This window comes from Podarcis erhardii (assembly GCF_964252035.2).
Source record: "Podarcis erhardii genome assembly, chromosome: 3".
NCBI lineage: Eukaryota > Metazoa > Chordata > Lepidosauria > Squamata > Lacertidae > Podarcis > Podarcis erhardii.
Genome location: NC_138507.1, coordinates 116,585,301 through 116,729,479, shown reverse-complemented (window position 1 = coordinate 116,729,479; position 144,179 = coordinate 116,585,301). Strand labels below are relative to the sequence as shown.

General features: G+C 44.1%; 1 protein-coding gene and 5 long non-coding RNA genes across 7 annotated transcripts; all 6 read right to left on the bottom strand.

Annotated features, from left to right (window-relative positions):
- Window positions 1-36,251: 36,251 nt before the first annotated feature.
- On the bottom strand, window positions 36,252-62,812 carry LOC309338631 (uncharacterized protein; the record flags this gene model as incomplete). The annotated part of the gene is made up of 11 exons (XM_081855951.1): window positions 36,252-36,265; window positions 36,616-36,750; window positions 37,436-37,570; window positions 39,376-39,510; window positions 40,396-40,530; window positions 41,100-41,240; window positions 41,597-41,725; window positions 41,918-41,986; window positions 44,151-44,207; window positions 44,586-44,711; window positions 62,746-62,812. The coding sequence occupies 11 exons, from the start codon at window positions 62,810-62,812 to the stop codon at window positions 36,252-36,254; spliced, it is 1,143 nt and encodes a 380-aa protein (XP_081712077.1).
- Window positions 62,813-73,695: 10,883 nt separating this feature from the next.
- On the bottom strand, window positions 73,696-86,739 carry LOC309338088. Of its 2 annotated transcripts, XR_014154687.1 has the most exons (4): window positions 86,618-86,739; window positions 78,890-79,030; window positions 77,636-77,761; window positions 73,696-73,907 (listed from the first exon to the last, which is right to left on the bottom strand). It is a non-coding gene; the product is annotated as an uncharacterized lncRNA (long non-coding RNA). The 2 variants fall into 2 exon arrangements; XR_014154688.1 differs by lacking the exon at window positions 86,618-86,739 and having other exon boundaries at window positions 78,890-79,581.
- Window positions 86,740-94,100: 7,361 nt separating this feature from the next.
- Window positions 94,101-100,937, bottom strand: LOC309338080. The gene is made up of 6 exons (XR_014154679.1): window positions 100,833-100,937; window positions 100,269-100,394; window positions 99,069-99,194; window positions 97,357-97,476; window positions 95,732-95,872; window positions 94,101-94,263 (listed from the first exon to the last, which is right to left on the bottom strand). It is a non-coding gene; the product is annotated as an uncharacterized lncRNA (long non-coding RNA).
- A 5,939-nt stretch (window positions 100,938-106,876) lies between these two features.
- LOC309338049 lies at window positions 106,877-111,374 on the bottom strand. The gene is made up of 2 exons (XR_014154628.1): window positions 110,125-111,374; window positions 106,877-107,010 (listed from the first exon to the last, which is right to left on the bottom strand). It is a non-coding gene; the product is annotated as an uncharacterized lncRNA (long non-coding RNA).
- A 6,629-nt stretch (window positions 111,375-118,003) lies between these two features.
- On the bottom strand, window positions 118,004-128,989 carry LOC309338021. The gene is made up of 3 exons (XR_014154579.1): window positions 128,840-128,989; window positions 125,725-125,849; window positions 118,004-118,177 (listed from the first exon to the last, which is right to left on the bottom strand). It is a non-coding gene; the product is annotated as an uncharacterized lncRNA (long non-coding RNA).
- A 10,258-nt stretch (window positions 128,990-139,247) lies between these two features.
- LOC309338019 lies at window positions 139,248-142,476 on the bottom strand. Its single transcript, XR_014154577.1, has 3 exons — window positions 142,315-142,476; window positions 141,301-141,428; window positions 139,248-139,397 (listed from the first exon to the last, which is right to left on the bottom strand). It is a non-coding gene; the product is annotated as an uncharacterized lncRNA (long non-coding RNA).
- Between the last annotated feature and the right edge of the window lie 1,703 nt (window positions 142,477-144,179).

The following is a 144,179-nucleotide window of genomic DNA, read 5'->3' as shown; positions in this document are numbered from 1 at the left end:
ATGGCTGACTGGGAACAGTTATGGACCACAGGTATGAAATTTATGGCATGTAATGCTCTAAGAGAAAACTTAATGAAAATGATTTCTAGGTGGTACATGACACCAGTCAAGCTTGCAAAAATTTACCATTTGCCTGATAATAAATGTTGGAAATGTAACGAGATTGAAGATACATTATTTCACCTTTGGTGGACATGCCCAAGGATTAAGACATTCTGGGAGATGATTTATAACGAAATGAAAAAGGTATTTAAATATACCTTCCTGAAGAAACCAGAGGCTTTTCTCCTGGGCATGGTCGGCCAATTGGTGCCAAAGAAGGATAGAACATTTTTCATGTATGCAACAACAGCAGCAAGGATACTCATTGCGAAATATTGGAAGACACAAGATTTACCCACCCGGGAATAATGGCAGATGAAGTTGATGGACTATATGGAACTGGCGGAAATGACTGGCAGAATCCGAGACCAGGCAGAAGAGTCGGTGGAAGAAGACTGGAAAAAGTTTAAAGATTATTTACGGAAATACTGCAAAATTAATGAATGTTAGAAAAATGTTGGAATGAAGTTATATGGCTTTAGTAGAAATGTTATAAGGAATTAAGTATAAATAGATTAACAGAGTATCAAAGGAAAAAATAAGGTTAGAATGCGTCTCGGTAGTGGCACCTGCCCTGTGGAACGCCCTCCCATCAGATGTCAAAGCGATAAATAACTACCTGACATTCAGAAGACATCTTAAGGCAGCCCTGTTCAGGGAAGTTTTTAATCTGTGATATTTTAGTGTATTTCTGGTTTTTATGGAAGCTGCCCAGAGTGGCTGGGGAAACCCAGCCAGATGGGCGGGGTACAAATAATAAATTATTATTATTATTATTATTATTATTATTATTATTATTATTAAGATAATTATAGGATAGAAAACAGAAAAAGATGGAAAGGAATTGCTGAAACAGTTAATAGAAGTGGAAAACAAAAAGGGAGGTGTGAGGAGGTCGCAGAAATAAGTGAATGAAAGATATGATACTGAAACTATTTGATGTGTTTTAAATTGTTTTTTGTTTTGTTTTGTTTTGTTAGTTAAAATGTGTTGGTGTTGTGTAGTGTTTTTGTGTTGTATTGTATTGTTTTTATTCTTTGTAGTGTTTAAATTGTTAATAAATATTATTTTAAAAAATTAATAATAAAAAAGGAGGCTCAGGATACAGGGAGGTGGAAAGATTTTGCTCCTAGAGGATGAAAGTGTTTTACTACCTTGGTCCCACCCTCCAAATCCCCAAGCACAAGCACCAGCAGCCCCAACCCAAATAGGGCAATAGCATTTACACCCCTTTGGGTGAAAATAGGGTGGCTAATGAGGCAATTATTTTTGCTGTATCATCTAGTGGCCCAGGATTGTCAAGTTGACAGTGGTGGGAGGAAGCCCCACCCTCAACAATTGTAGCTTGAAATGGGGGAACGTGGAGGGGCAAGGCCCCCAAAATTGTGATAATGTGGACCCCTGTGTGTGACTGTGAAAAGGAACTTATAGTAGCCTATCGCTTTAAGAAATTGATGAGAAAGCATTTCACTTTCCATGGAGCCCCCACCATGGGAAGAGAGGAGCTAAAACGCTTATCACGAAAACACAATAGCCATACACACAGCTACACACGCAGGTTCACAGCATACACATTACAAACCACAAGAGCTTTTGCTACAAAATGTATCCATGCGAAGGTTATGCATATGCACAGTAAATGTTGAGTGATGTCAGCTAATGAATATGACCTGAATACGAATATGCTTATGCTAGAAGCGCAGGCGCACTAAAATGAAATGTAATAGAACAGCTACTTTGAGATCTTGTATAGAATGTCCTGGAAGATTGAAGTGTTCTCCTACTGGTTTCTCTGTCTTGTGATTCCTGATGTCAGATTTATGTCCGTTTATCCTTTGGCGTAAGGTTTGGCCTGTTTGTCCAATATAGAGAGCTGAAGGACACTGTTGGCATTTGATGGCATACACAATGTTAGACGATGAGCAATTAAATATTCCTGAGATGGTATGTGTGATGTTGTTGGGGCCAGTAATGGTGTTGTCCGGGTGTATGTGCCACATACACATACACCCGGACAACACCATTACTGGCCCTATTACAAAGGAATTTCAGAAATAGACTGGAAAGAGAAGCTGCTGAATTGCAACTTATTACCAAACTTAAAACCATGGAGAGACCTGGTCTTAACAAAGACATTGGATTCTTATCTCATTATACATGACAAAGCCATTTTTCACCTTCTCACCCCTTGCTTTTTCCTGTAAGACCTATTGCAGTCGTTAAGAGTCGTCAACAGGCTCATCACAGCTATCTGCCAATCACCCATTCCCACCACCCTTCTGAGTAATACCCCTCCCCACCTTCCCACTATTTAGAAGGGTCTGGTAACTTCTGTTTCAGTGTATCTGAAGAAGCGTGCATGCACACGAAAGCTCATACCTAGAACTAACTTAGTTGGTCTTTAAGGTGCTACTGGAAGGAATTTTTTTATTTTGTTTTGACTATGGCAGACCAACACGGCTACCTATCTATAACAGGAAAAATCAAGAACATTCTAAAATGTAATTGGGATGGAGTCATATCTTGCAAAACCTATTTTAAAAATGAGTTTCACACCTGTATTTCTGACATGTTTTTATTGAGAGGAATACACTGCTTTATCTGTGTTCAGCAGAAATAAGCTTCTTTGGCTTCCCCGACTGACGATACATCTCTTTTTTCAGGTAGTCGAGGTTAAGAAACATGCACTGCACATCATTGTTTCCCGCAGCACTGTTGACCATTGCTACAGTCAGCTTTGTTGATGGATTTTTTGCATTTTGCATTCTTAGCAATGCAAGTGCCTCCCAGTTGTTTACAAGCCTTTCCATTAGATCCTATAAGAGGAGGAAATGGAAATAAATTTAGACAGATAAATTTGTCGCCAGGCAGACTGGTCAACAAAGAGAGTAGGGTGACTAAAAGAGAGAAAATGAACAGAGTGAGATAGCATAGAGATTTAATGCTGTAAATTGTTTTCCTGATTTTCCACATTTATTTTGAACTGGCTGTCACCAAATCGGACCCTACTGCCTGGTGCACTATTCTTAATTGACTATTCTCCCAGTATGCCCCACGGAGGACCTTAAGGTTCATAAATAGCAACACCCTAGAGGTCCCGGGCCCTAAGGAAGTCAGATTAACCTCAACCAGAGCCAGGGCCTTTTCAACACTGGCTCTGGCCTGCTGGAACGCTCTGTCTCATGAGACCAGGGCCCTGCAGGACCTGATTTCGTTCCGCAGGGCCTGTAAGACAGAGTTGTTCCACCTGGCCTTTGGCTTGGAATCAGTTTGATTCCCTCCCCCTCTTTTTTTTTTCCTTTCTCCTTCAGTGATGGAATTCGCATTTGGGGTCTTCTCTGGCTTTTTTCTGGCCCATATAGGACCAGTCTGGATAGTGAGCCTTGGTGAAGACTTGGCGTTTTCATCCCCAAAGAAGTTTTTGATATGAGTTTCCACTGAAATGAGGCTGCATTTTAATGTTTTAATATTTTAATGTTGTATTTTAATCTTGTTTTTAAGTTGTATTTCAATCAATTGTTTTTATATCGGGTGTTAGCCACCCTGAGCCTGGGGCTGGGCGGGGTATAAATAAATTTTATTTTATTATTATTACTATTATTACTATTACTATTATTATTATTATTATTATTAAAGTATTTTCCTCATTTTCCATTTTTATTTTAATTAGGATGGCCACCTAACTGAAGAAATACAGTGGTGCCCCGCAAGACAAACGCCTCGCAAGACGGAAAACCCACTAGACAAAAGGGTTTTCCGTTTTGGAGGCGCTTCGCAAAACGAATTTCCCTATGGGCTTGCTTCACAAGACGAAATGTCTTGCGAGTTCCTGCGGGTTCCCCCCCCCCCTTTTTCCCCTTTTCCTAAGCCGCTAAGCCGCTTATCAGCTGATCTGCTGATAAGCCGCTTAACAGCTGATCGCTAAAAGCCGCTAAACCGCTAATAGCGCTAATCCACTAAGCTGTCAATGGGCTTGCTTCGCAAGACGAAAAAACCGCTATACGAAGAGCCTCACGGAACGGATTAATTTCGTCTTGCGAGGCACCACTGTACAATTCACTGTGTGACTTTTCAAAGGAGAATTGATTGAATTTCAATAAATTTGCATGTAAGCAAATTCAGAGTCAGCATGCATGCACTAACTGTCTATGAGATACTTATGAATATCATCTTAGTCATGCTGGCCACATGACCCGGAAGCTGTACGCTGGCTCCCTTCGACAATAAAGCGAGATGAGCGCCACAACCCCACAGTCGGCCATGACTGGACCTAAAGTCAGGGGTCCTTTTATCTTTACCTTTTTACCTATATTTATAATATATGTCTATGTACAGGGACAGCCCATAATATTTCAACACAAAAAGGCAAAAAGGGAAGATGGCATCCCATGCGGTGTGCCCCCACCAAAGCCTAGCTTACCAGGGTTGCACAGCTGCGGCTTCCACATGCCACTGAGATCTCAAGGGCCCCCCATAAGATCTCTCTGGAAACCAGAAACTTCCTCATCCATTTCTGCTCGCTTCTCCAATGGCATAGGAGGCACCTACCTCAGGCACCTAACCTCATGGAGGGGACCCAGTGGTACTACATGACTTCCAACCCCATTTTTTGTTTTGTCATTTATGTCCAAATGTTTTTAATTTCAATGTATGTTTTACCTGCAGAAAACATGATCATCCCAGAAAACAGAAGGGCAACCATGAAGAGCCAGCGCAATTGCATTGTTGAAGCTTGACTCGGATCTCAAGTTGAGCAGCAAGAGCAGAATCTTGAAGCAGAATGCTCTGGTGAGAGTTATGTGTCTTCTGAATACCCAACTATTTATAGGGATTCGTGATATACTGAACACGTAAGCCCTCTACATGGATGAACTGGCATGAAACACGTGATGACAAAATCTATTCACCAAGAAGAACCCCAAAAGTTAATCACCATATATATTGCACATTATTCTTCAGAAAGCCATAATATTCAAAGAACAGAAAATAAAATTCATATCATTAAGCATGGTATGCACTCATGTGGTTCTATAGCACTTATTGTTTCGAAAGTTTATGTCTATATATTATTTCCTGCTTTGGGTACTGTGGTCCATGACTGCAACCACTCAAGAAGACACACTTTACCAAAGCAAGGAAATACTGAACAGTGCCTTAACCTGATGAAATCTTCGGAATTCAGTGGGTTGTAAAATTGGTTGAGTGGAATAATATGACCAAAACTAGGAGGGCTGATGGCCTATACAGGCCCACATCAGAGGCACCAAGTTGCCCCCAAGATTGAGGGGGCCCGGCATGCAACTTGTGTATGAGACATCACACTGTGTGGTAGGAGGTCAAGGGCTCTGGAGGAGCCGGTCACTGAAGTTGAGCCATGCTCGGCTTCGTCCTTGGCCTCCTCCACCCCTCAACATTGAGGGGCCCCAGCCTCCTTCCCACAAATATTGTAGACCCTCCAAGTGTCCCTATTTTCCAGGGACAGTAGCAGATTTTCAGAAGCTGTCCCAATTTCTTATTTGATACCAGAATGTCCTGCTTTTCCTTAATATGTCTCTCTTGATGTGTCCTGGGCTATTGATGTGTCCTGGACTCCTAAAATAGGAGAGTTGTGATTTTGGTGATCATGAGTAAATTTCTTCCCCCCACCCTCCTGGCTACTACCTCCATTTCACGGCAGTTGTTCCTGCAAGGAATTGCCTGGTTCACACCAGGTGGAAAGCACGGGACAGATTATGTATCTATTCATACGCAATGTTCTTTAATATTCTTGCTGTTGTTTCCTTGTTTCCAGTTGCTCAGGAAAATTGGGGAAAATACAGTTGTTAGCAGTGAAGGGAATAAATCCCGGGCACACAAGGCAATTTGGTGGTTTTCCCCAACCCTGCCAGAGAGCAGCCAAAGACAGAAACCACCTCTTCCTTCCTGTTTGCATTTATCAAAAATGACACAGTAGGTCATTGGCACAACAGTTTTGTTTTTTTATTATTAAAACCGGGAGGTCGAAGCATTGGAAGAAACTGGAGATTTCCTTTACAGAAAGTTGTTGAGGTACAGCAAAGGCCTGGCTAATCTCCTGAATGTTAGGCACATCAGATTGGTTAGGAAAGGGAAGGCATCTTTTACCAAAGGTCTGCTGAGATATAAGGATTCTCTGGGATATCATCTGGGATATCTTTCTGTAGGTCGTCCCTGAAAAACAGAAGAGAACAGAATGAGACTCACAGGCCTCACAGTGTCATCGACTTTCTGCTGCAAGCGCTGGAGACAGTGCAGGAAGTCAAAGCACTGGCAAAAAGGGGAGGTTTCCCCTGCAGAAAATGCTTGAAGTGCAACAAAGTCTTGGCTAAACTATTGAACCAAATGTTATGCACATCAGAAAAAGGAAGCCATCTTTTACCAAAGCTTTGGTGATATATGCGGATTCTCTGGAATATCATCTGCAATCTGTTTCTGTGGGTTATCCCTGCAAAACAGAAGAGAACACGATTCACAGACCTCACAGTGTCATATTGATACTTTTTAAAAAAGTACTGGTCGAGGCATTCTGAACTATTTAATCCTCGGCCTTCCAGGTATTACTGACCTTCAACTCTGATCAGCCGCAGACAAATGGCCACCCGTCCTACAGGTTATACCTTGGTGAGAGAAGTCTCAAAAGTTGTGCCAACATTTCACTATGGTGTTTGCCTTTATCCCATAAAACAGGTGTTCTTCAACAGTAACACCAATGTTGTAACTTCATACGTAGAGCTAATGAGCTTTTCACCTACAGTGTGGTAGTCTAAATGAACTCTCTCTAAATGTAAGGATCTTTCTGTTGTTACTAAACCCAAGGGGGAAATGGTCAACCCATTTTCACAACCCGCTTGGCAGGCATTTTCTGGTTGGCACTTACGGCACTTTCTCAGACTTCCAAATATACCAAATGACCCAAACAGTGTTGGTGACCCCTGCACTCGACCATGGCTGATCTGGCCACAAGAAGTAATTTAATTCCTGAAGATATTTTACCTGTCTGTATCACAACAGTAGACCAGCTCATCAGAATGGCCCTGGAGAGGCTGCACACAACTAAGGCTTCCCCAAGAGCCGTGCTCCCTTTAAAGAGCGTGCGGAGTGTGTGTGTGTGGCTCTTGGGTGCTTTTCCCCAAGGAGGGAGAAGGGCCCCCAAGAGCCACACACACACTCCACCTGGTTCTTTAAAGGGAGCGCTGAGCAGAGCCTCCCGCCTGCATTCACTCCATAAGACGTACACACATTTCCCCTTACTTTTTAGGAGAGGAAAAGTGCATCTTATAGAGTGAAAAATACGGTATTTAGACATGGCAGGGAGAAAGTGGATAGAGATTCTTCCCCCTCCCTCTCTCACACATCTTTCAAGGTTTCCGCTTTAAAGTCTCTTTGCTTTGATCTATCTACAAGCAGGGAAGGCAGACTTCCTGTTTATACCTTCCCTTTTCGGTGCCGAATTTATCCAATTTGTTCCTCCAATTAATTCAATAAACCTGCTCACGGGTAGATGCTTTAAAGTCCAATTGCCTAGGAAAAATTCAGTGCTCTCCGACCACAGCTGCGCAGCTTCACTCCACGGAAGAAGCAATCGACTCTCAGCACCGCGCCGCTCACCCCGTCCTGTTCCGAAGCCTTTAAAAAGGCTCTTTCGCAGTTTGGGGGGGCGCAAATGGTGCCCGCTGAGTCCCCACGCTCACAGGCTTCACCCGCCTGTGATTCTCGAGGGTCCCCGCTTTGCTGCAGCTCCCGTGGAGCTAGTCCCTCTGGAGCTCAGAGGGAATCCGCCATTAGTCGTTGGCGCTAACCCGGAAGTCCCCCTTGGGGAGAGAATTTTGCAAATGGGGAGCATTCCACAAATGGGAAGCCCTTTCTCGTGTTGCCACCCTCTGGACCGCTCATGGGAAGGTTCCCCCCCTCCAACTGGACGAAGAGCATCTTGAGTGTGATTGAATTGCTATAGACCACAGCAGTGCCGGTGGTCTTTGCTTCTTCCAAAAGCTGTTTTCTGGTCCTGCTGTATCTCCCAGCGACATATGATACTGTTGACCACGCTGCCAGACTGGTTACTGGGAGCAGCTGCCAGAACCATATAACACAAGTCTTAAAGGATCTACATTGGCTCCCAGTACATTTTGAAGTACAATTCAAAGTGTTGGCGCTGACCTTTAAAGCCCTAAATGACTTTGCCCTTTATACCTGAAGCCTCGCCACTCATATCATTCAGCCCAGAGACTGAGATCCAGCTCCTAGGGCCTTCTGGTGGTTCCCTCACCAGATAAGTGAGGTTACAGAGAACCAGGCAGAGGGCCTTCCTGGTAATTGCACCCACCCTGTGGAACATCCTCCCGTCAGATTTCAAGGAAATAAACAACTGACTTTTAGAAGACATCTGAAGGCAGGCCTGTTTAGGGAAGTTTTTAATGTTTGATCTTTTATTTTGCTTTTAATATTCTGTTGGGAGCCGCCCAGACTGGCTGGGGAAACCAAGTCAGTTGGGTGGCATATACTTAATAAAATTATTATTGCTGCTGTTGCTGTTCTCTGTTCTGGTGATACTTCTTCACTCCTTTCTTGCAGCCCTGCTCTTAAAGGAACCACATTCTTACACATAGTATCCCTTTATAAAACCAACAATCTTAGCTGAAAAATTGTCCTGTCTCTAGTGCTGATGTCCATCTCATGCCTAAGCCTATTATATCAGTAACCAGAACATTTTTGAATGAATTGGTGGAAGGAGAAAATTTAAGAATTCCTATAAGAGCTCTCTTCAGGATTCAATCCTACATCTGTTTTCTACAGGGGACCAGCTGAGCAGGGGACCAGCTGAGAAATCAAGAAAAATGAGGTTATAGCAGCTGAAAGTTGGATCCACCAATGTCTCCTTCCCACCAAAAGATATGGCTGAAGTAGAAGTAAATGAACTCTTCATGTATGCTTCACTGGGGACTAATGAAGCCCATATAGAACAGAAGAAACCTTGGGTGGGGGACCCATTGGCAATTAAAGGACTGTGTGTTCTGAACAGCACCGTAATACTGCAAATCACAGTAATGATACAATTGCAGTTGTAAGTGCTCCTCAATGACCCTAATTATCTGGATCCACTTCAATGGTTTTGCTACTTAATCAGCCTTTGATGTGCTGCATCGGGGGAGAGACATGGAGAATGCAAAACTGCTACTCTTACTCAGTGTCTCAGCAACTTTTGATACCATTGGCCATGGTATCCTCCTGGATCAAATGTGTGGGAAGCGTATCAGAGGCACTGTGGTAAAGTAGTTCTGTTCCTACCTAGTTGTGCAGAAAGTAACATTGGAGGAATGTTCTTCAACTCCTTGGCACCTGTGCTATTGGGTTCCATCGTGCACTATTCTAACCCCAATGTTGTTCAATATCTATATGAAGACATTTGGAGTGGTCAGTAGGAATTTTGGAGCATGGCACCATAAGTATACAGTCATACCTTGGTTCTCAAACTCCTTGCTACTCATACGTTTTGGCTCCCGAACACCGAAAACCTGGAAGTAAGTGTTCCGGTTTTTGAACGTCTGACACGGCTTCCGCTTGAAAGCAGGAAGCTCCTCCAGCCAATCGCAAGCTGCATCTCGGTTTTTGAACGGACTTCCAGAACAGATTACGTTCGAGAAGCAAGGTACGACTGTACTGATACCCAGCTCTGCTTCTCCATAACATAAGAGTTGAATCAAAATATTTTGTGCAAGCTCTGGATCAGTGTCTTAACGCAGCAGTGGACTAGATGAAGGCCAATAAACTGATTTTGGGCATACTGTTCAGGCAGCCCACTCCTTTTCAAACAGGAATGAAGCATCACCTTAGGTGAAAGTTCTGGTGGAAGGAAAGAACCACCTTCATGGAAGCAAAAGCATGGGAAAGTCTGAAATGCTGTCAAGCCATGGCTGTATTCCTGGCAGGCTGGGCTCCCATCCTTTGCAGTAGCTTGGAAGAAGGTGCTGATACTTTGTCTTCACTACAGAACAACAATAACCTCAAGGCTTGATTCTTGCAATGTGCTCTGTATGGAACTATATTTAGGCCCAGTCTGGAGACTCCACCTAGTGAAATATTGTGCCGCTAGGCTGTTGATAGAGACAGACTATTGCCAGCACAGAACTCCAGTGCTCAAAGGTCTGCACTAGCTGCATTAGGTGCCAGCTTGAATAAAATATGGGAGGGGGGAGGTAAGCCCCTGCCCTGTATAATCAATCACATGATGCAGCACAACACACCATTTGAATGGCAATGCCCATTAACTTTGTGGGTAGCGGGGCCCTCAAATGTTTTATTGGGGAGGGCGAAGGGACCTTGGCCCTTAGGAGTTGGCTCCTATGTTAGCTGCCCATACCCTATCAAGGCAGTTTCAAGGTAATTGTATTAATATACAGGGCCCTTAACAATTTCGGTCCAAACTTTTTTCTTTTTTATTACGATTTACCTAACAACCCCTCCCCTAGAAGAACCGTCGCATGATTGATTGCAAGTGAGACTGGAAAATAAACTGTGTGGACATAAAAATATTTACTAAAGGCTTTGTTTTGTTGAAGATCCAGAAAGAGAATGAGAGGCTTTCCTGTGGCGCAGTCATTATTGGGATCCGCCATTATGAGACAGACTTTGTTGTGAGATTTACAGTCACAGGAGGAGGTGAGCCAATGTTTTGCTATCATGTTTGGATTGTAGATATGAATTGGCAAGAAAAAAAAACCCTGGAAAGGCTGATTTATGGTGCAACTGGTCTGGGAAAATTAAGGAGCAGAAGCTTAGTCTGTATTTCATCAGAATTGACAAAAATGGCGCTGGCCATTTGAAACAGGACTTTTGGATCAGCGTGAGATGAATTACGGGAGAGCATTACAAAGTTCACACAGAAACATAAAAACGTTCGTTTCAACTCACTTTTGGAAACAACTCGAAGGTTATTAAGAAGAAAAACGATAACAACAAGGAGATGGGAAGATGGGACTTGTGAATATCAAAGCAGCAGAAATATGAGATGAGTGGACCCTTACTGAACTCGAAGCATGGGTACCCCCAACAAAAATTGAAAATTTGGCTAAATATTTGGACTTTATGATATGTATTGGTATAATTTGGAATAACTAATTTGATATGATTGGTTTGTTAAATGGAAATCTGATAAAAAATATTTTTTAAAAAAATTTCGGTCCAAGATACCTCAGGGACCACCTAATCGTGGAAGTCTTTGGGGGGAATCATCGTCAGTGGTCCTCTCCAGATTCAGAAGCCCAATTTTTTGGAGCTTCATTCCGACTGAGGTCAGACAGGCTCACTCCCTACTAAATATCAGGTGCCTACTGAAGAGCATTTTAACTGAAGTTTGATTTTATAGTTTCGACTGGGGCTGGATTTTATTTTTTAATGTATTATATCTTTGTAAAAGACTATTGTAGTTAAGTGGCATATGAAGTGTATTAATAAATGAAAAGTAAATTAAAAAGAAAGCCTTTGTTGACAGAATCATGACTCTGCAATTCATCTCCACATCAAATTTGGTTTTATTAGGTTCAGAATGTCAAAGTATCGCAAGTGGTTTGATTGCTGGAAGACGTTTCAGCAGCTCAAAGCATTCTTCCGAATCACCAGCCCACATGTTAAGTACATCTGGTTAGCGTGGAGACAAACTCCATATTTTAAAAGATGGGTGGATACAGTTTAGCCAGTGCAGGCACAACACGATACAGTCTGTGGTAACCTGATAAATGAAAGACATGATCAGTACTAATCAAGACATATGAATGCACGCTAGAAGAAATCAGCTGAATTTCATAACAATCAGCAAGGCAATATCTTAAAACAGAAACTTCAAGAACCTATGCATATTTGAAGGTCATCGTTGTTCTTCTCAGACAGAAAGGGAAAGGCTTTACCAACTGTCTAAGGGGGGGGAGCAATGCTCCCACTGCAAAATCATAAAGGTAAAGGTACCCCTGACCGTTAGCTCCAGTTGCGGATGACTCTGGGGTTGCACACTCATCTCGCACTATAGGCCAAGGGAGCCGGCGTGCAGCTTCTGGGTCATGTGACTTCCGGGTCATGTGACCAGCATGACTAAGCCAATTGTGGCAAACTAGAGCAGCACACGGAAACGGCATTTACCTTCCCACCGGAGCGGTACCTATTTATCTACTTGCACTTTGATGTGCTTTCGAACTGCTAGGTTGGCAGGAGCTGGGACCGAACAATGGGAGCTCACACCGTTGCAGGGATTTGAACCACCGACCTTCTGATCGGTAAGCCCTAGGCTCTGTGGTTTAACCCACAGCGCCACCCATGTCATTCATAGGCATGTTTAAATTTTATTACAAAATGTTGTTTTTATACATACAATGTATTATACATCATAAAAAACACACCCTTTAAATCATCACTGCTATAGGAATGGCAAGTATGAGGGAATGTTACTTGACTTTGTAGAACAGTAGCCTAAGTCACACTTTTGCCATTACATTCATAATGCCAAGCAGGGACCATGACAAAAACTGTGTATTCAAAGGCTCCGTCATTCTCTCTTTCTGTGTCACATGAACTTCAACTTCCCACCCTCAGTATCCCAAAGGGACAATTTGAATGGACTCTCCATACCCTTACTACAGCAAAAATACTGGTATTGATTAACTGGAAAAATAAAAATGCAGCTTCCTTTAATGGTTGGAGTGAAGATATACACAAACCCGCTACACATAAACAAGTTGTGTACAAATGTAGACTTGCCATGGACAAATCTAACGATATCTGGAGTTCATTTTTATAAATACCATATTAGATTAAGGTCTAGTTAACCACAATAACAAGTCCCTCACCCTCCCCATTTCGCAAGGTACACAAAAACTTTTGGTTGTTGTTGTTTTGTGTCCCCCCCCCCCCCGCACATAGGTACTATTTTCCGTTTCTTCTTCTTCTTTGTGTCTTACCTCACTCTGTGCACTCGTAATTTTTTTTAAAAAATCCCGTTCCCACCGTTGGTAGCCTTTGTCCGGGTATTACAATTTTTCTGCCATGTGATAAATAAATAGAAACATTACCTGTCGTAATTTTACAGCAGAAAACAAAGCCAGGAATCGGGCACAATGCTTCTGAATACACATCTTCATCATAGGAACATCTTAACTTGCATACACACTCAGGTTGCTTAGCTACAGGCTCAGGCAATCTTTGGGGCACTTTATCAAAAGAGAAGACAAGAGATCATCAACATCTCAGAGCATTTCCCCATAGTATTAAAAATTCCACATGCACAAAACAAATTTAATCTCTCCGCACCATAAACCCACTTTTAAAAAAGTCATATAAGGTTTCCACTAACAAAAATAACCAGAGAGCACCTTTTCTTTTGTTTCTTTGATGAACCCAGACCATGAGTTTCTGTATTCCTGCAAATTCAAGGGCTTTTCAAAGACACTCCTCCCACCTCTCACTGTTTTTCACAAGAGCAGAATGTACCCACCCCCTGGGATCCTGATCCAGAAAGTCTCTTTTATTTGGCTTTTTACAACAGGAGATGTAGGCAGCATTATCACAGGCTCTTGTGGAAGACATATTTCCAGCACTGGAGCATCTTGATTTGCATTGACCTCAACATGTAATCTCTGCAAATCCAAAGGGCGTTAAAAGCCATTCTTAAAAGTAAAAGGTAAAGGGACCCCTGACCATTTGGTCCAGTTGTGACCGACTCTGGGGTTGCAGCGCTCATCTCGCTTTATTGGCCGAGGGAGCCGGCGTTTGTCCACAGACAGCTTCTTTTTTTTTTTTAATAATTTTTTTATTAAAGTTTTAAAGATTAAATAACAATCAAAATAAAGAAAAAAGAAAAAACAATACACCATCAAAAAACAGAAAAAAGAAAAAAGGATAATGGACAAATCAAACCTATACATCACTTGCTTACATTCACTTATTTCCTTGACCTCCTCACACCTCCCATTTTTGTATTATAATTCAATTTGTTATTTCAGCAAATCCTTCCAACCTTATTTTTATCTTAATAATTTGTCTTAATATACTATAATTTTACACTCTCTCTTTCACCAATTCATTTTTACTTAATCCTTTATGTCATTTCTGCTAAAACCACATAATTTTCTTTTCCCAACATCTTTCTAGCAGTCCTTAATTTTGCAATGTTTTTGAAGATAAACTTTAATTTTTTTCCAATCTTCTTCCACCGACTCTTCTCCTTGGTCCCGGATTCTGCCAGTCATCTCCGCCAGTTCCATGTAGTCCATCACCTTCATCTGCCATTCTTCCCGGGTGGGTTGTCCACAGACAGCTTCTGGGTCATGTGGCCAGCATGACCCAGAAAAACTGTCTGTGGAGAAACATCAGCTCCCTTGGCCAGTAAAGCGAGATGAGTGCTGCAACCCCAGAGTCGTTCACAATTGGACTTAACTGTCAGGGCTCCTTTTTAACCTCTTTGTTAGATTATTGCAACACAGGTTGCTGACCAGGGCAAGACGGTTTGAGCATATCACACTAATCCTAGCCTGACTGCACTGGCTGCCAGTTAGTTTTGGGACCCAATTCAAATTGCTGGTTTTACTTATAAAGTCTTCCACAGCTCAGGATCACAATACCTCAAGGACCGCCTATTGCCATATGAACCAGCCTGGACCCTTTGATCATAATCTGACTGTCTTTGTGTGCCTCTTCCACAAGAGGTCTGGAAGCTGGCAACACGAGAACAGGTCTCTTAAGTGGTGACACCATGTTTCTGAGATGCTTTAGGAACAATATATGTATATAATAGTTCTTCTAGCACAAAGAAAGTGTTGTGATGTTATGTGGCTTTTGGCAGCAAAAGGCAAAGCTGGGAGCAGAGCAAGATCTTCTGGATGACAAATATTCACCATGGGAACAACTTGACTTGCATGTACCCAAACACTTTTTGTTCAGTTGTTGGGAGACTTTACATAAACAGAGATCAAGAGATCATCAACGTCTCAAAGTCATAAGGTTTCAATTTCCGTGAATAACAATGGGGCCATATCCCCATTTATTTGATGAACCCAAACCATGATTTTATGCATCCTTGCAAACACAAGAGCTTTTCAACTTGTTCCATCTCCCACTGTTTTTTTACAAGACCAGCATATACCCACCTGCTGTAATCCTGACCAAGAAATCCCTCCATTCATCATAGTTCCTCCACAACATTAAAAGCATGGGAATCTTACCTTGCTTTTTACAACAGAAGACAAAGTCAGGATTAGAACAGACCCTTGTTGAAGATGCATATTCACGGTGGCCACATGCTAACTTGCATTGACCATGACATTTCTTGACTTCAGGGTGGACCAATTCTTGAGACACTTTAAAAAAACAGAGAAGATACCATCAAGATCTTTCCATATAATGAGAGACGGAAGATTAAGAGTCATGTGAAATGGAGGTTTTCTTTCCTCTTCTCTCTCTGCCAGCACCACTAAATCTGTTCCAAAGGATTCAGAGATGCCATGATCTTCTGGCAATCAGTTAGTCCTTAACATGTGAAACTTGGGCCCACCATCACTCGCTTCAGTCTAGAGTAGAAAGTGTTTCTTATCTTATGGCACAAGACAAGAATAAACATGCTAGCCACATAAATTGTAAAAGATGCTGGTACATCTTGAACTAATCTACTGTAATACAGTTCTGGGCTTTGAAGTAAACCTTGCAAGCTACAAGTATGCAGAGAGATGCACAAGCATTCTGCCATGCTATTTCACCATGCTATGCTGAACCATACAACATGTAACCTTCAGCTTCTCTACTGATATGTTGCACTGAGTAAAAACTCTTTTCCATGAATGCCTCACACTCCTGACATAAGCAAAAGTCCCTTTGCGAGTGGAAGGACATTGTTGGATAAAAGGTCCAACTGAATCTCTCAGTATAGCTTTGGTCAGTTGTTTAGGCACTTTATCTGAACAAGAAATCATCAGTATCTCAAAGCATTTCCCATAAATAGAGAAAATACAAAGCAAATTTAATCTCTCATAACAAGTCTACTGCAAAAAAAAAAAAGGTAATTTAAGGCTGTTATTTCCAAAACCAAAGTTTGAGAAGTTATTTAATGAACAAAAACCATGGGTTTCTGTATCCCAGCAAATTCAGTAGCTTTTCAAAGACACCTGTTCCATCTCCCTCCATTTTTCTCAAGACCAGCATGTACCCACCGGCAGAGGAAGAAGAGCACGGGCATTGCGACGCGCCAGCACACACACCCCCACCTGCTCTCCACCCCCCGGTTCTGGAGCATGAAGCTCCGCCACTGCATGTATCCACGCGCTGGAATCCTGACCCAGAAATCCCCCCTCAGATCATTGTTCCTCCACCACATTCAAAGCATGGGAATCTTACCTTGTTTTTTACAACAGAAGACAAAGTTGGGATTAAGGCAGAACCTTGTTGAAGATGCATATTCACGGTGGCCACATGCTAACTTGCATTGACCCTGACATTTGTTGCCTTCAGGCTGGACCAATCCTTGAGACACTTTGGAAAAACAGAGAAGATACCATCCACATCTTTCCATATAATGAGGGAGGGAAAATTAAGAGTCTTATGTCTAAATACTATGTTCTCAGTGGCACCAGACCATTTTCACAAAAACATCCACATGAGAAATGGAAGTTTTCTTTCCTCTGCTCTGTCTGCCAGCACCACCAAATCTGTTCCAAAGATTTAGATCTGTTCCAAAGATACATACGCTGAAGCGTATGTAACCTGAAGCGTATGTAATACGAGGTAGCACTATATCTCAAAGAATTTCCCATAAATAGAGAAAATACAAAGCAAATATAGTCTCTCAAAACAAGTCTACTGCAAGAAAAAATAATATGAGATTTTTATTTACAAATCCAAAGTTTGAGCCGTTATTTGATTAACTAAAACCAAGAGTTTTTGTATCTCAGCAAATTAATCAGCTTTTCAAAGATACGGGTTCCATCTCCCTCTATTTTTCTCAAGACCAGCATGTACCCACTGGCGGAGGAAGAGGAGTGCGGTTGGCGTGCCCCACCCCTAGGACGCGCGCCAGCCCCACCCCACCTGCTGTCCATCACCCAGTTCTGGAACATGAAGCTCCGCCACTGCATGTACCCACCCACTGGAATCCTGACCCAGAAATTCCCCCTTACATCATTGTTCCTCCACCACATTAAAAGCATGGGAATCTTACCTTGTTTTTTACAACAGTAGACAAAGTTGGGATTAAAGCAGACCCTTGTTGAAGATGCATATTCACGGTGGCCACATGCTAACTTGCATTGACCCTGACATTTCTTGCCTTCAGGGTGGACCAATCCGTGAGACACTTTGGAAAAACAGAGAAGATACCATCCACATCTTTCCATATAATGAGGGAGGGAGAATGAAGAGTTTGATGTCTAAATACCATGAGTCTATTCCCAGTGGCACCATCTCATTTTCACAAAAACATCCACATGAGAAATGGAGGTTTTCTTTCCACTCCTCTCTCTGCAAGCACCATTAATCTGTTCCAAAGGATTCAGAGATGCCATTTTTTTTTAGCAGTCAGGTAATCCTTAACCTGCGATACTTGGGCACACCATCACTCACATCAGTTTAGAGTAGAATTGTTTATTGTCTCATGGCACAAGACAAGCATAAACATGCTAGCCACATAAACTTTAAAAGATGCTGGTACATCATGAACTAACCTACGATAATACCGTTCTGGGCTTAGAAGTAAACCTTGCAAGCTACAAGTATACAGAGAGATGCACAAGCATTTTGCCATGCTATACTGAACCATAAAACATGTAACCTTCAGCTTCTCTGCTGATATGTTGCATTGAGCAAAAACTCTTTTCCATGAATGCCTCACACTCCTGCCATAAGCAAAAGTCCCTTTGCGATTGGAAGGACATTGTTGGATAAAACGTCCAATTCAATCTCTCACTATAGCTTTGGTCAAGTGTTTAGGCACTTTATCTGAACAAGAAATCATAAGTATCTCAAAGCATTTCCCATAAATAGAGAAAATACAAAGCAAATGTAATCTCTCAAAACAAGTCTACTGCAAAAAAAAAAAACAAACGTAATTTGAGGCAGCTATTTCCAAAACGAAAGTTTGAGCAGTTATTTGATGAACTAAAACAATGAGTTTCTGTATCTCAACAAATTCACCGGCTTTTCAAAGACACGGGTTCCTTCTCCCACGGTTTTCACAAGACCAGCATGTACCCACTGGCGGAGGAAGAGGAGTGCGGTTGGCGTGCCCCACCCCTAGGACGCGCGCCAGCCCCACCCCACCTGCTGTCCATCACCCAGTTCTGGAACATGAAGCTCCGCCACTGCATATACCCACCCACTGGAATCCTGACCCAGAAATTCCCCCTCACATCATTGTTCCTCCACCACATTAAAAGCATGGGAATCTTACCTTGTTTTTTACAACAGAAGACAAAGTCGGGATTAGAGCAGACTCTTGTTGAAGATGCATATTCACGGTGGCCACATGCTAACTTGCATTGACCCTGACATTTGTTGCCTTCAGGCTGGACCAATCCTTGAGACACTTTAGAAAAACAGAGAAGATACCATCCACATCTTTCCATATAATGAGGGACGGAAGATTAAGAGTCTTATGTCTAAATACTATGTTCTCAGTGACACCATCCCATTTTCACAAAAACATCCACATGAGAAATGGAAGTTTTCTTTCCTCTGCTCTGTCTGCCAGCACCACTAAATCTGTTCCAAAGATTTAGATCTGTTCCAAAGATACATACGCTGAAGCGTATGTAACCTGAAGCGTATGTAATACGAGGTAGCACTATATCTCAAAGAATTTCCCATAAATAGAGAAAATACAAAGCAAATATAGTCTCTCAAAACAAGTCTACTGCAAGAAAAAATAATATGAGATTTTTATTTACAAATCCAAAGTTTGAGCCGTTATTTGATTAACTGAAACCAAGAGTTTTTGTATCTCAGCAAATTAATCAGCTTTTCAAAGATACGGGTTCCATCTCCCTCTATTTTTCTCAAGACCAGCATGTACCCACTGGCGGAGGAAGAGGAGTGCGGTTGGCGTGCCCCACCCCTAGGACGCGCGCCAGCCCCACCCCACCTGCTGTCCATCACCCAGTTCTGGAACATGAAGCTCCGCCACTGCATGTACCCACCCACTGGAATCCTGACCCAGAAATTCCCCCTCACATCATTGTTCCTCCACTACATTAAAAGCATGGGAATCTTACCTTGTTTTTTACAACAGTAGACAAAGTTGGGATTAAAGCAGACCCTTGTTGAAGATGCATATTCACGGTGGCCACATGCTAACTTGCATTGACCCTGACATTTCTTGCCTTCAGGGTGGACCAATCCGTGAGACACTTTGGAAAAACAGAGAAGATACCATCCACATCTTTCCATATAATGAGGGAGGGAGAATGAAGAGTTTGATGTCTAAATACCATGAGTCTATTCCCAGTGGCACCATCCCATTTTCACAAAAACATCCACATGAGAAATGGAGGTTTTCTTTCCACTCCTCTCTCTGCAAGCACCATTAATCTGTTCCAAAGGATTCAGAGATGCCATTTTTTTTTAGCAGTCAGGTAATCCTTAACCAGCGATACTTGGGCCCACCATCACTCACATCAGTTTAGAGTAGAATTGTTTATTGTCTCATGGCACAAGACAAGCATAAACATGCTAGCCACATAAACTTTAAAAGATGCTGGTACATCATGAACTAACCTACTATAATACCGTTATGGGCTTAGAAGTAAACCTTGTGAGATACAAGTATACAGAGAGATGCACAAGCATTTTGCCATGCTATACTGAAGCATAAAACATGTAACCTTCAGCTTCTCTGCTGATATGTTGCATTGAGGAAAAACTCAATTGAGGCTCAATTTGGTCAATTGTTTAGGCACTTTATCATAAGTATCTCAAAGCATTTCCCATTAATAGAGAAAATACAAAGCAAATATAATCTCTCAAAACAAGTCTACTTCCAAAAAAAAAAAAAGTAATTTGAGGCGGCTATTTCCAAAACCAAAGTTTGAGTAGTTATTTAATGAACAAAAACCATGGGTTTCTGTATCCCAGCAAATTCAACAGCTTTTCAAAGACACCTGTTCCATCTCCCTCCATTTTTCTCAAGACCAGCATGTACCCATCGGCGGAGGAAGAAGAGCACGGGCATTGCGACGCGCCAGCACACACCCACCCCACCTGCTCTCCACCCCCCAGTTCCGAAGCATGAAGCTCCGCCACTGCATGTATCCACGCGCTGGAATCCTGACCCAGAAATCCCCCCTCAGATCATTGTTCCTCCACCACATTAAAAGCATGGGAATCTTACCTTGCTTTTTACAACAGAAGACAAAGTCAGGATTAGAGCAGACTCTTGTTGAAGATGCATATTCACGGTGGCCACATGCTAACTTGCATTGACCCTGACATTTGTTGCCTTCAGGCTGGACCAATCCTTGAGACACTTTAGAAAAACAGAGAAGATACCATCCACATCTTTCCATATAATGAGGGAGGGGAAATTAAGAGTCTTATGTCTAAATACTATGTTCTCAGTGGCACCAGACCATTTTCACAAAAACATCCACATGAGAAACGGAAGTTTTCTTTCCTCTGCTCTGTCTGCCAGCACCACTAAATCTGTTCCAAAGATTTATGTCTGTTCCAAAGATACATACGCTGAAGCGTATGTAACCTGAAGCGTATGTAACACGAGGTGGCCCTATATCTCAAAGAATTTCCCATAAATAGAGAAAATACAAAGCAAATATAGTCTCTCAAAACAAGTCTACTGCAAGAAAAAATAATATGAGATTTTTATTTACAAATCCAAAGTTTGAGCCGTTATTTGATTAACTAAAACCAAGAGTTTTTGTATCTCAGCAAATTAATCAGCTTTTCAAAGATACGGGTTCCATCTCCCTCTATTTTTCTCAAGACCAACATGTACCCACTGGCGGAGGAAGAGGAGTGCAGTTGGCGTGCCCCACCCCTAGGACGCGCGCCAGCCCCACCCCACCTGCTGTCCATCACCCAGTTCTGGAACATGAAGCTCCGCCACTGCATGTACCCACCCACTGGAATCCTGACCCAGAAATCCCCCCTCAAATCATTGTTCCTCCACCACATTAAAAGCATGGGAATCTTACCTTGTTTTTTACAACAGAAGACAAAGTTGGGATTAAAGCAGACCCTTGTTGAAGATGCATATTCACGGTGGCCACATGCTAACTTGCATTGACCCTGACATTTCTTGCCTTCAGGGTGGACCAATCCGTGAGACACTTTGGAAAAACAGAGAAGATACCATCCACATCTTTCCATATAATGAGGGAGGGAGAATGAAGAGTTTGATGTCTAAATACCATGAGTCTATTCCCAGTGGCACCATCCCATTTTCACAAAAACATCCACATGAGAAATGGAGGTTTTCTTTCCTCTTCTCTCTCTGCCAGCACCACTAAATCTGTTCCAAAGGATTCAGAGATGCCATGATCTTCTGGCAATCAGTTAGTCCTTAACATGTGAAACTTGGGCCCACCATCACTCGCTTCAGTCTAGAGTAGAAAGTGTTTCTTATCTTATGGCACAAGACAAGAATAAACATGCTAGCCACATAAATTGTAAAAGATGCTGGTACATCTTGAACTAATCTACTGTAATACAGTTCTGGGCTTTGAAGTAAACCTTGCAAGCTACAAGTATGCAGAGAGATGCACAAGCATTCTGCCATGCTATTTCACCATGCTATGCTGAACCATACAACATGTAACCTTCAGCTTCTCTGCTGATATGTTGCACTGAGTAAAAACTCTTTTCCATGAATGCCTCACACTCCTGACATAAGCAAAAGTCCCTTTGCGATTGGAAGGACATTGTTGGATAAAAGGTCCAAGTGAATCTCTCAGTATAGCTTTGGTCAGTTGTTTAGGCACTTTATCTGAACAAGAAATCATCAGTATCTCAAAGCATTTCCCATAAATAGAGAAAATACAAAGCAAATGTAATCTCTCAAAACAGGTCTACTGCAAAAAAAAAAAAAGTAATTTAAGGCTGTTATTTCCAAAACCAAAGTTTGAGTAGTTATTTAATGAACAAAAACCATGGGTTTCTGTATCCCAGCAAATTCAACAGCTTTTCAAAGACACCTGTTCCATCTCCCTCCATTTTTCTCAAGACCAGCATGTACCCATCGGCAGAGGAAGAAGAGCACGGGCATTGCGAGGCGCCAGCACACAAACCCCCACCTGCTCTCCACCCCCCAGTTCCGGAGCATGAAGCTCCGCCACTGCATGTATCCACGCGCTGGAATCCTGACCCAGAAATCCCCCCTCAGATCATTGTTCCTCCACCACATTAAAAGCATGGGAATCTTACCTTGTTTTTTACAACAGAAGACAAAGTCGGGATTAAGGCAGAACCTTGTTGAAGATGCATATTCACGGTGGCCACATGCTAACTTGCATTGACCCTGACATTTGTTGCCTTCAGGGTGGACCAATCCGTGAGACACTTTGGAAAAACAGAGAAGATACCATCCACATCTTTCCATATAATGAGGGAGGGAAAATTAAGAGTCTTGTGTCTAAATACTATGTTCTCAGTGGCACCAGACCATTTTCACAAAAACATCCACATGAGAAATGGAAGTTTTCTTTCCTCTGCTCTGTCTGCCAGCACCACTAAATCTGTTCCAAAGATTTAGATCTGTTCCAAAGATACATACGCTGAAGCGTATGTAACCTGAAGCGTATGTAACACGAGGTAGCACTATATCTCAAAGAATTTCCCATAAATAGAGAAAATACAAAGCAAATATAGTCTCTCAAAACAAGTCTACTGCAAGAAAAAATAATATGAGATTTTTATTTACAAATCCAAAGTTTGAGCCGTTGTTTGATTAACTAAAACCAAGAGTTTTTGTATCTCAGCAAATTAATCAGCTTTTCAAAGATACGGGTTCCATCTCCCTCTATTTTTCTCAAGACCAGCATGTACCTACTGGCGGAGGAAGAGGAGTGCGGTTGGCGTGCCCCACCCCTAGAACGCGCGCCAGCCCCACCCCACCTGCTGTCCATCACCCAGTTCTGGAACATGAAGCTCCGCCACTGCATGTACCCACCCACTGGAATCCTGACCCAGAAATTCCCCCTCACATCATTGTTCCCCCACCACATTAAAAGCATGGGAATCTTACCTTGTTTTTTACAACAGAAGACAAAGTCGGGATTAGAGCAGACTCTTGTTGAAGATGCATATTCACGGTGGCCACATGCTAACTTGCATTGACCCTGACATTTCTTGCCTTCAGGTTGGACCAATCCGTGAGACACTTTGGAAAAACAGAGAAGATACCATCCACATCTTTCCATATAATGAGGGAGGGAGAATGAAGAGTTTGATGTCTAAATACCATGAGTCTATTCCCAGTGGCACCATCCCATTTTCACAAAAACATCCACCTGAGAAATGGAGGTTTTCTTTCCTCTGCTCTCTCTGCCAGCACCACTAAATCTGTTCCAAAGGATTCAGAGATGCCATGATTTTCTGGCAATCAGTTAGTCCTTAACATGTGAAACTTGGGCCCCTCATCACTCGCGTCAGTCTAGAGTAGAAAGTGTTTCTTATCTTATGGCACAAGACAAGAATAAACATGCTAGCCACATAAACTTTAAAAGATGCTGGTACATCTTGAACTAATCTACTGTAATACAGTTCTGGGCTTTGAAGTAAACCTTGCAAGCTACAAGTATGCAGAGAGATGCACAAGCATTCTGCCATGCTATTTCACCATGCTATGCTGAACCATACAACATGTAACCTTCAGCTTCTCTACTGATATGTTGCACTGAGTAAAAACTCTTTTCCATGAATGCCTCACACTCCTGACATAAGCAAAAGTCCCTTTGCGATTGGAAGGACATTGTTGGATAAAACCTCCAAGTGAATCTCTCAGTATAGCTTTGGTCAGTTGTTTAGGCACTTTATCTGAACAAGAAATCATCAGTATCTCAAAGCATTTTCTGTCAGGGAACTGCCATCGGAGCTCAGGGTGGTGGAGAGGCTCTCGGATGCTGGGAGACCCTCGGATGCTAAGGAGGGAACCAGCAGGGAAAGAGGGAGAGCTTCCGGTGAAGAAGGAGAGGAGGAGGAGACAGCGTCGGAGGTGAGGCTCAGAGACGCTTCCAGCGAGACCAGCGGTGAGAGCTCAGGACCTCCCCTTGGAACGCCCACTCTGCGCAGAAAGCTGTTGCGCAGGGAATCAAGGAGGAGACTTTCTGTCAAAGAACTTTTATGTTGGAAGAAGTTCAGGAAACGCCCACTGACGGATTCTGCCAGTGATTAAGGCAGCCATGAACTTATGGCTGTCCGGTTAGGGAGAGTTTAAAATCAGCCACGCAACTGGGAGCGTTTTGGCGCTTACGCACAAGCAACCCCTTATCCCATTACAACAATCCGTCAGTCTTTGACGTTGTTTGTGCGAGGAAAGGGCACCATGAGCAACGCGGAGGGAGCTGGGGAAGTTCCAACTCTGGAGGAGAGAAAGAGATTTGGAACACCAGCTGGCTCTGTTAGCAGTGCGACTCGATGAAAGGCGAGCTCAGGATGCACAGGGGAAACCCACCCCCATTGCAAGGAAGGTACCGGGACTGGTGCATAAATTCGGGGGTGATCCAAGGGACTACCAGGCCTTTAAGACAGAGGTGCAGTATGCACTGAACCTGCAGTATGATGACTTTGTGGACGAGGGGGCGAGAGTAGCCTTTGTAATCGGACACCTGGAAGGGGGGGCCAGAGAATGGGTTAGACCCCTGATGGCATCGGATTATGACGCCTTGAAAGACTTGAGGAAATTTTTTTTCGCCATGGACTTTTGGATGTTTTCCAGCCAGATTGAGCAGGGCGTTGTACGCAGGCAGTTGATGGCATGCAAACAGGGGAATCAATCAGTCCGAGAGTACTGGGCATGATTTACCATGATCATACACCGGCTGGGGTGGGATCTGACTTCGGACCCGATTCAGATGTTATTTGAGGAAGGCCTAGCCCCTGCAGTGAAAGATGAACTTTCCCGCGCACCCCGTCTGCAGTCGATGGATCAGCTGACTAAAGCGGTGCTTGCGATTGGCGCGCGTTTCCAATCTTTCATGCATCACGTTCTAGGACCCTTGCTGTACAAGAACTGTGTAACCTTCTTAGATGTCGTGTTGATCTACTCAGAGGACGAGGAGCAGCATGTCAGAGATGTCCGGGAACTGCTAAGCAGGTTACAGGCGAACCAGCTGTGGGTGAAACTGGAGAAGTGCCAGTTCCATACAAGAGAGGTGGAATTCCTGGGGTACCGGTTGTCCGACAAGGGATTATCCATGGATCCGGGCAAGGTACAAGTGGTACTGGAATGGAAGACACCCAAGACCAGGAAGGACGTGCAGAGATTCCTGGGCTTTGGAAATTTCTATCGGAAGTTCATCAAAAACTTTGCCCACTTAACTGCACCCATCACCGACTGCCTCAGTAGTAAGAAGAAGTTCGTATGGACGGAAGAGGCCCAGCAATCGTTTGACAGACTAAAGAAGGCGTTCGCTTTGGGAAAGCAGCTCTTGCACGTGGATCTGCAGAAACCAATGAGGGTGGACCGAGCGGTAGGGGCAGTACTGCTCCAACCGGGGAGAGAGCCGTCCGACTGGAGACCGTGTGCCTTCTTCTCCAGGAAGTTGAACAAGTCGGAATGGAACTACACAGTGTATGACCGGGAGCTGCTGGCTATTTATGAAGCATTTCGACGCTGGAGACATCTGCTAATAGGGGCACAACACAAGATCCAGGTGTGCACCGACCATAAGAACCTGGAATACTGGAGGACAGCAAGGGTACTCAACCAGAGACAAGTGTGGTGGGCACAGGAGTTTTCCAAGTTCCATTTTGAAATTCACTACGTACCGGGGGAAGAAAACGTAAGGGCAGACGCTCTCTCCCGGAAGCCAGAATATATGAAGGGAGAGGGAGCACTGGAAGAACAACACGTGATACCCGAGGACCACTGGGTATGTGGGGCAGTACTGGTTGGGCAACGGGAACTGACAGAGGGGACAGAAGGCGACGAGTACACCCCAAAAAAGCTCAGAGAGCTCAGGGGAGCAGGGGGAAACCCGGGGGGGGGTTGAGGAAAAAAATGGGGCGCTGTATTACAGGGGGGCATTGTATATACCAGAAGGGGAATTGAGGAGTAGAGTACTCAAACAATTACACGACAGCCCCACGGCGGGACATTTTGGTCAACACAAAACCTTGCTGTTCACCAGGCAGTTCTGGTGGCCAAAGGTGAGGGAAGATGTACGGGAATATGTCAGGGGGTGCGACCGCTGCCAGCGAGCCAAGGGGGAGAGGGCAACACCAGTGGGGTTGCTGGAACCATTACCCACACCAGAAAGGCCATGGGAGGCAGTGTCCATAGATTTTATGACAGATTTGCCCAAATCTAGGGGGAAAACGGCGGTCATGGTGGTAGTCGACTTGTTAACTAAGATGTGTCATTTTATAGCTTGCTCACATGCTGTGACGGCGGAGGAAACCGCTAGGCTGTTTGTAGAACACATTTTTAGGTTGCATGGCGCCCCCTTGAGGGTGGTCTCTGACAGAGGAAAACAATTCACGTCCAGGTTCTGGAGGAAGCTCATGAGCCTACTGCACGTGGAGGTCAATTTCTCGACGGCCAGGCACCCAGAAACTAACGGGCAAGCGGAAAGGGCAAACAGTATATTGCAACAATACTTGAGGTGCTACGTCAATGAGAGGGAGAGTGACTGGGTAGAGAAATTAGCCCTAGCCGAATTTGCCTACAATAACGCCGAGCATGTGTCCACGGGCATGAGCCCGTTTATGGCCAATTATGGTTGTCACCCCAGGGCCTTTCCAGGGGGAGGGGAGGAAAGATGGAGTGTACCGGCGGCGGAACAGTTCGCAGAAGAAATGGAAGCACTACACCAGCAGCTTAAGTTGAATTTGGAGAGGGCCAAGGACGCGTACAAAAGGCAGGCAGATAGGAGCAGGAGGGAAGGAGAGACCATAAGGGTTGGGGACCGGGTGTGGTTGTCAACACAAGGGTTACCGTTCAAGGGAGGTTGCAAGAAATTGAGACCGAGACGACTGGGACCCTTTGAGGTAACACAACAGGTGAATCCGGTGGCCTTTAGGCTCAAATTGCCGGACAACATGAAACTACATCCAGTATTTCATAGATCATTACTATCACCATACAGGGAAGGGCGGGAATTTCAGGCACGAGAGGGAGAGGTTCCCGCGACACCACAAGTAGAAGAGAGGGAGCGCAGCAGTCACATGGCAGAAATACTAGATTCAAGGTTGAAGGGTAAACAGGTCGAGTACCTAGTGGCTTGGGAGGGGGAACCTGAGTCAGAAAATGCATGGGTACCAGCGGAAACCATCAAGGATGAGTTTCTCTTGGGAGAGTTTCACCATAGGTTCCCAAGGAGGCCCAAACCCTTAGCTAGGTTCTGAGAGGAGCAATTTGGCACCACCGACGATGAAGAGGAGTTTGAAGGATTTCAGGACTCTGGGCAGGAAGGTGAAGAAGGATCTGAAGAGGTGGAATCAGATTGGGAAGATTTTTCAGGAAGAAGGGATAGTAGTAGGTGGAGAGCAGTTTTTGAGTCATCAGAAGATGGGGGAGATTCTTTCTGGGGGTTCCCAGCCTCACCGCCCAAAGAAAGGGGAAGGACAGGGGGTGAGGGGGGGTCCTGGAGGGGAGGTGGATGTCAGGGAACTGCCATCGGAGCTCAGGGTGGTGGAGAGGCTCTCGGATGCTGGGAGACCCTCGGATGCTGAGGAGGGAACCAGCAGGGAAAGAGGGAGAGCTTCCGCTGAAGAAGGAGGGGAGGAGGAGACAGCGTCGGAGGTGAGGCTCAGAGACGGTTCCAGCGAGACCAGCGGTGAGAGCTCAGGACCTCCCCTTGGAACGCCCACTCTGCGCAGAAAGCTGTCGCGCAGGGAATCAAGGAGGAGACTTTCTGTCAAAGAACTTTTATGTTGGAAGAAGTTCAGGAAATGCCCACTGACGGATTCTGCCAGTGATTAAGGCAGCCACGAACTTATGGCTGTCCGGTTAGGGAGAGTTTAAAACCAGCCACGCAACTGGGAGCGTTTTGGCGTTTACGCACAAGCAACCCCTTATCCCATTACAATTTCCCATAAATAGAGAAAATACAAAGCAAATTTAATCTCTCAAAACAAGTCTACTGCAAAAAAAAAAAAAAAGGAATTTGAGGCTGTTATTTCCAAAACCAAAGTTTGAGTAGTTATTTAATGAACAAAAACCATGGGTTTCTGTATCCCAGCAAATTCAACAGCTTTTCAAAGACACCTGTTCCATCTCCCTCCATTTTTCTCAAGACCAGCATGTACCCATTGGCGGAGGAAGAAGAGCACGGGCATTGCGACGCGCCAGCACACACCCACCCACCTGCTCTCCACCCCCCAGTTCCGGAGCATGAAGCTCCGCCACTGCATGTATCCACCCACTGGAATCCTGACCCAGAAATCCCCCCTCAGATCATTGTTCCTCCACCACATTAAAAGCATGGGAATATTACCTTGCTTTTTACAACAGAAGACAAAGTCAGGATTATAGCAGACTCTTGTTGAAGATGCATATTCACGGTGGCCACATGCTAACTTGCATTGACCCTGACATTTGTTGCCTTCAGGCTGGACCAATCCTTGAGACACTGTGGAAAAACAGAGAAGATACCATCCACATCTTTCCACATAATGAGGGAGGGAAAATTAAGAGTCTTGTGTCTAAATACTATATTCTCAGTGGCACCAGACCATTTCCACAAAAACATCCACATGAGAAATGGAAGTTTTCTTTCCTCTGCTCTGTCTGGCAGCACCACTAAATCTGTTCCAAAGATTTAGATCTGTTCCAAAGATACATACGCTGAAGCGTATGTAACCTGAAGCGTATGTAACACGAGGTAGCCCTATATCTCAAAGAATTTCCCATAAATAGAGAAAATACAAAGCAAATATAGTCTCTCAAAACAAGTCTACTGCAAGAAAAAAATAATATGAGATTTTTATTTACAAATCCAAAGTTTGAGCCGTTATTTGATTAACTAAAACCAAGAGTTTTTGTATCTCAGCAAATTAATCAGCTTTTCAAAGATACGGGTTCCATCTCCCTCTATTTTTCTCAAGACCAGCATGTACCCACTGGCGGAGGAAGAGGAGTGCGGTTGGCGTGCCCCACCCCTAGGACACGCGCCAGCCCCACCCCACCTGCTGTCCATCACCCAGTTCTGGAACATGAAGCTCCGCCACTGCATGTACCCACCCACTGGAATCCTGACCCAGAAATTCCCCCTCACATCATTGTTCCTCCACCACATTAAAAGCATGGGAATCTTACCTTGTTTTTTACAACAGAAGACAAAGTCGGGATTAGAGCAGACTCTTGTTGAAGATGCATATTCAAGGTGGCCACATGCTAACTTGCATTGACCCTGACATTTCTTGCCTTCAGGGTGGACCAATCCGTGAGATACTTTAGAAAACAGAGAAGATACCATCCACATCTTTCCATCTAATGATCAAAGGACAATGAAGAGTTTGATGTCTAAATACCATGAGTCTATTCCCAGTGGCACCATCCCATTTCCACAAAAACATCCACATGTGAAATGGAGGTTTTCTTTCCTCTGCTCTCTCTCTGCCAGCACCACTAGATCTGTTCCAAAGAATTCAGAGATGACATGATTTTCTGGCAGTCAGGTAGTCCTTAACCTGCGATACTTGGGCCCACCATCACTCACATCAGTTTAGAGTAGAAAGGGTTTATTGTCTCATGGCAAAAGACAAGCATAAACATGTTAGCCACAAAAACTTTAAAAGATGTTGGTACATCATGAACTAACCTACTATAATACCGTTCTGGGCTGAGAAGTAAACCTTGTGAGATACAAGTATACAGAGGGATGCACAAGCATTTTGCCATGCTATACTGAACCATAAAACATGTAACCTTCAGCTGCTCTGCTGATATGTTTCATTGAGCAAAAAGTCAATTGAGCCTCAATTTGGTCAATTGTTTAGGCACTTTATCTGAACAAGAAATCATAAGTATCTCAAAGCATTTCCCATAAATAGAGAAAATACAAAGCAAATGTAATACCGTTCTGGGCTTAGAAGTAAACCTTGTGAGATACAAGTATACAGAGAGATGCACAAGCATTTTGCCATGCTATACTGAACCATAAAACATGTAACCTTCAGCTTCTCTGCTGATATGTTGCATTGAGCAAAAACTCTTTTCCATGAATGCCTCACACTCCTGACATAAGCAAAAGTCCCTTTGCAATTGGAAGGACATTGTTGGATAAAACGTCCAATTCAATCTCTCACTATAGCTTTGGTCAAGTGTTTAGGCACTTTATCTGAACAAGAAATCATAAGTATCTCAATGCATTTCCCATAAATAGAGAAAATACAAAGCAAATATAGTCTCTCAAAACAAGTCTACTGCAAGAAAAAAATAATATGAGATTTTTATTTACAAATCCAAAGTTTGAGCCGTTATTTGATTAACTAAAACCAAGAGTTTTTGTATCTCAGCAAATTAATCAGCTTTTCAAAGATACAGGTTCCATCTCCCTCTATTTTTCTCAAGACCAGCATGTACCCACTGGTGGAGGAAGAGGAGTGCGGTTGGCGTGCCCCACCCCTAGGACGCGCGCCAGCCCCACCCCACCTGCTGTCCATCACCCAGTTCTGGAACATGAAGCTCCGCCACTGCATGTACCCACCCACTGGAATCCTGACCCAGAAATTCCCCCTCACATCATTGTTCCTCCACCACATTAAAAGCATGGGAATCTTACCTTGTTTTTTACAACAGAAGACAAAGTTGGGATTAAGGCAGACCCTTGTTGAAGATGCATATTCACGGTGGCCACATGCTAACTTGCATTGACCCTGACATTTGTTGCCTTCAGGCTGGACCAATCCGTGAGACACTTTGGAAAAACAGAGAAGATACCATCCACATCTTTCCATATAATGAGGGAGGGAGAATGAAGAGTTTGATGTCTAAATACCATGAGTCTATTCCCAGTGGCACCATCCCATTTTCACAAAAACATCCACATGAGAAATGGAGGTTTTCTTTCCACTCCTCTCTCTGCAAGCACCATTAATCTGTTCCAAAGGATTCAGAGATGCCATTTTTTTTTAGCAGTCAGGTAATCCTTAACCTGCGATACTTGGGCCCACCATCACTCACATCAGTTTAGAGTAGAATTGTTTATTGTCTCATGGCACAAGACAAGCATAAACATGCTAGCCACATAAACTTTAAAAGATGCTGGTACATCATGAACTAACCTACGATAATACCGTTCTGGGCTTAGAAGTAAACCTTGTGAGATACAAGTATACAGAGAGATGCACAAGCATTTTGCCATGCTATACTGAACCATAAAACATGTAACCTTCAGCTTCTCTGCTGATATGTTGCATTGAGCAAAAACTCTTTTCCATGAATGCCTCACACTCCTGACATAAGCAAAAGTCCCTTTGCGATTGGAAGGACATTGTTGGATAAAACGTCCAATTCAATCTCTCACTATAGCTTTGGTCAAGTGTTTAGGCACTTTATCTGAACAAGAAATCATAAGTATCTCAATGCATTTCCCATAAATAGAGAAAATACAAAGCAAATATAGTCTCTCAAAACAAGTCTACTGCAAGAAAAAAATAATATGAGATTTTTATTTACAAATCCAAAGTTTGAGCCGTTATTTGATTAACTAAAACCAAGAGTTTTTGTATCTCAGCAAATTAATCAGCTTTTCAAAGATACAGGTTCCATCTCCCTCTATTTTTCTCAAGACCAGCATGTACCCACTGGTGGAGGAAGAGGAGTGCGGTTGGCGTGCCCCACCCCTAGGACGCGCGCCAGCCCCACCCCACCTGCTGTCCATCACCCAGTTCTGGAACATGAAGCTCCGCCACTGCATGTACCCACCCACTGGAATCCTGACCCAGAAATTCCCCCTCACATCATTGTTCCTCCACCACATTAAAAGCATGGGAATCTTACCTTGTTTTTTACAACAGAAGACAAAGTTGGGATTAAGGCAGACCCTTGTTGAAGATGCATATTCACGGTGGCCACATGCTAACTTGCATTGACCCTGACATTTGTTGCCTTCAGGCTGGACCAATCCGTGAGACACTTTGGAAAAACAGAGAAGATACCATCCACATCTTTCCATATAATGAGGGAGGGAGAATGAAGAGTTTGATGTCTAAATACCATGAGTCTATTCCCAGTGGCACCATCCCATTTTCACAAAAACATCCACATGAGAAATGGAGGTTTTCTTTCCACTCCTCTCTCTGCAAGCACCATTAATCTGTTCCAAAGGATTCAGAGATGCCATTTTTTTTTAGCAGTCAGGTAATCCTTAACCTGCGATACTTGGGCCCACCATCACTCACATCAGTTTAGAGTAGAATTGTTTATTGTCTCATGGCACAAGACAAGCATAAACATGCTAGCCACATAAACTTTAAAAGATGCTGGTACATCATGAACTAACCTACGATAATACCGTTCTGGGCTTAGAAGTAAACCTTGTGAGATACAAGTATACAGAGAGATGCACAAGCATTTTGCCATGCTATACTGAACCATAAAACATGTAACCTTCAGCTTCTCTGCTGATAGGTTGCATTGAGCAAAAACTCTTTTCCATGAATGCCTCACACTCCTGACATAAGCAAAAGTCCCTTTGCGATTGGAAGGACATTGTTGGATAAAACGTCCAATTCAATCTCTCACTATAGCTTTGGTCAAGTGTTTAGGCACTTTATCTGAACAAGAAATCATAAGTATCTCAATGCATTTCCCATAAATAGAGAAAATACAAAGCAAATATAGTCTCTCAAAACAAGTCTACTGCAAGAAAAAAATAATATGAGATTTTTATTTACAAATCCAAAGTTTGAGCCGTTATTTGATTAACTAAAACCAAGAGTTTTTGTATCTCAGCAAATTAATCAGCTTTTCAAAGATACGGGTTCCATCTCCCTCTATTTTTCTCAAGACCAGCATGTACCCACTGGTGGAGGAAGAGGAGTGCGGTTGGCGTGCCCCACCCCTAGGACGCGCGCCAGCCCCACCCCACCTGCTGTCCATCACCCAGTTCTGGAACATGAAGCTCCGCCACTGCATGTACCCACCCACTGGAATCCTGACCCAGAAATTCCCCCTCACATCATTGTTCCTCCACCACATTAAAAGCATGGGAATCTTACCTTGTTTTTTACAACAGAAGACAAAGTTGGGATTAAGGCAGACCCTTGTTGAAGATGCATATTCACGGTGGCCACATGCTAACTTGCATTGACCCTGACATTTGTTGCCTTCAGCCTGGACCAATCCTTGAGACACTTTAGAAAAACAGAGAAGATACCATCCACATCTTTCCATATAATGAGGGACGGAAGATTAAGAGTCATATGAAATGGAGGTTTTGTTTCCTCTGCTCTCTCTGCAAGCACCACTAAATCTGTTCCAAAAGGATTCAGAGATGCCATGATTTTTTAGCAGTCAGGTAGTCCTTTTCCTGTGAAACGGGGCCCACCATCACTCACTTCATTTTAGAGTAGAATTGTTTATTGTCTCATGGCACAAGACAAGCATAAACATGTGTAATGGTTCTAGGGGTTGCTCGTGCGTAAGTTGTCGCCACACCTGGCTGGGTTACCTGGGTGAACCCTTTCTGTCTGGACAGCCACCCATCCGTGGCTGTCTCAATCGCTGGCAGAATCCGTCAGTGGGCGTTTCTAGAACTTCTTCCAGCAAAGAAGTTCTTTGACGCCCAGTCTCCTCCTACTGTCCCTGCGCGGAAGTCTTCTGTGCAGGGAGGGTGTGGGCAGCGGAGGCCCCTTGCTCTCCCCGCTGGTCTCCAACGAGGAGTCCTGTAGCCTTCTCGCCGATTCCCCCATCTGCCCCCCTTCTCCACTGGTGCTATGCTGATTTCCTTCCCCAGCAGATGGCCTGCCTCTCTCCCTACTGGGACCCTCTCTGGCATCCCTCTGGAGCCTTCCCTCCGCGTCTGTCTCCCATGGCAGTTCCCTGACAACATGCTAGCCACATAATCTTTAAAAGATGCTGGTACATCATGAACTAACCTACTATAATACCTTTCTGGGCTTAGAAGTAAACCTTGCAAGATACATGTATACAGAGAGGTGCACAAGCATTTTGCCATGCTATACTGAACCATAAAACATGTAACCTTCAGCTTCTCTGCTGATATGTTGCATTGAGCAAAAACTCTTTTCCATGAATGCCTCACACTCCTGCCATAAGCAAAAGTCCCTTTGCGATTGGAAGGACATTGTTGGATAAAACCTCCAAGTGAATCTCTCAGTATAGCTTTGGTCAGTTGTTTAGGCACTTTATCTGAACAAGAAATCATCAGTATCTCAAAGCATTTCCCATAAATAGAGAAAATACAAAGCAAATTTAATCTCTCAAAACAAGTCTACTGCAAGAAAAAGTAATATGAGGCTGTTATTTCCAAAACCAAAGTTTGAGCAGTTATTTGATGAACTAAAACAATGAGTTTCTGTATCTCAGCAAATTCACCGGCTTTTCAAAGACACGGGTTCCTTCTCCCACGTTTTTTCACAAGACCAGCATGTATCCACGCGCTGGAATCCTGACCCAGAAATCCTCCCTCTCATCATTGTTCCTCCACCACATTAAAAGCATGGGAATCTTACCTTGTTTTTTACAACAGAAGACAAAGTCGGGATTAGAGCAGACTCTTGTTGAAGATGCATATTCACGGTGGCCACATGCTAACTTGCATTGACCCTGACATTTGTTGCCTTCAGGCTGGACCAATCCGTGAGACACTTTGGAAAAACAGAGAAGATACCATCCACATCTTTCCATATAATGAGGGAGGGAGAATGAAGAGTTTGATGTCTAAATACCATGAGTCTATTCCCAGTGGCACCATCCCATTTTCACAAAAACATCCACCTGAGAAATGGAGGTTTTCTTTCCTCTGCTCTCTCTGCCAGCACCACTAAATCTGTTCCAAAGGATTCAGAGATGCCATGATCTTTTGGCAATCAGTTAGTCCTTAACATGTGAAACTTGGGCCCACCATCACTCGCTTCAGTCTAGAGTAGAAAGTGTTTCTTATCTTATGGCACAAGACAAGAATAAACATGCTAGCCACATAAACTTTAAAAGATGCTGGTACATCTTGAACTAATCTACTGTAATACAGTTCGGGGCTTTGAAGTAAACCTTGCAAGCTACAAGTATGCAGAGAGATGCACAAGCATTCTGCCATGCTAGCTCACCATGCTATGCTGAACCATACAACATGTAACCTTCAGCTTCTCTACTGATATGTTGCACTGAGTAAAAACTCTTTTCCATGAATGCCTCACACTCCTGACATAAGCAAAAGTCCCTTTGCGATTGGAAGGACATTGTTGGATAAAACCTCCAAGTGAATCTCTCAGTATAGCTTTGGTCAGTTGTTTAGGCACTTTATCTGAACAAGAAATCATCAGTATCTCAAAGCATTTTCTGTCAGGGAACTGCCATCGGAGCTCAGGGTGGTGGAGAGGCTCTCGGATGCTGGGAGACCCTCGGATGCTAAGGAGGGAACCAGCAGGGAAAGAGGGAGAGCTTCCAGTGAAGAAGGAGAGGAGGAGGAGACAGCGTCGGAGGTGAGGCTCAGAGACGCTTCCAGCGAGACCAGCGGTGAGAGCTCAGGACCTCCCCTTGGAACGCCCACTCTGCGCAGAAAGCTGTTGCGCAGGGAATCAAGGAGGAGACATTCTGTCAACGAACTTTTATGTTGGAAGAAGTTCAGGAAACGCCCACTGACGGATTCTGCCAGTGATTAAGGCAGCCACGAACTTATGGCTGTCCGGTTAGGGAGAGTTTAAAACCAGCCACGCAACTGGGAGCGTTTTGGCGCTTACGCACAAGCAACCCCTTATCCCATTACAATTTCCCATAAATAGAGAAAATACAAAGCAAATTTAATCTCTCAAAACAAGTCTACTGCAAAAAAAAAAAGTAATTTGAGGCTGTTATTTCCAAAACCAAAGTTTGAGTAGTTATTTAATGAACAAAACCATGGGTTTCTGTATCCCAGCAAATTCAACAGCTTTTCAAAGACACCTGTTCCATCTCCCTCCATTTTTCTCAAGACCAGCATGTACCCATCGGCGGAGGAAGAAGAGCACGGGCATTGCGACGCGCCAGCACACACCCACCCCACCTACTCTCCACCCCCCAGTTCCGGAGCATGAAGCTCCGCCACTGCATGTATCCACCCACTGGAATCCTGACCCAGAAATCCCCCCTCAGATCATTGTTCCTCCACCACATTAAAAGCATGGGAATATTACCTTGCTTTTTACAACAGAAGACAAAGTCAGGATTATAGCAGACTCTTGTTGAAGATGCATATTCACGGTGGCCACATGCTAACTTGCATTGACCCTGACATTTGTTGCCTTCAGGCTGGACCAATCCTTGAGACACTTTGGAAAAACAGAGAAGATACCATCCACATCTTTCCATATAATGAGGGAGGGAAAATTAAGAGTCTTGTGTCTAAATACTATATTCTCAGTGGCACCAGACCATTTCCACAAAAACATCCACATGAGAAACGGAAGTTTTCTTTCCTCTGCTCTGTCTGCCAGCACCACTAAATCTGTTCCAAAGATTTATGTCTGTTCCAAAGATACATACGCTGAAGCGTATGTAACCTGAAGCGTATGTAACACGAGGTGGCCCTATATCTCAAAGAATTTCCCATAAATAGAGAAAATACAAAGCAAATATAGTCTCTCAAAACAAGTCTACTGCAAGAAAAAATAATATGAGATTTTTATTTACAAATCCAAAGTTTGAGCCGTTATTTGATTAACTAAAACCAAGAGTTTTTGTATCTCAGCAAATTAATCAGCTTTTCAAAGATACGGGTTCCATCTCCCTCTATTTTTCTCAAGACCAGCATGTACCCACTGGCGGAGGAAGAGGAGTGCGGTTGGCGTGCCCCACCCCTAGGACGCGTGCCAGCCCCACCCCACCTGCTGTCCATCACCCAGTTCTGGAACATGAAACTCCGCCACTGCATGTACCCACCCACTGGAATCCTGACCCAGAAATTCCCCCTCACATCATTGTTCCCCCACCACATTAAAAGCATGGGAATCTTACCTTGTTTTTTACAACAGAAGACAAAGTCAGGATTAGAGCAGACTCTTGTTGAAGATGCATATTCACGGTGGCCACATGCTAACTTGCATTGACCCTGACATTTCTTGCCTTCAGGGTGGACCAATCCGTGAGATACTTTAGAAAACAGAGAAGATACCATCCACATCTTTCCATCTAATGATCAAAGGACAATGAAGAGTTTGATGTCTAAATACCATGAGTCTATTCCCAGTGGCACCATCCCATTTCCACAAAAACATCCACATGTGAAATGTAGGTTTTCTTTCCTCTGCTCTCTCTCTGCCAGCACCACTAAATCTGTTCCAAAAAATTCAGAGATGACATGATTTTCTGGCAGTCAGGTAGTCCTTAACCTGCGATACTTGGGCCCACCATCACTCACATCAGTTTAGAGTAGAAAGGGTTTATTGTCTCATGGCAAAAGACAAGCATAAACATGCTAGCCACAAAAACTTTAAAAGATGTTGGTACATCATGAACTAACCTACTATAATACCGTTCTGGGCTTAGAAGTAAACCTTGTGAGATACAAGTATACAGAGGGATGCACAAGCATTTTGCCATGCTATACTGAACCATAAAAGATGTAACCTTCAGCTGCTCTGCTGATATGTTTCATTGAGCAAAAACTCAATTGAGGCTCAATTTGGTCAATTGTTTAGGCACTTTATCTGAACAAGAAATCATAAGTATCTCAAAGCATTTCCCATAAATAGAGAAAATACAAAGCAAATGTAATCTCTCAAAACAAGTCTACTGCAAAAAAAAAAAAAAGTAATTTGAGGCGGCTATTTCCAAAACCAAAGTTTGAGTAGTTATTTAATGAACAAAAACCATGGGTTTCTGTATCCCAGCAAATTCAACAGCTTTTCAAAGACACCTGTTCCATCTCCCTCCATTTTTTTCAAGACCAGCATGTACCCACCGGCAGAGGAAGAAGAGCACGGGCATTGCGACGCGCCAGCACACCCCCACCCCACCTGCTCTCCACCCACTGCATGTATCCGCCACTGCATGTATCCACCCACTGGAATCCTGACCCAGAAATCCCCCCTCAGATCATTGTTCCTCCACCACATTAAAAGCATGGGAATCTTACCTTGCTTTTTACAACAGAAGACAAAGTCAGGATTAGAGCAGACTCTTGTTGAAGATGCATATTCACGGTGGCCACATGCTAACTTGCATTGACCCTGACATTTGTTGCCTTCAGGCTGGACCAATCCTTGAGACACTTTAGAAAAACAGAGAAGATACCATCCACATCTTTCCATATAATGAGGGAGGGGAAATTAAGAGTCTTATGTCTAAATACTATGTTCTCAGTGGCACCAGACCATTTCCACAAAAACATCCACATGAGAAATGGAAGTTTTCTTTCCTCTGCTCTGTCTGCCAGCACCACTAAATCTGTTCCAAAGATTTAGATCTGTTCCAAAGATACATACGCTGAAGCGTATGTAACCTGAAGCGTATGTAACACGAAGTAGCACTATATCTCAAAGAATTTCCCATAAATAGAGAAAATACAAAGCAAATATAGTCTCTCAAAACAAGTCTACTGCAAGAAAAAATAATATGAGATTTTTATTTACAAATCCAAAGTTTGAGCCGTTATTTGATTAACTAAAACCAAGAGTTTTTGTATCTCAGCAAATTAATCAGCTTTTCAAAGATACGGGTTCCATCTCCCTCTATTTTTCTCAAGACCAGCATGTACCCACTGGCGGAGGAAGAGGAGTGCGGTTGGCGTGCCCCACCCCTAGGACGCGCGCCAGCCCCACCCCACCTGCTGTCCATCACCCAGTTCTGGAACATGAAGCTCCGCCACTGCATGTACCCACCCACTGGAATCCTGACCCAGAAATTCCCCCTCACATCATTGTTCCCCCACCACATTAAAAGCATGGGAATCTTACCTTGTTTTTTACAACAGAAGACAAAGTCGGGATTAGAGCAGACTCTTGTTGAAGATGCATATTCACGGTGGCCACATGCTAACTTGCATTGACCCTGACATTTCTTGCCTTCAGGGTGGACCAATCCGTGAGATACTTTAGAAAACAGAGAAGATACCATCCACATCTTTCCATCTAATGATCAAAGGAGAATGAAAAGTTTGATGTCTAAATACCATGAGTCTATTCCCAGTGGCACCATCCCATTTTCACAAAAACATCCACATGTGAAATGTAGGTTTTCTTTCCTCTGCTCTCTCTCTGCCAGCACCACTAAATCTGTTCCAAAGAATTCAGAGATGACATGATTTTCTGGCAGTCAGGTAGTCCTTAACCTGCGATACTTGGGGCCACCATCACTCACATCAGTTTAGAGTAGAAAGGGTTTATTGTCTCATGGCAAAAGACAAGCATAAACATGCTAGCCACAAAAACTTTAAAAGATGTTGGTACATCATGAACTAACCTACTATAATACCGTTCTGGGCTTAGAAGTAAACCTTGTGAGATACAGGTATACAGAGAGATGCACAAGCATTTTGCCATGCTATACTGAACCATAAAACATGTAACCTTCAGCTTCTCTGCTGATATGTTTCATTGAGCAAAAACTCAATTGAGGCTCAATTTGGTCAATTGTTTAGGCACTTTATCTGAACAAGAAATCATAAGTATCTCAAAGCATTTCCCATTAATAGAGAAAATACAAAGCAAATGTAATCTCTCAAAACAAGTCTACTGCAAAAAAAAAAAAGTAATTTGAGGCGGCTATTTTCAAAACCAAAGTTTGAGTAGTTATTTAATGAACTAAAACCATGAGTTTCTGTATCCCAGCAAATTCAACAGCTTTTCAAAGACATGGGTTCCATCTCCCACAGTTTTTCTCAGAACCAGCATGTACCCAGCCGCTGGAATACTGACCCAGAAATCCCCCCCCCCCATCATTGTTCCTCCACCACATTAAAAGCATGGGAACATTACCTTGCTTTTTACAACAGAAGGCAAAGTCGGGATTAGAGCAGGTTCTTGTTGAAGATGCATATTCAGTGTTGCCACATGTTAACTTGCATTGACCATGACATTTCTTGCCTTCAGGGCGGACCAATCCGTGAGACACTTTGGAAAAACAGAGAAGATACCATCAATATCTTCCCATGCACATAGAAAATATATATTTTTTAAAAGCGGTTGAATTTCTAAATACCATGGTTTGTATTCAATGAATTCATTCACATTGTAACAATGACTTCAACCTGAGGAATGGAGCATCTCTCGTCGTCTTTTTCCTATATCACCTTGTGCCATCCACAATCTGCTTATAAACCGATGTTCTTGCACAAGTGGTATGAGTTTGTTAGATACTACCCCAGAAGTCAATTTTTTAGAAGTTAGAATTGGCTGCCCATTTATGAAAATAAACGGACAGCTCTGCCTATTTCTTTGGTGAACAGGAATTTATGAGTTTGTCTATCCCAGCAAATCCAAGGACCATTAGAAGCCTCTCATTCAATCACTCAATCGGCTTCACTTTAATTCCTGTTGTAATAATTAGAAAGCAAAATATACTGCAATACTTGAGAAGACAATGTAAATAATTCCCATCTACCCACGTGTTGTGTGACTTACCTGGAAAACCCTGAATATATTATAGTTGTTCTAGCACAAAGAAATTTTTGGGATATTACCTGGATTGTGACAGCAAAAGACGAAGCCAGGAATAGAGCAGGAACATGTTGAAGACACCTTTTCACCCTTGGAACATCTTGCCTTGCATCTACCCACACATTTCTGAGCTGCAGCATTTGTCAGTTGTTTAGGTTCTTTATCTTGACAGAGAACAAGAGATCATCAACATATCAGAGCAAATAATAATAATAATAATAATGATGATGATGATGATGATGATGTAGGGAGAATTCAATCTATCAACAGTTCAAAGAAAGTTTTGTGAGGTTTCCATTTCCAAAAATAGCCAAAGAGCTCCTTTCCCTCTGGTTCTTTGATACATCAAAGCCATGAGTTTTTATATCCCTGCAAATTCAAGAGCTTTTTCAAAGACACTTGTTCCATTTCCGATTGCCCTACACAGGGCCAATATCTACCCACCCACTGAGATCGTGACCCAGAAATCCCACACATACATCATTGTTCCTCCACCACATTAAAAGCATGGGAATATTACCTCGCTTTTTGCAGCAGAAGACAAAGTCTGGATTAGAACAGGCTCTTGCTGAAGATGCATATTCACTGTTGCCACATGTTAACTTGCATTGACATTTCTTGCCTACAATGTGAACCAATCCTTGGGACACTTCAGCAAAGGAGAAAAGGAACCATTAACATCTTCCCTTATACATAGGAAAAAATGGTTCAATATCTAAATGCCATAGTTTTTATCCAGTGACATTGTCCCATTTTTTAACTCTCATCTGAACTCACATTATGGCTGCCTTCATGTCCCCTTGTTCATCACTGTTGCTCTATTGCATTAAAAGCATTTTACCTGGCCATTTGCAGCAGAATAGGTTGCCAGGAATAGGGCACACTACTGCTGGAGACACAAATTCTCCATCTATGCTGGCTTGGTCATGCCCCCAGAATGGAAGATAGCAGGATCCCCAAGGAGGTGCTCTATGGGCAGCTGGCTTCTGGTACCAGGCCCATTAGCAGACCAAGTCTGTGTTACATAGAGGTCTGCAAAGGTGACATGAAGGCAGCCATTATCTGGCTTTCTACAGCAAAGGAAGAAGCCAGGAACAGAGCAGGAACCAGCGAACAACACATATTCCCCATGGGAACATTTTGGCTTGCATCTACCCAAACATTTCATGGTCAATTCATGGGGCATTTTACCTGAGCAGAGAAAAAGAGGTCAGTAACGTATCAAGGCATTTTCCATTAATAATGTGAACATGATACATGCAATTCAGAAAAGTTCCAAAAAGTTCTAGAGAGCCCAATTTTGCCCATTTCTTTGGGTTCTTTTTATTATCATTAAAGATTTTTCTTGATTTACAAAAGTGTGCGCAATGTCGCTAACTTGTATATTTTTTCCCATGCAACATTTTTACAAGTCAGTTTCATTTGTTGAGACTGACATGGGAACAAATAGAAGAAGACACCTTCACCCTGGTTTGGCTCCCCTTTATCACATACACAGCCCAACAAGACAATGACAAAAATCTACCAACAGCATACAAATCAATATGGCTAACCTGATCCAAAACACCCACCCACCCCACTCACACATGAAAACAAAGCCCATTTCTTTGGTGAACCAAAACCATGAGTTTCTGTATCAAGAGCTTTTCAAGGACACTTGCTCCATCTCCCACTGTTCTTCATGGGACCAACATCTACCCACCCTCTGGGATCCTGACCCAGAAATCCCCACTTGAATCATTGTTCCTCCAGCACATTAAAAGCATGAGAACATTACCTGCCCATTTGCAGCAAAAGACATAGCCAAAGGCAGTGCAGACTTTCGCTGAGGATATACCGTATTTTTTGCACCATAACACTCACTTTTTTCCTCCTAGAAAGTAAGGGGAAATGTCTGTGCGTGTTATGGAGGGAATGTCTACGGGTGGCATGCTTACGGATTTTCCTCCTCTAAAAACTATGTGCATGTTATGGTCGGGTGCATGTTATAGAGCGAAAAACACGGTATATTCACCATAGGAACATCTTGGCTTGCACTGACCCCAACATTTCTTGGCTACACTGTGGACCAGTCCTTGGGACATTTCAGCTGCAGAGAGCAGCAGTCAATATATTCCCATATACATAGAAAATATATTTTAAAAAACAACAACAGCTCAACCTCTAAATACCATGGTTTGTATAAATTTTACTTCCATTTGCACAATGGTTCTTCACCTTCTTATCCTCTCCTTATAGAATCTTGGAATTGGAAGGGACCCTGGGGATCATCTAGTCGAAACTCCTGCAATGCTGGAATCTCAACTAAAGCATCCATGACAGATGGCACAGCCACTAGCACACCCCTGTGCCTGCCTGGCTAATGAGAAGATACTGTTGGATCAGGCCAATTGCTCATCTAGGCCACCAATCTGTTCTCACAGTGGCCAACCAAATGCCTATGGGAAACCAGAAAGCAGGATTCAAGCACAAGAACCCTCTCCCCTCCTGGAGTTTCCAGCAACAGGCATTTAGAAGTCTCCAGCAGTGGAGGATGCCTATAAGTGTTACAAGAGAGGGAGAACAATTTTCCTTCATCCACTTTCTCCATGTCATACATAATTTTGCAAAGTTGCCTCTTACTCGCCTTTTCTTTAAACGAATATTTCCAAATCATAGAACTGAAGAGTTGGAAAGGACCCTGCGGATCATCCAGTCCAACTCCCTGCAGTGCAGGAATATTCAGGTGTCCCATATGGGAATCAAACCTGCGACCTTGGCGTTATCACCACCATGCCCTAACCAACTGAGCTACCTGAGAAGCATCCCTGAAAATCCAAGGGCTGTTAAAAAGCCACTCATTCAATCACATATTTGGCTTCAGAGTAATTCCTGTCTACCATGCAATTCATTAGAAACCATGGAATTTCAAAATAACCCTCATTTGCACCCCCACACGTCCCTTACCCAGAAATCCCCCAATACATCATTGCTTCTCTAGCACATTAAAAGCATGAGAACATTACCTGCCCGTTTACAGCAGAAGACATAGCCAAGGACAGGGCAGACTCTTGTTGAAGATATATATTCACCACTGGAACATCTTGACTTGCATTGACCCCGACATTTCTTGCCTGCAGTGTGGACCAAGCCTTGGGACATGGTCAAAACAAAGGAGAAGAGGACATCAATATCTCTCAGCGTTCTCAATAAACATAGAAAACACGGAAAAGAATTCCGTCTTTGAGTACCATAAATGTATTTCCAGGGAGAAGTTCCATAAAGCTGTTTGTCATGATGAACCAGGATCCACAAGTTTGCGCATCTATAGAAGTTCAAGGGCTTCTAAAAGCTACTCATTCAATTCCTCATTGGGCTTCACAATAATTCCTGTCTACCTCACAATGGACTTTGAAATGCACTCATAGACATTGTAAATAACTTATCTGTACCCAGCCTCTGCACACCTTACTCAAAATTCCCAAAAAAATCATTGTTGTTCTAGCAGGCAAAAGGAATTTGAATATTACCTGGCTTCTCACAGCAACCAGGAGTAGAGCAGGGTCTTCTTGAAGGCACATTTTCACCATTGGAACACCTTAACCTGCATCTACCCAAACATTTATCAGCTACAAAGGGGAGAAATTGTTGGTGTGCTGTATGAAAACAGAGAAGAGATCAGCATCTCTAAGCACTTCCCATGAATGCAGGAATATTATTATTATTATTATTATTAGTCAGGGAACTGCCATAGGAGCCAAGAGTGGAGGTAAGGCTCCCCAATGACGCAGGAGAGGGGACCAGCAGGGGGAGAGAGAGCACTTCCTCTGGGGAAGGAAATCAGCATGACGCCAGGAAGAAAGGTGAGCCTGAGAGGGCTTCAGAGGGAGGGCTCCGAGACTCTTCCCCCGAGACCAGCGGGGAGAGCACAGGACATCCGCTAGGGACGCCCACTCTGCACAGAAAGCTTCCACGCAGGGAGGCTAGGTGGAGACCTGGTGTCAAAGAACTTTTATGTTGGAAGAAGTTCAGGAAACGCCCACTGACGGATTCTGCCAGTGATTAAGACAGCCACGGAATAAGGGCTGTCCAGCCAGGGAAAGGTTTAGCCGGACAACGCAGTCTGGAGCAGTTGCGGGTTACACACAAGCAACCCCAATTCCCATTACAGCAATCCGTCAGTCCTTGACGTTGCTTGTGCATAAAGCAGGACAGGCAGCACCATGAGTCAGACCGGAGGAGCAGGCGCCGGAGAGGGAGCACAGGGAGGACCAACTCTGGAGGAGAGAAACAGAGATTTGGAACAGCAGCTGGCTCTACTAGCGGCGCGGCTAGATGAAAGGCGGACTCAGGATGCCCAGGGAAAACCCACCCCCATCGCAAGGAAGGGACTGGTGCATAAGTTTGGGGGCAATCCCAGAGATTATAATGCATTCAAGACGGAAGTGCAGTACGCGCTGGACCTGCAGCATGATGACTTTGTGGACGATGGGGCGAGGGTAGCTTATGTGATTGGGCATCTTCAAGACGGTGCCAGAGAATGGGTCAGACCCCTAATGGCATCGGAGAATGCTGCCTTAAAGGACCTGAGGAAATTTTTTGGCGCCATGGACCTCATGTTTTCCAGTCAAGTGGAGCAGAGTGTTGGCATGACAACCGCATTCCTGAAATGCCGGAGCAACCTTCCCAGCCAGCGGAGTCCATGGAGATTGGAGGGGCGCGCGCGCGCGGAGTTTCAAACTCCAGCGAGGTTCGCAAAAGGGAGGGGAAAACGACCAAGAAGTGTTTTCTCTGCCAACAGCCAGGACATTTTGCCAGGGTCTGCCCTCAGAGAAAGGCATGGCAAGGAATGGTGGGGGCGGCTGGTAGTGAGGAGGAGGGGAATAATAAACAGCAGGGAAACGCCAGTGCTTGGCTGCCGATGAGCGGGCACAGCAGCCAGGCCAGCAACCAGTAAAAGTGCCCAAACCAGACCCCCCCCCCAAGCAGCCATAGCCATAGAGGTGGTACTAGAACTCCCTAACGGGCACCCAATCAAGGTGAAGGCACTGCTGGATTCAGGCAGTTCTTGCAACTTCTTTAGCAAGGATTTTGCACTGGAGCACCAGCTCCACGTGGTGCCTTTAGAACACCCCTTGCAGGTAACGACCATTGATGGGAGGGAACTCCTGGGAGGGGAAGTGACCCACAAGACCCCTCCCATGAAAATGAGGATCTGGCCGGACCGCCAATCATACTGGGGATGAGCTGGCTGGCACTGCATGATCCAGTAGTGGCATGGCACCACCGGACAGTCACTTTTGGGTCAGCTCACTGCTTGGAACACAGCCACGGGGGGGGGGGAAACCCTGAGGATGGCCATAGCCAGGGTGGCAGGGATGGCGGTAGGGGAAAAAGGGAGGGTACCACTGCAATACGCTGACATGGAGGATGTCTTCAGTGAGAAGGAGGCTGATAGACTACCCACTCATAGGCCCTTTGACTGTCAAATCAACCTACTCCCAGGGGCTCAGCTGCCAGTGGGTAAGCTGTATGCCATGTCGGACAGGGAGATGCAGGAGTTGCGGGAGTTTATTGACAAGAACCTGAAGAGAGGTTTCATTAGAGAATCGAGGGCGGTGGGGGGCAGTCCGGTGTTCTTTGTGGACAAAAAGGACTCCAAACAGCCGAGATTAGTCGTGGACTTCCGTGGGTTAAACCTGGTATCGGAACCAGTGACCTTCCCAATGCCCAGGATTGACGACATTTTAACCAGGGTAAGGAAGGGGAAAATTGTTACCAAGCTGGACCTTTGGGGGGCGTACAATCTGATTAGGATGAGGGAGGGGGATGAATGGAAAGCCACCATGTTCACCCCTCTGGGGGCGTTTGAGTACTTGGTTATGCCTTTCGGATTACAATCGGGCTCCGCCTGTTTTCAATCCTTCATGCACCACGTGTTGGGGTCCCTACTGTACAAGAATTGTGTGGCCTTTTTAGATGACGTGCTAATCTACTCGAGGAGCAGCATGTTAAAGACGTCAGGGAAGTGCTAAAGAGGCTGCAGGAGCACCAGTTGTGGGTCAAACTGGAGAAGTCGAGTTCCTGGGATACAGGTTGTCGGACAAGGGCTTAGCCATGGACCCAAGCAAGGTGCAGGCGGTGCTGGAATGGAAGACCCCCAAGACCCAGAAGGATGTGCCGAGGTTCCTGGGGTTTGGGAACTTCTATAGGAAGTTCATCAAGAACTTCGCCCACTTAACTGCACCCATCACCGATTGTCTCCGTAGCAAAAGGAAGTTCATATGGACAGAAGAGGCACAGCAATCCTTTGAAAGGCTAAAGAGGGCGTTCGCTTCGGAAGAGCAGCTCTTGCACGTGGATCTGCAGAAGCCAGTGAGGCTGGAGACAGACGCGTCAGACAGAGCGGTGGGGGCCGTACTGCTCCAGCTGGGAGACCAGTCCGACTGGAGACCGTGCGCCTTTTTTTCAAGGAAGCTGAGCAAGTCAGAACAGAACTACACGGTGTATGACCGGGAACTGCTTGCAATTTATGAAGCATTCCGACGCTGGAGACATTTGTTGATAGGGGCGCAGCACAAGATCCAGGTGTGCACGGACCATAAGAACCTGGAATACTGGAGGACTGTACGGGTCCTCAACCAGAGACAGGTGCGATGGGCTCAGGAGTTCTCCAAGTTCTTTTTTGAGATTCGGTACGTACTGGGAGAGGAAAACGTCAGAGCAGATGCCCTCTCCCGGAAACCGGAGTACTTGGAAGGAGAGGGAGCGCTGGAAGTACAACATGTGATACCCGAGGACCGATGGGTGTGTGGGGGAGTGTTGGTAGGGAGATGAGAACTAGCAGGGTTGACGAGGGACGACGAGTACGCCCAAACCAAAATCAGGGAGCTCAGGGACGCAGGAGAAAACAAGGGGGGTTTTGAGGAGAAGGAAGGGGCACTGTATTACAGGGGAGCATTGTACGTACCAGAGGGGGACTTGAGGAGAAGAGTACTCAAACAACTACATGACAACCCAACGGCAGGGCATTTTGGTCAACACAAAACCATGTTGCTTGTCACCAGGCAGTTCTGGTGGCCAAGAGTGAGGGAAGATGTACGGGAATACGTACGGGGGTGTGACTGCTGCCAGCGAGCTAAGTGGGAGAAAGCAGCACCCGCAGGGTTACTGGAACCCTTGCCCACTCCGGGAAGACCATGGGAGGTGGTATCCATAGATTTTATGACCGATTTGCCCAAGTCCAGGGGGAAAACAGCCGTCATGGTGGTAGTCGACTTGTTAACCAAAATGTGCCATTTCATTGCTTGCTCGCATGCAGTAACAGCAGAGGAAACAGCCAGGCTGTTTGTAGATCACATCTTCCGGTTGCATGGCGCCCCCTTGAGGGTTTTGTCCTACAGAGGAAGGCAATTTACTTCCAGGTTCTGGAGGAAGCCCATGAGCTTGCTGCAAGTCGAGGTGAGTTTCTCAACGGCCAGACACCCGGAGACTAACGGGCAAGCAGAAAGAGCGAATAGCATACTCCAACAGTACCTACGCTTCTATGTCAGTGAGAGGGAGAACGATTGGGTGGAAAAACTAGCGCTGGCTGAATTTGCTTACAATAACGCTGAACATGTGTCCACGGGAATGAGTCCGTTCATGGCCAATTACGGGTGTCACCCCAGGGCCTTCCCAGGGGAGGGGGAGGAGAGGTGGAGTGTGCCGGCGGCAGAGCAGTTTGTGGAATAAATGGAGGCCTTACGCCAACAACTTAAGATGAACCTGGAAAGGGCCAAGGAAGCGTACAAGAGGCAGGCAGACAAGCACCGCAGAGAAGGGGAAACCATAAGGGTTGGGGACCGGGTGTGGTTGTCAACCCAAGGGCTACCGTTCAAGGGAGGTTGTAAGAAATTACGGCCAGGGCGATTGGGACTTTCGTGGTAACACAGCAGGTGAACCCTGTGGCCTTTAGGCTCAACTTGCCGACTAACATGAAACTGCACCCGGTGTTCCACAGGTCCTTATTCTCACCATACCGGGAGGGAAGGGAATTTCCGGGGCGAGAGAGAGAGATCCCCACTCACCCACAGATGGAAGAAAGGGAACTCAGCGGTCAAGCCGCGGAAATTCACGATTCAAGGTGGAGGGGGAGACAGGTGGAATATTTGGTGGCTTGGGAGGGGGAGCCCGAGTCGGAAAACACGTGGGTTCCTGCAGAAACCATCAGGGATGAGTATCTTCGGGAGGAGTTTCACCGCAGGTTCCCAAGGAAGCCGAAACCACTAGAGAGGTTCTGGGAGGAGCAATTTGGCACCACGGATGATGAAGAAGAGTTTATGGGGTATCCAACCTCCGAAGAGGAGGGAGGGGAGGTATCAGAGGGAGAGGAATCGGACTGGGAAGATTGGCCAGCGGAAAGAGACAGCAGCAGGTGGAGAGCTATGTTTGAATCATCTGAGGAAGGGGATAGCTCTTTCCAGGGATTCCCAGCATCACCGTCAAAGGAACGGGCCGGGGGTGAGGAGGGCCCTGGGGGGGAGGTGGATGTCAGGGAACTGCCATAGGAGCCAAGAGTGGAGGTAAGGCTCCCCAATGATGCAGGAGAGGGGACCAGCAGGGGGAGAGAGAGCACTTTCTCTGGGGAAGGAAATCAGTGTGACGCCAGGAAGAAAGGGGAGCCTGAGAGGGCTTCGGAGGGAGGGCTCCGAGACTCTTCCACCAAGACCAGCGGGGAGAGCACAGGACCTCCACTAGGGACGTCCACTCTGCGCAGAAAGCTTCCGCGCAGGGAGGCTAGGCGGAGACTTGGTGTCAAAGAACTTTTATGTTGGAAGAAGTTCAGGAAACTCCCACTGACGGATTCTGCCAGTGATTAAGACAGCCACGGAATAAGGGCTGTCCAGCCAGGGAAAGGTTTAGCCGGACAACGCAGTCTGGAGCAGTTGCGAGTTACGCACAAGCAACCCCAATTCCCATTAAAGTATTATTAGAGTTCATTCTCTATCAATTCAATCTCTAAATACCCTAAACTCAGCTATAAAGTTTACAAAAGATTGCGATCTATAAACCAACAGTTCTGTTTGCCTGTTGCTTTATGAATCAAATCTATGAATTTGTCCATCCCACAAGTACAAGGGCTGTTAAAGGCCCGTCATTCTGTCACTCATTGGGCTTCACATTAATTCCTGGCTACCCCACAATTCATTAGGAAGCAAGGAACTTCAGGAACCAGGCAAAGACAGCATTTATAAACAACACCTACCTGTTTACCATGTGCTTTGCCCAAAAATACCCCAGTGCCTCATTCTTGTTCTGGCACATTAAAAGCAAGGTGATATTACCTGGCCGTTCACAACAGAAGACAAAGCAAGGAATAGAGCAAGCTCTTGCTGCAGAAACATCTTCATCACATTCTGGCTTGCATCATGCCCAACGTTTCTTGGCGATAGCATTTGCAAATCCTCCAGAAACTTTAGCAAAACAGAGGAAGAGAGTTTGCCAGCATCACAAGAAATTGCATGAGACACTGCTGGATTACATGGACTACAACATTATCATGATGGGAGACATGAACGGGGTGCTATCTACAAATATGGACAAGGCGCAGAGACAGTTTATAACTAAAGACGGCAGACTACCGAAAACCTTTTTTGAACTGACTGACAATATGGATTTGATTGACATTTGGAGAACTAAGAACCCCCTTGGAAGAGAGGGTACATTCTTCTCTGAAGCCAAAATGACATGGACAAGAATTGACCAAATATGGATAACTAGAGGACTGGCACCTAAGATACGAAAAGTGGAAATTTGCCCAAAAACTTGCTCCGACCATAATGCAGTAAAGATGGAGATGAAACTAACACCAATCAGTTCCTTTAGATGGAGGATGAATGACACCTTATTCAGAGATCAGGAGATTACCCAGAAGGCCCAAAAAAACTTGAGAGACTACTTTGAGGTAAATCTGAAAACCACGGTTGAAAAAAGAGTAATCTGGGACGCAAGCAAAGCAGTCATGAGAGGGTTTCTGATTCAACAGAATGCAATAAAAAAGAGAACTCAAAATGAGAAAAAAGATAAAATTTGGGAAAAATAAAAGAAGGAGAGAAGAAATTAAGAGCGAAACCAAAATCCCAAGAGATTCTGAGAGAAATTAAGTTATACCAAGTACAATATATGAAAGTGATAAACCAGGAAGTAGAATGGAAAATTAAGCAGATGAGACAAAAGACATTTGAATCGGCTAACAAATGTGGGAAACTGCTAGCTTGGCAGTTGAAAAAAAGACAGAAACTAAACACTATTACAAATTTAGAGGTGGAAGGAAAGAACATTCAGAATCCATTGGAGATTAGAAGGTGCTTCCAGAGATACTTTAATCAACTCTACACACAAGGGCCACAAAAAGAGATTGATATAGATCAATTCCTAAGAACAAATGGACTACAAAAAATCTCTCAAGAAAATAAGATAATGTTGAACTATAAAATTACAGAACAGGAGGTTGAAGGTGCCATTCAAAATATGCAGCCAGGCAAATCTCCAGGGCCGGATGGACTAACCTCAAAATACTATAAGTCTTTGAAAGATTGGTTAATCCAACCACTAAAGCAGGTTTGCAACGAGATTTTGGAGGGGGGAAAGGCGCCAGAGTCGTAGAAGGAAGCCTATATCACACTTATACCGAAAATTGAGTCTGAAAAGACACAACTTAAGAACTACTGCCCCATATCCCTGTTAAATGTGGATTATAAAATTTTTGCCGACATTTTGGCCAACAGATTAAAAAAGGTACTAGTTGAAGAAATACATAAGGACCAAGCTGGCTTTCTCCCAGGTAGACACTTGTCTGACAACACGAGGAATATAATTAACATCCTGGAGAAGTTACAAGTGAACATTAACACCAAAGCAGTTTTAATTTTCATTGATGCGGAAAAAGCCTTTGACAACATTTCTTGGAATTTTATGTAGAAAAATCTTCAGGGAACGGGGGGTGGGACAAGGGTTTGAAAATTGTATAAGTGCAATTTATTCAGAACAAAAGGCTAAATTGATAGTTAATAATGTGGTGACAGAAGAGTTTAAGATAGAAAAAGGGACACGACAAGGCTGTCCTATTTCCCCACTGCTTTTTATATTGGTCCTGGAGGTTTTGCTGAATATGATTAGGAGGGACCGTTTGATCAAAGGTATTCAGGTCGGAGCGAAACAATACAGATTGAAAGCTTTTGCAGATGACCTAGTTTTGATGCTACAGGAGCCAGATTCTAGTACGAAAAGGGTATTAGAACTGATTCAAGAATTTGGTCAAGTGGCAGGATTTAAGTTGAACAAGTCAAAAACTAAAGTGTTAGAGAAAAATCTTATACTGATTGAGAAAGAGAGGTTTTAGAAGGAGACAGGTTTGACATTGGTTAAGAAAGTAAAATATCTAGGGGTTAATATGACCACTAAGAACCTAAATTTATTTAAAGATAATTATGAGAAATGTTGGACAGAAGTGAAAAAAGATTTAGAAATTTGGTCAAATTTGAAGCTTTCCTTGTTGGGTCGAATTGCAGCTATAAAGATGAATGTATTGCCAAAAATGTTGTTTTTGTTTCAAGCACTGCAAATTGTGGACAAGATGGGCTGTTTCAAGAAGTGGCAGAGAGACATTTCTAGATTTGTCTGGCAGGGCAAAAAGCCCAGAATAAAATTTAAAATACTAACTGATGTAAAGGAAAAAGGCGGATTTGCCCTGCCAGACCTTAAACTTTACTATGAATCAGCAGCATTCTGCTGGTTGAAAGACTGGCTGCTTCTTGAAAACACAGACATTTTGGATTTAGAAGGTTTCAACAATGTTTTTGGGTGGCATGCATATTTGTGGTACGACAAGGTTAAAGCACATAAAGCATTTAAAAACCATATTGTCAGGAAAGCATTGTTTAATGTCTGGACAAGATATAAAGATTTACTGGAGAATAAGACCCCAAGGTGGTTGTCACCAATGGAAGCAAAGGCTCTGAAAAGACTCAATACGGAGGCCAAATGGCCGAAGTATTGGGAAATACTAGAACAAGAAGGAGACAAACTGAAATTGCAGAGTTTTGAGAAATTAAAAGATAAAGTGCGAGACTGGCTTCATTATTTTCAAATAAGAGAGGCCTACAATTCGGACAAAAAATTGGCTTCCAGGTGGAAAAATCAAAATTGGAAACAGAACTATTAGAACCTAAAACTAAGATACTATCAAGAATGTATAACTTGCTGTTGAAATGGAATACGCAGGATGGAATGGTTAAATCAGCTATGATTAAATGGACACAAGATATTGGTCATAATATTATGTTTGCGGACTGGAAACAGTTGTGGACCACCGGTATGAAATTTACGGCATGCAATGCCTTAAGAGAGAATATTATGAAAATGATGTGCAGGTGGTACATGACCCCAGTCAAGCTTGCAAAAATTTATCATCTGCCCGATAATAAATGTTGGAAATGTAAAGAGATTGAGGGAACATTCTTTCACCTTTGGTGGACGTGCCCAAAGATTAAGGCTTTCTGGGAAATGATCTATAATGAAATGAAAAAGGTGTTTAAGTACACCTTCCTGAAGAAACCAGAGGCCTTTCTTCTGGGTATGGTCAGCCAATTGGTGTTAAAGAAGGACAGAACATTTTTTAGGTATGCTACAGCAGCAGCAAGAATTCTTATTGCAAAGTATTGGAAGACACAAGATCTACCCACCTTGGAAGAATGGCAGATGAAGGTGATGGACTATATGGAGTTGGCGGAAATGACTGGCAGAATTCGAGACCTGGGAGAAGAGTTGGTGGAAGAGGACTGGAAGAAATTTAAAGACTATCTACAGAAACAGTGTAAAATTTATGAATGTTGAAATGATGTTGGATTAAAAATAAGTGGCATTAGCGATAAAGTTAGAAAGAGTATGCAAAAATGAATTGATGGATGAAACTATTTGAGTTGCGATATGTTAAGATATAAAGTTAAAGATGATAAATTGAAAGAGGGTAAGGATTTGCTGATTTGATTGTGTAAATGGGAATACAAAAAGGGGAGGTGTGAGGGGGTCAAGGAAATAAGGTAATGAGCTTTAAAGTTAGAAAAAGAATAATGGATTTCTTCTTTTTTCTTTCTATTTTTATCTATTTTTGTTTTTTGTATCTTGTATTTTTCGGTTTTGTGTTTTCTCTCTTTTTGCTGTATTTTGTTATGATTTTGTAAAATCTCAATAAATATTTATTTAAAAAGAGAGAGAGTTTGCCAGCATCTCTATGAATTCACTTTCAGATAGTCACATTAAGCTGCCATTTAAAAAAAAACAAAACAGGAGCATTCTTCGTCATATTCAAGGGCTTTTAGAAACCACTCATTCAGTTTCTCATTTTCCTTCACAGGACCCCCTATATGCTATACGAAGAAAACCTCCACATTTACCACCCTCCACTCCTTTGGAGGAAAGTGCAGGGTATATTTTTTTAAAAAAAAATGATAACACTAATCCTTCTTGTAGCACATAAAAAGCATGGGACTTAGTGCTATGGCAATAATTTCAAATTGTGTCCACTGCCCCAAACCATCCCATGCCCCCATCCCCAGTTGTGGGATGGACAAGAATAAATCCCTTGAGGAAAATCACCATGGGAACATTTTCTTATTTATTTCTTTAAGAAAGATGCAATGCCTTTCTGCAAGAAATGTCTTCCTCCTTCTGCACCTTACCCAGAAATCCCCCAGTAAATCATGACTATTTTTGAGCATAAAATTAAAGGATGCTACCTGGCAATTTATTACAATAGTTCTTTTTCTAATCGCAAAGAATAGGTTTTTGCCATAGCAACATATTCGACATATAAACAACTTGGTTTGCGTCCTTCCCAACATCACTCAGCTGCAGTGTTGCCTGAAGTTGGGAGTGCTCAAATAAATAGGGATCCTCAATATTGCTGAGCCTTTCCCCTTCCATGAAGGCACCCCATTTCTGATATTTCCAAAGAAATTGGATTCTAATTCTAGAACAGCACAGTAGGAAAAAACAAGGTAATATTCCCACCATTTTGAGACAATATTGGGTCAAATAAACAAGTGGCCTCATTGAACAGGCTGGTTGGTTTTATCACCGCCGATGTGCCCTGTGCATCTCACCTGAAAAAGTCAGGAGTGTTAAAAAATGGCATAGAAGTAGAGGATGGAAGGTCTTCATAGCTGAACGTTGGGTCTGCGCATTCTCTTTGGATGTGGAAGAAGCAGAAGAATTTATACTTCATTAGGATGCACAGGCAGCAAGAGGCCCACACAGGAAACCTCACTGGCCATTGAAAGATTGTTTGTTCCACCAGGTACTAACAGTGGCAGCTGTTAGCACACCCTCAGAATGTTGATACAAGGTGTTCTTTACATTTGGATGGCTTTAGAAGAGGTTTCTTTGATGGTTCCAATTATATCCCCCCCCCTTCTTCCCAAAGGAGCCCAGGGCAGCAAACAGATCAATAATTGAAACAATCTAAAAACAATTAAAAACCTTCTGAAAACAGCTAAGAACATTCTGAGAACAGCTGGGGGTACAAAGAGCAGAATGGAACATATTGCCATATGTTGTGGACACGTAGTTATGCTGGGGAAATGATTTTTAGACTAATGGCAAAAATCTTGAAATATGAAGTTTCCATATATCCAGCAATGATATTGCTGAACTATACATCACCTATCATAAGGAGAATACATAAAGAAATGGTTAATGGCTCAAAACTAGAAAGTTACATACACTTCTTGGAGAAAATGGTTTAATAAAGTTTGGGATAATGGCTATAATGGCAGAAATAACGTCTAAGTGAGAATTGCAGGCAAATATAGAAATCGTTTCTGGGGAAACTGCTTGCCCCTTATACAATATTGTCAAGAAAATAAATATCTCATGAGAAAGCAAGTTCAAGTTAGTTTTGAGAGTTTTTTTTAAAGAAACATTATAATTCATAGTTTTTCCTTAATTTTTTTTTAGCTGAAGTGATTTTTTTTCCTGCAATGCGTGTTGATTATAGTTAATAACTGTCAAATAATTAAATGAATTACAAATAAATAGATTAGATAGATAGATAGATAGATAGATGATAGATAGATAGATAGATGATAGATAGATGATATAGATGATAGATAGATGATGATAGATAGATAGAGATACATAGATAGATGATAGATAGATAGATAGATAGATAGATAGATGATAGATAGATAGATAGATGATAGATGATAGATAGATAGATAGATAGATAGATAGATGATAGATAGATAGATAGATAGATAGATAGATAGATAGATAGATAGATAGATGATAGATAGATAGATATAGATAGAATGATGATAGATGATAGATAGATAGATGATAGATAGATAGATGATAGATAGATAGATAGATAGATAGATAGATAGATAGATAGATAGATGATAGATAGATGATATAGATGATAGATAGATGATGATGATAGATAGATATAGATAGATGATAGATAGATAGATAGATAGATAGATAGATAGATAGATAGATAGATAGATGATAGATAGATAGATGATATAGATAGATAGATAGATGATAGATAGATAGATAGATAGATAGATAGATAGATGATAGATAGATAGATAGATAGATAGATAGATGATAGATAGATAGATAGATAATAGATAGATAATAGATAGATGATAGATAGAGATAGATAGATAGATAGATAGATAGATAGATAGATAGATGATAGATAGATAGATAGATAGATAGATAGATAGATAGATAGAGATAGATGATAGATAGATAGATAGATAGATAGATAGATAGATAGATAGATAGATAGATAGATAGATGATAGATAGATAGATGATAGATATAGATAGATAGATAGATAGATAGATAGATAGATAGATAGATGATATAGATAGATAGATAGATAGATAGATAGATAGATAGATAGATAGATGATAGATAGATAGATGATAGATAGATAGATAGATAGATAGATAGATAGATAGATAGATAGATGATAGATAGATGATAGATAGATGATAGATAGAGATAGAGATAGATAGATAGATAGATAGATAGATAGATAGATAGATAGATAGATAGATAGATAGATAGATGATAGATAGATAGATATAGATAGATAGATAGATGATAGATAGATAGATGATAGATAGATAGATAGATGATATAGATAGATAGATAGATAGATAGATAGATAGATAGATAGATAGATAGATGATATAGATAGATAGATAGATAGATAGATAGATAGATAGATAGATAGATAGATAGATGATAGATAGATAGATGATAGATAGATAGATAGATAGATAGATAGATGATAGATAGATGATAGATAGATGATAGATAGAGATAGAGATAGATAGATAGATAGATAGATAGATAGATAGATAGATAGATAGATGATAGATAGATAGATATAGATAGATAGATAGATGATAGATAGATAGATGATAGATAGATAGATAGATAGATAGATAGATAGATAGATAGATATAGATGATATAGATATAGATATAGATAGATGATAGATAGATAGATAGATAGATAGATAGATAGATAGATAGATAGATGATAGATAGATATAGATAGATGAGGAATTTTCTTGTGCATTTACATGTGTAGGGAGAGCTTCTCTACATAAGGGGGGGGGGGTCCATGATTGTCAGTGTTCTGTATCGTACATTGGAATGTGTCTCAAACCCATTGCCCACACACCCCAGAATGAAGACGTGGGAGACAATATTGTGGCAAAAATACATGATTTATTCATGGTACCTTGAGGATCCATCACCATAAACACAAGCTGTTCCAGTGTGGGCAGATGGAACATGTGGAGGCAGAAAGACAAAGACTGCCTGTCTCCCACCCTGGGCAAAGCCTCCTTGAACCAGCTCCATCGCCATCAAAGCGAGTGGAGGAAGATTGGAAAAAGTTTAAACTATATCTTAAGAACTGTTGTAAAATAGAGGAGTGATAAAATGTCAAGGGGAAGGAAGATGCAGAATTGCAGCTAAAACTGTTTGATGATTTAAGGTGAAATTGAGAATGACAATGAGTTTAAATTTAATTGGCAAAAAGGGTTGTTGAAAAACTGTAAAATAAGGATGCAAAAAGGGTGAGGTATGGGGAAGTCCGAGAAACGAGGCATATGAAAATGAGGTTAAGAAATGATATTTTTTGTATGTGTTCGTATTTGTTGATGTTTGTGTGTTGTTGTTGTTTAGTGTTAAAAATTGGAAAATTAATAAAAAATTATTTTTTTAAAAAAAAAAAACAAAGCGAGTGATGTGAGTCTATTAAGCCTATCATTGCTAACCGGCCATACAGGAGAGCACTGGGTGTGTAGAGCCTGAATTGCACATCTCACCCTCACTGAATGCAGGGCCCAGACCCTAAGAGTACCAGGCTAAGCAGCTCCATCATCCAGTCAGCAATGGGAAGTTGCTGGAGAAATGCCCTTCGTCCAGGAGTCCCTTAGGGTGTGTACCAGTAGGGTACAGGCTGATTTACATGCACATTGAAGTAGAAATTCTGCAAAACCAATTTTCAGGGAGGCCAGTGTCATTACGCAAGATTGCAGGCTGACCACAAAGCTGGTAGGAAACAGTTTGGGAGGAATCTGACTGTCAGAGTGAACATCTCCAAGCAAAGTGCAAGGAGGGTTCTGCATTTGGGGGGGAGGACTTGGGTTGAATAAGTGTTTTTTTAGGAGTATGTTTGGATGTAGGAATGGTGAGGTGGTGGTGTGGCAGGAGGCGTTTGGCTAGAGAACAGGGCAGGCTTGGGGGCAAATGTTTCAGTTTTTGCAGACACAGTCTCTGGAGTTTGAATTGCTTTGGAGGATACTGCTTCGGAGAGATCTTCCTTCATCTTGGAGAAAACCCCAAATCTGTCTGTAATAGCCCACGTCAGTTCTTGACCCAGGATTCATTCAAATCCGACACGCACAATCAGGTAATGCTCAGCACTGAAAGCTTCAATACTTCCCAGTGTGTCATTAACATTAGGTACCTGTTCCACCCTGCCTACTCCCCAAACTAGCATTGGGGCATGCAATTTTGATAAGGAACACAGTGTAGATGAAAGGGCTTAACAGTCCACCTGTGTGAAACAAATTCCAGTAAAGAAACAAACTACTGGGAGATCAGTCTGTGCTGGGCCGGTCTCATGCCCACCAATTCAACAAAATTGTGCTGGTTGGAGCCGGTTTTTTGTCACATGAAAGATAAGTCTCCAATGGTTGCCTACCCAGATGATAAATGGGAAGAGTGCAGTTGCACTCAGATTATGCTCGTAGGCTTCCTTCGGGCATCTCTGGTTTGATACAGCAGGACTTTCCTTACGTTTTGATGAGTTTTCAGCTATTAGATGTGACTTTGGTGTTGTTGTTTAGTCATTTATTCGTGTCCGACTCTTCGTTACCCCATGGCTACACCCCCTCTGGTGTAGGTTTATTTTTAAAAAAATGAATGATGTTTCTCACAGGTTAAAAGGGAAGCATGCTGCCAAAAATGTACGAAGGGTGGCAGATGCCAGAGATCTGAACAGCAACTAGACTTCCATGACACTCCTCCTTTCTTGGAAAGAGATGAAGTGTTCTTCTCTTGACTGCCAGGAAAGAACAATTCCACCTTTGTGGAATCAAAAGCATGGTAGAAACAGAAAGAACAACAAGTCATGTCTGCATTCTTTGCAGATTGGGTTCTCTTCATTTGCAGTCATTAGGAAAGGGCAAAATAGTTTCTCTCCAGGACAAAACAACAGAGCAAATGAGGTGCCACTGACAGTTTATCTGTGAAACGGTTTTGTTTTATTGGGAGCAGAAAGTCAAAACATTATTATAGACAATGAGAAATTTTATTTTGGAGATGAGACTGCTACTACGTGGGAAGTTTGATTTCTCAAAGGTTTTCCAGCAAGTTAATAAATTCTTTCAGATCACCAGTCCAACATATTAGGTGCATCAAGTTGACAGTATCGAAGAGGTCCATCTTTTAGGAAGGAACTGGTGCCATTTAGGATTTGCTTAGACTGGATAATATATTATTTGCCCTGGTAAACAAAGAAGAACAAGATCAATGTAACCTTATCAAACAGGCCAGCATCTCCAGGGTCGGTTTACCCACAGGCACTAGGGGTGCGGGGCACCCAGGCGCCAGGCTCTCAGGGGCGCCAAGCCGAGAGCCCAGCGCCATGATTTGGAGCCGGGGATTGAAGAGCCAGGCCAGCTGACAGCCGCTGCTGAGTGGAGCAGAACCCGTTGGAGCGCCACAGGCTTTTTCTGCTTCAGGCACTGAGGCAGCTGGCTGGCAGAAAGAGAGCAAAAAATAACCCTTTATTTATACTTAGTAAGGGAATGAAGGTGGACAAGGAACAACTTACCATATTTTTATAGGACGTACCTGACCATAGGACTCACCTTGTTCTCCCCCTCTCTGCACAGTGCCCCTTCAGCGAAGTTGCAGGAAAATGGAGCCCGTTCCCCTTTCAGGCAGCTATCCCTGAAGCCTTCAGAGCGCAGCACGAGTTCCCGCTGCACTCTGGAGGCTTCGGGTTCCTTTTGCTGAAGCCGGGAGAGCAAGACTCTCCCGGCTTCAGCACTGACCCCTCTGCACTTTGGAGGCTTCACGTTGCTTTCACTGAAGCCAAGGAGCCTGCATTTGCTCCATAGGTCGCACACACATTTCCCCTTAATTTTTGGAGGGGAAAAAGTGTGTCCTATAGAGCGAAAAATACGGTAGGTCTCTGCAAGGGGACCTGTTGCCAATGGAAAGAGTGACTGTTCCACTTTCACCAGTACAAACGCTAACTGCTACTAACACCCCCTCTAAACAATGTGTTCTACACAGTGAGGGCGTTGCTCTTAAATTTAGAGTAAATTTAGGGTAAAGAAGGCAGCCCAGCTTCTACAGATAAGAACTTTGAACTAAAGCCCTAACAGCCCAGTTCTAGTCTTGAAATAGCGCCTTCCCATTGCTGTTTCCAATGCAGTATCACTCTCAATAAATGCTAAACAGTCTGCAAGGCAATAGAAGCAACTGAAGGAGCAGATTGGGAAAGGCAGCAGACCTCCCACACCATTAGTGGGGAATGCATTCTCTTTTTGCACAAAGGACTCGAGGGATGCAGGCTAGGAAGCACAAAAACAGGTAGGAAAATGGTCACCAGAGAATTGCAATAAATTACCGCATTTTTCACTTTATAGGATGCACTTTTCCCCCTCCAAAAATTAAGGGAAAATGTTTGTGCATCCTGTGGAGTGAATGCAGTCTCCTTGGCTTCAGCGAAAGGAATGCAAAGCCTCCAAAGCGCAGAGGGAGCGCTCCCTCTGTGCTCCAGAGGCTATGAGTTGCTTTCGCTGAAGCCTGGAGAGCGAGAGGGGTCGGTGCGCACCAACCCCTCTCGCTCTCCAGGCTTCAGGGATAGCCGCCTGAAGCCTTTAGAGCACAGCGGGACCTCCCGCTGTGCTCCAAAGGCTTCGGGTGGCTATCCCTGAAGCCTTTGGACAGCAGCGGGAACTCACGCTGCACTCCAAAGGCTTCGGAGTTAGCTGTGCAAAGCCTCCACAGGGCAGCAGGGTGCCTTCACCCCGCTGCCATGCGGAGGCTTCAAAGGCTGTCCCCGAAGCCAGAACAGCAAGACGGAGCACTGCGCAGCCTTCATCCTGCTGCCCTCCGGAGGCTACGCGGGCTGTCCCAGAAGCCTCCGCAGGGCACAAGGATGAAGGCTCTCCGTTCCCTGTGGAGGATTCACACGAAGCTAGACCAGCTATCCCAGCGGCTATTCCAGAAGCCAGAAGAGCAAGAGGCTATCCCAGAAGCCAGATCCCTCTTGCTGTTCTGGCTTCTAGGATTCAGAATTTTTTTTTCTTGTTTCTTCCTCCCCAAACTAGGTGCGTCCTATCGTCTGGTGCGTCCTATAGAGCAAAAAATATGGTAAATGTGCTGTAATAGACACAGGCAATGGGACTGGTGACTTCAGAGGCAGCCTTTTGTAGAGCCAAGCATAGACTGTGCCTCAGGTTGCAAACCTGGGAGAGAATTATGTCACTTCATTGGAGGCTGATTGGAAACTGGCGTGGGTGCAGCAGCAAACCCTGAAGGGATACCTTAGATGGTTATTTTGAGCTCATGGGAATGTTTAATGCTTTGATTAACTAAGCTGTTCTGGCACAGCAGCCATTGTTGCAGAGCAGACTTTGGGTGCTTATCCACACTGACCATTGGCTCCACTCTTTCTTGACACAGGTCCATGTCCAAGCGCTCCACTTTTTGCTCCAGAGTTTTCCCTGCAAAAACCCGCTCTTTATAGCTGAAGCGCAACAAACTACAATTTGGGTTTTCCGTGGATTAACATTTGCTCTGATTCAGCTTTACAGAGTAGGTTTTCACTGGGAAAGCTGCGGAGCAGAGAAAGAAAGAAAGAAAGAAAGAAAGAAAGAAAGAAAGAAAGAAAGAAAGAAGGTGCTCAGAAACAGAGCTTTAAAGTGCAGACCATGCCTGGGAAGCACAAGAGAAAGGTAAGTGTGAATCAACCCTGGGAATGACTAGAATATCCTGACTGTAATGAAACAGTGAGTGAAGGTCTATTGGAGCAATGCAGAAATCTAAACATTACTCCTTGGTGTCTGGTTTTTAAGACATAGGCTGTATCCCGTACCCTCCAAGGTGCTGAGCCCAAAAATCGGGATGCCATCTTCTAAGGCTGTGCTCCCACATTGAGTCATGTGAACCCACAAGATCATGGCTCAGAATGATGTAGCCAGTGTGGTGTAGTGGTTAAGAGCGGTGGACTTGTAATCTGGGGAACCAGGTTCGCTTCCCTGCTCCTCCACATGCAGCTGCTGGGTGACCTTGGGCCAGTCACACTTCTCTGAAGTCTCTCAGCCCCACTCACCTCACAGAGTGTTTGTTGTGGGGGAGGAAGGGAAAGGAGAATGTTAGCCGCTTTCAGACTCCTTCAGGTAGTGATAAAGTGGGATATCAAATCCAAACTCTTCTTCTTCTTGAACCATACAATGATGAACAGCCAGCGCAAACTCATTGTTGAAACTTGACTTGGATCTCAAGTTGAGCAGCAAGAGCAGACTACTGAGGCAGAATACTCTGATGATCGTTCTGTGCCTCCTGGAAGGTTGAATGTCCACCTATTTGTAGGTTTTTGTGATATACTGACAGGTAAGCTCTGTGCATGAGTGATCTAGTTGCGATGCACGTGATGACAGGAACTATTCACCAAGGAAAGAAAAGAGGAAAATAAAGTTAAGTTCTTGATATCAACCATGAAATTTATTCAGAGTTCAAGGTTTTAGTGGCATGGATTACTTTAAATGTTGCAGTCAATATAAAATTTGCAGCTTTCGGTATTGTGGTTCATGGCAGATGCAAATTTATTTATTTTTTAATATAATTTTTATTAAATTTTCTGTATTACAATTTCAGATAAACATTCCACATACTTAAAATATCAATGATTTCCCTTCTTCTCTTTCCATGGTTCATTTTGCATATCTTACATCCCTACATATTTTACAAAAACTATACCAATCGGTTTTCCATTATTACATCTGTCAAAGATTACACTGTTGAATTTATCTTAATGCTGCCAGTGATTTCAGCTGTACACAGTTATTTTCCACATACTCAATAAACATTTTCCAATCTTCTTTAAATGTATGCTCTTCTTGTTCTCTTAAGTCTGCAAGTTGTGCATAGTCTGTCAACTTAAGTTGCCATTCTTCTTTGGTTGGGTCCAAGGCATTTGGTTTCTCTTTCGCTTCCTTTTCTACAATGTCTACCCACTTTTTTGATGGGGAGAATTCTGCTGCGCCCTCTGGCATCACGTTTTAATAACGCATTGTTGACTTTTTAAAAGTTCGTCCTATGGCTATATGAGTATCATAACCCTTTTAAAACTCATTTTTAGCCTTAAAAACCATGAGTGTAGATGAGTCCCTGGTATCCCATATTTTATGAGGGAATATTCACACACACACACCCCGCTTGCCCCCTTACCGAGCTCAAAAGGGTAGAGAAAAACTGAGATCTAAAGGCCTAAAGGCACACGTCTAGTCTTGGGACAGCATGTTCCTATTCTCATCTCCAAGCATCGTTCTTGTTATGTACTGAAGTTCTCACCCTGGGCCAGCAGGGGGATACTGTAGATAGTTTTCACTCAGGTCCACATATGCAAATAAGGAATTGAAAGTGATGTTCAGTGATTGGATAGTTACAGAAAGTTGTTACTGTTGCCATGTAGTTGAGCTCTATATAAGTAGGTTGGCTCAACTCTGTTCTGGCTTCAGCTCAGTTCTGTTCTGGCCTGTGAATAAAAAAGAGCTGTTTGAAGAATCTCTGTGTCATCTGATATGTTCACCCACAACTTAACAGTTCTCCACAAATGCTAAGAACAGTCTGGAAAGTAACAAAAGGGGCTGAAGGAAGAGATTGAGAAAAGTGCCATCCTGCCCAGTACATGGGAGTCAATGCCTACTCTTCATGCAAAGGATCGAAGGATCCAAGTGCCAAAATATATATAAGAAATTTATCAGAATTGTAACCATGAAATACTTTGCAATCATATTAATCTGGCCTGGAAAACCTCAGGCTTACGGGTGTAATTAGGCCTATCTAGCCTCCTCATTTGACCCACAAGACCAATCTGACCAAATCACACCTGTCACGTATGAGTTCAGTTGTGGGGCAGGTTAAGTACACCCAGTATACCTGAAGGAGCGCCTCCAGCCCCCATCGTTCAGCCCGGACACTGAGGTCTGGCTCTGAGGGTCTTCTGGCGGTTTCCTCACTGCAAGAAGTGAGGTTACAAGGATCCAGGCAGAGGGCCTTCTCAGTAGTGGCGTCCTCCCTGTGGAACACCCTCCCAACAGATGTCAAAGAGAAAAACAACTACCAGACTTTTAGAAGACATCTGAAGGCAGCCCTGTTTAGGGAAGTTTTTAATGTTTGGTGTTTTACCGTGTTTTCAATGTTCTGTTGGGAGGTTCCCAGAGTGGCTGGGGAAACCCAGCCAGACGGGAGGTGTATAAATTATAAATTATAAATTATTATTATTATTATTATTATTATTATTATTATTATTATTATTATTATCATCATCATCATCATCATTGGTTTTGGCTTCATCCTTGTCCATACAAGCGATGGATGTGGTCACATGCAGTGGCGTAGCGTGGGGGGTGCAGGGGGGGCCGGCCGCACCGGGCGCAACATCTGGGGTTAGGGCAAATCCACGGGTTAGGGGGCGCAAATCCACGGGTTAGGGGGCGCAAATTACTTGCCTTGCCCCGGGTGCTGACAACCCACGCTACGCCACTGGTCACATGCATTCCCTCTCTCTCTCCACAGCCCTCTTCTGCAGATTAGCTGCCAGTATTTTCTCATCCTCCTTGCTCATCATATTATCCATCCGATGACCAAGGAATGGTTTAAATCTGGCAAGGTTTGCAGGCCCAGTTTGAAGTGGAAGAGAAGAAGAAGAAGAGTTTGGATTTGATATCCCGCTTTATCCCTTCCCGAAGGAGTCTCAAAGCGGCTAACATTCTCCTTTTCCTTCCTCCCCCACAACAAACACTCTGTGAGGTGAGTGGGGCTGAGAGACTTCAAAGAAGTGTGACTGGCCCAAGGTCACCCAGCAGCTGCATGTGGAGGATCGGAGACGTGAACCCAGTTACCCAGATTACGAGTCTATCGCTCTTAACCACTACACCACACTGGCTCTCCACAGAGGCCAAAGAAGAGTCAGAGAAGATTCTTAAAACTCCCCTACCTCAAAAGAAGAAGAAGAAGAAGAAGAAGAAGAAGAAGAAGAAGAAGAAGAAGAAGAAGCAGAAGCAGCCATAAAACCAGGTCTTCTCTGAATTCCTTGCAGGCTGGATTCTCTTCTATTGCGGCCAAGGAAACCAGGAAATGTTTTGATTCTGCCACACAGCAATCAAATAAACAAGTTGACTCCCAGTTTATACGGGACTCCATCTGCACAACATGTCTGATTTTATTTTATTTATTATTTTATTACGATCGTTACTTTCTGGAAGGCTTTTCAGTCACCAGAAATGAACTTCTGAAAGATTACTTGTGTGTCAGATGCTTAAGAATGGCACTGAAAAAGAACCTGACCCTTTGTATAGGTTCTGATGCAATTTAGGAGTTTCCTGCTGCACCATTTTATGGCCCTATGGAAGAGAAGAGAACAAGCTGTGTTAAATCCTATGCAATAAAGTCCCACTTGTGCATTCCTTTGATGAACAATATCCACGGGAATGTGTCTGACACAATATCCAATCCCTTACTATAAGCACGTTGAAAATTTGACCCTTCAGATCTTGGTAATCCTTAGCCTTTGGGCATGCAGGCTGAGACCGATGGAAACCAGGAATCTAACAACATCTGGAGGGCCACCAGTTTTCCATCTCTTCCTAACTACAATAATCTGCACACAATATTGGTAGGCCTTTAGTTAAGAGTGGCAAACCCTCAAGTAAATAGTAATAAAAAAGACCTTCACTGGTTTTTGAACTACTTTACTGTATCTGTGCAAGCATTTTACCAAAGGTCTGATTTGTATACTTATTTGGGTGGTGACTTCTTGGGAAAATAGTTCCTGCCTGCTCTATATATTGACACTAAAAACAGGAAGTGTAAAAAGATCACCTGGAAGGACTCCTATTTATATTCTGCTGTCCTTGGGAATCATGAAAAGATAATACAAAAGGTGGTACAACTTGGTTGTGTATTATACGTAAATTGAATTAATTTAATCTCTGGGAGCTCTGAAAATGGAACATGCAAGTGAAAATTGGGGGTTATGTGTGACCAGAAATGTAGTGTTAAGTGTTGCAATTTTTCCAATTCAGATTGTTTCAAATAAAGTTGATTTTCAAAAGCTACTTCTTCGTTCTTTTATTCTGCCGCCCAGTGATTGTATCTTCCCGCCCACTAAGTGTTAGCATTTCATTCCTCCGTTGCTGGATATGTGATTGTTACATCACATGTCTGTGTTTACTTTCGAGGCTTGGAAAATGAGAATGGAAGCCAGTCTTATGATCTTTTCCACTCTACTGTATTTTTGTACTTTTCTTTTTCTCTCTCTCTTGGAGAAGAACTGAGAGGTCGCCATGATTGCTTTGTCCTGTATACAGTGGTACCTCGGGTTACAGCAACTTCAGGTTACAAACTCTTCAGGTTACAGACTTCCGGGTTGGCGCCATCGCCGAATGGCGGACTCCCTCCGAGCTCTGGAGGGAGCCTGCTCGGCAGGGGCTGGGTTCTACCGCGTCGGCGTCGCGGGGACCCTCAAAAACCATGGGCGCTGAAATCCATGGGCATGGTGACTCGGCGGGCACCGTTTGTGCCCCCCCCGACCCGCGAAGGAGCCTTTTTAAAGGCTACGGAGCGGGTGCCGGGGGGGTGTGGTGCTATGAGTCCTCCGCTTCCCCTACCGAGCGAAGCTGCATGCCATTTGGTGGAGAGCGCTGACTTCTTCTATTGAAAATTTGGATTAAAAAGAACAACCCGTGAGTAATTGGAAACTGGACTTAAAAAGGGAAAAAAATTTAAATTCGGAGCGAGCGGGGGAGGTGCAAAAAGGAAGTCAGTCTCCCCCCTGTCGTAGAGGATTTAAAGCAAAGGATTTAACAACTAAGATCGAGTGCTACCTGATTTTGATAAAGTCACTAATTTCACGATGGAAAATTATAAGACTGGGCTGGAGGAGAAAAGTAGAACGTGAGCTAAAATGCAACCCCACCCCCACCCCGGGAACCGGGAGCGATCCACGAGAGCGCCGGGAGAGGAGAAACAGAGGCTTTGACAGCTGTCAAAGGAGCTGTCAAAGCTGAAGAATAAAAAGAGAACTTTGTTATGAGGACTTTGCCGGTTACATTTGTTACAAATTAGATATAAATTGTTTAAAACAAGGAATAACAAGTTACTTTGACTGTTGGGTGCGATCTGGAAGGAAACTGAGTTATTATAATCCCTCTAGAGGGGCTGTGGGACACTACAAGTATTGCTGGTATGGAATTTGAATTGGACTTTTTATCTCCTGGGAAACTGCAGAAATGGAACACTATTTTGTCTACAGAGGTCTCTACACTAAAGGAGACAATAGATTTATCTATTGAAGAATGGAAGGGACTTGATGTAAAGTTTTGTTCCTGAATAACAAAGCCTCTGTAGGGGATTTAGAAGCTTTTGGAATTGGAACATTTTTGCAGGAGAGCAGGAAAAGAAACTAGAGGAAAGTGAGGAGAGAGAATAATAAGAACAACATGAACAACAAGAATTGGACAAAGCTGGAAGTGGGAACATTTGGGACATCCAGATTTGAAAGGTCTAAAGAAACAAAACTGGAGTTTTTACTCTTAAATACAGAGATCTGGATGGAAAAAATGGACCTTGTTGAGATAGAGCTTTTCCAAGATTGGACGCTTGAAACTAAAGATGATCAAAAAGACGGCAAAGACTATTAAAAAGACGGCAAAGTGGACTTGTGAAGGATTTCGGCCTAGATGTGGGATCTCCAGGATGACAACAGGCATTGATGGACATTGGGGAACGCAACCGGGAAAGGGGGGAGGAAAATTTGGAATCCAAAGGGTGTTAAATTATATTTTATTCTTTGTTCTATTTTCTTTTATTTTAATCTGTTCTGCATATTAAAGAGGGGAACTCGTGGAAGGGAGCGGGGTCGATTTTAGGGGATGGAAAAACATTCTTAACATTGGGTTAACTATAATAAGTTTAAAATTTGGGGTAAGAACTTGCTGAATCTATTTGAAGGAATTGGAATACAAGAGGGGGTGGGGTGGGGAAGTCCTGGCAAGATGCTAATGAAAATAAGGTTATAAAATGGATGTTTTCTTTCTTTTTTATCTGTTATATTTGAAAATGTTCAATAAATATTATTTTTTTAAAAAAAAACTCTTCAGGTTACAGACTCCGCTAACCCAGTAATAGTACCTCAGGTTAAGAACTTTGCTTCAGGATGAGAACAGAAATCATGCGGTGGTGCGGCGGCAGCAGGAGGCCCCATTAGCTAAAGTGGTACCTCAGGTTAAGAACAGTTTCAGGTTAAGAACGGACCTCCAGAATGAATTAAGTTCTTAACCCGAGGTACAACTGTATATTGCTTAATAAATACTTAGAATGCCACACTCACGCTCCACGATTGTTTCTGCTATACTCTGCTGAGTGAGTGTGCACATAGTCTTCTGATATGTTCCGCTGGTGCATGAAGATTTATGCACGTCCCAGGCTGCGCTTCATCAGGAAGATGCCCGGAGAGGTTTGTCTCATTCTGGGGGCTGTGTGTGCCCCCCAGGTGTGTTCCAACACTGAGCACCTAACCCAGATATCACTCCAGTCACACAGCTTTGGAATTGGGATCCCAACCCTCTGCAATGCAGGAACCCCAGCTAAAGAATCTCTGACAGGAGGCTATCCAACATTTAGTCAGAATCTCCTTTTTTGTAATAGGAATCCATTGGCTCATGTCCTGCCCTCTGGGGCAGCAGAAAAGCTTGTTCCATCTTCCACATGGAAGCCTTTCAGATATTGAAGATGATTATAAGATCACCTCTCAGTCTTCTCTTCTCTGGGCTAAACATACCCAACTCCCTCAACTGTTCCTCCCAAGGTGTGTTTTCCATACTCTTGAGCATCTTGGTCACTCTCCTCAGCTGACTTTGTCAATATCATTCCTGAACTGTGGTACCCAGAGCTGCACATAGTACTAAAGGTGGGGTCTGACCAAGGAAGGTAAGAGTGATACTGTTATTTCCCTTGCTGTGAGGACTGAACATCTAGAATTGCATTAACTCTTTTTGCTGCTGCATCACAGTGTTGACTCAAGTTAAATATGTGTTGACTCAAGTTAAATAAGATCCTTTGTCCTCCATTCTATATTTATGCATCTGGCAGTTCCTGCCTAAGTGCAGAACCTGACATTTATCCCTACTGAAATTCATTTTGTTAGTTTTGGCCCAGGTCTCCAATCTCTAAAGGTCATCTAAAATCCCGATTCTATTTCTGAGATATTAGCTACCCCTCCTGATTTGGTGTCATCAGCAGATTTGACGAGGAACCCCTCTGTTCCCTTCATCTAAGTCATTTATAAAGATGTTGAACAACACCGGGCCCAGGACAGAACCCTGTGGTAATCCACTTGCCACTTTTTTCTCCCAGGATGACAAAAGAACCATGGAGAAGTTTGTCAAAAGTCATACAGCAATCAAGATACACTACAGTCACAGCATGCCCTTTATCCACCAAGCTTGCCACTCTATTGAAAAGGGGGAGAGAGTTTCATCTGCTATGACTTGTCTTTGAGAAACCTATGCTGGCTCTTAGTAGCCACCGAACACTTTAATAAGTGTTCACAGACCCACACTATAAATATATTTCTAGGACCTTTCCTAGAATTTTCCACCTAAACATTAGGAAGAACTTCCTGACAGTAAGAGCTGTTCGACAGTGGAATTTGCTGCCAAGGAGTGTGGTGGAGTCTCCTTCTTTGGAGGTCTTTAAGCAGAGGCTTGACAACCATATGTCAGGAGTGCTCTGATGGTGTTTCCTGCTTGGCAGGGGGTTGGACTCGATGGCCCTTGTGGTCTCTTCCAACTCTATGATTCTATGATTCTAGTATCGAAGTCAAGCTGACCAACCGGCAGATGCCTGGGTCTTCTTTTCCCCCTCTTTGAAGATGGTGACAATGTTTGCCCACCTGCAGGGATTTTCAAGGATTCCCAAATATTATAAAACAGCCTCTGAGATTATATTTGCAAATCCATATAGTTCCTTTGGGTGCAGTTCATTAGACTCTGAAGGTTTGAATTCATTCAGAGTAGCTAGGTATTCCCTTTCTATCTCTTTGCCTCTCTTGAGCTGCATCTTTTATTCTAGTATCATCAAATTGTACACTGTTTTCCTTTGGGAAGAAGACAGAGGCAAAGTTGTTGTTGAGCTGTTCACTATTTTCTCTGTCACCCAATAGCATTTCTCCATCTTCTCCATGAAGAGGACCTCCTCCTTTCTTGTTCCTCCTCTTCTTTCAAGCATAGCCAAACAACCGTGTATATTATTTTTACCTTCTTTTCCAAATCATAATAGTTTTGGCCCATAACAAAAATTTAGCATGTTACCTGTCTTTGAGCAGCAGTAGACATGATCAGCACGGTGGCAGGAGCTTGTTGAAGCGACATACTCTCCACCTGAACACCTTGCTTTGCAGCGACCTATACATTTTTTATTTCGGGTGAGAGTGGATCCTGGAAAAATATTGTGAAGGTAGAAATTCATCCCTCAGATGAGAAGAGATCACCAACTCCTCTAAGCATCTTCTATTCTGTGAAAGGAGCCCATTACACTTCTCACTAAGAAAAGAAATGGAACTAATCCTGCGCAAATGACATAGAACTCAGCTATACAGCTGCAAAGAAAATGTTTTAAGTGTGTTTTAAGTGCAATATACAATGGGACAACGGGACGTGGGTGGCACTGTGGTCTAAACCACTGAGCCTCTTGGGCTTGCCAATCAGAAGGTCAGCGGTTCGAAAACCTGCGACAGAGTGAACCCCCATTGCTCAGTGCCTGCTCCTGCCAACCTAGCAGTTCAAAAGCACGTCAAAGTACAAGTAGATAAGTAGGTACCACTCCAGCGGGAAGGTAAACAATGTAAACAATGGGACACTAGATGGCAATGGTGAGCCTTATGGAAAATGCAATGTATTTTTTTTATGCTTTTTAAAAAGCATTTTCAGAGGGGGTTTTATGTTTGTAGATTCCACACTAATTTGCAAAGACACTCAGTTCTGAGAATTGGAAGGGGCCCTTTTGATACAGTTCTTTATATTTTAAATGAGAATCTCATTTATATTTTATAAATTCTTTATGAGAGAGAGAGAGAGAGAGAGAGAGAGAGAGAGAGAGAGAATATTCTTTATGTTTTTAATGAGAATCTCATCAGAGTGGCTGGGGAAACCTAGCCAGATGGGTGGGGTATAAATAATAAGTTGTTGTTGTTGTTGTTGTTGTTGTTGTTGTTGTTACCACCACCACCTGTTTTCCTTTCTTGGGCTGCAGCTCCCTCCCTGCATTCTTAATTGTAATATCATCACATTGCAGACTGTTTTCCTTTTGAAAAAGACAGAGACAAAGTGGGTGTTGATCAGCTCCATCCCCCCCCCATGTCACCTCTCCATTATCTCCACGCAGAAGACCTACTCCTTGTTTGTTCTTTCTCTTGCTTCAAACATAGCAAAAAAAACCTCAAACCTGTTTATTTGCTTTTCCAAATCATATAATAGTTGCACACCTTAGGAAAAAATTAATATGTTACCTGTCTTTTCACAGCAATAGACATGATCAGGATGATGGCAGAAGGTTGACGAAGCCAAATATTCTCTACCTGAACAACTTGGTTTGCAGAGACCTCTACAAATTTCATTCAGTGTGGGGGTGGGTCCTAGAGAAATATTAACAAGATAGAAATCAGTCCCCCCAGAAGAGAAGAAATCACCAACATCTTTAAGCATCTCCTATTCAGTGAAAGCAGAATAGTAATAATAATAATAATAATAATAATAATAATAATAATAATAATAATAATAAATTTACTATTTATACCCCCCCCCCAATCTGGCTGGGTTTCTCCAGCCACTCTGGGCAACTCCCAACAGAACATTAAAAACACGGTAAAACATCAAACATTAAAAACTTCCCTAAAAAGGGCTGCCTTCGGATGTCTTCTAAAAGTCAGATGGTTGTTTATTTCCTTGATCTCTGATGGGAGGGCATTCCACTGGGCGGGCACCACTACTGAGAAGGCCCTCTGCCCGGTTCCCTGTAACCTCACTTCTTGCAGGGAGGGAACCACCAGAAGGCCCTCAGAGCTGGAACTCAGTGTCCAGGCTGAACGATGGGGGTGGAGATGCTCCTTCAGTTATACTTTCATCTTGTGCAAATGGCATAGTATCAAATGAGCTAATACTTCAAGCATGGCGCAGCAGCAAAGCTAGTTAGACAAGTCTTCTTTTACCACAGTCCAGTGGTTCAACTGTTCTTTATATTTTACCTGGGAAGCTAAGCAGCATAAAAAAGATAACCAGTGGGGCAAAGGTCTTCATGGCTGAATGCTGGTGCCACCAGAGTCATCTTCCGGCTCAAAGATATTGCAGAGAGAGAATGGAAAGCATCTTCTATTTGTACTTACTAAGGGAATGATGTCATGCACAGAGACAGGGGGAAGAGAAACTTTCAGGGTGAAGGAAGGACTGTATGTTCTTCCTAACCTTCTGCTAAGGATATTCATGGCTATTAATTTTGGATAATTACTTCCTGCTCTTTCTTTTGAAAAATGTCATGAAGGTCAATGTGGACAAAACAATGTATACAAATCTGCAGATGACACCAAACTGGGAGGGGTGGCTAATACCTCAGAAGGTAGAATCAGGATTCCAGATGACCTTAACAGATTGGGGACCAGGGCCAAAAAAAAACCCAAAATGAATTTCGGTAAGAACAAATGGCACGTTCTACATTTAAGCAGGAATAACCTCATGCTAGTAAATAATCAGATCAGGACAAATGAATGGAAATTGCTTTTTTTTTAATTCACTTTTATTGCAAGGGAGACTCTCATGTAATCATGGAGGACATTGCAAGCACTTCTTTTGATCTGGATGCTTTGATGAAGAAGCAGAAGGAGACTCTAGCTGGGGTTGAAGCAGGATCCAGTGGCTCTCCAAGTGATGGGACAGCCCCCAATATTCAAATGATCCTCAATCTTCATCTTCGTAGTTTATACTTAAAAACAAAAGAAAATTATATAAAAGTTTTCCTTATGTTTCAACCCAGAATAAATAGTCAAAACTATGTGTGTAAATGGAAGGTGGAGCATTCATTCAATAGTGCCTGTTTTTCCTTAAAAGATTAGCCTCCCCATTTTGTAACTTTCCTTTCTTGTGGGATTATTTAAAATGTCTGCATTGTTTTGATATATGAGTTGCCCTTGCTTTGTGCAAGTGGACCAGATATAGGGAGATACATAGTAGTTACGTATAGGATTGGATTGCATATACAGGGGCAAGAGGCTCACAGCCCAGTGAAAGGCCAGCCAAATAAATGAGACACAGGACATTGCTATTGGGTTGAAATAGGCCATAACTTTTATTGATTTCACATGTCAGTAGGTTTTGGCCAAGGCATTGGATATGTATACAGTATCAAGCAGCCTGACCGCTGGTTGTTGAGTAGGGTGGGTCAACCCTGACTGGGAGGTCACCTCTAACATGCACAGTGGTGCCAACTTGGGGCCCAGATTATGGCTGCCCAATGGCACATGAGATGGAAAGTGATGTTGTGACATCATTACGTCACATTACACTGCGGGTGCCTCCAACGTGACTTCCAGTTTCTACCAGAAGTTGCTTCTGAGACTGTGCAGGGCCTTAGATGTCACTTCCAAGACCTTGTGGGGCCTCAGAGGTTACGTCTCAGGCCTCCAATGAGACTTCTGGTTTCTCCTGGAAGTTGCGTTGGGAGGCTCTGTGAGGCTTCAGACGCAACTTCCAGGGCTCACAAGGCTCTGGAAGTCTCAACTAAGGTCACACGGTCACACAAAAAAATATTGTGGGTGCAGGGGCCCAGGGGCCCCTGGAGTTGGTGCCAGTGGACATGCATCAGGTTGTACAATCCCACCAGGGCCACCATTGGGAAAGGCACTATGTCCCATAGGCCCCCATGTGAACTCCCATTCGTGCACCCTTTTAACAGGACCTCTGGTCAGCTAAGGTTCCAACCCAATGCCTGAACTTCCAAAATTTATGACATTTACTATGAGGTAAGTGAAGACCCGTTAAAGCTATGGTTTTCCCAGTAGTGATGTATGGAAGTGAGAGCTGGACCATCAAAAAGGCTGGTCGCCAAGAATTGATGCTTTTGAATTATGGTGCTGGAGGAGTCTCTTGAGAGTCCCATGGACTTCAAGAAGATCAAACCTATCCATTCTGAAGGAAATCAGCCCTGAGTGCTCACTGGAAGGACAGATCCTGAAGCTGAGGCTCCAATACTTTGGCCACCTCGTGAGAAGAGAAGACTCCTTGGAAAAGACCCTGATGTTGGGAAAGATTGAGTGCACAAGGAGAACACTCACACTGTGGGTGCACTTTCCAGGTTCGCGCGCGGTTCTTTGGACCCCAGGGAACTTATGTGGGCTGGCCTGCCTCTCAGTGTTATTCTTTGGGGGCTCACACCCAGCCTCAGTCAGTCAATTTACACTGCTGGGAGGTGGGGCCAATCACATAATTAGGGGGTGGAGCCAGCAGCAGCCCAGCAGTCGGCTCAGGAGCTTCATTCACCCAACCCTCCCTTTGTTTAATGTTTCTTTCTTACAGGTTAACCTTTTTCTTCCTGTTTAGCAGGTGTTGCTACGGTCTTTTGACTGGTTGCTGTCGAATAGCTGGGAAGGAATTCTCCTGCACGGGCAGGTTTTGTCTTCCCCGTAGGAATTCGTCACAACTTTGGCGGTTTAGAGCCTTGGGCGGAATCCTTTAGTCTTTTCTTCCCTGAAATTTGGGGGGGGGGTGAAGTGGTGACTCACACACACACACACCGCGACGGCAATTCCAGGGTCCCCTCTTAAAGGGGTTGTAATATGGGTGTCACTGGCTATGCACTGAAAGTTTGTCAGTGAACTACCCAGCGTGCGTGGATATGGGGTGGGCTGCCTGTGTTCACATGTGTCTTGCAGAGCACCCCCATAACCCATTTACCCTGAGGAGCCCCAGTCCCCCCAGCTGGGGGGCTGGGAGGGATATATGCCTAATGCCTAAGCCAAGGTCTTCCTACATTTGAAAGTTTAATAAAGTTGTGTCCAAATTTTAATTCCATAACACGTTGTCAGAGTCATTATTCCTTTCTGGTGGTCCCTGGGGGCTGGGGTGGTCACTGCCTGTTCATGCAATGGGTGGCACTGCAATGTACAGTAAAGTATAACTTATAATAAACAGAAGGCCATGTATTCTATTTTTCCCCAATGTATTGGGAAAGGGATGCGGGTGGCACTGTGGGTTAAACCACAGAGCCTAGGACTCGCCGATCAGAAGGTCGGCGGTTTGAATCCCCGCAACGGGATGAGCTCCCGTTGCTCGGTCCCTGCTCCTGCCAACCTAGCAGTTCGAAAGCACGTCCAAGTGCAAGTAGATAAATAGGGAAAGTAAACAGCGTTTCCGTGTGCTGCTCTGGTTCGCCAGAAGCAGTTTAGTCATGCTAGCCACATGACCCGGAAGCTGTACGCCGGCTCCCTTGGCCAATAAAGCGAGATGAGCGCCGCAACCCCAGAGTCGGTCACGACTGGACCTAATGGTCAGGGGTCCCTTTACCTTTACCTAATGTATTGGGATACCAGGATAGGGTTGGAGGAGAGAACGATATAACAGTTCCTTGCTGATATATTCAACAAAGTCCCACAAGATTTGAGTGTGGCTTTGCTTTCCCATTCAAAAGACTGACGTGCCAGGTAAGCTTTTCCTGAAGAGCTAAATTCCACACCTGTAGATTGAATGAGCGGCCCCTCTGTTTCCTTCATCTAAGCCGTCTATAAAAATGTTGAATAACACTGGGCCCAGGACAGAACCTTGTGGTAACCCACTTGTGATTTCTTTTTCCAGAACGACAAGCAACCAAGGGGGAGTTTGTCAAAAGCCTTACTACAATCAAGACATTCACAGCATTCCCCTTATTCACCAAGCTTGTCACTCTGGGTTGGTTTGTTTGTTTAACTTGGATTCATCGGCTATGACTTGTTTTTGAGAAAACAATGCAACTGGGCCAGGGCCTGCGGAGGCAGTGGGAGGCTGAAGCCACAGCAGGAGACCACAGCAGGAGGCGGTAGCCAGGCACCCATGGACACCCAAAATGAAAATTTGTTGGTGCTCGGGCCCCCAGGGCCCTCTGAAAGTTACATGCCTGCTAACAGCTCGTTGACTCATTGTCATTTTGAGGACCTTTCCTAGTATCCTAGCCAAGCTGACCAACCAGTTATGTTCCTGGGTCCTCTTTCTTTTGCTTTTTGAAGATGGCAACAAAGTTTGCCCACTTCCAGTCTACAGGGACACCACCTTTTGTCCAAGGATTCCCAAATATTCTATACAGAGGCTGTCAGATTACATCTGCACATTCCTTTAGAACGTTTGGGAGCAGTTCTAAGGCCCTGAAGATTAGAATTCATTCAGAGTAGCTTGGTGTTCCTCTACCAACTCTCTTCCTCTCTTGCGCTGAGGTCCCCTCTCTGTATCTTTTATTCTATTATCATCAAATTATACACTTTTGAAAAAGACAGAGGCAAAGTAGGTGTTGAGGAGTCCAACTTCTCTCAGTCACCCAAAAGCATTTCTCCATCCACTCCACACAGAAAACCTACTCCCTGTTTGTTCTTTGCCTTCCCTCAAGCATAGCCAAACAACCCTGTTCATTATCTTCACCTTCTTTTCCAACCCATGATTGCGGCCCATAACAAAAAATTAGCATGTTACCTTTCTTTCGGCAGCAGTAGACATGATCAGGATGATGACAGGAGGTTGTTGAAGCCACATATTCTCTACGTGAACACCTTGGTTTGCAGCGACCTTTACACTTCATTTCCTCGGTGGGAGTGGATTCTGGAGAAATATTATGAAGATAGAAATCCATCCTTCAGATGAGAAGAAATTACCAACATCTCTAAGCATCTCAGTGAAAGCAGACACTGAGATTTCATTACATTTCCCACTAAATAAAACTATGCACAAATGGCAAAGTTTCAAATGAGCTAATGTTTCGAGCAAATTAGAGTAGCAAAAGACACAAAATGGACTAGACTTTTTTTTTTTTACTACACTCCATTGATAGAACAGACCTTTATTTTTTACCCAGGTATAACAAAATCAAAAAGAGAACCAGCAGGGCAAAAGGTCATCACCACTGAATGTAGGAGTCACAAAAGTCACCTTCTGGCTCAAAGATATTGCAGGAAGAGAGCCACTCTTTCTTTAACTTTCAGTATCAAAGTCAGGCAGTCAGGATGTCCAGCTCACCAGTTGGTAGTTACCTGGGTTGGCCTTTTAACCCATTTTGAAGATGGGGACAACAATTGCCACCAGTTCTCCAGGAATTCTCAAAGATTATAGACCTGAGATTACATCTGCAAACTCCTTTTGTACCCTTGGATGCAGCTAATCAGGCCCTGGAGATTTGAATTCCTTTAAAGTAACTAGGTGTTCCCTTACAACCTACAGTGGTACCTCTGGTTACATACTTAATTCGTTCCGGAGGTCCATTGTTAACCTGAAACTGTTCTTAACCTGAAGCACCACTTTAGCTAATGGGGCCTCCTGCTGCTGCCCTGCTGCCACCATGTAATTTCTGTTCTCATCCTGAAGCAAAGTTCTTAACCCAAGGTACTATTTCTGGGTTAGCAGAGTCTGTAACCTGAAGCGTATGTAACCTGGAGTGTATGTAACCCGAGGTACCACTGTATTTTCCTTTCTTGGGCTGCAGCTCCCTCCCTGCATTCTTAATTGTAATATCAACACATTGTTTTCCTTTTGAAAACTTGTGAAAAAGACAGAGGCAAAGTAGGTGTGGATCAGCTCCATTTTCCGCAAGTGACCTAATAGCACGTCTCCATGCTATTCCTTGTTTGTCCTTTCTCTTGCTTCAAACATAGAAAGAAAAAAAGAAAAAACACTACTGCTCACCTCCCCAATCACATAATATTTGCAGTCCTTAGGAAAAGATAGATATGTTACCTATAATATCACAGCAGTAGACAAGATCAGGATCCTGGCAGTAAGTTGTTGAAGTCACAAATTCTCTATCAGAACAACTTGGTTTGCAGCCTTTACAAATTCCATCCGGTGGGTGGGTGGGTCCTGGTGGGTGGGTGGGTCCTGGAGAAATATTATCCCACTGCATCATTTATTCTATAATCACCACTTTGTGCACTGTTTCCTTTTAGCAGAAGACAGAGGTAAAGTAGTTGTTGAGCAGTTCCACCTTCTCTCTAGCCCCAAATCTTCTCAGTGCATGGGACTTACTTGTCATTGACTGGATGGATGCAGAGGAGTAGTGAGAGGCTAAGAGAAGAAGGCTCAGAGACAGGGGATTGGTGGTGGGGTGATTATGAGTGGTCTGGGGGGGAAAGAGGGAGCAGACTGAGAGAAGGAGGTCTTGGAAGCTGAAGAGGTAACAAGATTTAGTGAGCAGGAAGAGGAGGTGACAGAGAGCAGTCCAGAATCAGAGGCAGCAGTGGAGGGTGGAGAAGAGGAGGGGGCAGGAGACAGAGATGAGGTTGGCTGCTGAAGAATCCAGGGAGTCTCCCCATCCTGCTGCAACCAGCATCCTCTCCTCTTGTCTCCCAGAACACAAAGAGGAGTGAAAAGAGCAGAGCACAGGTTAGCAATGAGAGACTAGATGAAGGAGCCTGAGATTGCTTGGGAAGGGCCCCTGAAGGAGAAGACGTTCTAAAAGCAGTGGGAAGGTGGGAACATTTAGGCCTCACAACTGCCTCACCACTGAATGTAGGAGTCACAAAAGTCACCTTCTGGCTCAAAGATATTACAGGAAGAAAGCCACTCTTTCTTTAACTTTCAGTATCAAAGTCAGGCAGTCAGGATGTCCAGCTCACCAGGTGGTAGTTACCTGGGTTGGCCTTTTAACCCATTTTGAAGATGGGGACAACAATTGCCACCAGTTCTCCAGGAATTCTCAAAGATTATAGACCTGAGATTACATCTGCAAACTCCTTTTGTACCCTTGGATGCAGCTAATCAGGCCCTGGAGATTTGAATTCCTTTAAAGTAACTAGGCGTTCCCTTAATATTTGTGGATGCAGAGAAGGCCTTTGATAATATTTCTTGGGATTTTATGTTTAAAAACTTTGAAATGATGGAGATGGGACAATTTTTTAAAAAATGGTATTAAGGCAATATATATGGATCAAAAAGCTAAATTAATAGTTAATAATATGTTGACAGAAAACATAAAAATAACTAAGGGTACAAGACAAGGTTGTCCTCTATCACCACCATTATTTATCGCGGTCCTGGAAGTCTTTTTAAGGGCAATTAGAAGTAACAATCAAATAAAAGGGGTAACGGTGGGTCGAAAAGAATATAAGGTTAAAGCTTTTGCAGATGATTTAGTATTAACTCTGGAAGACCCCTTGAATAAGGTAACAGAAGTGTTGAAAGAAATTGATCAGTTTGGTCAGCTGGCAGGATTTATTTTGAATAAGAAAAAACTAAAGCAATCACAAAAACATAGATCAAGAGGCAATTAATAGACTACAGCAACAAACAGAGATAGAAGTGGTCAAGAAAGTTAAATACTTAGGAGTATGGTTAGCCCCAGGAGTATTGATTTGCTTCAGAATAATTATGTCCCAACTTGGAATAAGATTAAAAGGGACCTAGAGGTGTGGGGAAGAATGAAAATGTCATTTTGGGGAAGGATCGCAAGAATTAAAATGAATGTGCTACCGAAGATGTTATTCTTATTTCAAACGATCCCAGTGATAAAAGGGGCAGCAATTTTTAAAAATTGGCAAAGAGAGATTTCAAGTTATATCTGGCAGGGTAAGAAGACGAGGATAAAATTTAAAACAAAATCCTTCCAGTAGCACCTTAAAGACCAACTAAGTCAGTTCTTGGTATGAGCTTTCGTGTGCATGCACACTTCTTCAGATATCTGAAGAAGTGTGCATGCACAAGAAAGCTCATACCAAGAACTGACTTAGTTGGTCTTTAAGGTGCTACTGGAAGGAATTTGTTTTGTTTTGACTATGGCAGACCAACACGGCTACCTATCTGTAACTGATAAAATTTAAGATACTGACAGATGTGAAAGCAAGAGGAGGCTTCACCCTGCCAGATTTGAAATTGTACTATGAAGCATCCTGCCTCTGTTGGTTGAAGGATTGGATGAAATTAGAAGATACTGATTTGTTAGATCTGGAAGGTTTTGATAATAGATTTGGGTGGCATGCATACTTGTGGTATGACAAGAAACATGTACATAAAGGATTTGAAAACCACATGATAAGAAGGTCTCTGATTGAAGTGTGGGAAAGATATAAAAACTTGTTGGAACAAAAAACTCCATATTGGTTATCGCCGTTGCAGGCAATGAGTGTGAAGAAAGTCAATATGACTGGGGGGTGGGTGACATATGAGAAGGTAATAAGTAAAAGAGAAGGTAAATGGAAAATGAGACCATTTGAAGAAGTTAAGGAATACGTTAATGATTGGTTGCATTTTTTTCAGATTAATGAAATGTTTAAAAAAGATTTGAACCAAAAGGGTTTTGCAGATAAAGAATCAAAATTTCAAACAGAAATATTGAACAATGATTTTAAGATTCTAGCAAAAATGTGTAAGATATTGTTAGAATGGTGTACAAAGGATGAAGAGGTAAAATCAGTTATGATTGATTGGGCCAAAGACTAAGGACACAATATACAAATGGAAGAATGGGAAAAATTATGGAAAGAAGGTTTAAGATTCACTGCATGTACAACTATAAAAGAAAATGTGATGAAAATGATGTGTCGATGGTATGTAACTCCGGTAAAATTAGCAAAAATGTATAAGATAAGTAATAAATGTTGGAAATGTAAAGAAAAAGAAGGTACTTTCTATCATATGTGGTGGGAATGTAAGAAAGTAAAAAGCTTTTGGGAAATGATTTATAATGAATTGAAGAAAATGTTGAAATATACATTTGTTAAGAAACCAGAAGCATTTTTATTAGGCATTACAGGTAATGAGATAAATAAGAAAGAAAAGAAGTTATTTTTGTATGCAGTGACAGCAGCAAGAATATTGATGGCCCAGAAATGGAAACAAGAGGAGCTACCTACGTTAGAAGAATGGAGAACAAAAATGATAGATTATGCAGAATTGGACAGAATGACAGGAAGGATCCGAAACCGACAAGATCAAAGATTCACAGAAGATTGGGAAAACTTTATTGAATATTTGCAAAACTTAAGTGATAATCAGATTACGTTTGTAAGTTTCAATGAACCATTGTGATGGGAAATAAGCATAAAAGGGGATGAAGTTTTACAGTAATAATATATACATATATAAACAACAAAATAGAAATGTGTTTAAAGTTAAAATATGAAGGATCTACAGACAAGTTGAGGGAAGTCGAAAAAAGAGAAATAAGATGAAATTAAGATGTATGGAGTATATAATTTTGTTTTGTATTTGAAAATTAATAAAAATATATATATTTTTAAAAATATTTAAAAAATAAAGTAACTAGGTGTTCCCTTACCATCTACAGTGGTACCTCTGGTTACATACTTAATTCGTTCCGGAGGTCCATTGTTAACCTGAAACTGTTCTTAACCTGAAGCACCACTTTAGCTAATGGGGCCTCCTGCTGCTGCCATGACAGAGGCAAAGTAGGTGTGGATCAGCTCCATTTTTCCCAAGTCACCTAATAGCACCTCTCCATGCTATTCCTTGTTTGTCCTTTCTCTTGCTTCAAACATAGAAAGAAAGAAAGAAAAAACACTACTGCTCACCTCCCCAATCACATAATATTTGCAGTCCTTAGGAAAGATAGATATGTTACCTATAATATCACAGCAGTAGACAAGATCAGGATCCTGGCAGTAAGTTGTTGAAGTCACAAATTCTCTATCTGAACAACTTGGCTTGCAACCTTTACAAATTCCATCCGGTGGGTGGGTGGGTCCTGGTGGGTAGGTTGGTGGGTCCCCTGAAGGAGAAGAAGTTCTAAAAGCAGTGGGAAGGTGGGAACATTTAGGCCTCACAACTGCCTCATTGGGGCAACACATACTGAGAAGATGTGCTGCAATCACTAGGCCGGCACTGTTTTGGTTCCTTAAAAAAAAGAGACTGTTTAGTTGCTGACCTACTGTACTTCTGACTCCAGCTGCTAACACTACTCCTTCTTCTTCTTCCTTCCTTGCTTTGAACAAAGCAAGAACAACCACCACCTGTTTATTATCTTTAACCACATTTCCTAATCCTAATAGCTTCAGTCCTTAAAAACAAAAAAATATGATGGTATTTTGAAGAAACAGGTCATGTGGAAGGGGTTAATTTGCTTCATAAACATAAATCACCCCATGGATGAGATAAGCCAACAGGTGCAAAGTCATAGAATCATAGAATCATAGAGTTGGAAGAGACCACAAGGGCCATCGAGTCCAACCCCCTGCCAAGCAGGAAACACCATCAGAGCACTCCTGACATATGGTTGTCAAGCCTCTGCTTAAAGACCTCCAAAGAAGGAGACTCCACCACACTCCTTGGCAGCAAATTCCACTGTCGAACAGCTCTTACTGTCAGGAAGTTCTTCCTAATGTTTAGGTGGAATCTTTTTTCTTGTAGTTTGGAACCATTGCTCCGTGTCCGCTTCTCTGGAGCAGCAGAAAACAACCTTTCTCCCTCCTCTATGTGACATCCTTTTATATATTTGAACATGGCTATCATATCACCCCTTAACCTCCTCTTCTCCAGGCTAAACATGCCCAGCTCCCTTAGCCGTTCCTCATAAGGCATCGTTTCCAGGCCTTTGACCATTTTGGTTGCCCTCCTCTGGACACGTTCCAGTTTGTCAGTGTCCTTCTTGAACTGTGGTGCCCAGAACTGGACACAGTATTCCAGGTGAGGTCTGACCAGAGCAGAATACAGTGGCACTATTACTTCCCTTGATCTAGATGCAATACTCCTATTGATGCAGCCCAGAATTGCATTGGCTTTTTTAGCTGCCGCGTCACACTGTTGGCTCATGTCAAGTTTGTGGTCAACCACGATTCCTAGATCCTTTTCACATGTACTGCTCTCAAGCCAGGTGTCACCCATCTTGTATTTGTGCCTCTCATTTTTTTTGCCCAAGTGCAATACTTTACATTTCTCCCTATTAAAATTCATCTTGTTTGTTTTGGCCCAGTTCTCTAATCTGTCAAGGTCGTTTTGAAGTGTGATCCTGTCCTCTGAGGTGTTAGCCACCCCACCCAGTTTGGTGTCATCTGCAAATTTGATCAGGATGCCCTTGAGTCCATCATCCAAGTCGTTGATAAAGATGTTGAATAAGACCGGGCCCAAGACAGAACCCTGTGGCACCCCACTAGTCACTCTTCTCCAGGATGAAGAGGAACCATTGATGAGCACCCTTTGGGTTCGGTCAGTCAGCCAGTTACAAATCCAGTGAGTGGTAGCATAGTCAAGACCGCATTTTACCAGCTTCTTTACAAGAATATCATGGGGCACCTTGTCAAATGCCTTGCTGAAATCAAGGTAGGCTACATCCACTGCGTTCCCTTCATCTACCAGGCTTGTAATTCTGTCAAAAAACGAGATCAGGTTAGTCTGACATGACTTATTTTTCAGAAATCCATGCTGACTATTGGTGATCACAGTATTCCTTTCTAGGTGCTCACAGACTGTTTGCTTAATGATCTGCTCCAGAATCTTCCCTGGTATTGATGTCAGACTGACTGGGCGGTAATTATTTGGGTCCTCTCTTTTCCCCTTTTTGAAGATAGGGACAACATTTGCCCTCCTCCAGTCTGCCGGGACTTCGCCTGTTCTCCAGGAATTCTCAAAGATGACTGCAAGTGGTTCTGAGATCACACCTGCCAGTTCTTTTAATACTCTTGGATGCAGTTCATCTGGCCCTGGAGACTTGAATACATCTAAAGTCAGCCGAGTCTGTTGCTATGGAAATGGCCCAGTACCAACTACCGTATTTTTCGCTCTATAGGACGCACCGGACCATAGGACGCACCTTGTTTTAGAGTGGGAAAACAAGAAAAAAAAATTCTCCCCCTTTCTACTCAGCGCCCCTTCAGCGAAGCGGCAGGAGAAACGGAGCCCCTTCCATTTCTCCTCCCACTTGGCTGAAGGGGTGCTGAGTAGAGAGGGGGAGATTCTGAAGCCAGCAGAGTCAGTGCGCACCGACCCCTCTCGCTCTCCAGGCTTCAGCGAAAGCAACATGAAGCCTCCAGAGCATGGAGGGAGCGCTCCCTCTGTGCTTCGGAAGCTTTGCGTTGCTATCGCTGAAGCCAAGGAGCCTGCATTCGCTCCATAGGATGCACACACATTTCCCCTTAATTTTTGGAGGGGGAAAAGTGTGTCCTATAGAGCGAAAAATATGGTATATGAGATAACATAACAATTCATGAATGCTAGTTAGTACGTGAATGGGTTAAAACCAAAGAATTCTGTTCTTGGACACAACTACATCATGCTCCATCACTGTGAGAGTGGAAGTGATGCTTCTTCTGTTTCCTTCCTTTCTTCTCTTTGTGCCATGTATTAGACCAGGATGGATGTGTTTAAGCTTGCTCCAATCTTAGACCACAGATTTGGAAAACACATTCTGTATTTTGCACCCAACAGTATCCTGACTGCGTTTTCCTTGCTGCATGGAATAGCACATCAGTCAGAACTTTGCATTTAGTCAGTGAAATATTTTAAACTTACTTAACACTGTGTGGTCTGTTCTTTTCAAGAGAGGGAGAAAGATGAGCTTTAGAGTAGACCAAATTGGATATGCAGGAGAACTGAACAGCCCACCTTCCACACTACACCGCGGCTTAACCATGTGAGTGGTTTTAAACTCTGGTGGGAGCTCTCTTGTGCTAGAGAGGTGGTTGCAATGCCCGCATTTTGAATCCAGGCACTCAGCCAATTGTTTTGTTAATTGCCCACAGATGGGCCGGATCTATCTTTCACCTCCACAATTAAAGCATGTCAGTTCTAGTGCTGGGGTCTGTTGTGTGTCAGGGTTTTATGCTGTCTGTGTCGGAATCAGTCTAGTGAAGTAACACAGATTCAAACTCACACCTTGAATTGCTGGGATAACAGAAGTACTTGTTACTTGTCTGTATTTTAGTATCTACAAAGCCTACATGTCTGGTTTGTGTCTGTCTGTGTGTGTGTGTGTGTGTGTGTGTGCGCGCGCGCGCGCGCGCGTGTGTATCAACATCCATGTATTCTGAATGTTCTTATGTGATGCCAATAAAGGTTACTTGACTTGATATCAACATCCAGAAATGTATTACTGAAGCCTTATCTTTTGCAGCAGCAAGCTATTTTGGACCTTAAACTGCCTCTGTGAGGTGACTGGATCTCGGGGCAACATCATCAAAGTGGCTATCTCATTTCAGTTTTCCAGTAATTACCTGTCCTTTCACATAAGTAGACATGATCAGGATGATGGCAGCAGTTTGTTGAAGCCCCATATTCTCTACCACATATTCTCTATTATTATCTCATTGTGTAATGTTTTCCTTTTGGAGGAAGACAAAAGCAAAGTTAGGTGTTGAGCAGCCCACCTTCTCTCTGTCACCCAGAAGCATTTCTCCATGCAGAAAACCTGCTCCTTGTTTCTTCCTCTTCCTTCAAGCATAGCCAGACAACCCTGTTTATCATCTTTACCTTCTTTTCCAACTCATGATTGAGGCCCATAACAAAAATGTAACATGTTACCCTTCTTTTGGCAGCAGTAGACATGATCAGGATGATCGCAGGAGGTTGTTGAAGCCACATATTCTCTACGTGAACACCTTGGTTTGCAGCGACCTCTACAATCATCATTCAGGGTGGGAGTAGATCCTGGATAAATATTATGAAGAGAGAAATCAATTTTTCAGATGAGAAGAGACCACCATCCTCTCTAATCATTTCTTAATCAGTGAAAGCAATCCATTACATTTCCTAATAGACAAAGAAATAGAACTTTAATTTTGCACATATGACATAGTATCCAATGGGCTAAGATTACTAGCATGCCAAAGCACTAAAGGACACCCAAATGGCCAGGTGGACAGGACTTCTTTGAAACAGTGCTTTATTGACCAGGGGCTGCCTGGCTTAAGGCAAGCAGTAGCTGACCAATGAGACACAATAACTTTATGCTAATCAGGTTGAACTTCTAACTCATAACTGCTATCTCCCACATTGTTTTTGCTGTGCTAGCGCAAAGCTCAGCAATGTGTATTCAGGTCCTTTGAATTAGTCCGACTGAATTAAATGGGGCTCATTTCAGACAGACATGTCAGCATTGCATTGTCAGACAGCAAATTTTCGCACTCCTACCCAGGTGTAAGTCTTCCTGAAGTCAGTGAGATTTACCGTACTTCCTAATAGTAGTAGTAGTAGTAGTAGTAGTAATACATTTCTATTCTATATTTCCACTCTGGGCGGCTTTCAACAAAAGATTAAAAATACATCAAAATGTCAATCATTAAAAACTTTCCTAAACAGGGCTGCCTTCAGGTGTCTTCTAAATGTCCGATAGTTGTTAATTTCTTTGACATTTGATGGGAGGGCATTCCACAGGGCAGGTGCCACTACCGAGAAGGCCCTCTGTCTGGTTCCCTGTAACTTTGTTTCTTGCAGTGAGAGAACCGCCAGAAAGCCCTCGGCGCTGGACCTCAGGATCTGGGTTGAACAATGGGGGTGGAGATGCTCCTTTAGATATACTGGGGCGAGGCCGTTTAGGGCTTTGAATAGTGCTTGAAAACATACTGGGAGCCAATGTAGGTCTTTCAAGACCGGTGTTATGTGGTCTTGGTGGCCACTACCAGTCACCAGTCTAGCTGAAACATTCTGGATTAGTTGTAGTTTCCTGGTCACCTTCAAAGGTAGCCCCACGTAGAGTGTGTTGCAGTTGTCCAAGTGGGAGATAACCAGAGCATGCACCACTCTGGCAAGATAGTCTGTGGGCAGGGAGGGTCTCAGCCTGTGTACCAGATGGAGCTGGTAGACAGCTGCCCTGGACACAGAATTGACCTGCACCTCCATGGACGAATCCAAAATGACTCCCAGGCTGCTGCAGCTCATGCCATAGGCAAGTGTGGATTGATTTGTGCCTGCAACATTGGAGCAGCAAGCTTCCCCATCCACTAACACTGAGCCCTGGCAAAGGGGGGAAATGGGCTCAACCTCAGCAGATGCCTGCCCCTTTCCCTCTTAGTGCACCAGCTTGGAGGAAGCCAGAATATAATGGTACTATAATTTATGGTCATCTGGACACTGGACCTCTGCTAATGCAGCCTAGAATTGCATTAGCTTTTTTGGTGCTGCATAACAGTGTTGATTTGTGTTTCCAGGATGACAAGGAATCATGGGGGAGTTTGTCAAAAGCCTTACTGAAATCAAGACACACACTATTCACAGCATTCCTCTGATCTACCAAATTTCCCACTGTATCAAAAAAAGAAATAAGATTCATGTGCCATGACTTGTTTCTTTTGAGAAACCCCTGCTAGCTTTAGTAACCATTGTATCCTTTTCAATGTGCTCGCAGATCCACTGTTTAATTATATTTTCTAATGAGGGTTGAGCTGTTCCACCTTCCCTCTGTCACACAATAGCACCTCTCTGCCTTCTCCACACCCCTTCTCCTTATTTGCTCTTCCGCTTGCTTTCAACAGAGCCACAGAAAACCCTGCTTCTTATCTTTTAACCTTTTTTCCCCCAAATCATAATGATTGCAGCCTGTAAAAACAAACAACCACATTACCAGACTTTTTACAGCAGAAGACGTGACCAGATTCCTCGCAGAGATCTGAAGAAGACTCATATTCTCCAGCTCTACAACGTCGCTTGCAGACACCATCACACGGTTCATTCTCAGTGGTAGGAAATATTATTAAGATATAAATCTATCCCTCAGGCAAAAAAAGATTACCAACATTTCTATGAATTTCCTCTTGCCAGTAGCACATGGGAAAACCTCCAAGCTTAGCATGTGTCAGCAGTGTGATGCAGCAGCTAAAAGAAAAGCTTATGCTATTCTCGGCTGCATCAACAGAAGTATATGGAGGGCAGGGTATTGGGCTAGATAATGCCCTTCCAATTCTACAATGCTACGATTCTAATCAGCAAAAGCAGTCCATTCCATTTCCCACTTAATAGAACTTCAATCTTACACAGATGACATAGTATCAAATGGGCTAATATTCCAAGCACTACAAAGCAGCCAAGAGGCTAGTTAGGCAGGTCTTCTTGGAGTGCTGTGGATGGACAGCCCTTTAGATTTTACCTGGGACGGACACCAGCACCAACAGGAGAAGTAGAGGGGCAGAAGTCTTCATGGCTGAATGCTGGAGCCACCAGAGTTGCCTTCTAGCTCAAAGATATTGCAGAGAGAGAAAGGATCCTCTATTTGTACTTCCCAAGGGAATGGTGAGAGGAAGCTTTCAGGGGGAAGGAAAGGACTGTGTGTTCCAAATATTCTGCTAATGATATTCATGGCTACCATGCACCCTTTCAGTCTTGAATAATTAATTCTTGCTCCCTTTCTCTAAAATAGATGGCTTTTAGAGGAATAGATAGAGGAGAGCCAGTGTGGTGTAGTGGTTAAGAGCGGTGGACTCGTAATCTGGTGAACTGGGTTTGATTCCCCGCTCCTCCACATGCAGCTGCTGGGTGACCTTGGGCCAGTCACACTTCTCTGAAGTCTCTCAGTCCCACTCACCTCACAGAGTGTTTGTTGTGGGGGAGGAAGGGAAAGGAGAATGTTAGCCACTTTGAGACTCCTTCGGGCAGTGATAAAGCGGGATATTAAATCCAAACTCTTCTTCTTATTCTTCTAGACAAATTCATGGAAGAGAAGACTGTTAATGCCTACTAGCTAGGATGACTATGCTCTGCTTCCACAGCTGGAGGCAGCGATGCTTCTGAATGGCAGTTGCTGAAGGGCTGGCTGCTCTTGTGCTCCTCATTGGATTGGCCAAAGCGAGAACAGGATGCTGGACTTGATGGGCCATTGGCTCTTCTTACGTTCCTCATAGAATAATGGAGTTGGAAGGGACCCCATGGGCCTTCAAGTCCACCCCCCTGCAATGCAGGAATCTCAGCTAAAACACCCAGGACATCATCCTGGACATTCTGAAACTCAAATACCCCAAACTAGCCCTCCCATGGCAAATGTAGCAGTATGAAGAAGGAAACAAATGATGGAATAGAATGAGACATGTGTGGCTGAACAGTGGTTCTGCTCCAGTCTCCAAGAGACTCACAGATATAATCAAAAGTTTCCCCTTATTTATGGATCATTGATGAAGGATGTTGTGGCACCTACAAGGAAAAGAACAAACAGGCTACTTGTTCTCAACAGCCCATCTCAATGGCTAGACAATATGTACCTTTCTGATGACTTCATTTTTCCCTGAAAAGCAACCATCGGGAAAATCAGTAACTGTGTCCTCTTTGGGTGGAAGCCCTGACCAAGATGGCCAGCTGGAGTCTCTCCTTTATTGATCCCTCGAGCTCCTGAAAACTGAAACGAGAAGTAATAAATAATAATAATAATAATAATAATAATAATAATAATAATAATAATAATAATATTTATATCCTGCCCTCCCCGGCCAAAGCTGGGCTCAGGGCAGCTAACACCAATAAAATTTGAATAAAAACGTAATAGGGGAAAAAAATAAAGCAATTTAAAATACAGGTTAAAATGCAATTTAAAATGCAGCCTCATTTTAAAAGGAGCCCATAGATCAAAACCGTAAGGGGAGGGAAACATAAGGGTCAGACGGAGTCCGCCAGGCGGAACAGCTCTGTCTTGCAGGCCCTGCAGAAAGATGTTAAGTCCTGCAGGGCCCTAGTCTCTTGTGACAGAGTGTTCCACCAAGTCGGGGCCAGTACTGAAAAGGCCCTGGCCCTAGTTGAGACCAATCTAACCACCTTGTGACTTGGGACCTCCAAAGTGTTGTCATTTGTGGACCTTAAGGTCCTCCATGGAGCATACCAGGAGAGGCAGTCCCGTAGGTACATGGGTCCTAGGCTGCATAGGGCTTTAAATGTCAAAACCAGCACCTGAAACCTGACCCTGTACTCCACCAGGAGCCAGTGTAGCACCCTGCTTGTGGTTAACGCTTAGTTGGAATGAAATATTCAACGCAGCAATAGAGAAATTAAAATAGTAATTTATTTGTCAGACAAATAAATGAGAGGCACAGTGGTATATGGTTACCAAGCTCTGGCCTGGCCTCCTGCCATTCTGGCCAGCACTTATATTTCCTTAATCCAGCCCCCTTGCTCCTCCTGTGGCTGCCTCTGTCCAATCAGCCTGGTTGAAATTCCTATTGGCTGTTTGCTAGAACCAATCACAAAAGATACACCCATTTCCTTTCGCCCTTTTATGGGACACAAAGAGCTATATATTCTTATATCTATAAATGACAAATAAGTAGTAATATATCTTACATGTGTCTCAACAAGGAATCTTAATTACCAGCTCACCTCTTGCCCTCCTTGCCCTATTGCCTTCCAAAACAGATGGTTAATCTTAACTTTTTATCTTCAAGGATCTTGAGTTCACATCATCATTGAAAGATCTCCTTCATTTGGAGGTCTCCAAACAAAAGGCCTGACAACCATATATCTGGAGTGCTCGATGGCGTCTCCTGTCTGGCAGGAGGCTGGGCTCATTTGCCCCTCTGGTCTCCTATTGCAATATGACTCTATGAAATAAGAATTTAACATTTCTTTCTTTCTAGATCCTTTGCATAATTACATTTAAGCTAATATATTTCATACATTATCATAGGTAGCCTTTTAAAAGAATAAACCTTCTCAAAGTGAAAAGGAACAGTTTACAGCCTCAAAATAAAAGAGGGGAAAAAAGCCTCTTCTTCTGTTTACACTCCCCTTCCAGCCAGTTGCTTTCTTTTCCATTTGCTCTTGGCCTTTTTAACCTTAGGAAGAAGATATGGCTCATTTTACTATTTACCAACCCTTAATTTGTAGGGTCAGTGTAACCTTGGCTCTCAGCCTGTAATTCCCTTTTTACGACTTTGAGAATTGTTTTCTGCTATAAATCAGGGGGCCCCCTTGTCTAGGAGGAAAAACATCTTGCCAAGGTTTTTTAGTCTTCTGCCTGGCATGAAACATTTGAAAATCTTTAAGCTCATTTTAAAATACAAGCCCTGATCAAACATATAAGCTTTGATAAAAAATGCAGGCTTATGATTAGATGCCTCACCAGTGCAGTTGGCAAAGCACTGGATGAACGTGGTCCCGTGGCAAGGACTCCGTAAGGAGCCTCACCACAGCATTCTGCACCCACTAGAATTTCTGGGTCAGCTTCAAGGGCAGCCCCATGTAGAGTGAGTTACAATAATTGAGCCTGGAGGTGACCGTCGCATGGATCACTGTGGCCAGATCATGGTGAGAAAGTTAAGGGACCAACTGCTTAATATGGCAGAGATGGAAAAATGCCACCTTTGCTGTGGCTGCAACCTGTGCCTCCATGGAAAGGGAGGCATCAAAGGATACACCCAAACTATTGACCGAAGGCCCTGGGCCCCTGCATATGCATGGTTTGTTAGATTGCTTAAGGACTGTGTCACTGTTTTTCGTGCCCGATTTAAGCATGCTATTTCATGCTGTAATTAACCCTTCTGAACTTTCCTCCACTTATGCTTGGGTTCCTCTAACTCCAAAATGACTCTTGCATTTTGCAAAATACCAGCCAGCTGGTGAGTGGTTGGGAGCTTGCTTTTCTCAATCAAAGTAAAGCTTAAAGCTCCCAGTTGTTCCTTTGAAGTCCCATTCTGACCCACGTGTTATCATGTATGACAGCATGAGAGTGTGGGGCTTCTTAATGGGGAAATCTGGAGGGAGTTTTTCGCTCTGCAGGGCTGAGTTTCACCATCCCTGCCATAGTGGAATCAAACATTTGGCCAAAGTAGAGCTAGACTCTTATAATATGCCCCTTTTCCTTCTGTTGTAGGCCACATTCATGTTAGACAATACATTTGGCATCCAGGTCATATTCAGCATCAATGAATTGTTTGAATATTAGCCATTTTCAAGTGTTGCTTTGAAAATTTAGCTATGACTTCCCCCATCTAGTAGACATATTGATAATGGAATCATCATAGGGCGCCATTTTGTCCTTTACCTCTGACAGAAAAATTCCTCAGGCCAGCTCTTATAATATACGTGCATGTCATCAAGTGTAGGACATACACAGTATCCCTGTGAGAGGGAGGGGGAAACCCAGGAACATCTTAAAAGAAGCCAGATATTTTCTTCCTTCTTACTTGCACAATCCCGCCCAAAAAAAATGTTCTGAAGGTCAGTGTGCACAAAACAAAGAAAGCACCGACAGAGAAAAACATAAGAAAAATATATGAAACCTCAAAAAAAAACAACTCAATGGACCCAAGGAGCAGAAGAGGCCTCCTTCGCTTGCAAAAAGGTTTGTCCATTTGCTTTACATCCATAACCAACCAACATGGAAACTGCTTATTCAGTGAGGGCAGCCCATTCCACAAAGCTCTTTTTGCCTTTCTACAAGATGGCTACAAACATTCATGGAAACTTCCTGTTTCAAGTATAATGTAGAAAAAGAACAATGCTGTTATCCTGTTCATAAGACAGGACCATAGACAACAGCAACGGGTGAGAATTCCCTGGACACTTGAATCATTCATTACATTCCTAAATTGTGGAATCTGGGGGCTTTCCAAGAACCTTTGCTGCAAATAAAATTGGCAACACCTGAAATCTAAACAGCATATTATTATAGTTATTAACATTTTTATTGTGGCTGTTCTGCTTGTTTGGGACAATTTTGAGCTTCTACAGCTGCTCATTATATTATCCCTCTGATGACAAGGCAGGGATAAATCTGCATATGTGTCTGGGAGACTGGCGAAGATGGAGCCTTTTGCACCTGGCATTGTATGCCAGCTCAGTTTGAAGTGAAGGAGGAAGCAGGAGAGTCACAGGAGACTAGTAAAAACAAACACACACCAGACCTTGTCCTTTCAAGCTGAGTTCCCTTCCTTTGAAGCCAAAGAAAACCAGAGAAGTTTTTAATTCCACCATATAACAATGAAATAAACAAGATAACTTTGCCTCCCAGTTTGCACAGAAAAAGATGACAAAGGACTTGGTCTGCAGAACAGGTTTGGTTTTATTAGGAGCAGAAAGGAATGAGATAGTTAATTCCTGGAAAGACTCTTGGTAACCAAAAGTAACATCTGGAAGATTGTTCATATATCAAATGCTTCAGAATAGCAATGGAAATAGGGCTCCATTCTTTACGAAGACACAGGTGCGACTTAGGAATTTCCTGTTACACTCTTATATGATCTGCTATTCTTCCCCTATCAAAGAGAAGAGAACAAGATATGCTAAATCTCATGCAATATTCCACACTCAGGAAAACATATATTACATGAGCAAATTAGAACAGCCAGAATTCTTGAGCATATATTTCTAACTGGAATGCTTTGGAAAGCATATATCTTGAAAGATAAAGAATGATTAGCTTCCCATCTTGCCATTTGATCTATGCATTCAATCTCAAGGGTTAGTACCCAAAGTTAGTCCGAGTCTGGTTAAAACCACTGGTATTAATTGTCTTGACTAACTGAAACCCATGAATTTTAATACTCCACTCTGAGTATAACTTAGTTGTCCTTTTCTTAAAGTTGCATCATCATTTTGCATATTAATTAAAATAAAATTTTATATACTTTACTTAGATATTCCTTCCCAAAACTTTAAAGTTGTCAAAGCCATCAGCCCATTTTTTTCTGGAGCGGCTGTCCAAGTTAGGGGTTGTTGGTACTCCTTCGTGGTGGTTGACATCATACTTCTATGGTGGCTTCCCAAGGGTGATGCTTGCAGCCCCATGGAACCTTCAATGTGGGGTTCTTTAGCATTCCGTGTTATCCCCATGCTGTTTAACACCTACATGAAATCTGGTCTCTCTTTTTCTCTTTTATTGAAGAGCAGGGTGTTTTAATGCCATCACAATCACAGAAGTGTCTTTTGAGGGGATATATTGATGGAAAATGTCTACACCACCAGATCAGTAGTTGGGTTCCTATTGAGGATATTTGGCAAGCCAACATGACAGTGTTGTGGGATCGAAGATTGGACTGATCATTCCGTGATATTGTGGCAGTGGACAAGAATGTATTGTATCTTTTGAATAAATGTTTATTTTTTTCTATTATGTTTTTATTGTAATTTTATTGGTGTTAGCTGCCCTGAGTCAGGGAGGGCAGGGTATAAATATTCTTATTCTTATTCTTATTTATTATTACTTCTAGACGAAAGGGTTTTCCGTTTTTCGAGGCGCTTCACTAGACAAATTTCCCTATGGGCTTGCTTCGCAAGACGAAAACATCTTGCGAGTCTTGTGAGTTTTTCCCCGTTTTTTCCCTTTTCCCCCCTTTTTCTAAGCCGCTAAGCCGCTAATAGCGCTAAGCCGCTAAGCCACTAATAGGGATGCTTCGCAAGACGAAAAAACTGCTAGATGAAGAGACTCACGGAACCGATTATTTTCGTCTTGCGAGGCACCACTGTAATCGGGCCAATACGGTATCATCTCTCTTCCATAAAACGCTTCTTGTGTTGAAATCCATAAAGAATGAAAGAATGAATCCTTAACTAAGGTGTTGCTCTTTTGCGACTGGAAATGTTTGAAATACTATTGCTTTTTCAAAGCTAATTTCTCGTTCTCCCACTCTGCTTCACAGTAATGAAAATGTCTCACCCTCTGAGCACCTCAGCCAAAATCCCATCAAAATAGTTGTGTTCCATAGCAAAAATTAGGGATGTTACCTTTCCCTTTGCAGCAGTACACATACTCAATATTATGGCAAGTCATTCCAGAAGCCTCATATTCATTTCTTGAACAATGTGGCTTGCAGCGACCTTTACATTCTTTCTTCTGGGTGTGAGTAGATCCTGGAGAAATATTAGCTATAAAGAAATCAATCCCTCAGATAAGAGATCATCAACATCTCGAAGCATTTCATATACAGAGAAAGCAGCCCATTACATTTCAAAGAAATATATATTTTTTATACTGGGCAAATGACATAGTTTTTTCCTTTACAAAGGCACAGGTGCAATTTGGGAATTTACACCATTTTATGATCTGCTACTTTGCCCCTGTTGAAGAAGAAAAGAGAACATGTCAAATCTCGTGCATTAGAGCACATTCAGGAAGAAAGAATAATTAAATAAGATAACTGTATGGCCTTTCGAAAAAGCCAGATTCTTGAACCCATATCAACTTTCTAACAGGAATGCTTTGTAAAGGAAATATCTTCTAAGGTAAAGAAGACTAGTCAGATGCCCACATTGCTGATTAATTTCCAGATTCATTTTCAAGGGTTAGTACCCAAAGTTAGTCATACTACAGATAAACCCACTAAAATTAATTCAATTGACTAACTTAAGTTCATTAATTCTAATGTTAATGACTCTGGTCTGAATACAACTTAGTTGTCCTTTTCTTAAAGTTGCAAATTCATTAAAAGACATTCTGAACCATTTGCAAAGAATTCCTTCCCAAAAAGTAAGGCTATGTTTTTCAGAGGGAGGGTGGAGATAATCAAAGAGCCCTTTGGGACATTTCTTTTATGAACTAAAGCCATGAGTATATCTGAATGAATATGTTGTTATTCACTGCAGGCCTGGCAAACCTCCTTCATTCCAGATGTTGTTCAGTTACAGTTTCCATCATTCTTGACCGTTGCTTCTGGGTGGGGCTTGTGGGTTAAGGGACTCCAACCCCTGCAATGCACCACTAAATAATCCCTGAAAGATGGCCATCTAACCTCTGTTTATAAATCACCAATGAAAGCAAAGTCCAGCACTTTCCAAAGCAGTATGTTCAGCTTTGAAACAGCTCTTATCATCAGTTCTTTCCTATGTTTAGTCAGAATCTCGTTTCTTGCAATGTGCCTGGGTCCACTTTTTTCACTTTTCGAAGGTGGCGACAAAGTTTGTCCACTTCCCGTCTGCACGGACACCACCTGTTCTCCAAGGATTCCCATATATTATATACAGAGGCAGTGAGATTCCATCTGCAATTTCATTTAGTATGTTTGGGTGCAGATCATAATGCCCTGAAGATTTGAATTCATTCAGAGAAGCTAGGAGTTCCCTTACCACATCCTTTCCTCTCTTGGGTTGCAGCACCCTCGCTACTGCACCATTCATTCTATTATCACCACATTGTACACTGTTTTCCTTATGGGTGAAGACAGAGGCAAATTAGGTGCTGAGCAGTAGCACTTTTTCTCTGCCACCCAATAGCATCTCTTTATCTTCTCCTCCACACAGCACCTGCTCCTTATTTGTTCTTCCTCTTGCTTTGAATACTACTGTTTATTATCTTTAACCTCTTTTCCAAATCATAATAATTGAGGCCCATAACAAAAAAATTAGCATGTTACCTTTCTTTGCACAGCAGTAGACCATATCAGGATGATGGCAGAAGGCTGTTGAAGCCACATATTCTGTTCTTAGACAACTACCTTTGCAGCTACCTTCACAATAATCATTTATGATGGGTCCTGGAGAAATATTGTGATGATAGAAATCAGTCCCTCAGATGAGAAGACATCACCAACATCTCTAAGAATCACCTTATTCAGTGAAAGCAGTCCATTATATTTTCCACTAAATGAATACAACTTTAATCTTGCACAAATGACATACAGTGGTAACTTGATTCTCAAACTTAATCCGTTCCAGAAGTCATTTCAAAAACCAAAGTGTTCCAAAACCAAGGCACACTTTCCCATAGAAAGTAATGCAAAATGGATTAATCCATTTCAGACTGTGGATGTGAAACACAGAGCAGTCAAATACAGCATTCCTAGAGTGGACATAAAAATCGGAAAAAGTTCACAAACCGGAACACTTACTTCCGGGTTTGCAGTGCTTGGGTTCCAAGTTGTTTGAGTACCAAGGTGTTCGAGAACCAAAGTACCACTGTAGCTTCAAATGAGCCAATATTTTGAACAAGCTAGTGAAGGAATGGGTTTCCCAAATCTAAAACCTGACTATGCAGTCAGTCTGAAATGGGCCCCAAATTCCCCATTTCTCCTTCTCCAAGGGTGCATTACATTAGCTAAAAACTATTAACTTGAGCTCATGTATAACAGGAACCCAGCTGTACAAACATAATCGTCTCCATTATCAACCCATGAAGGCTGGTAATGACGGATGGCCTTGTCAGTTCCGAGTGGAGCAGGGATGGCATGTCTGGGTCTTATCTTACATCCTGACCACACTGACGCACAGACCTTGTCAGCCCCCATGCCCGGGAATGGCGCCAGGAGTGCTCTTAGAGTTCTTACCCCAAGATAAGGAATACAGGAACATGAACATCTGTTTATGGTCATGGATGTCAACTTACGTGTATAAGCTGACGTGTCTGGATTCCTGGGGAAGGGGGGAGAGGGTGCCTGGAGGATATATATATTGTATGCAATTTCTCTTGCTTTTGTGCTTGCTGTGAACTGATTCATGCAGTGCCTTCTGCTATCTGGAGAGCAGAATAAACTCTTTCTCTGAACCAAACCTTGGTGTCATTTGACTTCCTTCCTCCCGTCCGGGAGCAACGCTCACCCAACTAATCAGTAAAGTCTAATAAGGCTACAGTAGAGCAGCAAAGGACACCCAAATGAGCTAGTTATATATTTCTTATTTTACTACAGTCCTGTGGTTTGAGGGACCTTTACACTTTGCCCAGGACAGTAATCAGCATCAAAAAGAGAACTAGAGGGACTTAGGTCTTCACAGATGAATGCTAGAGCCACATGAGTCATCTTGACTGGAAGATATTTCAGAAAGAGAATGAAAGTATCCTCTGTTTATATTTCCTAAGGGAATAGTGATATGCCCAGAGACAGGCAGCAGAGAAGTTTTCAGGAGGAAGGAAAGTGTCTCCTAAGGATATTCTTCCAAGCTCTTAGTAATCACAGCATCCTTTTCTTTCTTTATCAACTGAACTGATTATCAACTGAACTGGTTATCAACTGAACTGATTACTGAAGCCTTATGTCCTGCAGCAGTAAATTTATGCTGCCTCTGCGTGGTGACTGAAACTGGGGTCCACTTCCACAAAGTGGGTATCTCATCTCATATTCCCAACAATTACCTATCTTTCTACAACAGAAGACATAACCAGGTAGATCGCAGCGGTCTAATGAAGCCACGTATTCTCTATTTGAACATGATCATGAGCAGTGACCCCTACAATTATCGTTCAGGGTGGGAGTGGATCCTGGAGAAATGTTGGAAAGATAGAAAGATAGAAATCAATCCTTCAGATGAAAAGAAATCACCAACATCTATAACCATTTCTTAAACAACATAATCAATCTATTACATTTCCTACTAGATGAAGAAATAGAACTTTAATTTTGCTCATGTGACATACATGGTACCTCTGGTTACGTACTTAATTTGTTCTGGAAGTCCGTTCTTAACCTGAAACTGTTCTTAACCTGAAGCACCACTTTAGCTAATGGGGCCTCCTGCCGCCGCGCAATTTCTGTCCTCATCCTGAAGCAAAGTTCTTAACCAGATGCAGCCTAGAACTGCATAAGCTTTTTTCCTGCTGCATCAGTGTTGATTCATGTTAAATTTGTTGTCTACTAAAAAAGAATTGTTGTCTACCCCTAAATCCTTTGCACATGTACTACTGTCAAGCCAGGTGTACCCAATTCTATATTTGTGCATTGGATTACTCCTGCCTTAGGGTAGAGGAAGAAGAAAGGAAGTTTGGATTTGATATCCCGCTTTATCACTACCCGAAGGAGTCTCAAAGTGGCTAACAATCTCCTTTCCCTTCTTCCCCCACAACAAACACTCGAGAGACTTCAGAGAAGTGTGATTAGCTCAAGGTCACCCAGCAGCTGCATGTGGAGGAGCAGGGAATCGAACCCAGTTCACCAGATTACGAGTCCACCGCTCTACTCACTACACCACACTGGCTCTCACATTCTCGCATTCTTCTGATCTACAAAGCTTGCCACTCTATCCAAAAATAAAAAAGATTCATCTGCCATGACTTGTTTCTTTCGAGAAACTCTTGCCAGTTTTTAGTAACCACGGCATCCTTTTCAATGTGCTCACAGATCCACTGTTTAATTATCTTTTCTAATGCTTGTTGAGCAGTTCCACCTTCCCTCCGTCACACAATAGCACCTCTCTGCCTTCTCCACGCAGAGCCCCTGCTCCTTATTTGGTCTTCGGCTTTCTTTGAACAGAGCCGCACAAAACCCTGCTTCTTATCTTTTCACCACTTTCCCAAATCATAATGATTGCAACCCATAATAACAGTTTAGCACGTTACCTAACTCTTTGCAGCAGAAGACATGACCAGATTCCTGGCAGGGGTCTAAAGAAGACTCATATTCTCCAGCTGAACAGCGTTGCTTGCAGACACCATTACAAAGTATATTGTTGGTGTTAGTTGGTCCTGGCGAAATATTATGAAGATAGAAATCAATCCCTCAAGTGAAAAGAGATTACCAACATCTCTATGCATTCCCTATTGTATATGTGAACGGAGCTAGGGCTCTTAGTAACACCCAAGGGCAGCATGAGCATAACATGAGTTAACAATGTGATGCAGCAGCAAGAAGAAAAGCTTATGCTATTCTCGGCTGCATCAACAGAAGTATATGCATGGCAGGGGATTGGGCTAGACAATGCCATTCCAATACTACAATGCTACAATTCTATTCAGCAAAAGCAGTCCATTCCATTTCCCACTTAATCAGGAAATATAACTTCAATCTTACACAGATGACATAGTATCAAATGGGCTAATATTCCAAGCACTACAAAGCAGCCAAGGGGCTGGTTTGGCAGGTCTTCTTGAAGTGCTGTGGATGGACAGCCCTTTAGATTTTACCTGGGATGGACACCAGCACCAACAGGAGAAGTAGAGGGGCAGAAGTCTTCATGGCTGAATGCTGGAGCCACCAGAGTTGCCTTCTAGCTCAAGGATATTGCAGAGAGAGAAAGGATCCTCTATTTGTACTTCCCAAGGGAATGGTGAGAGGAAGCTTTCAGGGGGAAGGAAAGGACTGTGTGTTCCAAATATTCTGCTAATGATATTCATGGCTACCATGCACCCTTTCAGTTTTGGATAATTAATTCTTGCTCCCTCTCTCTAAAATAGATGGCTTTGGAATTCATGGAAGAGAAGACTGTTAATGCCTACTAGCTAGGATGACTATGCTCTGCTTCCACAGCTGGAGGCAGCGATGTTTCTGAATGGCAGTTGCTGAAGGGCTGACTGCTCTTGTGCTCCTCATCGGATTGGCCAAAGCGAGAACAGGATGCTGGACCTGATGGGCCATTGGCTCTTCTTACGTTCCTCATAGAATAATGGAGTTGGAAGGGACCCCATGGGCCTTCAAGTCCACCCCCCTGCAATGCAGGAATCTCAGCTAAAACACCCAGGACATCATCCTGGACATTCTGAAACTCAAATACCCCAAACTAGCCCTCCCATGGCAAATGTAGCAGTATGAAGAAGGAAACAAATGATGGAATAGAATGAGACATGTGTGGCTGAACAGTGGTTCTGCTCCAGTCTCCAAGAGACTCACAGATATAATCAAAAGTTTCCCCTTATTTATGGATCATTGATGAAGGATGTTGTGGCACCCACAAGGAAACGAACAAACAGGCTTCTTGTTCTCAACAGCCCATCTCAATGGCTAGACAATATGTACCTTTCTGATGACTTGGTTTTCCCTGAAAAGCAACCATTGAGAAAATCAATAACTGTGTACTCTTTGGATGGAAGCCCTGACCATGATGGCCAGCTGGAGTCTCTCCTTTATTGATCCCTTGAGCTACTGAAAACTGAAAGGAGAAGTAATAATAAATAAGAATAAGAATATTTATACCCTGCCCTCCCCGGCCTGAAAACTGAAAGGAGAAGTAATAATAAATAAGAATAAGAATAAGAATATTTATACCCTGTCCTCCCCGGTTCTGCTCCAGTCTCCAAGAGACTCACAGATATAATCAAAAGTTTCCCCTTATTTATGAATCATTGATGAAGGATGTTGTGGCACCCACAAGGAAGAGAATGAACAGGCTACTTGTTCTCAACAGCCCATCTCAATTGCTCGACAGTATGTACCTTTTCCCTGAAAAAGCAACCATCGAGAAAATCAGTAACTGTGTCCTCTTTGGGTGGAAGCCCTGACCAAGATGGCCAGCTGGAGTCTCTCCTTTATTGATCCCTCGAGCTCCTGAAAACTGAAAGGAGAAGTAATAATAATAATAATAATAATAATAATAATAATATTTATACCCTGCCCTCCCCGGCCAAAGCTGGGCTCAGGGCAGCTAACACCAATAAAATTAGAATAAAAACGTAATAGAAAAAAAATAAAGCAATTTAAAATACAGGTTAAAATGCAATTTAAAATGCAGCCTCATTTTAAAAGGAGCCCATAGATCAAAACCGTAAGGGGAGAGAAACATAAGGGTCAGACGGAGTCCGCCAGGTGGAACAGCTCTGTCTTGCAGGCCCTGCAGAAAGATGCCAAGTCCCGCAGGGCCCTAGTCTCTTGTGACAGAGTGTTCCACCAAGTTGGGGCTGTTACGGTATGAGAGCAACACAGCTGCAAACTGGTAGCTTGTTTACATCACGTGATGTGACTAGCTGTGGGAAAGACTCTTCCCAGAAGTTCACAGGCTTCAAAAGTCTTTGCTCTGTGTGTAATATGAGACCTTCCTGTTGCGTATGTGAAGGAAGTCTTTGTCACTTGCTTGTTGAACACTGAACTGTTCAGACATTTTTTTTTGTAGAGTTGCACAGTCAGAAATAAACAACATGTAAAGGACTTTCTGACTATCTTCTTTCCCTTGCTGGAATGCAAGGAGGGAAGGGGGTGTGCATTTTCCACGCTGGGAAATGTCGCCTATCGAGATCTCCTGGACTGTGGGGATTGCAGCCAGGGCAGATCACCAGTAAACAAGCCCGGGAGCCTGGGAGAGTTGCCAGCCTCTCCCGATGGGGCTTGTTTTCCAACATATGGTAGCAGATGGAGGTTGATGGATCGTAAACATCCTCTGCAAGGAAATGGTAGCACACGGGTGGTGGCTACAAAGTAACGGCTACGGATGGCTGGTGGAGACTTGTTTGCTATTTTTCTATGTTCCACGGACCCCTGAGGATTGCTGATTTATGGCTGGATAGTGAACGTGGAAAGAATCGTTCTCCAGTGATTTTACCTGGGACCAACACCAGCACCAACAGGAGAAGTAGAGGGACAGAGGTCTTCATGGCTGAATGCTTGAGCCACTACAGTTGCCTTCTGACTCAAAGATATTGCAGAGAGAGAAAGGATCCTCTATTTGTACTTCCCAAGGGAATGGTGAGAGGAAGCTTTCAGGGCCAAGGAAAGGACCGTGTGTTCCAAACATTCTGCTAATGATATTCATGTCTATTATGTACTCTTTTAATTTTGATTGGTTAATTCTTGTTCTCTCTCTTTCTCTAAAGTGTGTGTGTGCTTTCTAAAGGTGCACAAAACAAGGAAAGCACCAACAGATAGCGACCTAAGGAAACCTATGTCTTCAAATGGAAGCTTGATTAAGAAATGATGGAGATAATGGAATCGGAGAAGACTTCAGTGGTTGAGTGCTAGTTCTGCTCCCCTCTCCATGAGGCTCAAAGATATCATCAAAAGAGAACAAAAGTTCCCCTTTATTTATGGGTCATTGCTGAAGGATATCATGGCATCCACAGGGGAAAGAACACACTGGAGATGCTGGTGCTACTTGTTCTCATAATCCCATCTCAATGGCCAGACAATGTGTACAGTAAGTCTCTCAGATGGGGTCTGACCCCTGGAGATTCATCAGAGGCCCTAGCTGTGATGGGGCTGCATACTGGCCAACTGGCGTCTCCCCTTTATCGATCCTTGGAGCTCCCAAGGACTGAATGGGGAAGTGTTTTACTGTGCAGTCATACCTCATGTTACGTTTGCTTCTTGTTACATTTTTTCAGGTTGTATCCCGCAGCGACCCAGAAGTACTGGAAAGGGTTACTTCCAGGTTTTGCCGCTCGCACATGCACAGAAGCGCCAAATCGTGCCATGCACTTGCACAGATACGGTGCTTCAGGTTGTGGGCTTTTCATGTTGTGAACGGGCCTCCGGAACAGATCCCATTTGCAACCAGAGGTGTAGGGATATCACGGAGCGGGGAGAGGGGTCCGGAGGGAGCACACTTTCCCCCCCCCCCAGACAAGCCACAGCTGTCTGTACATCGTTCCACCTATGTCTGACCTTTTGCGGTCTCAGAAGTCAGCGGTGTCCTGTCTGTAAGTTTTTCCCTGAGACCTTTTGTCTCCTATGTCATACACTGTGCAAGGGGAAAATGATGCTGTGGAACAGGTGCCAAAATAGCTTTGTACCACCCCACGATTTCGGGACGGAAGATGTGTAAAGGTCACAGCCCAAAAATGTATCTGCCTAGCTTGCATATTTGTCTCAATAAAAAAAGGCTCCACAGGAATGGCAGCAGCTCACTACAGCCCACCTGTGCGCAGCTCACATTATGATCAACACCTGTCTTGGGCCTTCACTTCAAGAGGTACCACTGTATCTTGTGCATGCTCTGTTAGTTTGCTTGAAGACTGTTTCATTTTTGCTGTGATTGCCCCTGACTTCAAAATAACTCTTGCATTTGACAAAATACCTACCAGCATGCCTTTGTCAGTCAAAGCAACAATCGGGAGGGAGCTTAAAACATCATGCATGTCATCAAGTGTAGGACACATGGGCATGGCTTGGCCAAAATGGTAGGTCTGGTGGGACAAATTAGACCCAGAGGCTAGAGGGCAGCTCTCCTGCAGCCAACACACTGCCTTCCTGGTTTGATGATGATGATGATGCCACATGGGGCTCATCAATCTGGGAAGGTAGTGCATCTAGGAGAAGGAAAACTCTGATCCTAAACCTTCGCTGCCTTTTGGGAGATCTTCAGGAGAAGAAAAGGGCTAAGGAATAAACCCTACAGAAATCCAGAATGGCGTCCCTAAATCTATGCATTTGCTAATCTGCAGGCATCCATCTTGGGTCTGTAAACTCTTTGCTCCAAGTTATTTAAGAGAATGGATGTGTTTATCTCTGTTCTCCAGTAAACAGCCTCAGGCTGTTGGAGGTTGTTTGGGGAAGAGGCGGGGATTTTATTTTCAGTTCAGGATGCAAGATATTTGTAATCTAAGACAAATATGCTGGGATAAGTATAAGAAATTGTGCAACGAACTGCATGCAACTTTTATTGCTTTAAGCTGTTTTGGAGTTAAGTTCCATAAGCAAAGCTTTTGAACCATATTTTTGGGCTAGAATTTTTTTATTTAAAAGAAGAGCGGGTTTTTATTTATCCAATGGCTTCCATATGCGCAATATTGATAACTGCAATACATGTAACTGAAGTGGGTGGACTTTTTTAGCCCAGCAGGCACATTTGCAAGCAAGAGACATTATCACAGATCAACGACATATTCTTGCCAGGCAAAAGCACTTGAGGAGGGTGCAGAGCAGAGCCAGTTTTGTTGAGAAGACATGGCCTGGTGAACCAATCAGCATGAAATATGATTGTGTTGGCCGCTGAGAAGAGTCTTCTCTCTTGACTGACATGCTTCCTTGTTCTCTTGTGCTGCTTGAAGCCAATCAGAGTGGAAGGCGGGGAGTTAGCCAGTGAGGAGACCCTTCTTCTACCCTTTCATGCTGATTGTTACTGAGAGACGGCTGCTGTTGTGGGAGAAGGCAGGTGTGGAACAAACATTGAGGAGTGCGGACTTGGAGATGATGATGATGATGATGGAGAGAAAGTAAGCAATTGACAGAGTTTGCAAAGAAAGAGGGTCAACAGCCAGCATGATAGCCAGCAGGAAGGAGAGGAAGAGGAGGAGGATGTGGTGAACAAAGAGGATACCAGTGAAGGAGGAACCACAGAGGGGTTTGGAGAAGGCAGTGGAGACAAGTGAAAGTGGAAAAGGAGAGGAGATAGGAGAACTTGGGCTGAAGGTGCTTCATGGCTGTTGCCTCTCCTTGCTGCAGGACCCAGCTGAAGAAGACCTAGGGGTTCAGCATCTGGTGGGGTGGGGTGCAGGTGCCTCTTCATTCAGACACAACAGGCCTATAATGGAGATGTGTGTTATCTTTGCACTTTCCTTGGGTGCATGCTGGCCCAACGTTTGGAGGGGGCAGCATAACTAAGCAGCAGAAGAAGAGTTTGGATTTGATATCCCGCTTTATCACTACCCGAAGGAGTCTCAAAGCAGCTAACAATCTCCTTTCCCTTCCTCCCCCACAACAAACACTCTGTGAGGTGAGTGGGGCTGAGAGACTTCAGAGAAGTGTGACTAGCCCAAGGTCACCCAGCAGCTGCATATGGAGGAGTGGAGACGCGAACCCGGTCGAACCCGGTTCCCCAGATTGCAAGACTACCGTTCTTAACCACTACACCACACTGGCTCTCTCTCTCTCTCTCTCTCTCTCTCTCTCTATCTATCTATCTATCTCTCTCTCTCTCCTTGTACTTCCTCTGGTTGGTTGGTTTTTTAACAAGAATTCCAACAGCAAAAAAAGTGGGGAAGATGTGTGAGAAAAGATGTATGGTTTTGTTCCAGCCCTAACCCAGTAGCAACAGAGGAAAAAAGAGAATAAGTTAGGGGCGGGAAGAAGTGTGTTTGTATAGTTCAATCCACTTAGAACAGAGTCTGGATGTTTCTGTTGGGGTGGCAATATAATGTAGGAGCTTGCAGGTAGTCAGTGCTGTGGGGAGCATATATATAACAAGATGCATTCCTGGGTTGGTGAGTGATGGGATGGAACTTCAATAAGTTATCATTGCCTTCTTTCCCACTCTACCTCAGAAAGACATACCCTCTTCTGGCATTCATAACAACTTAAAACAAAGTACGAGACTAAAAGCCCATTTTTATTGTATAATTTCAGATGGTTGGCTGTGGCTGTGAGAGGGGGACATCATGGACTCAGAACCTCTGGATTGGCTAATACACACCACACAATTGGTTGACGCTCTTCAGTCATCTATAATCATGAGAAACAGAACATCAGAATAAGAACCAAAGAGCACATTGGAAGAGTTTATAACAAAATACTAGACTCGTGTGAGATAAATTTGGCCCAGGGTTACCTAGTAAACATCATGGCCAAGCTGAACTTACTCTATTTGGCCTGAACCGCCACCCTGACCCTCAATTAGCATTAACAATCGATAATTATTAAAATTGTATACAGCATCTTGAGATTCCCCACCCCACCTTTATCAGTACTGGGTACCAAAATGCCTTTCTTTGGTTCAGAAGGGGTCACTGCCATCACAATTTATAATCTGGGCTCATGCCGCAATAACTGTACATTATCCTGAAGTAAGTCCCACTGACAACAGATGGAGTCAGAGCCAACCCAAAGGGGCTAGAGAAGAAGCAATCCCCTACAATTCAAATGTCAGTTGCAGCATTTTTTTTCTGCCCAGAGAAAGATGGGAGGGACCTTTTTTCCATAGCTATCACTCACATCAAATAGAGCCATACTTCTAAAACAGGTTGAGGAATCACCAAAGACATCTGTGAGTGCTGGAAGACTTGTTCCCTGGCTTGCAGGCCTTTTCTCACCTGGCCTAGGAAGGTGGGGCCTGGACTGACTCCAGCTACAAAAGCTGAGGCTACAGACCCTTGGGCTGGGATCTTGTTTACTGGGGGTTGTAGAAGAGTGGGGGTTTTGCTGTTATTTATATAATCTTTTTGTATCTTTGTTTTTAGATGATTCATGATTTATGTGAAAATTGCTCAGTTGGATTGTGTATTTATTGTTTATGACTGATTCTGTTCAGTTTGTAATTGTGTGATTTGTTTTCATGTTGTAAGCCACTTTGAGCATGGTTTCAACTATGGAAAGGTGGCAGCCAAATAAAATGATGTATGCATGCATGCATGCATTACTGTGAACTGTTGCCTTGAAGATAATATAATAATAATTTATTATTTATACCCTGCCCATCTGGCTGGGTTTCCCCGGCCACTCTGGGCAGCTTTCAACAAAAGATTAAAAATACATTAAAACATCAGTCATTAAAAACTTCCCTAAACAGGGCTGCCTTCAGATGTCTTCTAAACGTCAGATAGTTGTTTATTTCTTTGACATCTGATGGGAGGGCGTTCCACAGGGTGGGCACCACTATGAAGAAGGCCCTCTGCCTGGGTCCCTGTAACTTCGCTTCTCACAGTGAGGAAACTGCCAGAAGACCCTCTGAGCTGGACCTCAGAGCTGAACAATGGGGGTGGAGATGCTCCTTCAGGTATACTGGGCTGAGGCCATTTATGGCTTTAAAGGTCAGCACCAACACTTTGAATTGTGCTCAGAAACATACTGGGAGACAATGTAGGTCTTTCAAAACCGGTGTTACGTGGTCCTGGCGGCCGCTCCCAGTCACCAGTCTAGCTGCCGCATTCTGGATTAGTTGTAGTTTCTGGGTCACCTTCACCTCTTTGCCGCCACTATCACCACTTGGTAGGCTCAACGTTGAGCTCTAAGCCGTGTCCGGTCCGATTCAAAATGAGTTTTCTGCCACCAGCTCTCTAGCCATCTCAGTGATTGTTTCATCGCCCTCAGCTCTGGGGAAAACCATGGCGCTGTCCAGGCTTCATGCAATTGAAGAGGGTGCTTTGGAGCCAGACAGTCGATAGCCCTGGTTAACTCTGCATTCTAGCAGGCCACCAGGGAATCAGCTGAAAGGCCATCAACATGGGATAAAGCATCCCCTACCACTCTCTGGAAACCATTTGGATCCATTAAGTGGAGGGGGCGGACCATCCGAATTGGTCCCACACCTTCCCACTGGCGGAGGAAGGCAGGTGGGGGGGTGTGGTGCACACCGGGTGTCAGCCGTGAGGGTGGGTGACATCACCGCGCCGCCACCCCCCACAATCGCTACATGGGCGGCACCCCCAGACGCTCACTGCGCAGGCGGTAGGCTGCTAGGGATACTGCTGCTGCATACGGCTAGTGGCGCCCCTCCAGAAACTCACCACGCGGGTGGCAAGCAGCTAGGGACGCTTGCCGTGTGGGCAGCTAGCCCCACCCCATTGGCCGGCTAGCCCCACCCCCGCCCCACTCCGGGAGCTGGGGCAGATAGCTCCGTCGCTGCACCTCCCTGCAGAGGGGAAGGATCATGGAGAAGTCCAGTTGCACCAGGAAGTGATCTGACCGTGGCACTTCTTTTGTTTTTTGTCAGATTACCTACGTCAATAGAGGTAGACACCAGGTCTAAGGCATGTCAGCACTATGAGTTGGGCCAAACGTATTCAGGGACAGCCCCATGGAGGCCATGCTTTCCATGAAGTCTGGAGTGGCCCCTCGTAAGGTCGTGTCAGCATGGATGTTAAAATCCCCTAGGACAACCAAGCTAGGTGTCTCCAGCAGAACATCCGCCATGACCTGAAGCAGCTCAGGCAGGGAATCCTTGGCACAGAGAAAAATCTTACAATCTACTGCAGCAATAGAGCCCTGTACCACATGCCCCAATATTTTGGGTCTTAGTGTCACATGGGACCTTATTGCAAATGCCTGGGTGCTCGGCACACTTCTTTAGACAGTTAACTGCCATGCTGATTTCACCACCTACTCCGCAACTCTCCTTATTCTTTTCTGTCCTCTCACCAGGGCCTCTGAAATTAGAAAGTTTCCACTCTCTTCAATCAGTGGTTTTCAGTAGACTTGTATCTTAGTACCAACAGCCAGATGGGCTGGATATAAATAATAAATTATTATATTATTATTATAACACCTTGAACTTGGGTCTGTGGCAGATCTGCACCAGTGCAAATCCTGAAAACAGGGTGTTATATGCCTTTTACTGGAATCAAACAACTCAAATTATAGAGCGCCACCATTCCTCCTCATTCACCTTTTTTGGATCCTAACTCCCACATGTTCTGAGCATTGCTAAAGATGCTACTATACTGTCCTTTCACACAATAATTGGCATACCCGTTTGCTTCAGCAAACTCACTCCTACACAGGCATTCTCTCAGATTCTTCTTCACAGTTCCCATCATACTCCCAGCCTGGACCCTCCATTCCATTTAATGCAAGACTGATTTTGCAGATCACAAATGAGCACTTGAAGGAAACTTATCTTACTTTTTACAGCAGTAGATGTCGTCATGTTTTTGGCATATCACGCTTCCAGACCATTGCTTTTCATCTTCACCACACTTATCCTTGCATTTGCCATTACAAAATGGTTCTGGATATATGTTTCAAAAAGAGAGAATTGGGTTAGATGAGCAGCTAAGGATGGTGAGCTGGAAGCTGTTGAATCTCATATCCCTTAGCCATGTCCTCTGACGAGAATCTCTTGATTGCAGTTTTCTATATGGGCTGGTTCATATGTCCTATTCATTCAGCATTCATTCTGAATTACTTACACAAAGCTTATGCTGAGGTTAGGTTATATCTTTTTTAAAAAACCAAGTTTTTATTCCAATTTGTTTGTTGGAAAACAATGAACATTCATCCTGACTTGCTTGAAAGGTTCTTTTTATATGATTTCACCATGTTATCCAACCCACATTTCCATGCATTATCCCATCACTTTCCTAACCTCAGAGAGTCAGTTTCCGCTTTTAACATAGATTTGTTCAACCAGGACAACAATTAACTTATTATCCAGTTTAATTGAGCAAACCTAAATCTCTCACTATGCGTTTGAACCCCTCTTCCAAAATACCAGCAACCCACAGGCACCCAAAATTTCTTGTTTTTCCTACCTTAAATTTAGTTCACCACACCTCTCCATCGGTTTGCTTTCTTTAAGCTCTCGTGAGAATATATCACCATTTTGAAGATCTCACAAGAATATATCCGCATTTTAGCACACATTTCTCATACACATTCTTGTATAATATTTTAGCTCTGGTGCCCCCTATATTTTTGGGGTAGGGGCCAGCCCAGCCAACCACTCCCATGACCCAAAAATGTGGAGCCAAAGCGTGGAGCTGAATGTGGCATGTCTCCAGCAGCTGGCTCCTTCTTCTCCTGCTGCTGCTGCAGAGGGGAAGAAGGGGCGAAGCAGACTCCTGCTGGTGGCAGTGCTAAGCAGAGGGGGAAGCCCCGGGCCACATGGCCGCCACATTCAGCTCTGCCCTCGGCTCCTCATGATGCCTCTGGCTCTAACAATTAAACTTAAGTCACTCATACGATGCTCCATATTGTGGGTGGGGAGGGGGTGTATAAGGCTGAAAGATCTGAACTAGGAATGTAGTTCAGTTTCTTCAGCTATTTTATACCAGCTCTATTAAAAGCAAATAGCAGTAAAAAAAAAATAGGACTGTACATGCTCTACCCATCCACATTAAAAATGAATCCAGTGTCTAATTCAGCACTTTAAAGGTAAAGGTAAAGGGACCCCTGACCATTAGGTCCAGTCGTGACCAACTCTGGGGTTGTGGCGCTCATCTCGCTTTATTGGCCGAGGGAGCCGGCGTACAGCTTCTGGGCCATGTGGCCAGCATGACTAAGCCACTTCTGGCAAACCACAGCAGCGCACGGAAACGCCGTTTACCTTCCCGCCAGAGCGGTACCTATTTATCTACTTGCACTTTGACGTGCTTTCAAACTGCTAGGTTGGCAGGAGCTGGGACCAAGCAACGGGAGCTACCCCATTGCGGGGATTCAAACCGCCGACCTTCTGATCGGCAAGTCCTAGGCTCTGTGGTTTAACACACAGCGCCACCCGCGTCCCATAATTCAGCACTTTAGATCAGCCCTAATCCAATATGGAATGATATGATGCCAACTCTACCAGGATCCTCACCCCAGAAAAATTCAGGGGCAACACTAAAGCTTAATTAGCGTTTTAAAACCTAATTAAACATATAGTCAGGATGTGGAAGAAGGAGGACACATTGCTAGGTGCTGGTATATGAGGGGGGTCAACTAGACCCCTGTGAAAGCAGGCTTGAGCTGTCCACATAGCTCTTTCAGTGCATGTCACAATCTAAGCAATATGCCCCTGTACCATACCTGTGGCCCTTACTAGGAAGGGAGAGAAGAAGGAGATGATGAAGAGGAAACCATAGATCAGGCAAGATAACTTCATGGCTGAATCAACTTGCTGGAAATTCTGAGGAGGGAACAGAAGGTGCTCCTTATTTATAGGCCATTGAATGACAGCAGTCCATCAAGGGATAGAGGAGGAGTTTGAAGTGCAGGTCTGTAATGTTGGGGTGGGGAGGGGCCTTTTTCTGTCACATTCCCATCTGGACAGCTTTCAGAGGGTGCACAATGCATTAAACAAAACCAGGAGACACCAACAGTTGCACACAGTGATGCAGTTGGGCATTTTTAGAATCTAGATTTAAGACCACATGAACATAAGAAGACCACGACTGCATCAGACCGAAGCATCCTGTTATCATAGTGGCCAGACAGATATCTGAGGGAAGCCCACAAGACAAGCATGAGTATAGCAGCAACACTCTCCCAGCTTCTTATTCCCAGCGGTCGGTATTCAGTAGTGTGGTGCTAAAACTGGCCTTCCAGGTTCTCCAAAGCTTTCTTCCAATGTGAAAGAGGTTTTTCAAGGTGCCATGGGTATTTAATAATAATAATAATAATAATAATAATAATAATAATAATAATAATAATATTTCCCCAGCCACTCTGGGCAGCTTCCAACAAAAGATTAAAATACAATAATTCATCAAATCTTAAAAACTTCCCTAAACAAGGCTGCCTTCAGATGTCTTCTAAAAGTCAGATAGTTGTTTATTTCTTTGACATCTGATGGGAGGGCGTTCCACAGGGCGGGCGCCACTGCCGAGAAGGCCCTCTGCCTGGTTCCCTGTAACTTCACTTCTCGCAATGAGGGAACCGCCAGAAGGCCCTCAGCGCTGGACCTCAGTGTCCAGGTAGAACGATGGGGGTGGAGATGCTCCTTCAGGTATACTGGGCCGAGGCCATTTAGGGGTTTAAAGGTCAGCACCAACACTTTGAATTGTGCTTGGAAACATACTAGGAGCCAATGTAGGTCTTTCAGGACCTACAGAATAACCCTATAGTTTGATCAAGTCAAAGACCCATTTTGCCAGAGGTGGATTGAGGGTAGTGTAACCAGTTTGGCCACACTGGGTGCTGGTGCCACGGGGAGTGCCACAACAATGATGTTGAATGGAGCACAAGAGGTGGGGGTGCCAAATTTTACTATCACACTGGGTGCTGCTGAAATTTGAGAGCCCCAAGTGCACCACTGATCTTACCCAACATCTCATAGCAGCCAAGCAGGTGCCCACAAGCCTGACCTGACTGCAACAACACTTCCCCACTTGTGAGTCCCAGGAAATGGCAGTTAGAGGCATCCTGCCCTCAACTTAAGGCTCCTGCAGGGCCCCACTTATTTAACTTGTAATGTCTACTACTTCACTTAATTCCCAGTGCGGAAAACCGGCTGCTTCTGAGGCCCTCCTAGTCACTTTGCTGCTGAGTAGAGTCTTGGACTTCTGCCCCAAACCCAGTTTTGGTGGCGCCACTAGTTGAACCCAGGAACTTCAGCTGGCAAATGATGCTCTCTGACACTGAAATAAGGCCCCTCGCCATAGATGGCAATCTGTAAATAGCCCATGAGGAAGCCGTTGCTAATAGCCCATGAACGATCAGGATGCAGCCTGAAGGATACAGTGTTCTCTTAAATAGCCACTATTCAAAATGTATGCATTATAGTGTATTCAAGCATGTAGTTCCTGATCACCTGCAGGCATTTTGAGAGGAGGCCTGTTTGCTAGATATCTTCTAGTCTAGATTCAGACCAGGCCCAAGGATGGCAATCAGGGTTCCATTTCTTAACAGTTTTAGCAGGAAGCTACAAGGTATGGCGGGACGCAGGTGGCGCTGTGGGTTAAACCACAGAGCCTAAGACTTGCCGATCAGAAGGTTGGCAGTTCGAATCCCTGCGACGGGGTGAGCTCCCATTGTTCGGTCCCTGCTCCTGCCAACCTAGCAGTTTGAAAGCGCGTCAAAGTGCAAGGAGGTAAATAGGTACCGCTCCGGCGGGAAGGTAAACGGAGTTTCCGTGTGCTGCTGTGGTTCACCAGAAGCGGCTTAGTCATGCTGGCCACATGACCCGGGAGCTGTACACCGGCTCCCCCGGCCAATAATAATAATAATAATAATAATAATAATAATAATAATAATAATAATTTATTATTTTTACCCCGCCCATCTGGCTGGGTTTCCCCAGCCACTCTGGGCAGCCTCCAACAAAGATGAAAAATACACTAAAATGTCACATATTAAAAACTTCCCTGAACAGGGCTGCCTTCAGATGTCTTCTGAATGTCAGGTAGTTGTTTATTGCTTTGACATCTGATGGGAGGGCGTTCCACAGGGCGGGTGCCACTACCGAGAAGGCCCTCTGCCTGGTTCCCTGTAACCTGCCTCTCTCAGTGAGGGAACTGCCAGAAGGCCCTCGGAGCTGGACCTCAGTGTCCGGTCAGAACGATGGGGGTGGAGACGCTCCTGGACCGAGGCCGTTTAGGGCTTTAAAGGTCAACACCAACACTTTGAATTGTGCTCAGAAATGTGATGGGAGCCAATGTAGGTCTTTCAAGACTGGTGTTATATGGTCTCAGTGGCCACTCCCAGACAACAGTCTAGCTGCCGCATTCTGGATTAGTTGTAGTTTCCGGGTCACCTTCAAAGATAGCCCCACGTAGAGTGCATTGCAGTAGTCCAAGCGGGAGATAACCAGAGCATGCACCACTCTGGCGAGACAGTCTGCAGGCAAATAGGGTCTCAGCCTACATACCAGATGGAGCTGGTAAACAGCTGCCCTGGATACAGATTTGACCTGTGCCTCCATGGACAGCTGTGAGTTCAAAATGACTCCCAGACTGCGCACCTGGTCCTTCAGGGGCACAGTTGGTGAGTGGCAGGAAGGAGCAGGGCCCTCAGACACTCACACAGGAGAGTCCTGTGAGATGAGCACTGCAACCCCAGAGTTGGTCACGACTGGACCTAATGGTCAGGGGTGCCCTTTACCTTTACCTTTTTACAAGGTATGGCATAGCCCAGGGGTCGGCAAAGTTTTTGTGGCGTGGGCCGGTTCATGGTCCCGCAGATGCAACAGTGGGCTGGAGTGCGTGTGTGCGTGCCTGCATGCACGCACGCATGCACACATGGGCAAACACTATTTCCGGTGCTCCTTCCAGCACGTAGGAGGCGTGTGCAGCTTCCCATTGGCTGCAGGAGCTTCCTGCAGCCAATGGAAAGCCAGCCAGTGTCACAGAACGCGGTCCCCACTCTGCTCTGTGCCGGTTTAGCATGGCGCACAGGAGCCAACCGAGCGGGCGCTGGGGGTCCCCAAGCCGGTGGCGGGGGTCCATGGGCCTTGCGTTGCCCCCATGGGCCTTGGGTTGCCAACAGTTGCTGCTGCAGTCTCTCTGCTATTACCTGCTGGTTACGAGTTTCTTACTGTGCTGCTCTCGAATTCTGTGACTAGAACAAGCTTACTCAGCTCAAGACTTCATGGCCTCCACAACAATGATGGTCATTGGTCTAACACACTAGGAAGGTAACGATCATGTTGTGATATTTGCCCTAAGAACGCAGTGTCATGGTCAGACCATAATCTGGTTAAGTTTAGACTGACAAGGGCAGTTCCCCCCTGTAAGGGTGATGGGCCTGTTTGGATGGCCCACCCACAGAGATTTATGGAACCAGATATGTTCCTGGATGGTCTGGGGAATTTTCCAGTAGAGAAAGGTGGTGATTCCATTGAAGCCCTGGTCTCGCTATGAAATGGTGAGATGAAACGGGTGGTTGACATGATCACTCCTGAATGTCCTCTCCAGTGTTTTGGAGCCCAAGCAGCTCCTTTGTCCTCGGAGCTATTAAACTCTGGACTATGAAACAAGCAGATGAAGACTGGAGTCCAAGTAGTGCAAATCTTGCTCTGAAGCCAACCCAACTCTGGTAAAAACACAGAAGCTCATTTTGCAGCTCACATTGCATCCTCCAGTAGTGATCAGTGGAGTTATTTTGGATGGCCTGGAGGTTATCGACTCCCAGTATGGGGAAGGGACCTCTGCAGCCCTTGAAGACCCACTGTGACCAACTGGCTACACACTTTGAGGATAAAGTCACTTGACTTTGGCATGATCTTGACTCTGCACTTGTTACAGCTCCTGTTGAAGTACCCCGTGTTGTCTTATGTGATCAGTTTCATCTGACGCAATCAGCTGATGTCAACAAGATGTTGGTGGCAAATGCCCCCTTGACCCCTGTCCCTCCCGGCATATCAAATCTAGCAGAGAGAGAGCTGGCTGGTTGGGTCCAGAGTGTGGTTAATGCTTTGCTGCGTGAGAGGGTGGTCTACGTTGAAAGAGGCAGTGGGTGATTCCTAAAGAAACTGGCTCTGAACTCTTTGATGAAGAAGGGTTAACTTCTTCTGCAACATTCCCATCCTGGGTTGCCATACATCCAGATTTTCCCAGATGTATCCGGAATACTGCAGTTGGCACCAGTGTCCAGACATAAATCAATAAAAAATGTCCGGGAAAATCTGGCAGCACCTTTTCTTGCCACTTTCCCCATAAAAATAGCTCAAAAGCAGCATTTTTTTTTTCAAAACGATTTTGCCCAAAAAGCAAAAAGCAAAAAACATTTTCTGTCCAGATTTTCACTGTTTGAAATATGGCAACCCTACTGAGAACACTAGTTTGTTAAGTGTGCTGAGAGTTGTTATGAGATAAGTAACCATCCAACTTTCAGGAGGCATCTGAAGGCAGACCTGAATAGGGAATTTTTTATGTTCAATGTCTTGCTATGTTTTTATATATGTTGGAAGCCACCCACAGTAGAGCAGTTCATAAAAAACTATTTAAAAAAAAAATGCCTGCTCCAAAGGTCTGTCTTACTACACTAGGGATTATTTAGCTATATCTGAAATTTCATGCGTATCAGTTAATATCTTGACTCTGCTCCACTGAATCGAAATTTCAGCCTTCACGAGATAGGAAAACAGCCAAGTAAACAGCTATTTTCGTAGACGAGCGTCAAGATATTAACTGATATGCATGAAATTTCAGATAAAGCTATATAATCCCTAGTGTAGTGTAATGGTTCTAGGGGTTGCTCGTGCGTAAATCGGCGCCACGCTTGGCTGGGTTACCTGGGTGAACCCTTTCTGTTCGGACAGCCACTCACCCGTGGCTGTCTCAATCGCTGGCAGAATCCGTCAGTGGGCATTTCATGAACTTCTTCCAGCACAGAAGCTCTTTGACGCCTAGTCTCCGCCTACTCTCCCTGCGCGGAAGCCTTCTGCGCAGGGAGGGTGTGGGCAGCAGAGGACCCGGGCTCTCCCCACTGGTCTCCGGCGAGGAGTTATGGAGCCACCTCGCCAATTCCCCCATGTGCCCCCCTTCTCCACTAGTGTTACACTGATTGCCTTCCCCAGAAGATGGGCTGCTTCTCTCCCTCCTGGTACGCTCTCCGGAATCCCCCTGGAGCCCTACCCCTCTCACCTCTGGCTCCGATGTCAGTTCCCTGACATGTAGTAAGATAAGACCTTTGGAGCAGGCTTTTTAAAAAAGTTTTTTTATGAACCGTCCTAATGGGCAGGGTATTATTATTATTATTATTATTATTATTATTATTATCATCATCATTAGATAGGACATCGCTATTTTCATCGGAGAAAAGTGGTGCTTACATGCACATGATCAGAGATGATGGGGGTGGTAGGAAGGTATCATGTTGTCCATCCCTACCTTAGCAGGACAAACTTTGGAAAAGTAGCTGGTCCCTTAGGTAAACTCATAGAATTGTAGAGTTGGAAGGGACCACAAGGGTCATCTAGTCCAACCTCCTGAAATGAAGAAATATTTTGCCTGATGTGGGGTTCAAACCCCGCAACCCTGAGGTTAAGAATCTCATGCTCTACTGACTGGGTCTTCCTAGGATACACCGTGGAAAAAATCTCCTCCACAAACTACTTCTCCAAAATACAGAGGCAACAATAATATAGCTGCTAGAATACATGCTTTTTTAATTAACACGGACAATTTGATACGGAATCAGCTCCATTAAAAGCACAGCAAATCAGGAGAAGGGATTGTGGAGCGAAATAAGCTGGGTCTATGAGGGTTCAAGCCATAGAAGTAACACTGGAATCCACTGTGAGTAGCCGTGGCATTATCTGCAGCAAAGAGAAAAACACTTTCAGATTCCGCAGTCTTTAATGTGGAATTATGTAGATAGAAAAGATTTAAAAACTTAACACAAATAAATCAAAACCAGAAGCACATACTTAAATATAAAGAAAGGGTGTGGAAACACATAGTTATTTTATTTAAATCAGAGGTCGAGAACCTGTGGTCCTCCAGATATTGTTGAACTCAACTCCACCATTGGCGCCAACATAAGAAATTGTCAAAGGTGAAGGAGATCTGCAAGCTGAGAACATCTGGAGAAGCACAGATCAGCATCTCCTGATTTGAATAACTTCTGAGCAAGGTGATTTGTCGCTTCCTCATTAAAAATACAGAATAGCTAGAAATATACCTGTCATTTTTATCCCTGCCCCCCTCCCTTGAAATGTAATATCAATGTTAACAAGACAATGGATTTGTTAGTTGGAGTGGATATTGATGGCTAAAAAAAGCTTCCCTGTGGTTCTGCTCTTCTTACTCTTGCTGTTATTTAGTAAGAGTGAAATCAGTTCATTTAAACTATTTACTTCCATTAGCCTTCAGACAGCCCATAACTATGACCCAAAAAAGCTAGATGTATGCAGTGGCAGAGGGAGGTTCCTGGGCACCTGGTGCAGTGTGCCTGGGGGCAGGGTGAAACAGCCCCTGGGGTGGGGTGGGGTGGGGCGGAACTGCCCCCCAGGGGAGGGGCAGAACTGTGCAGTTCTGCTGTCTACCTGCTGCCTCCCCCCCCCCCAGCTGTAGAATGGCTAAGGCCCTATGCACGACGTGGCGCGGTGCGGCGCAGCAGTCCTGTAGGCCTCAGCCACCTTACAGCTAGGGAGAGAGAGTGTGGGCAGACAGCGCAGAGCCTGTGGGCACTGGAGATGCGTGTCTCTAGTGCTCTGCAGGCCCCGTAGTGAGTGCTGTGGGAGTTCAGAACTTAACTGGTTAAGTGTTCTGAGCTGTGCGTCACTTTCCGACGTCAGCTTTGGAAGCTGGGAGGAGTCTGGGAGGAGTCTGTATTCTTGTTGTTCTCTCTGTGTGTCTTGAGAGAGACGGACATGTTTTAACATGGCTGCAAGCAGTGATGGACAAATGTTTGAATAAAAGCTGTAAATAGACGAATCTGTCTGTGTATGCTTGCATGGAGCAAGGGAGAAAAAGACTGTTTTACACCGCTGTATGCTACTCTGCTAAGCCGTGGCCAAAGAGACAGCAGACTTTGTTGCGCAGCTGAGAAAGAAGCGTGCCGGACGCTGCAAATGACTGATTGGGATCGTAAAGCTGTCTGAGTACACGGCTCAACGGTCAAGCTATCAAGATCATTATCTCTGACAGGTTATGGGAGGTCAGTAAACGCTCGTAAAACAGTCGGTGTGAGCTCCAGGAACGCTTTGAAGTCGGCACGGAAGCTAGCTGGAGGTTGGAAGCTGCATTCCTTGAGTCTAGCCTAATGCCGGGAAGCAGAGGGAGTTTTTGCCTGCTTCCGAGAGACAGTGAGAGCTTCTGATACAGAGAGCTGGCGGGAGCTGGAAGCTAAGAGCAGCTGAGTCGTTTCTCCACGGAAGGGTGAGGCAGAGAAGCTGTACCTGATCGTAAGTAAGCTTGGGCCCCCTTGGGAGAACGGGAGAATATGGCAGAGAGCCAGGATATGCCGGTGGAGAAGCTCACTTTAAAAAGTTGGGCAACCTGGAGCAGAAGAATAAGGGGCTGGTTCCTGGTCCATGGGCTTTGGGAAGCAAGCCAGAGGGAGCCAAAAGCACCACCCCTTAGCTGGGACGATAGCCAGCAGAAAATGCTTCAGAGAGAGCTGGATATGCTCAGAGCATGCATTCATGCATCGCTGAAACCTCATTTAGAGGGTGTACAGTCAGCAAGGGCTGCCTGGGATGTGCTGAAGGGCTTGTGTGAAGCTTCAGCAGAAGGCCAGAGCCCTGGAGACGCTGGGCTGGCAGGCCCATTTCCCGATGGGAGCGCTGGTGAGCAGATCGGGGGGGCGAAGAGTTCCAAAGGCAAGTTTAAGAAACTTTCCACTGTTGCTGAAGCGAAGAGTGCCTTCAGGGCGGGCCAGGCTGGTGGGAGGCGCCGTTCCAGAAGGAGGAAGGCCAGGCCAGCTGGGAGGAGCCCCAGGCAGTGTTTTTCCACTGGAGTTCAACATCTGCGTGGCAGTTGCCCCCTCCGGAGCACAGAGCCGAGGCAGGATGTTTGCAAGGACACTTCCCATGGGAATCAAGCGGGTTTCCATGGCAACAGGCCTGGGAAGACAGGCAGGCGTGGAACTGAGCCAGGTGGCCGTGGTAAACAACAGGAAGAGGCTTATCAAGTCTCCGCGAGTATGGCATTGTTCGAAAGCGGCCGAATGGAAAATTTTGAAATGGCTTTTGTCATTGACTCTACAGCTAACCGCAACATGGTTCCAGAGACCCCTGCAGTCGAGATGTGGAATTGCACGGCAGTTCCAAAAGGACAAAGGACTGATAAGTTTGCTAATGCCTATTTTTCTGTTTTGCAGGAACAGATGGGTTTTTGTATTGTCCCAGAGGCGGATCATTGTTTGTTATCTGTGCCTTATTTGTTGAAAAAAGGGTTTCAGGTTTGTTTTGAAAATGATGTCTGCACAATCTCCAAAGGGGAGAGGGTACTTGCCAAGGTTAAGAAGGGGCAGAATGATCTTTTCATTCTTAAAACGTCTCTTGGGGGTGAGGGGAAGGTTGAGAGAGCACAGGCGCAGCGTGCTACAGTTCCCACTCATGTTCAATGTGCTTGTGCGTGGCATCAGAGGACCAATCATAGTCCTGTAGAGGAGCTGCAAGTGCTTCCTGAGGTTACCAGAGGGTGTAAAATTAGGGATTGTGGACGTGCCATTAATTGCACCACTTGCAGACAGGCAAAGGTGAAAGGGTGCAGTTACCCAAAGGTGGAACGGGTTGCCACTAAACCTTTTGAGCTGGTTCACATAGATTTGGCCGGTCCTGTCAAGGAACCAAGTCTGGGAGGGGCCAGGTTTCTGCTAACTTTTTTGGATGATTTTTCGCAGAGCACCTGGACCCACGGCCTCAAATCCAGGGACGATGCAGCCCAGCTGATCAAGAGCTGGATTGAGGGGGTGGAACAGAGATTCTCCACCAAGGTGCAAGCAATCGTCAGTGACAGGAATGCTAGGTACACTGGTTCTGCTTTGCAGCAGTTCTTTCACAGAAGAGGGATACGTCACACAGTTACTTCACCCAGTAAGAGGGGGGTGGCAGAGCTGAGAAGTGAAGCTCTGGTTAAGGCTGGACAGGTGATGCTGAAAGAAGCCAGGTTACCTCCAAAGTTTTGGCTGGAGGGAATCCGTTGTGTGTCGTTCACCTGGAATCGTGTCTACAACTCACTGGTAGGTGACACACCGTACTCGTTGTTGAATGGCAGAAAATCTCAGGTTCATTTTCTGCGCAAGTTTGGATCTCCTGCGGTTGTCCCTGTGCCTAAGGCTTTGCAAGGGCCAGATGGAGCCAAAGTCCAGAAAATGATCTTCTGTGGGTATGAGCCAGACGCTCGTGCTTGGAGATTTGCTTACCCGTCAGGTGATCAGAGTAAGGTGCTGGTCAGTAAACACGCTGAATTCTGTCAGCAGGATGAAAGGCCAAAGATTTCTGCACAGCGTGATGTTCTTTCAGAATGTCTCTCTGATCCAGAGGACAGTTCTGTTGAGGAGGAAGAAGAGGCTGAGTCTGCTGATGACGACCAGGTCACTGACCAGGGTCAGGAGCAGGGTGGGGCGTCTCCACAAGTTGTTAGGAAAGGACAGCCCAAGAGTGAGCCTAGTTCTCCTGTAAGTGTAATGGAGAGGATTCGAAGACGCTTTAAGTCAGAGGGGGAATCCTGTGATGCAGAGGACAAACCTGCTGGTGACAGTGAGCCAGAGGAAACACCAGAGTTTGTGCCTAGGCGATCCAGTCGCACAACCAAGGGTATTCCACCTGAGAGGTACCAGGCCACAGGTACGTGGGTAAGTTTCGCACAGTGCGATTCTGAGAGTTGTGAGGTGATTCCACAGATGCCCAACAGGTACGCCAAGGTAGGGCGCAAGGCATTGGGGAAGGGATTGATCTCACAGGGTGTTGCTGAAGATGTTACACAGGTTTTGTCAGAAAGCAACGCAAGGGGGTGTGTGGGAGTTCAGAACTTAACTGGTTAAGTGTTCTGAGCTGTGCGTCACTTTCCGACGTCAGCTTTGGAAGCTGGGAGGAGTCTGGGAGGAGTCTGTATTCTTGTTGTTCTCTCTGTGTGTCTTGAGAGAGACGGACATGTTTTAACATGGCTGCAAGCAGTGATGGACAAATGTTTGAATAAAAGCTGTAAATAGACGAATCTGTCTGTGTATGCTTGCATGGAGCAAGGGAGAAAAAGACTGTTTTACACCGCTGTATGCTACTCTGCTAAGCCGTGGCCAAAGAGACAGCAGACTTTGTTGCGCAGCTGAGAAAGAAGCGTGCCGGACGCTGCAAATGACTGATTGGGATCGTAAAGCTGTCTGAGTACACGGCTCAACGGTCAAGCTATCAAGATCGTTATCACCTGCCATTTTGACACCCTGTACTCAGAGTGACACCCGGGGCATGCTGCCTCCCTCACCGCCACCCCCATACACCCCTGGATGTATGCGGCCAGTCCCTGACAAATGCTAAAATTTGGGGCAGAATTGGGTGTTGTGTGGAATATCCGGTGGGCAAAGCCCTCGTGCACCTTCATTTCACTTCTGTATTATGTCTGTCACAGAGATCTGGGTCCTTTTGCCTTCCTGTTGTGTTGAACATCATAACCGAGAGACCACAATAAAGTTGCCCAGGTGATAGGATCACCTTCCCAGTCTTACGGCTCTGTGCTGCAGTTCAGCACCAATATTTCAGAAAGCATCATCAATCCACAGTCAGTCAATTGCTCCTCCAAGCATCCTTCACTGATGAAGTGTTGAGGCAGTCAGTGAAGAAGCACGGCTGGTGACTCAAACAAATGAGGCATCTGTTGTTAAGTATGGGGACGCAGGTGGCGCTGTGGGTTAAACCACAGAGCCTAGGACTTGCCGATCAGAAGGTCGGCGGTTTGAATCCCCGCGACGGGGTGAGTTGCTCGGTCCCTGCTCCTGCCAGCCTAGCAGTTCGAAAGCACATCAAAGTGCAAGTAGATAAATAGGTACCGCTCCGGCGGGAAGGTAAACGGCGTTTCCATGTGCTGCTCTGGTTCACCAGAAGCGGCTTAGTCATGCCGGCTACATGACCGGAAGCTCCCTCGGCCAATAAAGCGAGATGAGCACCGCAACTCCAGAATCGGCCACAACTGGACCTAATGGTCAGGGGTCCCTTTACCTTTACCTTTTATATGTATTGATGAAGGTTTAAAATGGAAAATACCCAAAAGTATATTGCTAACGCTGGGGGTTTTCGACAAGAGTTTTCTAAATATCTCCGAGCTCCTTGCAGAGTTGATGATTAACAAACTGACTGTTGTTCTCTGGTAGCTAACATGTGAGGGTTGTAAACCTCGGAACATGCGAGAGGTATTGGGTTGCGTTCTTGATTTTGAAAGGAGTTGCCTCTGACTCTTTGTCTCCCAAACTCAGATGCAAATGGAGGTGTGTCTCCGGATGCTACTGGGAGAACAATGCAAGTAAATAGCTCTCCTGAACAACGGGGGAGCAAGCAGCCTGGAGGCTGCAAAGCAGCCGAGAGAGAGAGGGTGGCGTGAGGTTTGCTTATTATTTCTTTCATATTTTGCAAGATGCTGAACCTGTGCTGGCCAGCACAATATATTTTATGGATATTGTCAGAGCTGCCTCTAGGTCCCAGCTCACAGAGGACCAACGCCCGGTTGATGTAATGTACAAAAGTCTTTATTGAAGTTTAGTTTCCATTTCAAACCCCAGAGCGTGCAGCCCTACGTCTTGGCCCTAGACCGGCGAAGTCCCCTCTGAGTCACTGCCCCTTCCGCACCAGTTTAAGATCCTAGCCCGGCTCCACCTCCTGCACTGTTCCTTCCTCCTCTGGGTCCTTCTGCCCCCTGGGGTTTCCTCCCTCCTGGACTCTTCTGACGCTGACCCCCCTGAGTCTTGCCCTTCCTTCCGGCGGGCTTTAGGACCTGGCTCCCTATCCGGGCTACCTGCTGTGCCGCTTGCCTGTACATTTGAACTTGGCGCGCGCGCCCAGCCGGTGACTTTCCTCTTGACCGTTTCCCCGCTCTCCGATGGAGGCGTGGCCAATCCTGACTCATCTCCTCTCTCTGGTGGTGAGAAGACTGGTCCCGATGCCTGGGACTCCTCCCCCCCCACTACGCTCTGGTGGGGACGCTGGTCCTGATTTCCAACTGCTGCTCAGGGAGTCCCCGCTGGCCCCTTCCTTCTGGGGTTTCCCCCTTGGCACCCCCCTTGCCCTGGCCATCGGCGCTCCTCTCTGTGAATCTTCCGATTCGCTGGAGAGACTCGTGGAATCTCTCTGACCACTGTCACTGCCTACACCCCCCTCGGATTCCTCCTCCTCACTCTCCATTTGCTCCTTCTCCTGTGTCTCTGCTCCTGAACCCCTGACAGATATTTTTGATGTTTAAATTCTGTTTTAAAGAAAGTTCTGCCAGTAAAACTTTGAATAATGTTTTCATGGGTCTGGACAATGCTTCACTTCCAAAGGAGTTAGTTCTTCTGCTTCCAGTCACTTCAAACGGCAAAATATTTGATATCTTCAACATCTGTTACAGGCACGAGAACACACCAATCTATTTTTCCTACTAGTTAGCAGCATCCCTACTTATTATGTTGTTATGTACTGAGTTGAATAGGATCCAAAATGCAGCAGTCTGATTGGTCCTAGAACAATAGGATTCAGAATGCAGTAGTCTGATTGTCCTAGAACAATGCAGCAGTATGATTGGTCCGCAGGAGCCACCCAATCCAGCTCCAGGTGGAAGTGAATCCGCAACCTGATTGGCCTACAGTAGAACCCCAGAATTAACCAATCACGTGCAGTCCATTGAAGAAGAAGAAGAAGAAGTGTTTGGATTTGATATCCCGCCTTTCACTCCCTTTAAGGAGTCTCAAAGCGGCTAACATTCTCCTTTCCCTTCCTCCCCCACAACAAACACTCTGTGAGGTGAGTGGGGCTGAGAGACTTCAGAGAAGTGTGACTAGCCCAAGGTCACCCAGCAGCTGCATGTGGATCAGTGGAGACGCGAACTTGGTTCACCAGATTACGTGACTACCGCTCTTAACCACTACACCACACTGGCTCTCATTGTGTAAATAATGTATATAAAGCAGATATTTTGGGGAAACATTCATTCCTCCTCATTACTATGAGCTGAATAAAGAGCATGAAATCCACTCTCGACTCCAAGTATATTTCATGTGCTGAACAGGAAAAAAATATGCTGTTCTTATTCCCTGCAGGATACATTAATATTTATTAAAAGCCAGCTGGGATTCTGGCTTAGGCTAAGGCTGCTCCAAACAGGCTTATACAGAAAGAACCGACAGACAAAACAATGTTGACAATAGGACAAACACTTTTTCTAGAATCCTTACCCCTTATTTGCAGCAACGTATGTAACGTTCACACTCTCCAATTTGTCGTGTATGGTGCGGGCAAGAATGGTGGCAGCTGCCATGAGCACGATGACATTCACGATATGTCTTTGGCCATGCGAGTGCTGTACCAAAAGAAATAAAAGAACTGCATTTTCATCCCCACTCCAGCTAATAGCAGACTCAGCTGGCGAGTGCCAACAGGACAATAGCCAAAATAATAGAAGGGGCCATAGCTGGCTGGCCAGAAAACTGAACAGGTGTACACCAGCCTGTAACATGTGGGTTAACCCTCTCATACTGAACTTGAGTGCCCCCTTCCCTATTGGAAACCACCACCACCCCAAAGACAGGAATGGTTTAAGCCATGGGTAGGCAAACTAAGGCCCGGGGGCTGGATCCGGCCCAATCGCCTTCTAAATCCGGCCCGCAGATGGTCCGGGAATCAGTGTGTTTTTACATGAGTAGAATATGTTCTTTTATTTAAAATGCATCTCTGGGTTATTTGTGGGGCCTGCCTGGTCTTTTTACATGAGTAGAATGTGTGCTTTTATTGAAAATGCATCTCTGGGTTATTTGTAGGGCATAGGAATTCGTTCATATATTTTTTCAAAATATAGTCCGGCCCCCCACAAGGTCTGAGGGACAGTAGACTGGCCCCCTGCTGAAAAATTTTGCTGACCCCTGGTAAGCTCATTCAGGGGACTTCTCAGCAACACAAGCATATGCAGATTAGAAGGGGGGGTGTTTTCCTAATAAGAAAACAATAACCTGAAGATCACTTGAGCAACCTGAAAGAAAAGCCACTCTGGGTGGCTTCCAACATACATAAAAACATAATAAAACATTAAACATTTTAAAAAACAAAAAACTCCCCTGTACAGGATTGCCTTCAAATGGCTCGGGGGTTGGATAACTCCATAACCTCCAACATTTCTCCAGGGAAAATAGGGACATCCTAAGGAAAAGTGGGACATTCTGGGATCAAAGGAGAAACCCCGATGGCTGAGATCAGGGACATCCCTGGAAAATAGGGACACTTGGAGGGTCTCCAATCCTAGCCTGACTGCACTGGCTACTAATTAGCTTCTGGACCCAACTCAAAATGCTGGTTTTGACCCTCATTATGTAGTTTTGGGATGCAGGTGGTGCTGTGGGTTAAACCACAGAGCCTAGGACTTGCCGATCAGAACGTCGGCAGGTTCGAATCCCCATGACGGGGTGAGCTCCTGTTGCTTGGTCCCTGCTCCTGCCAACCTAGCAGTTCGAAAGCACGTCAAAGTGCAAGTAGATAAATAGGTACCCCTCCAGCGGGAAGGTAAACGGCGTTTCCGTGCACTGCTCTGGTTTGCCAGAAGTGGCTTTGTCATGCTGGCCACATGACCCGGAAGCTGTACGCCGGCTCCCTCGGCCAGTAAAGCAAGATGAGCGCCACAACCCCAGAGTCAGTCATGACTGGACCTAATGGTCAGGGGTCCCTTTACCTTTATGTAGTTTTAGGCACCAGGCAAAAACGTTCATCCTCGTGCAGGCCTTTGGCTGATTAATATCCTACAGCCTTTTAAATGGATAGAATCATAGAATCATAGAGTTGGAAGAGACCACAAGGGCCATCGAGTCCAACCCCCTGGCAAGCAGGAAACACCATCAGAGCACTCCTGACATATGGTTGTCAAGCCTCTGCTTAAAGACCTCCAAAGAAGGAGACTCCACCACACTCCTTGGCAGCAATTTCCACTGTCGAACAGCTCTTACTGTCAGGAAGTTCTTCCTAATGTTTAGGTGGAATCTTTTTTCTTGTAGTTTGGAACCATTGCTCCGTGTCCGCTTCTCTGGAGCAGCAGAAAACAACCTTTCTCCCTCCACTATGTGACATCCTTTTATATATTTGAACATGGCTATCATATCACCCCTTAACCTCCTCTTCTCCAGGCTAAACATGCCCAGCTCCCTTAGCCATTCTTCATAAGGCATCGTTTCCAGGCCTTTGACCATTTTGGTTGCCCTCCTCTGGACACGTTCCAGTTTGTCAGTGTCCTTCTTGAACTGTGGTGCCCAGAACTGGACACAGTACTCCAGGTGAGGTCTGACCAGAGCAGAATACAGTGGCACTATTACTTCCCTTGATCTAGATGCAATACTCCTATTGATGCAGCCCAGAATTGCATTGGCTTTTTTAGCTGCCGCGTCACACTGTTGGCTCATGTCAAGTTTGTGGTCAACCAAGACTCCTAGATCCTTTTCACATGTACTGCTCTCAAGCCAGGTGTCACCCATCTTGTATTTGTGCCTCTCATTTTTTTTGCCCAAGTGCAATACTTTACATTTCTCCCTATTAAAATTCATCTTGTTTGTTTGGCCCAGTTCTCTAATCTGTCAAGGTCGTTTTGAAGTGTGATCCTGTCCTCTGGGGTGTTAGCCACCCCTCCCAGTTTGGTGTCATCTGCAAATTTGATCAGGATACCCTTGAGTCCATCATCCAAGTCGTTGATGAAGATGTTGAATAAGACGGGGCCCAAGACAGAACCCTGTGGCACTCCACTAGTCACTCTTCTGGACATGTGGGAAGGGGAAGGCTTATTGTTTTGCCGGTTTGATTTTAATTATTTACTTGTTTTTATCCTGTATTTTATTCTGTGAACCACCCTGAGACCTTATGATGAAGGGCAATATATAAATCAAATCAATCAATCAATCAAAGCACTACACTCTGGGTGGTTACAGAACTAAGAAAATGCAAGATTTGTCTTATGCACAATGGTGAAAGAGTGGAAATTTATTAACTGTAAGGCATGCTTGAGCTTGAGAATGTTGATCTCCTGGGACTGTCCTCATGGGAGTAAGGGCTCCCTATCTAAGATATGGAAATATTACTTACTAGCCTGGTTCCTATAGAGCAGGTACAGGCAATCAATGGGTCTCCAGTTGTTGCTGGACTCTCCCAACCTCCCACCCTCCCAGACTGGGCTGTGGCTATGCTGACTGAGGCTGATGGGAACTGGATTCCCAAGACATCTAGGAGCCCATTGGTGGTCCACCATACAGCAGAGCATGGAAGCAGCAGCTACATACCCTCCCCAAGTCCACATTTGTGGATCATCAATTGAAAACTCACCTGGAGCAGCCATCAGCACAAAGAAGAGAACAGCTGTAAGGAAGGCAAAGATCTTCATGACTGAACAATTGGATGGGGTGTCAGGAGACAGCAGGATGGAGAGGTGCTGGAAAGGTCCTTGTATTTATAGGGCAAAGGGGAGTGTTCGTATCATGGTATGATGATCTTGTGGGTGCTGCTTGTGGGTTGCTGCAATCTAATGATGGTATTATTATGCAAGTATATTCCTAGTTACTTGGAAAAGTATTTCTAGGGAATACATAGCCCCAATACAACAGCCAGTTCTTGACCTGGCTGTTAATGTAATTAACTATCCTCAAGCACGAAAACAATATTTTAAAAATATCATTACATGTAATTATCTAGATAGGGCATGGAGATAAGGCAGCATATTGTTACAAAAGTTAGGTGCCACCCCTACTCTCGGCTGAGCTGCAGCAAGTTTCCAAGGAGTTCCAGGCACTCACCCAGGGTCTATGGCAGGGGTCAGCAAATTTTTCCAGCAGAGGGACAGTCCACTGTCACTCAGACCTTGTTGGGGGCCGGACTATATTTTGAAAAAAATATATGAACGGATTCCTATGCCCCCACAAATAATCCAGAGATGCATTTTAAATAAAAGGACACAGTCTACACACAGATTCCCTGACCATCCGCGGGCCAGATTTAGAAGGCGATTGGGCCGGATCCGGCCCCCAGGCTTTAGTTTGCCTATCCATGGTCTATGGTCCTTTGGAGAACTGAGACACGGCAGAGACTGTATTCCACCACTGACCTGCAGTCTCACCATCTAACAAAGGTATGTGTGGGAGGCAGAAGCCATTTCAGCCTAAAGTCCATTTCTCCTGATTCTGCCCCAGAATCTTAAATTGGGGGCAGCCATCTTTTTCTCTCAACGCAGGAAATGGTCGCATGGCATAAATGGTGGCCATTTCCAGAGGGGGTTTTTTGCGACCGCACACACAAACACACACAAATATTTTGCAAATCCCCACAAAAACCTCCCTTTCCAGCTGCTCCAAGCAGATAGAAATTTCATCTTCTCCATGTTTATATTTGGATTTGAAGCTTCTCAGGTTATGGACCTGAGCTGTGCAAGGCCCCATTCATGTTGGCGTTGTAGCAGCAGCATTAGTAGTAGCAGCAGTAACAAGAACAGCAGTTCTCATCCACATGAGATAACAAGTGGTTAACATCTTGTTAGCCTTTAATTTTTAAAAGCAGATGTAGATGAATGGTGAGCAATGACAAACCTAGACAGCATCTTAAAAAGCAGAGACATCACCTTACCAACAAAGGTCCGTATAGTTAAAACTATGGTTTTCCCAGTAGTGATGTATGGAAGGCTGATCGCCGAAAAATTGATGCTTTTGAATTATGGTGCTGGAGGAGACTCTTGAGAGTCCCATGGACTGCAAGAAGATCAAAACTCTCCATTCTTAAGGAAATCAGCCCTGAGTGCTCACTGGAAGGACAGATCCTGAAGCTGAGGCTCCAATACTTTGGCCACCTCATGAGAAGAGAAGACTCCCTGGAAAAGACCCTGATGTTGGGAAAGACTGAGGGCACAAGGAGAAGGGGACCACAGAGGACAAGATGGTTGGGTAGTGTTCTCGAAGCTACCAGCATTAGTTTGACCAAACGGCGGGAGGCAGTGGAAGACAGGAGTGCCTGGCGTGCTCTGGTCCATGGGGTCACAAAGAGTCATACACGACTTAATGACTAAACAACAACAACAACAAGGATGAATGGTGACCATCATTTCAGAATCTGAGCAAACCTTTCAATGCAAGGTTCCCAAAAGCCCCTTACCTGGTCATCACCTGTGCTAAGCATAGCTTTCCACCAGCAGCAGCCAGTAACCACAAGGAACACTTGCCAAAGAACCTGCTTTTCTTCTCTTTTGTAGCCCAAAGGGATGTAAGGATTCACCTTGAGCAGAACAACTGGTAACATTTTGATCGGTTGCTTAACCAAATCAAAAATTGAACTGGATCGTGTTTCTTACCCACCCCCAGGGGAGATCTCTTCTCACCCACTCCCTGCTCTTGGTGGGGGCCCTTGCATATCATTCCCATCTCCCCCACAACTCCCCTCCCCACACACACACAAAGGATGGGAGGGAGGGGGGTCTAAATTGGTCAATTTTAGTTTCTTTCCTGGTCCCTCCAGCTGACCCATTCATTCAACAACCATGCAGATTTGCTTGCACAAAGCCGAGTTTAGAGTATTGGCCCTTCTACATTGGCTTTGGTTTTGGTTTCTTTGCAGATATATCCTGCAACATGTCAATAGTTCATTGGTGGTGGGTTTATACCGGACCATCCATGCATCATTCCACCTTATACTTCCAGAATTTAAGCCTCTCTACACTGCATTCACCCTTCTACTTGTGACCCCCACTCTCCTGTTCTAGCTGTATAAAGGTAAAGGGACCCCAGACCATTACGTCCAGTCGTAGCCAACTCTGGGGTTGGCTCATCTTGCTTTATTGGGCGAGGGAGCCGGCGTACAACTTCCGGGTCATGTGGCCAGCATGACTAAGCCGCTTCTGGCGAACCAGAGCAGCACACGGAAACGCCATTTACCTTCCCGCCGGAGCTGTACCTATTTATCTACTTGCACTTTGACATGCTTTCAAACTGCTAGGAGCAGGGACTGAGCAATGGGAGCTCACCCCATTGCAGGGATTCGAACTGCCGACCTTCTGATAAACAAGTCCTAGGCTCTGTGGCTTAACCCACAGCGCCACCAGCTGTATGGGTTTTGCTAATTGTTGGTGGGGGGGAATTTTGGGGAGGGACACCAATCAGCCTATGTCTCCTCTTTTTTTGCCAATTTTATACTGTTGTCTGTATGACTGGAGTGGTGCTTAATAATTTGGCTTCTTGACATTTGGTCTGGGTGGCTGGGTAGACTTAAGAAACTATCAGATTAATATCTGAGCCGGTTTGGGCTTTGGCCTGTCAGGTGCATCAGGGTGAATGTGGGTCAGCTGGGCCATGTTACATGTTATGATTGGCTTATTTGTCAAACCTTGCTGCATGTGTCATGAAATGGGATTGATTAGATCAGCCTATTATCCCAGCTCACTTGCCCAGACTTGTTTGATTGGACAATAGGTTCCTTTATGTTGATCAACAGATCCTCTTTTAATGTTTTGATAAGTATAACCTGTTACGGTCAAACCTCGGTTCACGAACGGCTTCATTTTGAAACGTTTTGGCTCCTGAACGTCAATGCTCCGGTTTTCAAACATTTTTTGGAACCCAAACATCTGTCACTGCTTCCGCTTGAGTGCAAGAAGCTCTTGCAACCAATTGGAAGCCGCACCTTGATTGTCGAACGTTTTGCAAGTTGAATGGTCTTCCAGAACAGAAGACCCATATTTCGGTTTGCCTCAAGTTGTCTTTCAGTGCGATGGCAATGCTACCATCTGGAGGCGAGATTCCAGCACGACAAAAATGGGGGGAGGAAACTGTCAAGCAGGAGATCGCTTTCCTGAGCCGCCCCTTCAAGCTTCTAATAACACACATAGGCACCGAACGGGTTATCAGGCTTTACTGAGTTCTTCTCTGGCACCAGCTACAGACATCAAACGGCAGTCTAATCTACAACGTGCTCTCTCCCTCCTCTCGGCAAGTTAACTCAAAGATTTATGGGGCCAAGGAAGGCTGGCAGCCTGATTTTAATGTGTTCTTAATCTTTGTTGGTGCTGGAGAAGACTCTTGAGAGTCCCATGGACTGCAAGAAGATCAAACGCATCCATTCTTAAGGAAATCAGCCCTGAGTGCTCACAGGAAGGACAGATCCTGAAGCTGAGGCTCCAATACTTTGGCCACCTCGTGAGAAGAGAAGACTCCCTGGAAAAGACCCTGATGTTTGTAGTGATCAGGTGGGATTGCTATGAGGAATTATAACAAATATAGAGTAAACCATCTGTGTCAGCAATGAAAGCATTGCGTTGACTGGGTTTAAACTATTTTGATATGATTCTTGATCAATCCACACCTCTGCATCCCTGTTCCATTTCTCTTTCTTGACAAGTCACGTACACTGACAGACAGACAGGCGTCCTGGGTCATCTACGACTATGGGCAGCTTCTTTGATGTAGCTTTTCTTTTTTAAAAAAAATATATATTTATTAAAGTTTCAAAAAAAGTTACAGAAATGAGAAAGAAAGAAAAAACACAAAAAATACAAAATACAGAAAAATAAAAAACAATTGAAAACATTTCAATCTTTCCATGTCTTGTCTTTCATTTACTTGTTTCCCTGACCTCCTCACACCTCCCTTTTTTGTATTCTAATTCAATTAGCAATTTCAGCAAATCCTTTCCATCTTTACTTTTATCTTAATAATTCATCTTAATACGTTGTGACTTTACATTCTCACCTGTTCATAATCCGATTTTACTTATTTCTATAACATTACTGCTAAACCACAAAGCTTTATTCCAGCATCCTTCTAACATTCCTTAATTTTACAATGTTTCTGTAAATAATCTTTAAATTTCTTCCAATCTTCTTCTACCGACGCTTCTCCCTGGTCTCAGATTCTGCCAGTCATTTCCGCCAATTCCATGTACTCCATCACCTTCATCTGCCATTCTTCCCTGGTGGGTAGATCTTGTGTCTTCCAGTACTTTGCGATGAGTATTCTTGCTGCTGTTGTTGCATACATTAAAAAAATTCTGTCCTTCTTTGGCACCAATTGGCCGACCATGCCCAGAAGAAAGGCCTCTGGTTTCTTCAGGAAGGTATATTTAAATACCTTTTTCATTTCGTTATAAATCATCTCCCAGAAAGCCTTAATCCTTGGGCACGTCCACCAAAGGTGAAAGAATGTACCTTCAATCTCTTTGCATTTCCAGCATTTATTATCAGGCAAATGATATATTTTTGCAAGCTTGACCGGTGTCATGTACCACCTGTATATCATTTTCATAATATTCTCTCTTAAGGCTCTTTGATGTAGCTTTTCTAATATGTTAATCTCAAGATGTTAATCTTGGAGCCAGGAAACAGATCTCACATGAAGGTGATAATGATCCTGTCTTTCTGGCCATCCTTCTTATCATGTATATTTCTCACCGACGGGGTATGCATGCTAATTAGTGCTGTAGTGTAACTTTGTTCCCACGTGGGGCTTGATGAAATGCTCAGGGGAAATATGATTGGTTCTCACAAGCACTGTGTGAAGGATTCTTTTGTTAATAAAATGGCCTGGTTAGGGGTGTGCTTTTCTGCACTTCCTCCGAGAGCCTTGCTGGTCAAAGCCTCGTGTCTTATTTTAATCAGGGTCCGGTCCTTTCCTTTGGCCTCAGAACGCAACAGATGTTGGGAAAGATGGAGGGCACAAGAGGATGAGATGGTTGGACAGTCTTCTGGAAGCTACAAACATGAGCCTGACCAAACTGCGGGAGGCAGTGGAAGACAGAAGTGCCTGGCGTGCTCTGGTCCATGGGGCCATGAAGAGTCGGACACAACTAAATGACTAAACAACAAATCTTTGTTGGAAGCTGCCCAGAGTGGCTGGGGAAACCCAGCCAGATAGGTGGGGGTACAAGTAAATTATCATCATCATCTGCTCCCATTTTGGAGACTAATTGTTACCACCTACCTGAGGGGCCCCACCCAGCGATACTTGCTGACAGAATCACTACTTCATGACAACAACAACTCCCTGGAACATTTTCATAACCTCCAACCTTCCTTAGGTCAAAATAGGGAGGGTATGCCATCCTTTCGATGTCTGTTTTTCTGCCTCTGCTCCACCCCTGGCATTCTCACTCCCCCCCCTCCATCTGACTCTCATTGACCCCTCCCCTTTTTCTGTCCCCCCAGCCCCCCCCTACAGAGCATTTCCTACCAGAGGGAGGGCAAGTGCCACCGCCAGTACACCAACGGGGCACAGAGCACGTGCCCTCCACCCCTCAGAGAACCCCCCTTAATCCTGCTTTTATTTTATTTTATTCTTCGGCAGATTTACAAGAAGAAAAGCACAATAAATGAATAGAAATGCCAAATGTAACTGATCTTGTTGAAAAGACAATAGAGGTGATGCATGCACTTTTGTAACCCAAGAACATCTTTAATAAAAATTATTTCGAAAGAAAGACACACATCAATTCATAAATTATTATTATTATTATTATTAATATTCTTTGTTGATTAAAATATTTGCATGTCTATACAAACATTATGTACTATCTCTTAACAGGTAGAAAAAAGAAAATGATATAAAATAGAAAATGTATAAAGAAAGAGAAAAAGAAAAAATAAAGAAGTAACAAAGATATGAAACAAATAATAAAAAAGACAAAGTTATCTACATAGTAAAAGTACTCATCGACACAATTCTTCCCATCCTTCTCATTATACTGTTTGATATAACATTCTTTTTTACACAGGTTTACATTATATAATATCATTTCTTTCTGCTTTGATCTTTTTCTTTACAAATATCACTCAATTTCTGCTAATATGGAGTTATTTGTACAATAAAGTTTTACATAATTCTTAAATATTGTCCATTCTCTAGTTGTTTCTTGTTTCGATATTCCTCAATGCATGAATTCTCAAGTGGGGCAAGATTGGACACAGACACACAAAGCGATTTTTGGTTTTTGTTTTTAATGATGACTCCACTACCTCTGCCTGCCCTTCAGAGCCAGAGCATCATGCAGGACTGGTCCTTGGCAGTCACAACCTCTCCTTCTCCTCTTCTGCGGTCCAGCAGCCACTATGATCTGCCCAAGGGAAGAGGCCATCAGAAGAGGCCAAGGAGAGGCAACGGGAGGCTCCCTCACAGCTGTGGCCACTGCAGCCGCCACCCACAACAAACGCTGATCCATCCTCCTCCTTGAGCTCTGAGGCACTGGCACTAGCAGGGGAAATAGGGACATTCCGGGATCATATCAGAAGCCGGGAGGATAGCTTTCGTAATCTCAGCACTCCCTGGAAAATCAGGACACTTGGAGGGTATGCATTTGTGGTATGGAAAGTAACAGGCAAGAAGCCACAGGGTTGGAAACAACTGATTGGAACTGATTGGAAACAACACAGCATTTCCCCCTTAAATTTTTACTGACGTGAACAGCCCTGAAAGCAGCGTCACATATAATTTCCCTGGCTCCACCCTGAGCACAAAACATCATGAATTTATGATTAAAAGGACACCCAAATAGTCTGATAACCTGGTCTTGGTTGAGCATTCATTTTGATTTATTCGCAGAGTGGTTGTATGACAATGAGCTTTCATATCCTGCGTTCATCCTGATTTGCTGGATGAAGTCTTTACTCCTCTTCCTGTAAGTCACTTGTTCATCCCGGACTCTTAAATGCCTTTCCAGTTGAACATGTTTTGTTCTTCATTTACTGCAACTCCAGAATGTACCAGGAAACTACGGCTGTTAAGGGCCATGTCCTTAATGTGTGCATTATTTAGGCAATATGGGTATGGTGATGTCCTATCCGGTGGTTAGTTCCAGATGTCAGTAGCACAGTGGGTGGGAGCTCAGTCCCAATATTTGCATGTTCACTGGAACAGGCTCCAGGAGTCTATGCAACTGAAGATACTGTGTACACATTGTACCCCCTGCAACACAACACACCTAATTCCTTGCTAGGGATTGGATGCTGGCCAGCAACTTCAGGCCACCTAAACTAGGAAATCATGGCATCGAGATTTTTATGAAGTCAAAGGCCTTTATTCCCGTCAAAGCGTCTCAAGAGCTCATCACAGCAGGTCTCCAAATGGTCTGCTGCAAAAGTAGACTACAAAAACGTACATTATTCACACATTAGTGAATTATTCACAAATAATAATAATAATAATAATAATAATAATAATAATAATATATTTATATCCCACCCTCCCCAGCCGAAGCCGGGCTCAGGCCAGCTAACAATAAAATAATGCAACATTCTAAAATCATTTCATTTAAAAATTACTTCAAATCAAATTGATGGCAACCATTGGGATAGAGTTCTGTGAAGATTGCCAAAGGAGGGAGTCAGGCTGTGCCCTGGCCAAAGGCTTGGTGGAACAGCTCTGTCTTGCAGGCCCTGCGGAAAGATGTCAAGTCCTGCAGGGCCCTAATCTCTTGTGGCAGAGTGTTCCACCAGATCGGAGCCACAGCCGAAAAAGCCCTGGCTCTGGTTGAGGCCAGTCTAACCTCTCTGTGGCCTGGGATCTCCAATATGTTTTTGTTTGAAGACCGTAAGGTCCTCCGTGGGACATACCAGGAGAGACGGTCCCGTAGGTACGAGGGTCCTAGGCCGTATAGGGCTTTAAAGGTGGGGAACTTGCTTGCGAGAATGTGCATACCAGGCAAAAAAATGTGCACAAAAATCATCTGTTAGAAGAAACAAAAACTGTACAAATCTCCATGAAGATTTTTTTTTTAAGGCAAATGCAGAAATGCAGCAAACCAAACTTAAAATGCAACTAAGAGAAATGAAATTGGCAAATACACACATCCCTAGGCTTAGCTATAGTCTGAGTTATGTTAGGGCATGGGACCTAATTCTTATAAGTGGAAATCGATGTTGAGGATGAAATGTTAGGTGAGTCATACAGATGTCTGCATCTGCTTGGGCTTTAATTAGAAGATTATGGCATTATATATTGCTTCTGTCAGGCAGGTAAACAAGATATACATGCAGGAGAGAACAGCATGAATCTCTCTCCTCCCTCTATTGAAATGTTCAACCTGCCCTTGAATGCATTTGATGGGATTATTTCAAAATCATAATCATTTCACCATGGGAGTATATGCCAGGAAAGTGAGCACTGCTTTGCATATTTGGAAATCAAGTTGAAGAAAAACAACACCCTGTAACCCTTCAGGCTATGACTGAGCCGTTGTTCCAGGATATTTCTCTGGAGGAGGGCAGTGTCTATTTACTATTACATTCTAATGGATTGTTGAATATTCTTTTATTTGATATAAGTTGTTTATTTCAAAGTTATGCTTTTATTATGACTTCTTTGAATTCGATCAGACCGTTATCAGGTGTGTGATCTTCGCTGTCTGTTTTGTTGTTTCTTCAACTTGAGAATTGCCTTGTGTATCGCAATATGGAAAGACAGTGTGCAAATTTAAAGTGAAATGAAAAATAGGGGGGTGAAGAAGAGAGCCAGGGGGGATTTTGAAAAATCTTCAAAATGTCCAGCATTTAAAAAAGAGTTTCCTTTTTTAAAAACTCAAGTTGGTTTGAGCTTGGGGCATACAGTGGTACCTAGGGTTACAAACACCTTGGGTTACAAACACTTCGTGTTACAGACTCCGCTAACCCGGCAGTAGTACCTCGGGTTGAAAACTTTACCTCAGGGTGAGAACAGAAATCATGCGGTGGCAGAGGGATGCCCCATTAGCTAAAGTGGTACCTCAGGTTAAGAACGGACCTCCGGAATGAATTAAGTTCGTAACCAGAGGTACCATTGTATATGGAGCCAACCGTCAGTTTAGTTGCAAAGTCCTTCTTGTGAGGCGACAAGTTGTCAACAAACCCACCTTTCCCTCTTCCAATCCCAAATTGTGAAGCCAGCTGCATTGGCTGCTGTGTAGCATAGAGGTTACAGCCATGCATTATATGTTGGTTGTCCTGATTCCAAATATCAGTTAAGCCATGAACTGACCTGGCTAAAGCTACTACAGTCATACCTCGGGTTACCGACACTTCAGGTTGCGTTTTTTCGGGTTACAGACCGCCGAAACCTGGACGTACCTGAACAGGTTACTTCCGGGTTTCGGCGGTCGTGCATGTGCAGAAGCACCAAATCGCAACCCACACATGCACAGACACGCAGGCACAGGTTGAGAACACTGCAGGATGCAAACATGCATTCCACACAGATCACGTTTGCACCCCGAGCATCCACTGTATTTGTCAGTCTCAAGCATCCCCAACACCCATCTATGTCCCAGGGTTTAACTGCCTGATGTGGTAGCTGTAATTTTTGGCCTCCCCCGCAGGGTTGTTTTCAGTATTATGAGATTCTGTGTATATCCTTTGGGCAATTAGCAAAGGCTTCTATAAAGCTAAAGTATTGTTCCTAACAATGAAGGTGCCTGGGGTTGGTTTTTTTGGAAGGTGGCAACCTGCTGGTGACTTCAATTGGAGTAGGCAATCGGATACCCTCAAAATGGTTGAGACTACAATTGTCATTGGCCTGCATCTATTAATTTCAGTTTTCCTCAGTTGCACATTTTCCTAATCTTAAGATCAGTTCTCCAAACTGCTTTGCATTTCCTAATAACTGCATTTTTTGTAGACAGAACTCAGCAAGAAAACCACATTGCAATATTCAGAGAAGTGTGAATTTCTCTACATCTGCACCCCGAAAAGATCTCTTTGACAATCTACTTCTTCAATACACAGACACACAAAAAACATAGATGCTCAAATATATTGTCTTTAATTATTTTTATTTAACTATCACCATAGAATCAGCTCCATTAAAAGCTGGAGGCAAATCAGAAGAGCATTACCATCAATTGTTCAAGCTACCCTAAAATCCACGGTGAATAGACAACATCTTGAGGTTATCTGCACCAAAGAGAAAAAACATTGTCAGATTCTGCAGTTTTTAATGTTGTATTACATAGATAATCAGGGCTAAAAAGCTGAACGCATACAGCTCAAAAACACAAACACATTATTAATACAAAGAGAAAGAGGGAAATATATTGATACGTTAAGGTAAAGGTAAAGGGACCCCTGACCATTAGGTCCAGTCGTGGCCGACTCTGGGGTTGCGGGGCTCATCTCGCTTTATTGGCCGAGGGAGCTGGCATACAGCTTCCGGGTCATGTGGCCACCAGAGCAGCGCACGGAAACGCCGTTTACCTTCCTGCGGAAGCTTTCGAACTGCTAGGTTGGCAGAAGCAGGGACCGAGCAACGGGAGCTCACCCCGTCGCAGGGATTCAAACCACTGACCTTCTGATCGGCAAGTCCTAGGCTCTGTGGTTTAACCCACAGCGCCACCCACATCCCTATATTGATACGTTATTTATCCTTAAAATGAGATGGGGGTCTTCTAGCCTGCCAGATGTTGTTAGACTCTTCCTCCCAATGTCCCCAACTGCCAGCATGGGGGGGACAAGGGTGATGGAAGAGTTGGAAACTGGCAACATCTGGAAGAACACAAATCAGCCTCTTCTGCTTTGAAAAAGTTTTCACTAGCAGAATTTGTTGTTTCCTCATTAAAGATACAGAATAACTTGAAATTTCTATTGACCCCTCCTATAAACATAATACACTATGTCAAGGCCAATAATTTTTTTAATGGGGGGGGTAGTGATTGCTTCCCACTGGTTCTGCACTTGTTAAGCTTAGCATGACCAAAAGCAATGCATTCTGATTTCTGATTTCTGCCCGTATTCAGGTAGCCCAGATTTCTTTCAAAAAAGCTGTGTTAGCATGTGTTTCCTAAGGAAAGCATCAACAGCAACTGCAAATGCTAAGCCATAGCATTTGGAAGAAAAACTGGGGCATTTGGAAGAAAAACTGGGGCAGAACTTGGGTTTGGAGGGGAAGCTATCCCTTGGAAAAGTCTTGAAAGCACCTCCATTTCTATATTAACTATTTCACAATGATTTGGACCATTTTGCTTTCCTGCATATCATAAAGAGAAGAACAGGAGAGGGAGAGAGTTGCCCAGGTGACAGACTCAGCCTCTATGGTGCAGCTCAGCATTTCAGAAAGCATCACCAGCACACAGTGGGCCAAGTTCATAGGCTCTTCCAGCATGGATGGAATTGAGGTGGGAACCTAACAGCCTATGAAGAAACATGTAGAAGTTCTGGACGAGTCATTTCTTGGCCCCAGCATCTTCTACAGATCAGGCACGTGTAACAGGCACAAGAACATGCCAAGCTATTTTTTCACTCTGGCCAGCAGTATTGCTACTTATTGCGTTGTGTATACAAATATGCTATTCTTATTCTCCTGCCGGATACATTAAGGTAAAGGACCCTGACTGTTAGGTCCAGTCGTGACCGACTCTGGGGTTGCGGCGCTCATCTCGCTTTATTGGCCGAGGGAGCCGGCGTACAGCTTCTGGGTCATGTGGCCAGCAGGACTAAGGCGCTTCTGGCGAACCAGAGCAGTGCACAGAAACGCCATTTACCTTCCCGCCGGAGTGGTACCTATTTCTCTACTTGCACTTTGACGTGCTTTCGAACTGCTAGGTTGGCAGGAGCAGGGACTGAGCAACGGGAGCTCACCCCGTCGCGGGGATTCGAACAGCTGACCTTCTGATCGGCAAGCCTGAGGCTCTGTGGTTTAACCCACAGCGCCACCCGCGTCCCAGCAGGATACATTAATATGTCTTAAAAGCCAGCCTGGGTTTTAGCTTGGACTGGGAGTTCTCCAAATTGGCTTAGATAAAAAGAACCAATGGATAAACAATCCTGACAACAGGACAGGAGATGCATCTAGAATTCTTACCTATCTTCTGCAGCACCATCTTTTTGGGTTACCACAATGTCCCTTGTGATGTGTGCCTATTGGGCAAAAGCCATTATAGCAGCCGCCACCCATCCTGCGACATTCTGCCTCTGACGTCTGCGCAAGTGCTGTAGCAAAAGAAAGAACAAGTTGTGTTCTCATTGTCATTCCTGCTAATAGCAGACTCAGCTGGTGAGTGCCAATAGGACTGTAGCCAAATTAATAGAAGGGACTGTGGCTGGAGCACTGGACAGGGGCACCCCGGCCTGTAACATGTGGGTGCAATTCCCACTTCCTCCCTCTCATACTGAACTAGGGTGACCCCTTCCCCTATTGGAAACCACCCAAATAATAAGGGAATGATATCTGTGCATTCAATGGACTTGCCAGGCACAGACATCTTTTTTATCACTTATTAATTCATTTATAAAGGAATCTATCCCAATATTTATATATATATTAGGGCCATTTACATATAAATTTATATTTATACAGTGGAACCTTGGGTTGCGAACGTGACCCGTGCGGGAGGCATGTTCACAACCTGCAGCGTTTGCAACCCGCAGCACCGCGTCTGCACACGCACAGGTCACGATTCGATGCTTCTGCGCATGCGCAAAGCACGATTTAGTCTCCTGAGCATGTGCAAGCGCCGAAACCCAAAAGTAACCCGTTCCAGTACTTTTGGGTTCGGCGCGGTGCACAACCCGAAATCGCATAACCTGAAGCATCTGTAACCCAAAGTACCACTATATATAAATATATATATCAGGGCCATTTACAAATATTGTATGTAAAATCATACAAGAAAAAAATGATATAAAAATGTTAAAATCAGAAAGCAGCTCATTGTTTTGGAGCACTGACGCGGCTTCCACTTGAGTGCAAGAAGCTCTTGCAATCAGAAGCCACGCCTCAGTTGTCGAACGTTTCGGAAATCGAATTGTCTTCAAGAATGGATTGTGTTCGACAACTGAGATTTGACTGTATTTTTAAAGAAATAAATATCGTTACCTGGAGCAGCCATCAGCACAAAGAAGAGAACAGCTGTGAAAAGAGCAAAGATCTTCATGGCTGAAAAATTAGATAGTGTTTCAAGAGTTGACAGGATGTAGAGATGTTAGAGTAGTCCTTGTACTTATAGGGCAAAGAGGAACGTGTCACAGCATGGCGTGGGTGCTTTGCTTTTGTTTTTGCTGCAGTTGGATATTAGCATAATTGTGCAAATATTTTCCCAGATAATTGGGAAAGGATTCATAAGGAAGTTACAGCCCAAAGTCAACAGCCTGTTATCTAGATATTGCATGTAATTATCTAGACAGGACCTGAAAGAGGTAGCAGGTGGTGTTGCCTTATGTGCTAGTTGATCTTCCAATTAGTTCAGTATTAGCTAGGTGTACTGAAATCAGCTGCCCAGATTTCCACACAGGAGTCTTCTCAGACCCTACCTGCATAAACCAGGGACTGAATTTAAGACCATTCCCCTGTGTGATGAATGTACCCCACCACTGACCCACCATCAAATAAAGGTGTGGTTGGGCCAGCAAGCATGAGCTATTTCAGCCTAATCTGCCCCGTGATGGTACATGGGAAAACCAGCATTTTCTCTCCACAACTGGTGGTGTGGCATAAACTGCTACCATTTCCAGATATATTTTTTTGCTAAAAACATTTTCTTGACCCCAGCAAGCAGCTGCTCCAAGCAGCTAGAAATCTCTTCTTCCCCATGTTGACATTTGGATTGGACCTGCCATGCTTATGAGCAGGCATAGGCAAACCCGGCCCGCCAGATGTTTTGAGACTACAGTTCCCATCATCCCTAACCACTGGTCCTGTTCGCTAGGAATGATGGGAGTTGTAGTCCCAAAACATCTGGAGGGCCGAGTTTGCCTATGCCTGCTTATGAGCTTTTCAAGACACCACTCATGTTCATGTAAGCAATAGCAGTGGTAGCACCAGCAGCAGAGGAAGCTGCTTGGGCACCTGGGGCAGAGTGCCCAGGGGTGGGGCAAGGGCAGGGCAAGCCACCCATAGGGGCTGGGAGCACTGCGGGGTCTCCAGAGTCTGCCTGCCTCCTCCAACTCAGGTGCCCTACAGCTGGTGAGGAGGCAGCGTCTGGACCATTTGGGCAGCGCGGAGCCTGCGTGTGCCCAAGCCACCGCATGTGCCCATGCCACCCAGGAGAGGCACGTGGCTCGGAGGCGCTGCAGGCCCCGTGGTGAGTGCCGCCTGGCATTTTGACACCCCCCTCAGTGGTGACACCCGGGGCGACCCTCCCCCACTGCACTCCCCTTCCTCTGCCCCTGGGTAGCAGTAGTCGTAACAATAACAAAAAGAAAAACAATTTTTATGCATATGAATAGGATAGCACCTTGTTTGCCTTTTATTTCTTTAAACGTGGCTAGATGAATGATTAGGAACGCGGGCGGCACTGTGGGTTAAACCACAGAGCCTAGGACTTGCCGATCAGAAGGTCGGCGGTTCAAATCCCCGCAATGGAGTGAGCTCCCATTGCTCGCTCCCTGCTATTGCCAACCTAGCAGTTCAAAAGCTCGTCAAAGTGCAAGTAGATAGATAGGTACCGCTCCGGCAGGAAGGTAAACGGCATTTCTGTGCGCTGCTCTGGTTCACCAGAAGCGGCTTCGTCATGCTGGCCACATGACCCAGAAGCTGTACGCCGGCTCCCTTGGCCAATAAAGCGAGATGAGCGCCGCAACCACAGAGTCGATCACGACTGGACCTAATGGTCAGGGGTCCCTTTACCTTTTTAGATGAATGATTATGATCATGTCAAACTCTGAACAATGCATTCAATGCAAGCTTCCAAATAGCCACTTATCTGGTCAACAGCACCCAGTGGCCATGAGGAACACTTGCGA